Source organism: Erpetoichthys calabaricus, chromosome 11 (genome assembly GCF_900747795.2).
Source record: "Erpetoichthys calabaricus chromosome 11, fErpCal1.3, whole genome shotgun sequence".
In the NCBI taxonomy this organism is placed as follows: domain Eukaryota; kingdom Metazoa; phylum Chordata; class Cladistia; order Polypteriformes; family Polypteridae; genus Erpetoichthys; species Erpetoichthys calabaricus.
In genome coordinates, this window is record NC_041404.2 from 88,134,261 (window position 1) to 88,274,545 (window position 140,285).

Here is a 140,285-nt window from a genome sequence, read left to right on the forward strand (position 1 = left end):
TTTAAACCTTGAAGAAGCCAAAAGGTTTATTGTTATGGTTAAATATATAGACTAAATCATTTATTATTAGAATTGATCATTAGTTGGTATTAATTAGATATGTACTGTACACTGCTTGCCATTAAAATTGCAACACCAAGAAAGACATGAGATATTAAAGCAATATTTTCATGGTAGTTTACTTATGATATATGATTAGAAGTACAGGTCATTCAAGCATGTGGAATCCACAACAATCTGTATTAGGTATATCTCCCATGGGCAGAATTAATTGTACATCATCTGGCATGGACAGAAAGGGATGTTGAATGTGTGTTTGTGGATGTGCATACAATGCAGCCTCTATAATTGGCCAAAGATCATCTGTGGTAACCACTGGTGGGTTCTGACATGACATTCCTCATTTGATAATGTCCCATGCATTATGTCCATTACCCACACCAATGTCCCAGAAGGATAATCCACCTTCCTGCATTCCTACAATTTTCCTTTGCTCAAAGTCCAAGGGCTGAACATCTGGCTTTTGTTCTATTCATTGGGACATGTTTGGTCTCTTAAGAGTACATTGACTGCCAGCAGTCACACAGTGAGGCTCCCTTTGCAGGCAACATTTATACCCACTTTGGGAGAGTCAAGGGGATGTAACTCGCACACATCATTTACATACTGTATGTGCTGTGCTTGTTTCATTTTCACACTCTACCATTGCCAATCCATCCTGGACGTTTCTGAGCAATAGGACACATTTTAGCCAGTGTTGTAATTGTAATGGCCAGCTGTGTGAATAAAAATGTAGATACACAAAGTGTAAGAAGGATCCACCAAGGCTTTTATTATATTTTAAGCAAATAAATTAAACTTAATGTACAGATAACAAAAATTGAATAGAAAAATATTATATTTGTTTGTTTACATATGTATCAGTAGTAGTATTAACCAAAAAAAACTTTAATTTGAATGCAGAATTAGTTAAATATGTCTGTAATATGCCATGATTAAAGTATATACTGTATCATTTAAAAAAATATACTGCTTCTTCATTGCACTTTTTTATGGCAGGCTGATTGTGCCACAATGCGAGAATATAAATTAGGTTGTCTGCTAGTTAATTGAAACCACTAGTATTTAATCTTCTCCTTTGCTCTGTTGTTAGTTAGTGAAAATATCACGTATGATATATTAGCCATTCACTTGTTTGACTGTGTGGGTGTTAAATGATTAAATGACTAGAATGGACAGCCAGAGCTAGTTAACTGAAATATGGACCAAGAAAGAGACCTGCCCTCTTGCAGAACATGACTTACCATAGATACTCGCATATTAGTCGATCTCACAGATAAGTCGAGTGTATTGTTTAAGCGAAAAACTACGATATTTGTTATGACCCGCGTATAAGTCAAGGGTAAAACTTGACAGCTATCAGAGATAGAGGGCGACAATCAGCTGTTAATGGCGACAAAACTCACTGTCATGTCACAGGCATTCCCCTCTGTGCTTGGAGAAATGCTAGACTCGTTGACTCTGCAACTAATCCTTGCGTGTGCGTGAGTTGCGAAATGTAAACAAAGGCAAGATGGCGTCGATATGTTACAAGGGAGCGAAGCGAGTGCAGAAAAGAAAACACTCGGCAGACGACGTTTTTCATATTATTGCTGAGTTGGATTCTGATTTTTCAGAATCGGATTTTATTGACAGTGTTCAGGAATCGAGCAAGAGGGTGAAATCCTTACATGTGCGTGAGTTGCGAAATGTAAACAAAGGCAAGATGGCGTCGATATGTAACAAGGTAGCGAAGCGAGTGCAGAAAAGAAAACACTCGGCAGACGATGTTTTGCACATTATCGCTGAGTCGGACTCTGATTTTTCAGAATCGGTTTTTATTGACAGTGATCAGGAATCGAGCAAGAGAGTGAGAAGCCGGCATCAGCTGATCGGACACCAGCCAATGCCGCCCCAACTGATCGGCTGCCAGCTGAACGCATTCGCACAGCCGATCCAGCTACGGCAAGGTTTGTGTGGGAGGAATACCCAGACATTGTTCCGAACTGGCTACTGGAGTTCACAAGACAGCATAACTTGCTGTAGGACACGACAGATCACCCACTGCTGTACTACTTCAGGCTGCTCTCTCCTGATGCTGCTTTTCAGCTACTGTCAGACGAGACAAACAGGTAGGCAGAGATAGAGGGCAACAATCAGCTGTTAATGGCGACAAAACTCACTGTCACGTCACAGGCATTCCCTTTGTGCTTGGAGAAATGCTAGCGACAAAACTCACTGTCACGTCACAGGCATTCCCTTTGTGCTTGGAGAAATGCTATACTCGTTGACTCGGCAACTAATCCTTGCGTGTGCGTGAGTTGCTAAATGTAAACAAATTTAAACAAAGGCAAGTTGGCGTCGATATGTCACAAGGGAGCGAAGCAAGTGCAGAAAAGAAAACACTCGGCAGACGATGTTTTGCACATTATCACTGAGTCGGACTCTGATTTTTCAGAATCGGATTTTATTGACAGTGATCAGGAATCGAGCAAGAGAGTGAGAAGCCGGCATCAGCTGATCAGACACCAGCCAATGCTTCGCCAGCTGATCGGCTACCAGCTGAAAGCATTCGTGCAGCCGATACAGCTACCGGACTTCACAAGACAGCATGGCTTGCTGTTGGACACAACAGATCACCCGCTGCTGGACTACTTCAGGCTGCTCTCTCCTGATGCTGCTTTTAGCTACTTTCAAATTTTCTGAATCGCGGGCTGCGCTTGCATCGCATTGATAGTGTGCGTTGCCTTGGTTCTTTTGATTCCAAATCTGGTTGCACGTGGCAGCTAATGGTATGTTTGTTATCCAAAACCTGCAAAAGCTAAAGCTCAAATTCAAGTATTTCACAGTTTAAAGAATTATTTAATGAATTTATAAAAAAAACTAGCTAATTAGCAATAGTATTGCTGGCTTATAATTATTTCAAAGACCATGGGAAACGGCAGATGACCGGTGACTTAACACTGTGAAGCGTTGAGTGTACAATGTCATTACCCAAATTCTATGGACAATTGTGTTGCCCCGCGGATAAGTTGATTCTGTTTTTCTTAATGAATTTTAAGGCATAAATTTTTCGACTTATACGCGAGTATCTATGGTAATTCTCTGTAGTGCTATTCGTAGGGGTTTGAGGAGTATGATGTGGGATTAAAATAAGCCAAAAGTTCAGCTTTTTCCATTTGATGCATAAAACATAAATCATGTTTTTGAAGTACATACCACTCTTTTGGTTGTTATCTGCCAAAAGCTGAATATAAACAGTAGGAAACTCTAGAAATTGTACCTGAAGAGTGAGAAGCATATGATGCCAAAGGCAGCTAAACAAAAGTGTCCTTAACATTGAAAAGGTTTCTTAGTGATATTGTCAGTCAGTCAATCAATCATTGTCCAACCCGCTATATCCTAACACAGGGTCACGGGGGTCTTCTGGAGCCAATCCCAGCCGGCACAAGGCAGGAACAAATCCCAGGCAGAGTGTCTGCCCACCGCAGGGCACACACACACCCACACTCACACACCAATCACACACTAGGGACAATTTAGGATCGCCAATGCACCTAACCTGCATGTCTTTGGACTGTGGGAGGAAACTAGAGCACCCGGAGGAAACCCACGTAGACACGAGGAGAACATGCAAACTCCACGCAGGGAGGACCAAAGAAGCAAACCCAGGTTTCCTTACTGCGAGGTAGCAGCACAACCACTGCGCCACCGTGAAAATAAAAGTCTATTTTATTATATTCTTATTCTGTTTATACCCTTTGGGCTGATCCACCACCCTTGAAATTTCTGTGTATATAACAACTGTTCATTCTGGTTGTTTACATTGATGTCTGTTGATTTCTTAGTTATCTTTCAATATATTATGTGTGTTACATTTTTGTCTTTGTTTTTCACTTGACATTGATCTGGTTTTCTGATATGACTGAATAGGTTTCTGACATGTATTAACCCCTTATACCATTTGTTTAAGATGAATGTTATATTTTAATATGGAAAGCATATCAAAACACTTTATCTTAAATGACTATGTGACCACTAAGTCTAATTTTCTTCCACAAATTCTGCTAGTGTGTTAAATGGCACAATAACAGTTGCCAAAAGCAGTGATAACAGATGGCAGCCTTATCGAGCACCAAGTTTTAGTTAGAAGTAATTTGACATAATATTAATACAGACAGAGGTTTCTGGACTAGTATAAAGTAGTTTTATCCATGCACATATATTTGGACCAAACCCAAATTTCTGCAGTGTGGTGAACAGGTAGTCTCATTCAACTATGTCAAATGCTTTTTATGGGTGAGTATATTACATTTAAACAAATGCTGAAGATTAGAAGCTAAGTGTCTGCCTTTAATAAATCTGATTTGGTCTTGTGATATACAGAAGGAAGCACTTTCTAAATCCTTCTAGCTAGAACTTTGGAAAGTATCTTAACATCATTATTCAGAAATGAAATTGTTCTGTATGATGCACATTGTAGTAAGTCCTTATTTTTCTTTGGAAAGACGGTAATTAATGCTAGCCAAAAAGTTTGAGGTAAAATTTTGTTGCCTGTAGCATTCATAAACGATGCAAATAATGGTGGAGCTAACTTGTCTGAAATTGTTTTTGTAAAATTCAGCTGGGTAGCCATCAGGGCCTTTTGCTTTCCCACTCAGATGTGAGTTTATAGCACCCAGTAATTCTGAGAGTGTCAGGTTTATCCAGTTCCTCTGTATCTATCTGTGGTATTTGTAATGTATTAAAAAACTCATTGTGTCTTACCGTCTTTAAACTGAGTAGAATATGAAGACTTATAGTACTCTCTAAATGTGTGGGTTATATTTTTATGGTCAATGATTTTATCTTCATCTGTGTTGTTAATTTCTGTAAATTAACATATTATGTAAACATATAAGCATCAACATACAACATCATCATCAATACTGTATAACGACATATCAACATGTTATTTGAACTATTTTTTTATTCAGTTGTTTGCTTGGATTCTTGAATAAAACTTAATTTGAACGATTTTTTAATTCAGTTTTATTCTTGGATTCTTGAATAAAAAAATAGTTCAAATGACATGTTAATGTGAATGTCTGTGTATGAGGAAAAGTAACATCCACCATAGACACTACAGTGTCTGTTTGCTCAATAAGACACCAAGAAGAAATGATTTGAGCTGTGTTTGTGTGTCTGCTTTTATCCCTTCGGCTCTAACTTTTACACGTACCATAAATTTACACTGGCTGTTACATGTTTTTTATTATATAATAATAACAATAATAGCGGCTCACTACTCAAAATAGTAATTGAAAGTAGGACCCGGGATCAAACCTGCAACGGCTTGATCATGAGGCAGCAGTTCTTACCTCTGCACCAGCCAAGCAGACGTGTCTGCTTTGTATCGATTAATAGTTGGACTTCAGTTTTACACATTGCCAGTAACATGCAAATTGAACAATTTCATTTTCTTCAGTTATGTTTTTGAATAAAAGGGCACTTAGTTTGTTATACCTTTTGTGAAAGTGTTACTTTGATATTTGGACTTCAGTCTTCACACATTATACCCTTCATGTCAACATTTTGTCAATTATTACCATAGCATGAAAGAGGTTTCTGTTTTAGTTATGTGTTCAACATTTTTTGCCTCGCATTTCCTGTCATCCTACATTTACACAAATTATTCTAGACACGGAACACACATTTAATGAACAGTATGTATTCCAAAAAACAATATATTATTTACCCTATACAATTCCAGACTCCTAGCTCCCAGATAAAGAGAATTCAGCTCTGAGAATTTTGCGTCTGACTTGACTTGAGCTGCCATGGTGGGGGTTGTGATAGCAGGCTGCTTGCTGCCAGTGCTGATTGACACATTTGCAAAACAAAGACGCTGATGAGGAGTTATGAAGGAATTTGAGGTGGCCTGGCATTACAAATGTTTTTGTAGGCTTTAGGGATTCTAGTGTTATGTAAAAGTAGTGCGTTGTTTCATAAAAGAGCTTTAAGCTTGATTTCATATTATTGCGGGATATTATGGCTAAGGAACCTATTATTATGTTGACACTTACAGTTGTTAGGGTGAAAAAGAAAAATTACAAGTAACTTTTGTGGTGAGAGTGTGCAGGTAGTTCCCGAATGATGAAGACATTGATACCATTGACTGGCCCACACTTTCTCCAGACCTGAATCCAACTGAGAACCTTTTGGACGTTATGTATCGTTGCATCATGATGCTGCCAAGTAGTACAACAGACTGCCAAGGAGCTCACAGATGCCCTGATCCAGGTCTGGAAGGAGATCCTCCAGAACACTATCCGCCGTCTCATCAAAAACATACCCAGATGTTGTCAGTAGTGCATGCAGGCACGTCAGGGCCATGCACACCGCCAAGTCACATTATGAGTTGCTGTGATGAAATTTTAGAAAAATTGGATCAGCCTATGATTTCAGTTTTTAATTTTAATTTTCAGTGTGATCAAACGGTTGGCGATTTTGGTTTCCATTGACCATTGTTACATCATTTTATTCTCATAGAGCTACATAGTATTACTCAGTAATGATTCCCCACTTGAATATTTTGTTCATCCAATGTGTGTGTGAATTTGCAATCTCACTATGGGCTGCAATTATAATGTAACTGCCGTTTGTTCCAATGTTACCAGTGCTAAGCACTTTATGAGTGAAGATGTGTTTCATTTTACAAGATAGCTGAGGAGCTGCCATCAGAGAAAGAAAAGCTGTGCAGCTATAAAATAAACAGTATAGGAGTGAAGAGAGCAAGTAACGGAGATATGCATATAGATTGTATATTTCCTTGTTGCCTGGCCTTCACTTTATGAGACTTCACATTTGTACTGTAAGGGCACAACACTAAAATGCTGCCCAGATATGAGACCATATCACCTGATATATATTATTACAGGAATCTGCATCTTGGAGTTGGCAAATGTACGGCTGGAACTGGAGTATCTTCAAGACTATTTAAAACATAGAGTTAAATATCATAAAAATAACTTCAATTTTTGGTGTTACTTAAATATTTGTATATAAGTGATTGTAATTTGTATAATTTGCATCCATTGCTTTGTGAAATTTTCTTGGTTAATATACTTTATCTTATGACATGCTTTTAATTTGACAGAGAATAATTCTGGGTATCAACTGATTTTGTCTGTTGCTTTTATTTTTTTTGTAGGTCAGGCATCACAGAAAACATAGAAGATGAACCTTGTTTTCTTGTGCATACTGGTATGTTTATATGATTTGTAAATTTGTGCAGAGGTAATACATAACTGTTTTTAAATGTAACACGTGGTTATAGTTATTTTGTTCTTTTCATTATTCATATTTATTTATTTATCTGTCCACCTTCAAACTTTTTCAATTCAAATAAATCCAAGTTTATCTGTATATTTCCATTTCTAGATGCATCAAGGGCAAGGCAGGAATCAAACCAAGGTAGGATGCCAGTCCATCACTTTCCACACTCACAAACACACTGACATTCCCCCATACTAGTCTCATTTGAGGTCATAGGAGGTGGAGTCTAACTCTGGAACATATGGTCCAATGTATTGTGTCTGACTACTGTAGAGCACACCTATATACAGTGCATCCGGAAAGCATTCACAGCGCATCACTTTTTCCACATTTTGTTATGTTACAGCCTTATTCCAAAATGGATTAAATTCATTTTTTTCCTCAGAATTCTACACACAACACCCCATAATGACAACGTGAAAAAAGTTTACTTGAGATTTTTGCAAATTTATTAAAAATAAAAAAATTGAGAAAGCACATGAACATAAGTATTCACAGCCTTTGCCATGAAGCTCAAAATTGAGCTCAGGTGCATCCTGTTTCCCCTGATCCTCCTTGAGATGTTTCTGCAGTTTAATTGGAGTCCACCTGAGGTAAATTCAGTTGATTGGACATGATTTGGAAAGGCACACACCTGTCTATATAAGGTCCCACAGTTGACAGTTCATGTCAGAGCACAAACCAAGCATGAAGTTAAAGGAATTTTCTGTAGACCTCCAAGATAGGATTGTCTCGAGGCACAAATCTGGCGAAGGTTACAGAAACATTTCTGCTGCTTTGAAGGTCCCAAGGAGCACAGTGGCCTCCATCATCCGTAAGTGGAAGAAGTTCAAAACCACCAGGACTCTTCCTAGAGCTGGCCGGCCATCAAAACTGAGTGATTGGGGGAGAAGGGCCTTAGTCAGGGAGGTGACCAAGAACCCCATGGTCACTCTGTCAGAGCTCCAGAGGTCCTCTGTGGAGAGAGGAGAACTTTCTAGAAGGACAAACATCTCTGCAGCAATCCACCAATCAGGCCTGTATGGTAGAGTGGCCAGACGGAAGCCACTCCTTAGTAAAAGGCACATGGCAGCCCGCCTGGAGTTTGCCAAAAGGCACCTGAAGGACTCTCAGACCATGCGAAAGAAAATTCTCTGGTTTGATGAGACAAAGATTGAACTCTTTGGTATGAATGCCAGGCGTCACGTTTGGAGGAAACCAGGCACAGCTCATCACCAGGCCAATTCCATCCCTACAGTGAAGCATGGTGGTGGCAGCATCATGCTGTGGGGATGTTTTTCAGCGGCAGGGACTGGGAGACTAGTCAGGGTAAAGGGAAAGATGACTGCAGCAATGTACAGAGACATCCTGGAAGAAAACCTGCTCCAGAGCGCTCTTGACCTCAGACTGGGGTGACGGTTCATCTTTCAGCAGGACAACGACCCTAAGCACACAGCCAAGATATCAAAGGAGTGGCTTCAGGACAACTCTGTGAATGTCCTTGAGTGGCCCAGCCAGAGCCCAGACTTGAATCTGATTGAACATCTCTGGAGAGATCTTAAAATGGCTGTGCACCGACGCTTCCCATCCAACCTGATGGAGCTTGAGAGGTGCTGCAAAGAGGAATGGGCGAGACTGGCCAAGGATAGGTGTGCCAAGCTTGTGGCATCATATTCAAAAAGATTTGAGGCTGTAATTGCTGCGAAAGGTGCATCGACAAAGTATTGAGCTAATGCTGTGAATACTTATGTACATGTGATTTCTCAGTTTTTTTATTTTTAATAAATTTGCAAAAACCTCAAGTAAACTTTTTTCATGTTGTCATTATGGGGTGTTGTGTGTAGAATTCTGAGGAAAAAAATGAATTTAATCCATTTTGGAATAAGGCTGTAACATAAAAAAATGTTGAAAAAGTGATGCGCTGTGAATACTTTCCGGATGCACTGTGTATACCTCACTTCTAGACTTAGGGAAACTAAAGTAATAGTGGGCATGCATGTGGACATTAGAAGATTATGCCGATCCCACTCACATAGTCACCAAACTAGGATTTGAACTTTGAAGCAGCATCCGATTGAACAGAAGTCTGAAACTGTTAAAAAAATGAATGAAGTAGATGTGTTAATTTGCAGATAAAGAAATTAAAATGTTAAAATGTTGATTTTTTTTCTACAATGGATAATGGTTATCATTATAAGCGCTAAGGTATTGTTGAATCACTGTCTTTGTTAGAAAGTGCAATACTTGGTAAAAAAAAAAAAGAGCTACTAAGTATTTTTACCATGTTTAAAGTCATATTCCTTGGAAACTACAGTTGAGGAATCATTTACTTTATTGAATTGTGTTTCATTAGATGGCATTATTATTTTGTGTTGTAAATAACAGATTTCTATGTTTGTTAGGCAGGGGGCATGATGACAAAAGTGTATTTTACTGCTGTTTTACAGTTTTGGATTTCTAAATTCTAATGCTGTGGAGATTGTATGGTCTTCCACAAGCAAGTTTTGCCTGACGTGTCAAAATTTTTCAGTATAAGAACTTGAAATGGCCTCAATGTCTGTGGGTGTTTACCTCAGTTACATTTTCCATCAGTTAATCGAATGTGTCGGAAGTACTCTGTAATTAAGTAGTTTTCTGTATACAATATTTGTATTTTTTTCCTTTTTTTTAACCAGGGAATAATATTATTAGCAGGCAGTGTGGTATAGTGGTTAAGCTTTGGACTTCACACCCTGAGATTATGGGTTCAAATCCTGCTATCAACACTGTGTAACTATGAACAAGTCACTTCATCTGCTTGAGCTCCAACTGGAAAAACAAATAAAATGTTTTTCATCAATTGTATGTTCAAGCTTACATTTCTTTTTGCCAAAGCTATAGGCATCCAATAAGCTGAATCATGTTTAACTTATTACAAACAGCAGTGATTTTTACAGGCTGCACATTTAGGTGGACCATGCACTATATTGATTGTTTTTACTTTTGGGGTTTTTTCTCTAGTTCTTGAAGTGAAAGAAAATAAATACTGGTACTATGTTTTGAAGGCATCTTAAATGATTGGTGGGCCCCCTTTAAAGCCCACAGATGCCATGTGTATGTGAAGAATTTTGGAGAGTGGGGGAGGTTGTGGGGCATCCCCATTTAAAGTAAGCAGACAGTCATGTAAATGTAAATGATTTTGGAGGGCAGAGTGGTGATGCCCTTTCTAAATCAGTAGATGAGCACATACATCATAATGGAGTAGCTCATGGGAGACCTGTTAAATTTAACCCATCAGTTCCCCATGGCTTGGATTGGAAGACACTGTTTCTAGGCACCTGGAATTTTCAGAGAAATTCTTACTTGGATGTGCAGGCTATCACCATGATTAGTGTTAAGACCATTACTTGACAATTGTATTCTTGTATTATAATATTTTAGTTATTTCTGTCATCTGGTATCATGCTGGGCTCATATTATATTGTAAGTTAATCTAAATGTAATTTTTCTTCACTATTCTCAGATGGGATGACAGTGAGGAGTACAACCCAAGTAGAAGATTGTGCTTATGATTTTAACAGGGAAACTATGTGAGTACTGTAGTTGATAATTTAGAGGTACAGTGGGTATAGAAAAGAATCACCCCCTTTGAAATATTTCCTTTTTTTTGCTTTACAGCCTTAAATGCAAACACACAAACCAATATTTTTTCCAGCTTTACTTACTCAATGCAATCTATAACATCCAAGTGAAAGATATTACAGCTACAGTTCAGAAGAATTTAAAAAAATAAAAAACAAGAAATACTGAGATTAATAAAGGAACACCCCCCTCCTAAACTCAATCAGGTATAAGTAAGCACCATTTCCATTGCAGACCATGGTTACTGGCTTCCACCTGTGATCAATTGTAATCAGTGTGATTAGTGAAGCATAAAAATAGCTGGTCCTGGAGCATTCCCTTGCTTGGTAGTGTAATAGACAGCAAACAACTGACTTGGTGGCAAGCCACTTTCAAAAGATCTCAGAGATAGAGTTGTGGACAGACATAAGGCAGGAGATGGATACAAAAAAATCTTAAAGGCTTTATCAATCCCAAGGAGCACAGTAAAGTCCATAATAAAGACGTGGCAAGTGTTTGGTACTATTAGGACCCTCCCTGGATCCGGCTGTCCCTGAAAAATAGATGGAAGAGCAAGGAGGGAACTGGTAAGAGAGGCTACCAAGAGGCCAATGGCAACTTTGAAGGAGTTACAGGATTTTATGGCAAACTCGGGTGAAGAGAGGGGCGGAGCTGTCAACTGATCACCACCTGGTGGTGAGTTGGCTTCGATGGTGTGGGAGGATGCTGGTCAGGCGTGGTAGGCCCAAACGTGTTGTGAGGGTCTGCTGGGAACGTCTGGCAGAGCCCCCTGTCAGAAGTAGCTTCAACTCCCACCTCCGGCAGAACTTCGACCACATCCCGAGGGAGGTGGGGGACATTGAGTCCGAATGGGCCATGTTCCGTGCCTCTATTGTTGAGGCAGCTGACCGGAGCTGTGGCCGTAAGGTGGTCGGTGCCTGTCGTGGCGGCAATCCCCGAACCCGTTGGTGGACACCGGCGGTGAAGGATGCCGTCAAGCTGAAGAAGGAGTCCTACAGGACCCTTTTGTCCTGTGGGACCCTGGAGGCAGCTGATAGGTACCGGCAGGCCAAGCGGAATGCGGCTTTGGTGGTTGCTGAGGCAAAAACTCGGGCGTGGGAGGAGTTTGGGGAGGCCATGGAGAACGACTTTCGGACGGCTTCGAGGAGATTCTGGTCCACCATCCAGCGTCTCAGGAGGGGGAAGCAGTGCAGTGTCAACACTGTATATGGTGGGGATGGTGCACTGCTGACCTCGACTCGGGATGTTGTGGGTCGGTGGGGGGAGTACTTCGAAGACCTCCTCAATCCCATTAACATGCCTTCCAATGAGGAAGCAGAGCCTGGGGACTCAGAGGTGGGCTCCCCCATCTCTGGGACTGAGGTCACCGAGGTGGTCAAAAACTCCTTGGTGGCAGGGCCCTGGGGGTGGATGAGATACGCCTGGAGTTCCTCAAGGCTCTGGATGTTGTAGGACTGTCTTGGTTGACACGCCTCTGCAACATCGCATGGACATCAGGGACAGTGCCTCTGGATTGGCAGACCGGGGTGGTGGTCCCCCTCTTTAAGAAGGGGGGATCGGAGGGTGTGTTCCAACTACAGAGGGATCACACTCCTCAGCCTCCCTGGAAAAGTCTATTCAGGGGTCCTGGAGAGGAGGGTCCGTCGGATAGTCGAGCCTCGGATTCAGGAGGAACAGTGTGGTTTTCGTCCTGGTCGCGGAACAGTGGACCAGCTCTACACCCTTAGCAGAGTCCTGGAGGGTGCATGGGAGTTTGCCCAACCAGTCTGCATGTGTTTTGTGGACTTGGAAAAGGCATTCGACCGTGTCCCTCGGGGAATCCTGTGGGGGGTACTCCGAGAGCATGGGGTACCGGCCCCCCTGATAAGGGCTGTTCGGTCCCTGTACGATCGGTGCCAGAGCTTGGTCCGCATTGCCGGCAGTAAGTCGAACCCATTTCCAGTGAGAGTTGGACTCCGCCAGGGCTGCCCTTTGTCACCGATTCTGTTCATAACTTTTATGGACAGAATTTCTAGGCGCAGCCAGGGTGTTGAGGGGGTCCGGTTTGGTGGGCTCAGGATTGGGTCACTGCTTTTTGCGGATGATGTTGTCCTGTTTGCTTCATCAGGCCGTGATCTTCAGCTCTCTCTGGATCGGTTCGCAGCTGAGTGTGAAGCGGCTGGGATGAGAATCAGCACCTCCAAATCAGAGACCATGGTCCTCAGCCGGAAAAGGGTGGAGTGCCCTCTCAGGGTTGGTAGCGAGATCCTGCCCCAAGTGGAGGAGTTCAAGTATCTCGGGGGCTTGTTCACGAGTGAGGGAAGAATGGAGCGCGAGATCGACAGGCGGATCGGTGCGGCATCCGCAGTAATGCGGGCGCTGCATCGGTCTGTCGTGGTGAAAAAGGAGCTGAGCCGCAAGGCGAAGCTCTCAATTTACCAGTTGATCTATGTTCCTACCCTCACCTATGGTCATGAGCTATGGGTAGTGACCGAAAGAACGAGACCGCGAATACCAGCGGCTGAAATGAGTTTCCTCCGCAGGGTGTCTGGGCTTTCCCTTAAAAATAGGGTGAGAAGCTCAATCATCCGGGAGGGGCTCAGAGTAGAGCCGCTGCTCCTCCGCATCGAGAGGAGTCAGATGAGGTGGCTCGGGCATCTGATCAGGATGCCTCCTGGACGCCTCCCTGGTGAGGTGTTCCGGGCACGTCTATCCGGGAGGAGGCCCCGGGGAAGACCCAGGACACGCTGGAGGGACTATGTCTCCCGGCTGGCCTGGGAACGCCTCGGGATTCTCCCGGAAGAGCTAGAAGAAGTGGCCGGGGAGAGGGAAGTCTGGGCATCTCTGCTCAAGCTGCTGCCCCCGCGACCCGACCTCGGATAAGCGGGAGACAATGGATGGATGGATGGAGTGGTCAATGAGTGCATGTGACAACAATTTCACAAGCGCTCCACAATTGTGGCTTGTTCGGGAGGATCGCAAGGAAAAAGACACTTCTCAAGAAAGGCCACATTAAGGCTCGTTTGAGATTTGCCAGAATGCACCTTGAAGATTCTGATGCCAAGTGGAAAAAGGTCTTATGGTCAGATGAGACCAAAATCAAACTATTTGGTCTCAATACCAAACGGTACACCTGGCGGAAATCTAGTGCAGCTCTCCATCCATAACACACCATACCTACAGTAAAGCATGGAGGTGGCAGCATCCTGTTGTGAGGGTGCTTCTCTGCCGCAGGGCCTGGTGCTCTCTTTAGGGTAGAAGGAAAAATGGATGAGGTAAAATACCATCAAATTCTTGAGGAAAACCTGCTACTCTGCCAGAAAGTTGAAGATGGGCAGAATGTTCACCTTTCAAAATAACAACGACCCGAAGCACACAGCAAAATTGACCACAGAGTGGCTGAAGGAGAAAAAGGTGAATGTCCTCATGTGACCCAGTCATAGCCCAGACCTAAATCCCATTTAAAATCTGTGGAAAGATTTTAAGATAGCAGTCCATCAACGCTCACCATCCAATTTAACCGAACTTGAACAGTTCTGTAAAGAAGAGAGGGCAAATATTGCTCTATCTAGATGTGCAAAACTGATAGAAAAGTATCCCAACAGACTCAAGGTTGTCATTAAAGCAAAAGGTAGGTGGTTCAACAAAATATTGACATTGGGGGGTGTGATCCTTTATTAATCTCATTATGTCTTGTTTTTGATTTTTTTATAATTTGTTTGAACTGTAGCTGTGATATCTTTCACTTGGATGTTATATTTTGCATTGAGTAAGTAAAGCTGGGAAGAAATATTATTTGTGTGTGTTTTCATTTAAGGCTATAAAGCAAAAAATGGGAATACTTCGAAGGGGGTGATTCTTTTCTATACCCACTGTATATGGATATAATACACATTTATGAGGAAGCATATTTACACACTGATGAAATTATTTCTATTGTGAACAGTTATTTTGTTGTCTTTATGCACAAACAAATATGTCATCATTTTTTATATTTTTCTTGGCATGTGACATGATATTTACCTAATGTGGTTACAATGTTATCTACCAAATCACTTTAACCACATTATTTATTATTTATTTGATGTGATATCAAATCTTGAATCATCTTCAACACATGCTTAATGACTGTATCAATTTTTTTGTTCCACCACTCCAAAATACTTGACTGTGTTGGTTACACCATATAAACCTATTGGATAACTGGAATCTTATCATGTTGGTCTTTTCATTTTTCAAAATTTCATAATGCACCTCTTGGCACATACTTATTTGGCTCCATGGCTCATATTCTTTGGGAGATTATTCCTTGATCTAATCTTACAGATGAATCTGTTTTAGCATTTACTTTTAGATGTATGATCAAACTGTTCTCTGTATTTTTTATAATTACTGTCGCCTTATTTAGAAGTTTCCTGGCTTCTAATTATTCAACATATTTGTTTTGTAATAAAGTCAATGTGTAATATTACTATAGCTCAGTGAGTTTTGAATGCTGTATCCAAAATCTTTATCTTATCCTATTCTGTTAAATATCATCCTGTTTTGTAATCTTACATTTTAAACTATTTTACATTATGCATTATAATCTATACTATTTTATTTTATTATTTTGTATGTTACTCTTCCTTTGTATCTGTTTGTATAATTTTGTCCAGTTACTATCCTATCCTGAAGGTTTTTGTTCCTTTTCAAACTTGTGAAATTTATCAGGTATACATATGAATTAATACTGTTAACTGCCAGTGGTTCATTTTTGTATACATACTGGTAAAAACAGTTTAATCCAGTAGCTATAGCCTATTCTGGCAGCATCAGGTACAAGACAGGTGTCAGCCATGGATAGGGCACTAGTCCATTTCAGGGCCCCTTGTACACAGATAATAGCACATGCGCTTCCCAGCTTTTTTTGTGTTTTCTGTAATGTTTTCTTTATTATAATGTTAAATTGTTATTTTCAATACATTTTTGTGATTCTTTTGGCATTTTAAAGCACACTGTGACTGAAAGTGATTTTAATTGCCCTGTATGAAGTAAAATTTGAAAAATTGCTTAGGGTATTGTAGTGTTAGGCTAGCATGTACTAAGTTCTTTATTTGCCTTTGAGAAAGTTTTTTTTTCTTCTTCCAAATTCGCTATTCACTGTACTCATTTTCTTAAGGCTTTGTGTATACTGTGTTTTTGAATACACACCAGTATCTAACTTTGAGTGTAAATGTATTTCAAACACCAAGTAAACATGAAAGAGGATTTGTAGAAATTTTTTGTATTGCATGGTTATATACTTTACTGTTCTGTAATCATTGATCTGTATAAAATTTCTATACCTCAGTGTAGGGGTGGGCGGTATGACCAAAATTCTATATCATGGTATTTTTCTAAATTATCCCGGTTTCACGGTATTCGACGGTATTTTTTTCCCCATGCATGAGTGGATGTTAACCACATTTTCCACTGCAATTACTGGCTAAGAATAACCTATCCACTGTCAAGAGTATTGTACATTGTACAAAAAAAAAAACATTTTAATGTGCACACAAGTATTAATACAGTTTTGCATTGCCCCATAAAGTGATAGTTTTCAAGGGGGTGGCACTAATGGAGAAGGTATCACATTGCATGACAGATGCAGCCAAAATATAGAACCTTTTTATTGAACAAATTTTGCAAAAACAAACTATAATTTTGACAACATATTTTCAACCATACAAAGAGGCATTTAGACTTAGTAAAATATCCAGAAGTGCTTGTCAAAAATTGTATTGCACCGAATATGTTTTAGAAAAGGAATAAATTGTAAATATTTTTTGTAAAACAACTACACTTTCTGTTAATGTTAACAATCTCTGTCCACTGACACGTTAAAGTGACTTTTTAAACAACTTTATCATCATTAAACTGCATAATATTTAAACTAATAAATAATAACAATAAAATAAATAATAGTATTATTACTGATAGTTGCACTATTACTTCAAGACTTCAAGCCCAGGTGCATTACACAGTATTCACCAAATTAAAATAAAATACAACAAGTGCAACTTGGTGATGACATCTTTACCAGCTGAACCATCATTTAGGCAAACTGCATTAATATGGACCTTGCTTCAAGCTAAGCTATACTGGGAAGAAAAAAACAAACTATGTCGAGAACAAAGTCAACATTTCCACTTTATTCTCGCCGTTTATGTCGAGATTAAAGTCGACATTTCCACTTTATTCTCATAGTTTACTTCATAATTAAAGTAGAATGTTGTAAACTAAACTTCTTCCTAAAATCAATGTTTAATCAATTACTTAATTTACCCCGTCATAAATTAATGCAGCACATTAAATGCTTTGTGTTACGTTCCCCGACCCAGTGGTTAATCACTACGCTTCTTAAGCGATCACCATACAGAATCCATTCACTTCATGATATTCCTGCTTCCTGAAAATTTAGAATGCTAAGATAAATACTTGATATCATTTTCATGATGAAATGCATTAAAGCAGGTATTACACATGCACGGTAGTGAGGCGGTAGTGCTGCTCCCTCGCAGTAAGGGGTCCCCAGGTGTATGTTCAGTGTAGAGAACTTTATGGCAGGTGTGACGAGGCTCCAAAAAACTGGATGTATAAATAGCTATCGCATAGGTTTAACTTAAATATTGTGTAAATGTTGGGTTTGCGATCTGCTGGTCGGAGACACGAACACAGAATTCAATGCATGTTCTTCTGAGCGGGCTATCTTTATTGCATGCATGCTGTCTCTATCTGACGTAGGCTACCAAAACCCCAGTTCCTATCCTTCCTTTTTCTTTCACCACATAACCACATAACCAATCACCACACGATAAACGTCTTTGTGAAATTAAAACTAGTTATAAACTTAGCCCACGGAGTGTTCAGAACTTTAAAAAATATCTTCGTTATACATGTTTAATTATGCCATCCATTCAGAGTTGCGCCCATCTCTGAACGAATCACTTAACACAAAGCATTTAATGTGCTATATATCTTATGACGTGGTTTGAGAAAATCTAGTACATTAAATATTTATTTTATGATGAAGTTTAGTTTACGATGTTCTACTTTAATGACAAATTACGAGAATAAAGTCAAAGGAATATATTCTCGTCATAAGCGTCAAGATTAAAGTGGAAATGTCGAGAATAAAGTCAAAATGTCGTCACACTATTACACAGTACCCACTTACATTACACTGTATTGAAAACAAATAAAACAAGTACAACTTGGCTTGCAGTATTATCCAGTAGTATAGAAACAGTATTTACACATCTGACCTTTTAAAACTAAAGCATCTCCAGGCGACAGACGTCACTGCTTTTTTTCAGCTCTGTCCATTTTCACCGCGCGGCACACCTATGCTACCGCCCACTATTTGGTGGTGTAGCAGTGAAAAAGAGCCCTAGTGCAACAAATCTGTGTTTAGCGGTGTAGCAGTGAAAAAGGTCCCCACTTGAACAGTTTCCCGCTGCACCACGTTCCAAACGTCGTTTAGGCAATGTAAACCGGTGTTGCGGTATAAGAAAAGTCCATACCATAAAAAAAATTAAAAACGGTTTTCGGTATGAACCGGTATACCGCCCAGCACTACCTCAGTGTCAGTGAAGATTACTGTATAAGCAGATCCTAATTTGAAAGACAATATCTTATTATACATCCACCTCTTGTTTTATGCAATGGTTAGGTTTTTGGTAAATGTAATGTAATTAAAAAGTTCTGGTGCATTTCAATGAAAAATAATTTTTACCATAAGAAATTGTCGTCCACTGAGGGAATAAACACCTCCACCAAAGAAATGTTGAGGCACCAGCTGGACTGCCATTTTTAATAACTGAACAGTCCACCAAAAATACACAGGTGTACGGTGGTGCAATATTGCACAAAACAAAAGTAGGCTATATTGCCAAATTGGTGGAGGGAAAGTCAGAGCTCTGAAAAGTGGTCACGGGATCAGGTTGGAGGTCCCAAAATGAGACAACCCCTTCCAGGAATGTCTTGGCTTTGTAGTCTCCAGACCGAAATAGGTGGAGTCAGTAGCCTTCATTGGGTGGTTTCTCTGAGCTGTGACTGGAAAAAAGAGACCATACTGTCAGTGATGGTGCCCCCTCGTGTCCTGGGGTGGTAGTGCTTACCTCAGATGAGCCCAGAAGGTGACCTTTTGACATGCTTTCGTGACAAATCAAAGAAAAAAAATTAAGAAAAATCTTCCATATTTTAGCTCCACATGTGACCTTCCTAGAACTCAGCCATCTTAGTAGGCATCATGCATCCAGGCTGTACATGTTAAAAATATTTTTATAATCCTAAATTCCATAAATTTCCCCATTTGAACAAATTAAGTACTATCTACAGGGCTTGAAATTCAATTTTGAAATTGTGGGGGATCTTAATTTAACACAAGGGTGGGTTTCAGCATCTGTGGGTAGAATGAAAATGTGTTGCAGAGACACAAATGTCACATATTATTATTTTTTAAGTTTACAGTACTGTAAAAAATTGATTAGATAAATGTATCCGCCAGTTTTCAAATTTTTGCTGTTTTAACTTTAATTAAATATTTTTTGCTTTTCATGTAGTTTTATACTCATATTTAGCCAAAAAAGCCATACTTCCAAGGAAAATGCATTAAAATGTAGAGAATGTAATATAAAATGTGCAGAGGAAAATTTGTAATTTTTTTCTTTTATCTATACTGTACAGTTTTTCCCATCAGTGTACAATTTTCTTTGGCTTAAAGAAAGCTGAGCATTCAATATAAAGCCGTAAGTGTAAAAATGCTGTTCATTTAAGATTTTGAGATATTTCGTTAAAATTTATTTTTAGCTTAAGTGGCACAGCAGTGAACACTGAATAGCACAGTCACTTTACAAATTCTGCATATTAGGTTCAAATCCAGCACCCGATTGTTTGTGTGTAGTTTGCATGGTCTCCCAGTGTCTCATTGCTTTTCTTCTGGGTACTTCAGTTGTCCTGCATTCTGAAAGCCTTTCAGGTTTAGTTAAATGGCTTCATTGTGAGTGTGTATGTATGTGTCTGATAACACACTGTGATAGACTTGTACTGTGTTTAGGCCCTTTTCCTGTTTTGTGCCCAGTATTGCCAGGATAGGCTCTTACTCACTGTTCCTCTGATTTGGAGTAAGCAGGTTTGAGAATGTAAATAACTATTATTAGTTTGCCAGTGAAAATGTGTGCTTTGAGATTACCATGGACTGTTGCCAAAACAAAAGAACATTTCTAAAAGAATAAATGAATGTTATGGTGAATTGTGGTATCTTACAAAGTTCTAATTTTTCTAATGAAATGTCCTTTTCAGAACTTGAGAATTGGCAATCTTAGCTATGGGCATATTTACAACTGATTTTCTTGAATGTTTGTGAGTCACTGATTAAATGTGGTCAGTTTGCAAAACAAAAAGGAGCTAAACAATCCAAGTCAGTTCAGTTTGACAAAGTTTAGTCAAGTTTCTTTTAAAGTGGAGTTTAAAAACAGGGCATTGTGCAATCAGATCACGTCCTTGACTGCCAGATTGCCGAATTCTGCAGCTGCACATTCTGGTGAAAACTGCAACAAGAAGGTGACTATCTTTGTATTTATGCTTAACAACATGAAACCAATGAATAATTAAATTAGTTCCTAAGGCACAAATAAAAAATACTGATTTAAAAAAGACCTTGGATACTCTTGCAGTAAGCAAGGGAGATTGCTTACCAAATAAATGTATGATAATCCCGCACCAAATTTTAAGCCTTATCTATCTATCTATCTATCTATCTATCTATCTATCTATCTATCTATCTATCTATCTATCTATCTATCTATCTATCTATCTATCTATCTATCTATCTATCTATCTATCTATCTATCTATCTATCTATCTATCTATCTATCTATCATGCAGGTAATGTATGCATTTATCAAGTTAACAGAAAACCATCATTGTTATCATATATACATCATTGTTCCATTTAGTGATGCTGTTTTGAAATGTGTTATTTCCAAAGTAATGTTGTAATTTTAATTTTACATTTTTTCTGTTACTTGAAATTAACCAATTTACATGCAGTTTCAGGTTAAATGAGCAGCATTTACTCTGAATTTCTTGGTATTTTATAAATTGAAAAACAATAATTAATTTTTTGTAATTCTCTAGCACTATATTTATTTTGCCTATAAAATTTGAATTTATCAAATATTGTAGTCTGTCTGGCCACAAAGGCTGCACAAATATGTACAAATATTTATGTAATAATTATATTTCCAATAATTGCTTTTGCAATACAACTTTAGGTGTAAAAGAACTCAGTTAACTTCTTAATATTTCTGTTTGATGTTGTAAAGTTTGCTATTGGGGTAGATGTCTGAAACTAAAACAACAATTAAAAGTTCTCACAAAACAAGTATTGCTGTTAATATTCTTTAATTTTTAGAAAAACATACAGTATTCTGTTTTATAGGGAGTTTATCTACAATATCTAACTCTGAAACAACAAGTAGACTATGCGTATGTAAGTACATAAAGTCATGCTCTTATCCTCCTTTTTTTTCAAAATGGTCATTTTTCATTTCAGTCCCCGGAACAATTTCTGTTTACCATAAGTCACAGAGAAACATTAAATTATACGCAAAATATTGGAGTCTTTGTGCTATAATTCACATATCTTCTCCTGCCTTATTTTGGAATTGCCCCCAAAATAATGGCATACACTTTGTTGACTGTTCCAGGGGTGCACTCTGTAGTTTGGTAAGCTCTACCACTTCTTTCATTAATGTTCAGCAGCTCCCTGAACATTTTATGGAAAAGTCGTGACTGCTGTTTGTGTTTTGCTTGTTCTCAGTGTAGGAGGAAAAAAAACTGTTCATAATGGTAATATCTAGAAAATTGAAGAACATTTTTTTATTTTTTTATTTTGGTGGCATTATACTGTAATACCCAATCAGTGCATATCTGTTTGTTGTAGTCCTGAACAGACACTGGAATTGCTATTTTCTTTCTCCTCTTAACACTTCAGTCATTCTTTATGCTTTCGGAAACGGTGTCATCAGCATAGCTGCTGTTGAGAGTAGAACACATACAGTTAGGTCCGTAAATATTTGAACAGAGACAACTTTTTTCTAATTTTGGTTCTGTACATTACCACAATGAATTTTAAATGAAACAAATCAGATGCAGTTGAAGTGCAGACTTTCAGCTTTAATTCAGTGGGGTGAACAAAACAATTGCATAAAAATGTGAGGCAACTAAAGCATTTTTTTAACACAATCCCTTCATTTCAGGGGCTCAAAAGTAATTGGACAATTGACTCAAAGGCTATTTCATGGGCAGGTGTGGGCAAGTCCGTCGTTATGTCATTATCAATTAAGCAGATAAAAGTCTTGGAGTTAATTTGAGGTGTGGTGCTTGCATGTGGAAGATTTTGCTGTGAACAGACAACATGCGGTCAAAGGAGCTCTCCATGCAGGTGAAAGAAGCCATCCTTAAGCTGCGAAAACAGAAAAAACCCATATGAGAAATTGCTCCAATATTACAAGTGGCAAAATCTACAGTTTGGTACATCCTGAGAAAGAAAGCAAGCACTGGTGAACTCAGCAACGCAAAAAGACCTTGACATCCACGGAAGACAACAGTGGTGGATGATCGCAGAATCATTTCCATGGTGAAGGGAAACCCCTTCACAACAGCCAACCAACTGAACAACACTCTCCAGGGGGTAGGCGTATTGATATCCAAGTCTACCATAAAGAGAAGACTGCATGAAAATAAATACAGAGGGTGCACTGCAAGGTGCAAGCCACTCATAAGCCTAAATAATAGAAACGCTAGATTGGACTTTGCTAAAGAACATCTAAAAAAGCCAGCACAGTTCTGGAAAAACATTATTTGGACAGATGAAACCAAGATCAACCTCTACGAGAATGATGGTAAGAAAAAAGTATGGAGAAGGCGTGGAACAGCTCATTATCCAAAGCATATCACATCATCTGTAAAACACGGTGAAGGCAGTGTGATGGCTTGGGCGTACATGGCTGCCAGTGGCACTGGGACATTAGTATTTATTGATGATGTGACACAGGTCAGAAGCACCCGAATGAATTCTGAGGTGTTCAGAGACATACTGTCTGCTCAAATCCAGCTAAATGCAGTCAAATTGATTGGGTGGCGTTTCATGATACAGATGGACAATGACCCAAAACATACAGCCAAAGCAACCCAGGAGTTTATTAAAGCAAAGAAGTGGAAAATTCTTGAATGGTCAAGTCAGTCAACTGATCTTAACCCAATTGAGCATGCATTTCACTTGTTGAAGACTAAACTTCAGACAGAAAGGCCCACAAACAAACAGCAACTGAAAGCCGCTGCAGTAAAGGCCTGGCAGAGCATTAAAAAGGAGGAAACCCAGCATCTGGTGATGTCCATGAGTTCAAGACTTCAGGCTGTCATTGCCAGCAAAGGGTTTTCAACCAAGTATTAGAAAAGAACATTTTATTTCCAGTTATTTAATTTGTCCAATTACTTTTGAGCCCCTGAAATGAAGGGAGTGTGTTAAAAAATGATTTAGTTGCCTCACATTTTTATGCAATCGTTTTGTTCACCCCACTGAATTATAGCTGAAAGTCTGCACTTCAACTGCATCTGAATTGTTTCATTTAAAATTCATTGTGGTAATGTACAGAACCAAATTTAGAAAAAAGTTGTCTCTGTCTGAATATTTATGGACCTAACTGTACCAACCTTATGGGTATTCATCCATTTTGCAGACAATAGTGGCCCATCCCTGATCCACTGTATGGTGTCTGTCTCTGCCTTTTTTGGGAAGTTTGTTTTGTTTTGTTTTTGGAAAACTTTTTTTTTTATATGAATTGTTCCACATACACCCATTTTGAAAAGAGATGGGCATGTACAGAATCATATATTGTGTAACTAGTTCTAAGCAATGAAAACTCTAGCAATGACATTACTGAAACACATAGTCCAATCGCATACACAACTCAACTTTGCTGAGACATTTTATGTGAATTTACAGAAATTTTGCATTCACAGAACCTTTGTTACCCATTGTAATTATACTGTCCATTTATAAAATAATGAAAGCAATTTTAAATGGACTTGTCACAATTTTTTTCAAGATAAACATTCATGATATTTATAGGAATCCATGGTTTCTGTTTTAATTTATAGTGCAATACAACTTATAAAGGAGATAATAACCTTTTAACACTAGTTGTGATGATGCCAAACAACAAGAAGGATAACCATTGTGTCATGCTAAACCTTTCTTGTGATTTCTGGACTCTGGTGGGTTCTCTAATGGATAATATGTTCCCTATACTATAGCTTTCATGTTTACAAAGAATTTTGCAAAACAGTGTCAGTGTATCAATGTTCAGTATATAGAGGAGAGTATACAAGGCAAGGGGAAACCTATAGATGTACTCATCCAGAGGCCAGTGGCAGCATTTTAAGCTACTAAGCCTAGTATCCCAGACATATCATTAAGAGGCAGGCATTGTAACACTTTTGAGTGCTTGTTTCCTTCCAAATCTTGCTCAGGAAGCAGATATCAGACATGACAACATATCCTGACTGCTGCTGAGCCTATGGTTTCTGTAACAAACATTTGGATTCGTGCTATCTCATATGGTCACTGACAAGCCTGGTGATTGCCTATATTCTGTAGCATTTTAGGAGTCATGGACAACCTATGTAAGCATTGACACCAAGGGGTACAAGAAGGAGCACAGTCTGCCTAATTTTAAATAGAGGCAGAAGACCTTTATTAAAAAAAATTGGACAGGCATTTGGATTTGTGTTTTGTTTATTTTGTAGTATGATACTGCTTTTGTTTATTCCTCTCTATGTAGTTTCTTTTTGTTTTAAACAAATAATGTTTGTTAATTTCTGGCCTCTTCCTGTTGACTAGAGCTTTGCAAAGTGTTCTTTTTATATAGGTATGTCTGTTTGGAGAAATTACTAGTGCTACTTGTAGAGCTGGCATTCCTTTTCCTCATTATCATGTCTTTTGCTTTGTTTTCATAGAGATCCTAGTGAACTCCTAAAGTTTATCAAAGAGCTGGAGTATAAAAGTGAAAAGCTAAGTGAGCGTAACACAAAACTCCAAAAAACTGTGGAAGGATGCGAAGAGGTCAACATCCACCTACAAGAAGAGATAGCCAGCTTGCGTCATCATCTAAAAAGGTAAGTGATCATGATCTGAATAGTTTGTTTCAACATGCTGGCATGCTGAAGACTAATTCAAAGAATCAAAAATGAAAACATGCTGCCTAAACAGTACCTCACCTGAAACCGACCTTACATAACTACCTGGATTTTGGACCAGACAGCAAATGACTGACATCCCAGATCATTTATTGATTGTGTGGTACACAGTCACTCACTTATATCTTTCTTTCTTCTTGCACACTTCATTTGTTTGGCTCAATAATAATCTACCATGTTTACACTGTCTATTACTTTTATGGATTCTCGTTTTACCTAACTGTGTATCATGTACTTGTTGTTCCTATTCATTTTTTTACCTTATAATGTACATTTTCTTTTTATATTGTGTATACCCTTCACCCTGAATTTGAGTAAGTAGGGTTTAAAAGTGATGGACAGATATTCAGTGGTTCCTCTGTGCCTCATTCCTAAAGTATTTTGTTAAGTAAATATGTAACCAATTAAAACAACTTTATTTATACTTAGGGGTGCATGATTATGACAAACTTGCTTATTGATATTATTGCTTGTGATATTATAATTGTAATGATTAATTTCACTTAACAGTGCAAGGAAATGTAAATCTTGTCTTGTCAACTGCATATACTGTATTCTGTTTAGACACAGCACAGTAAAATCCGCACTCTGCAGGGAACCACTTAAAAATTGTTAATATGAAGTTGCCAAATGCTGGATTAGTTTAAAAATGAAAGATTTAGCATTGAAAATTTTTTCTTTTTATTTTTTACAATAAAGATACTGCACATTTATTGTAGAATTTATCTCAATGTTTTTTTAATACAGCAATTACAGTAAATTAAGTATAACACATAGAGATGCTCCAGTCGATCAGCCATCAATCTAAGTTGGCCGATTTTCACAAAAAAAAAACTTGATCAGTGATCGCTAAATTGGACGATCATGAAAAACAATCCATTCAACCCCAGCTTTTCTAGGATGTATGTAATTTAGTTGAAGTGCTCATTTACTCACAGTATTACAGTCATCTTTTTCTAGCAAATTTCCAGTAGTGTAAACAAAGCAAGTCAAGGGTTTTTTTTCACAAGAGACAGAGAGATGATTGGAATATTATCCTTTACATTATCATTTACATTTAAGAAAGTAGAGTAATAAACCGAAAAAAAGGAAATGGAGAATTCTTCCTGTGCATTTAGACAAATGGCAATAAAAGGTATTTTGATGAATTCACACCTTTTTATTGTATCCTTTAAGTTAAAATGGACACCATTTCAGTTTGAACAGCAAACTTGTTTTAAGTGCAGCAGCTTACATGTTTAATTGGAAATAGGAAAGATAAAGACAAGTTGCTGCTTAGTAAACAATAGACTTGTTAGCTTTACAGAAAAATGTGTCTTTTACTTTCTTTACATTTGTTAAGCATGTTAGTTTTGTGTCTTCTTGACAAAGAACTTATGAACATTTGATATATTTTTTAAAGATTTGTACTGTGTTTATTTATTGCTCTGTGTCATACCGTATACGTTTGGGAAGAAACAAGTACTGCATTATTAAAATGGTAATCCATATTTATAATTACACCTCAATAATTATGAAGAAAGAAACACACCTGTATAAACATGGTAAATGTATACTTTAACAGTAAAAATTTGTAATTAATGATTAAATGATGAATGATTAAAATGATTAAAACATATAAGTGCAGGTATATTTACATTTAAGCAGTGTTTAATTACTGATATGATTTAAGTAGATGTGTGAGTGTGTATATACATACAAAAATGAAACAAAATTTTATACAGTATACAAAATTAAATTGCTTGTAACATATTTCCTAATGAGCAAAAATAATTTTCCTTATTTACATTTGTTATTTATTCATATTAAACTGTAAGCTGTTTTCACTTTTTGTAACTTTATATTAACATTTTTACAGTGTCTTGTTAGCTATGTAAGAAATATTATTTTATTCATAGACGCTGCACTGTTTAAGATGCTGCACAGGTCAAGTACACAACAAACCGATAGTGATGGGGCCAAAAATGTAACCCTGGTTTCTGGTGTTGTAATTCTTTTTACAAAGGTTTTAAATTGAAATTCATAAGTATATTTTGTTTCCTCTCATAAAAATTTTTGTACCACAAAATAAATTATAAAACCTGTTATATAAAGTAAAACCTCACTCTTGCAATGCATTGAAAATATATACATCTTAAATCTAAACAGTAAGAGACACACACATGCTAAATGGAGAACTAGCAATGGGTCTACTTATCTTAATCTTTTCAAAAGACTCCAAAGTCCATGTTTTATCATGGTAAAGCCCCAAGGTTATTCTATTCTCACTTTAAGACTCTTTATTATATAAATCTAAACAATGTCCCAAATTCTTGGGCTGGGTTATCAGCACTGATGTCCCGATTTGATTTCAATTCACATTGTACGGATTTGATTTGATAATTGATTTTATCTTGATTGAATTAGCATGCACTGATATATTTGAAGCGCTGGCTTTTTTAGAGATTACTTAACCATGGATAAAGAACATTAATATAATGTGACAAATTTTAATAACACTTCATTTGAAGGGAAATACATAGTGACTTCATGCATAAGCGTGGAATGACATTTAAGAAGCAGTACTTGAATAGTAATGAATAGTTAACATCAGTATTTGCAAGATGTTGAACAAAATATTATTGCTCTTTTGATAAAAAAAAAATTCACAGCCCTGCATGCGTTCAAAATTCACCATAATTTAACTACCATGTATCACTACATCAGAGTCCACACATATTATTGTTTTAATACAGTGTAATGACATCTTCTTTGTAAAACATCTATATCATCTTGTGAATATTATTATAAAATGATCAAATACTGCTTCTTAAATAATAAGTATGTTATTCAGTAACCTATTCATGTGTTATGAATCTCCATGTATTCGTCCTTCAGTTAAACAGCCAGATTTATTCCCCTATTGGACATTTAAAATAATCTTGAATTAGTCAAAATTAAATATACAGGTGGAAGACTTGCATCTTACCTGTAATCTACAGGTTACACATATCTTCAGTTGCTCAGGTGTATCAATCACATTAATCAGTCTCAGAAATGTGCCCTCAAAGTTCCACCTCAGACAAAAAGGAAGCATTTTAAAATGAGAATCTAAAGCTGATGTATGTTGACAGTGACCTTGGATGAATGGAACATAAAAGATAAAGAACCAGCCATCGTTCTTGGCTGGTTGAGGTTCATTGCAAACTTTTTCCACTGTAGCAGTACAGCTAGCCAAGTGCTTAAAGAGGAGCAATGTTTATTGGACTTGCCAACATACAAACATGGGATTGATGCAGTCCTGCAATGAAACAACGCATTGGAAAGGAAAAGGGTATTTGGAACAATAACCAGCTATCTCAGCAGCGAAGTTGCTCCTGGTGTGACTGGCATTCATTGCTCTTGTCTACAACACATCCGCCACAGGTACCAAGTCATTTTTAATGTGGTGACATGAGAGAAGTGGTGATGCTTTTGCTTAAGATCTTCATAAAGCCTAAGTACAATAACTTCACTTATTTGCTTTTTACTTGGTATAGCATACTTCAGTTCCAAAACTTGTATCATTTGTCAAAAGTCCTCATTTTCAACAACGCTTGCTTTCACCCACTTGCTTTGCTGAGCGAGGCACGTTGTAGGGTCTGTTATGTTTACAGATATAAATTGTTATGGATTCTGTTATTTTTAGGGCACAAGGCAAATTAAATGGAAGCATGGAGCTCCAGTAAATACCATCTCTAGTGCAGATTGTTTAGGCTCTACTTGTTTGGATGTAGATTGAAATTACATTTATGGTTGACGTTGGGATAAACGATTTCTCAAATTTGTTGTGTTACAACAATTCTTAACTTCTGAGTTGCATAGCTTATATATGGCTTTCCTTTTGTCCACTTGCTTTTTACCAACGCACTGTTTGAATCTGTAGCAAGTCCACACATCTGATTTAAGTGTAGGCACTAATTTCAATTGAGGAGAACCCACCAATTTATGCAGTTTAGTAAAGTGCTTTTTTCATAGAAAGATTTAACAAGTGCATTAGTGACATTTACTGGATTGGACACCAAAAATGAAGTTGAGCAAAAATGTACATACAGTGATCCCTCGCTATATCGCGCTTCGCCTTTCGCGGCTTCACTCCATTGCGGATTTTATATGTAAGCATATTTAAATATATATCGCGGATTTTTCGCTGCTTCGCGGGTTTCTGCGGACAATGGGTCTTTTAATTTCTGATACATGCTTCCTCAGTTGGTTTGCCCAGTTGATTTCATACAAGGGATGCTATTGGCAGATGGCTGAGAAGCTACCCAACTTACTTCTCTCTCTCTCTCTCTCTCTCTTGCGCTGACGTAGGGGGGTGTGAGCAGGGAGGCTGTTCGCACACCTAGACGATAGGGACGTTTCTACCTTCTGTGTGCAGCTGCTTCCTGAAGGACATGCTGCACGGTGCTTCGCATACTTAAAAGCTCAAAGGGCACGTATTGATTTTTGACTTTGTTTTACTCTGTCTCTCTCTCTCTCTCTCTCTCTGTCTCTCTCTCTCTCTCTCTCTCTCTCTCTCTCTCTCTCTCTCTCTCTCTCTCTCTATGTCTCTGCTCCTGACGGAGGGGGTGTGAGCTGCCGCCTTCAACAGCTTTGTGCCGCGGTGCTTCACATACTTAAAAGCAAACAGCCCTACTGATTTGTTTGCTTTACTCTCTGTCTTTCTGACAGACTCTGCTCCTGACGGGCACTCCTTTGAAGAGGAAAATATGTTTGCATTCTTTTAATTGTGAGACGGAACTGTCATCTCTGTCTTGTCATGGAGCACAGTTTAAACTTTTGAAAAAGAGACAAATGTTTGTTTGCAGTGTTTGAATAACGTTCCTGTCTCTCTACAACCTCCTGTGTTTCTGCTTAAATCTGTGACCCAAGCATGACAATATAAAAATAACCATATAAACATATGGTTTGTACTTCGCGGATTTTCTTATTTCGCGGGTGGCTCTGGAACGCAACCCCCGCGATGGAGGAGGGATTACTGTATACTAATCGAGCAGACTAGAGATTCACAAAGTCGATCTTGTGTCATTAAGAACCGACATTGAATTGCTGAAATAAAAAATAACAATTAATTGGAAAATCGATATTTTTACCCAGGCATACCAAATTCCTCAACAGCCTGTCACAAAGACACAGCTGCAGTCTTTTAACTCCCACTAGCTGGTTTGACTGTTACTATGACAGAATACTTCACCCTTTCTCTTATATCTTTGACCTAAGCCATAGACTTGAGAACCAGAACAACCAGAAGCAATGCCAAATGAGTGTAACAGATCATATTAGTACATCCTGGATGGATAGTAGTTTTTCTTGCCAGAACTCAAGGCATCCAGTGTTTCTAGATGGTAGGTGGTTCTTTGTCTTGTGTTTGTCTTACGCAGTAAGCTGAACAGCCATCTGGACCGGCGTGGTCTCTGTATGGAATTAGTGGAGTGAGATATGTTGAGCTTCTGTATACCTCTGAATTTTTGCTAGTCTTGTATGTCTCTGCTGCTTTTCTTGGACCAGTAGGACATTGTAGTGTAGGAGCCGACTCCCCCTCATATTCAGGCCTCTTGCCCTGTGACCAGTGCTCATTATGTTTTAGTCCTTGCATCTTATAGCAACTCAGCTTTTCACTCGTGGGCTGGGGCATGCTTTTTCTGTCCTTACAGACTTATAGCCCATAGTTAATATGCATGTAGAAGTTCATACATGGTTCTGACCTTGTATTCTCTGTTGAGAACAGGCCTTATGAAAGCTTATGTATTTTCTGAGTTAGAACGAGCATATTCTATGATACATGGATCTGATTGGTACTGTTTAGCCATTATTTAGTTCTTTGTGGGACCGTATAATTGTGCAGTTTTTTATGCTACTTCATAAAAGCTCATGGGACCTGCCTAGTATATGTAGATTTTCTTTGTTTAGACTGATTTTTTAAATTATCCTACACATATGCATGTTAAGTTAATTTGTGACTAAAAATTGACCCAGTATGAGTAATTGAGTGCTGATGTGTACATATATGTACCCTGTGGTATAGTGTTGTCATTTTCAGCACTAGTTTCTGCCTTTTGCCCTTTTCAGCCAGGGTAGGTTGTTATTCCCATTGACTCTGTAATCGAATAAACTGTTTCAGAAAATTGATTAGTGGATATTTGTTATTTTCGAACAGCAGAAAATTTTAAAAATAAAATGCAACATTTAAACACTATTTATATTGAAGAAGTCTGTGGCACTCATAACAATAAACATGGCAATCTACTGATAATTATTATTAAGGGTGTGAAACTTAAAAGAGAAAATTACATATTTCAGATAAATATGCTAATACATTTAAAACTGCAAGTGTAATTAACAGGAAGGAAAACACATAGGCCTTTTTATGTACATTATGATATACTAGCCAACACACGGTGTAGCATACGCCACATAATTATTTATTGATGGGTGAACACTTCCTGAACGACACAGTTGTCCAAATGGGGTGGGTTTGAGGATACGACTGTGAGTGAATGAAAAGATGGAACTCTGGAGAGAGCAACATACAGTTGTCCGTGACTGAAAACTGGTTTTGGCAGATACAGGCATATCGTTTTGAAAGTTTGTCCCTGTGCCTTATTAATTGTCATTGCAAAGGCCGATCTAACAGGAAATTGTCTGCGTGTAAAAGTAAAAGGCAAATTTGAATCTGATGGGGTCAGGGATATCCAGGGAATAAGGACAGTTTGTGAGGTAGGAGCTGCGATAGTTTTACACTCCAGCACATTGCGGTGAATGCTGGTAACAGTCAGTCTAGTGCCATCACAGAGACTTCTTGCTGGCATGAGGTTCCTGAGAAGCCTGACGACTGAACCAATTTTAATTTTGAGTTTATGCGGAGGCATGCCAGTGGGAGTAAGACTGTTTAGAAATTCTTCGGGGAATGAAACTTGATCTGCGGGATCGTCTGTGACGATGGAGGCAATGCTGGTGAAAGTTACTTCGTCGGTAGGGATAAGTTTCAGTACTTGTTCATTAAGGTGTAGCGAGTCTTCGTTGGTGACGCTTAATATAGCTCACGTACTGAGTTGTTCTGGAGTCACAGGTGAGAAGTCGATATCGCCATATAGTTGTTGAACGGGATCAGAAATAAAAGGAAAACAATGTGAAGGTAATGGACGTGGGAGGAGTGTTAGAGTTGGTGGGCGGGGCTCTGTCGTGCGTGCCATGGTCGGCTGCTTAGTGAATTGTTGGCGGGCGTGGCTCTGTCTTACGTCTTGCGTGCCATGGTCGGCTGCCTTAGTGAATTATGGGCGTGGCTCTGTCTTGCGTCTTGCCTGCCATGGTCGGCTGCCTTAGTGAATTATGGGCATGGCTCTGTCTTGCGTCTTGCCTGCCATGGTCGGCTGCCTTAGTGAATTATGGGCGTGGCTCTGTCTTCCTTCTTGCGTCTTGCCTGCCATGGTCGGCTGTCTTAGTGAATTATATATATAGATCCTGTTAATTGTGATGCCTGAGAATAAATATTTTTTTAGCAGGGATCAAGCAGACATCTTGAGCATGCACAACCTTTTCATAGTTAATACTTCTAAGCATAATGTTACATAATGATGACAACAAATTTAGCAAACTTGCTATATTTTATTGTTGAATCTCTTTCAGAATACATGGTAGTATATGTAAAATGTAAAAATTGTAAAAAAGCAAATAATAAAATAATCTCAAGATGCATTACAGTGTTTGTACTGTTTCCTATTTTCAGCTCTCAACAGGCGCTGGAACAATCAAAATGTTTTTCAGATGAATTGGAAGACTGGAAAGGCATTGCCAAAACTGTTGAAGAGAAAAATAGCAATCTGACTCGCCATAACCAGCATCTGGTGAATAGCTCTATAAGGGAATAATGGTTAACACTGTGAAATCTGGAAAAATAAATGATCTAATTAGAAGTATTGATTACAAACAAAGGTGTTATTGTGGCACGGTGGTTAGTGTTGCTTCTTCACAACAACAGGAGATTGAGTTTGATTGACTTTTGAACAAGTAAACTTGTCACATGTTTTGTGCACTTGTTTCTTTTCACCACACTGGCACAATTTTCTTTTACCTGGTCAGTCATCTCCATGTAAATATTCATGAACCTTGAGAAAATGTGCACCTGTTATTTAGGATGAGAAATAACATGGAACCAGAGAATGACCAGTTGTTTTAATTTAAAGACTAGTTTACTTTTGAAAACTTAAAAATGCTTAAAATGTTTGACCTTTTGGCCTTGTTTGGCCTAACACATAGAAGAAATTTGAAAGACTCAGATAAACACTTACTGTTTGTGTAAAAGAAACATATCCATTTGATAATAGGTTTGCACACACTTGCTTGCCTTGCTTACAAAGCTGCAGGGAAAGATCACCATGACCTTACAACTGGATTAAGCAGGCTGACACTGAATACATTAATAATAATAAGCATAAAAACTGACAAAGAGCAGTTTTTTTTTTGCAAAAATCTTGGCTTTGTGACAGCAGAGCATTTCCATTCTGTAGTTGCTTACAGTGTTTTCTGTGTAATACTCTTTAAATTTACCAACTGTTGCATTATCTCCCCACACAACACTGTTTTGTTATTGTAGTGGAACATCCAGGAGGTCTTTAATAAAATTCAGATTGGACACAATTTGTTTTTCTTTTTGGAGTACTGGATGAAAACTTATAGTTATTCATGTGAGAAGAAAAATTGTTTTCTCTTAATTTATAAAATGTTTTGCAAGTCACCTTTGGTTATTTCTTTTTGTTAAATTGGAAAGGAAGAAAAGAATGTTACTTGTAAGTATCTGTAGCCCGCTATCATAACACTATGGTTCAACAGGAAGATACAGTATAATACCATTAGTTGTTTCTGATTTACTAAGAGAGAAGACCATGCTTCTAGTGTAATTTGTAAAGAAAGAGAAAAGAGAAGACATTACTTGATTTAACAATATGAACAGTAAATTATAATTAATTCAGTTTTGTTTAAAAAACAGTTTTAACTTTTTTTTTTTTTGCTGAACAGGAGAGAGAGCTGCAGTTGGTTACTGAGGAGTTGGTTTGCCTTCGCGAAGAGGTGAGAGCTGTCAAGTGGGATGGTTGATGGTTCAGTTCATAACTAGATTAACAAAGTCAAAATAATCAATCTGTAAATATTTTAAAAGTATGTGTTTACATTTAGGATTTAGAAAAATAGAAGAAGAAACAAAATGTTGCTTACCTTTTCACATTTTAAATGAATAAAATATTTTAATGTTACAATAATCTGAACAAAGCATTTTTTTCTACTAATAACAATATCGTTCTGCCCGCTGAAAAAAGGTCAAATATCAGTTTTGAAAAACAATCAGAGAAATTGTCCATAAGTACATGCATTCAATACACTGATGTAAATCTAGTACAATATCATGCTTGTGTGTGACTTCCCAATTTATACTGAAAGAGGTCTGTTGTTTGTTGTTAACTTGTAAAAAGAGTTGAATAGTGGATTTTTGCTTGGTAGGACAATGTTAGAGCGCACATGCTTCATCTGACCACATTTCACCTTCAATTGAATTACTGACGATGTAGTCCTGTGTTTAGGGTTATGGTTGTGCTTAATGAATCTGACTTATTTGATCTTCTTAATACAGTCAACTGACACTGATGCAGCACTGTAGAAATGATTGTTTCAACAATGATTGCAAAAATCTTGGCTTTGTGGCAGTGTTTTGTGTATAACTGTTTTATTATCTCCCGACACAACACTGCTTTGTTTTTGTAGTGGAACATCCAGGAGGTCTTTAGTAAAATTCAGATTGGAAACAATTTGTTTTCCTTTTTGGAGAACTGTGGTGTCTTGCGGGTTATTCTTTGATAAACAGGACTCTTTTTCTTGTTTTCTTAATGTAGACTAACAGATGTTATCAAAGGTAACCAAGCCAACAGAGCTTAACTGTCACTCTAGGGTTCTCCATGTACAACCTGGTACAGTACTTTGAGGCAGGAATGACAGCGCCTTCTGCCTATGTTAAACATACGTATTCCATAGAAAGTCACATGACACTTTTACTGTGTTTGTTGTTACGCTGCTAGGCATTAAAACTGCAACAATGAGAAAGACATGAGATATCAAAGCAATATTTATATAGCAGATTACTTATGATACATGATTAGAAATACAGCTCGGCCATGAATGTGAAACACATAATAATCAATATCTGGTGTATTCACCTTTGATGGAAATAACCTTGTACATGTGCTGGTATAGACAGAAAGAGACTTTGAATGTATGTTTGTACAATTGAATGGGATGGCAAACAAACTCAGTACATGTCTAATGTTTATCCATGGTAACTGATGGTAATCTGTAGCAGTGCTACAATGAGTTAAAACTGCATCTCCCAGCAGTCCCTGCAGGGGCTGTTGGGGTCAAAGGTGGTCAGAGGGGTTTAAAAGGAGGGCAGTTGTCCAAGGGGAGAAAAAAAGGTGTTTTTTGTTGCGTTTACCTGTCAGGCTGCCTTCTGTTAAGACATTTAATTGCTGTGTCCTGGATTGTATTCGTTGTTGGGGTCTGGATCGTCTGTCTACCTGTGTGCTGAGGACTGATGGTGGATTCACGGCTTTCCCGCAAGTATAGGAGCGCTCCTGAACCATCCATCCGTTTTCACCCTTACCGTGTCTACCAGTAGGACTGTTTTTTCATTCCCTTACAACATACAGATCTCTGGACTTACTCGCGTCATCTCTCATTACATGCGGTGTGGTATTCCATGGACTTTGCTCTGTGGAGTTGTGTTTATATGTTTAATGTAATATTGCCGTAGGGGTGCTGGAGTGGTATTATTTATATTATTTAATTTCATTATATTCTTTAATTGTTGTTAGTTCCCAGTGTGCTTTATTTTGTCTCTGTTTGTGAGTTTGTGCGGGTCGAGCCAAGGCTGGCAGCATCCCTGGGATCCTCTATAAAAATAAATAAATCACCGTCATCTTGACGGTGTGAATCTTAGCGGCACCAGACCGCTACAGTCCTATGCACACCAAATGTCTTCCAGTAATGTCCCAGAAATATTCTGTGGGAGACAATCCAGTGAACATGGCACATGATAGTCATCCAGGAATATGTGGTCAAACATTGTCTTGTAGGAATACTGAACCAGGAAGTCATTGCAGATAAGAGTACCACAACATCATCCAACGCCTCTGTGATGTGTTGGTGTCTACTAAATGTACCGGCAATATGAATGAGGTGAGAACAGGAGTGGAACCCAGTGACTCCCCATACCATACCACATGGTGCTGGGCCTACTGTATATGGTTCTTCAAAATACACGCCTCCAGAAGCCTTTTGCCATAGTGCCCACATACATGGATCCTTCCTGCATGTTTCAGTATATTGAACCAAGACTTGTCTGAAAACACAATGCAAAGCCAGACATCCTGCTGTTTTCAATGGTTCTGGCACCATTGTAGTCGGAGATGCCTGTGGCTGAAGGTCAGGGGCATCCAAAGCAATGGCGGTGAATGAGGAGGCCCTGCTGCTGCAAATTGCACGGTATGTGCAGGCACCCACTAACATGTGACAGACCTGAACTGTTAGGCTAAGGTCTGAGAAGTGGCGGTTCGGTCCTTCACTGTGGTGTGCTCAATGTGTCCTCCTCTTCCTTTGTGCATTGGAAAACTCCAGAACACTCACTTTGACAGGTCTAACTTTCTCAACCCACTTATGCAATATTCTCATCACTGAGTTCACATTCTTTCCAACATGAGTGCCAGTGTCCCTAGCTTAAAGTCCAGAAGATGAATGTACAGCATGGCTATCATGCTCTTCGCTGGAGCATGTTTGCTGCTTAAGAGTACATTAACTGACAGCAGTCACTCATTGAGGTTCCTTTTGCTGGAGGTCCGTGGGGCATAACTTGCACACGTTGTTTATATATGTGCTGTGCTTGTAACTTTTCACACTCTACCATGACAATTTCCATCTTGCAATCGTCTGACCAATATAATGCTTTTTTCCCAGTGTTACAATTTTAATGGCGAGCAGTATATATACACTATCATGCTACACAACAATTTGCATGATTCCTTGCATAATTTAATTTTCAAATAGTTACTATTATTTACTGTACTGAATATTGAGATTATTGTTTTTATTAGTTAAACCCAGAATTCTATTCAGGTTTGAAATGTTTGGATTATATTGCAAAAACTATTTATATCCCATCACAAATTGAAATTTGACTTGATTTAGTGTACTTTTAGCTTAAATCATTTTGTAAAATTACTGTCTCATAATGCTTTTTTTACAGTTGTAAAGTCTTCTGTCTGCTTCTTCTAAGAGGCAAATATAAAATTGTGTTCTAGTCTAAAAATTTTAATTTTTCTTTAAGAGTGGCGTACTGATAACAGAAAGGGACCTGCTGAAGTATAAGATTGACAAACTGAGTGATGAGAAACGAGACCTCAAGGTAATACACTAGTAGCAGCAAATACACAGATTTAGGACTATAAAACACTTGTTTAAGTAATTAAAACTTCTTTACATTTTGCTAATTGAAATAAAACCTCTTATGGATTTCTTTCAGAAGTAAACAAATACTATCAAAAATTGAAAGAACACCAGTCAATCATTAATACACATTTTTAAGTGTTACTGGTATAGTAATAATTACTGAGGTATACCGTAGATACTCGAGTATTAGTTGATCTCACAGATAAGTCGAGTGTATTGTTTAAGCCGAAAATTACGAAATTTGTTATGACCCGCGTATAAGTCGAGGGTAAAACTTGACAGCTATCAGAGATAGAGGGTGACAATCAGCTGTTAATGGCGACAAAACTCACTGTCACATCACAGGCATTCCCTCTGTGCTTGGAGAAATGCTAGACTTGTTGACTCGGCAACTAATTCTTGCGTGTGCATGAGTTGCGAAATGTAAACAAAGGGAGCGAAGCGAGTGCAGAAAAGAAAACACTCGGCAGACGATGTTTTGCACATTATTGCTGAGTCGGACTCTGATTTTTCAGAATCGGATTTTATTGACAGTGATCAGGAATTGAGCAAGAGAGTGAGAAGCCGGCATCAGCTGATCGGACACCAGCCGATGCCGCGCCAGCTGATCGGCTACCAGCTGAACTCATTCGCGCAGCCGATGCAGCTACGGCAAGGTTCGCGTGGGCGGAATACCCAGACATTGATCCGTGGGAGCCGAACTGGCTACCGGACTTCACAAGACAGCATGGCTTGCTGTTGGACATGAAAGATCACCCGCTGCTGGACTACTTCAGGCTGCTCTCTCCTGATGCTGCTTTTCAGCTACTGTCAGACGAGACAAACAGGTAGGCAGAGAAATTTTTTGAATCGCGGGGTGCACTTGCATCGCATTGATGGCGAAATGTAAACAAAGGCAAGTTGGCGTCGATATGTCACAAGGGAGCGAAGCAAGTGCAGAGAAGAAAACACTCGGCAGACGATGTTTTGCACATTATCGCTGAGTCGGACTCTGATTTTTCAGAATCGGATTTTATTGACAGTGATCAGGAATTGAGCAAGAGACTGAGAAGCCGGCATCAGCTGATCGGACACCAGCCGATGCCGCGCCAGCTGATCGGCTGCCAGCTGAACGCATTCGCGCAGCCGATGCAGCTACGGCAAGGTTCGCGTGGGAGGAATACCCAGACATTGATCCGTGGGAGCCGAACTGGCTACTGGCTTATAATTATTTCAAAGACCATGGGAAATGGCAGATGATCGGTGACTTAACACCGTGAAGTTTCAGTTTTTGTTTCTTTTCCAATTTATGCATTCTAATTTAAGACTGCTTGTGTTATAATTAAATAATCATTTGTTAGCCTTGCTGCTTTGTAGTTCCAGTGTCCAGGTTTTGAATCACATTTTAATTTATCGTTTATATGTAGTTTGAATGTTGTAACTGTGCTTGCATAGATTTTCTTCCCTTGTCTCCCAATTAAATTTGGTAATGTTACTTTTAAGTTTTCAGATTACCCATATTACAATGTTTCATAAGTCTGAACTGAGCTAATATCTTTAAGAGAAGGAGAGAATCAAATGTAAATCAATAATGACTTGAAATGGATTCAATAATAAGAAAGATTATAACATTGTAAAAATTAACATTCTGTTGTATAAAAGTAGGTACACCTAATAAGTTTTAATGCTTTTGTTTCTGGAATGTTGCCCTATTGGCTGCAATTTGATAGCAAACAATTATTGATTGGTGAAAATAACCTTAACTTTTTAAAAACACTAAGCTTATCCTTCAAAAATATGTCATTACCTGGAACATTTCTATTACTTGTTGTGAAGACCTACTATATCAGGGAACTTTTTTGTGGTCAGTTTTTATTAATTCAGAAAAGTTGTTCACAAGAAACACGAAGACAAGCCAGTTAAGAAAGAATGGTATAACCCACGTATCATCCATAGGCAACCCCAATGTAATCCCACCAATTCCCATAAATACCCCAGTTAGATACTAGGAACAAAACAACATATACAGATGTATGGATAAAGGTAAAGATAACATTAGGGAAATAGGAAACCAACCACACTGCCTGAGGAGGTTAGAAGAATGACAAAGGAATTGTTAGTGGAGCCCAGATGATTTTGCTGTAATTGACTTAGCTTAGGCAGACCAGTTCTTAAAGGATTTGATGGAAGCCCAATTGATTTTCAATAAGTATAGTTCAAGGCAGATTAAGTTGAAAAATGAGCAATGCCAGTTATTAAAATTGGCAAGCTCTGGGGTTTTCCTTCAAGAGGCAAGGGCTAAATTGCTTAAGTGAGAATACAGAGAGAGCTTCAACAAAAAGAGGGTCTTGTGTACTGGAGTGGTAATTACAGAAAGGAATAAAGAAATAGTGACAAATTTGTACCCAAACAGAATAGAAAAGGTCACTGTGTCAGAACAAAAAGGTACCAGGCAAACCTAGCGAACAAAAGTAGCAAATGGGATTAGAGGAGAGATTCATTAGAAAGTGTTTTTGAGGGAAGGGTTAAGGTCAATGGAGCAATATCAAACATTCCTCAATATATTGCCTTAGCAGATAGGGGTAAGCCAGTGGAAAGAGATCATTGGATCAAAGTGAAATCAGAGGTTATTTGTTTATAAAATGATTTGCAAAGTGCATAGCAAAGAGTGGAGACAGGATTCATCTGAGGTGAAAAGAAATGAAGTAGCAAATACAAAGGTTCGGAAGGATGAGAGTTAGATAAACAAATGCCCTGTATCCTGAACACTGACCAGAGAGTCAAGTAAAAAAGGAAGGTTAAACTAGGAAAGTTAAAGCAAGCTTGTAAAGACTGTAACATCATAAGACCAGAGCTATCTAGGCCAGCCCCCAATCACTACCAAGTTGGAAAATTCAGGGAAGTGAATGATATGAGTGCAAATATGCCAGCTCATTTAAGGAGCAATATGTTTTTCAACATGATACTGTATATCAGTAGTATAGGATAATATAGATCCTAGAGAACCTGGAAGATTTTGATTTTAAAGAGACTGGTAACAAGCGTTAAAAAAGTAATGAGGAGACCATATTGTATCCCATGGGGAATTGTGCACGATGATGGGAGGTGGGACAAAGCCAAGATCAGACTGAACGCAAAGTGATAGAATTCTAAATCATAAAGAAGCTTTCCAACACTATCACTTTAATAGTGTTAAAAAAATAAAATTTTAAGACATGGTCTCTTACCAATCCATAAGAAATATAAAAGGAAAGACCTGACGTCACACCAGTATTTAGCAGAGGGAGGGAGGAGTAATATAGAAATAAAAAAAATCAGAAACATTAAAATTAATTTTATTAATAGCAAGATAAGATTTTGAAGTGAGCAGGAACTTAGAGTAACTTTTGATAGTGGCACCATCATCAGAGAGTCTGTCATGGTAATTGTGAGAATGAGTGAAGAAGTATCAAAATGGTTCAATAAGAAACATATGTAAGGGAATATAAGGAGTAACAATGTATTAAGTAAACAAGTTTAAAGCTATTTTTTTAAGCCACAATTAAAAAGTGAACTCATTCTGTTTTGCAAATGGATTTTGCTCACAATTTCTTCTCAGGTTTCTCTGGAGAGCATCCAAAGAAATTTAGCCAGTAAGGAAGAACAACTTACTGAGGTAAATCTAACATAATTGGAAAATGAATAAATGTATTAAATATATAATAAATAATTTTATTAAATGAACTATTCAAGATATACACTGATTAGCCACAACATTAAAAACACCTGTCCAATATTATTTAGGTCCGCCTTGCGCCACCAGAACACCTCTGACCCGTCGAGGCATGGACTGCACAAGACCTGTGAAGGTGCTCTCTGGTATCTGGAACCACAACATTAGCAGCAGATCCTTTAAATCTTTAAGGTCACCATGTACCAGATTTGTTTTTCCAGTACATCTCACGGTTGCTCAATCAGATTGAAATCTGCTCAATTTAGAACTCTTTGTTATGTTCCTCAAACCATTCCTGAAAGATGTTTTCAGTGTGGCAAGAGTGCATTATTCTGCTGAAAGAGGTCTGATGCTCACAAGCCCATTGTAGGCACTTTCGACATTAGACAGGGGTTCAGCATGTGCAGTCTGACCAGTTTGTAGCTATGCAGCCTCTGTGATGCACTGTGTGTTCTAACAACTTTATCTCATGACTAGCATAAAGGTTTTCGGTAATTTGTGCTATCTTCTGTGGTATTGGATGAGATGGGCTAGCCTTCTCTTACCACGTGCATCAGTGAACCTTGGGCACCCATGACTCTGTTGCCAGTTCACTGGTTGTCATTCCTTTCACCACTTTTGTTAGGTACTAACCATTGCATACCAGGAAAAGCCTGCCATTTTGGTGAACGTCTCACCCAGTTGTGTAGCCTTCAGAGTTTGGCTGTTGTCAAAGTAGCTTAGATCCTTACACTTGCCTATTTTTCCTACTTCAAACACATTGCCTTCAAGAACTGACTGTACATTTGATGCATAATATATCTCAGCCCTTGACAGGAGCCATTGTAATGGGGTAATCAATGTTATTCACTTTACCTGTCTGTAGTTTTAATATTGTGGCTGATCGGTGTATAGTCTTGTGGTGTTATTTCGTGCACTCACTTAATTGCACAGTCAGGCTTCCACTTTGTGTAAAAATCTTCTGGTTTAAATAATGATCTGTAGTGGATGAGGAAACTGAGAAAATATTTGCATGTTTTATTATTAAATTTGCCATATTGTATTTAAAAACAAAAGAGCGTCATAAACAATGGTACACAATATTGGTTTTGTTAGTAAAAATCATCTCTTTTGCATAAAACAGGACACATTGAAATTCAGCATACTTGAAACTGTTTTTATTTTAATTATTTGGAAAATGTAGCATATATGAAAAAAGTAATCATGATGCCATTTTATTAAAAGACTCCAGTTCTGATGAAAACAATGTGTTTCTAATAGGATTATCAGTTTAGAACTGTAATTAGTTTGTTATGTTCTGAAGTTGTCGCATCATAAATCCTATAAAGAGCAATGTGAACAAAACTATAATATTACAGTTTGTTATTTTCTCACAGAAGGAAAATGTAGAAGCCAGACTGACGGAGAAATTAGAGAATTATAATTTACTAATTCAGGTAATGAGCTTAACAGTTGTACATGATCACTTTGGACTTTGAAAGTAAATACAGACTAGAACTGTATATTGTCTCATTTATTTTTTTCTTGACTCATCATGTATAACAGAATACACACAAAGCAAATAAGTGGAGAACAGTAAAGTCCTGTCTGTTCCACCAGAACTTAAAACTGTCTTGGGTGTATGTGCTCACTGGCTGTAACACTCAGAGCACTTCAACTGAATTTTTTTCCATTGTTGAACCATACCAGTAACAGTGTTGGGTGTCAGTATGAATGAACTGCAATGCTGAGTTTCCATTCTGTTAAACAAGTATAACATACTGTACATTATTTTGACTTAAATATCATAGTATTCCTTGCCATTATTGCAATATAGAGGATAAAAACCAAAAAAAAACTCAAAAATGTATAATTAATATGTGAGTAGTCAGCAATGTCACCTTTGTAGGAATTACAATAATTATAAAATTAATTACACAATTAATCAAGGTTTCTACTTTGTTTTTGTTGTGGAAGAATTCTGACTTAAGGTTTTCACAATGGATTTGTTAATGTAGTCTTTATATTTATACATGTTTTCCTTTACATTCTTTTCAGGCTGGGTTACTAGAGGTTACACACTTAATTTTAATGGCCTTTTAGGTATCTTCTGACTGTAGGTGTCTTTGCAGACATGTCAGCTCATTTCTTATCAGATGAAATGAAGAGAGCAAACTGGCCAAATATTTGTAGAGCTGCAACATTATTTCTTTTTGAATGCACCTAGAGAAAAGAAGCAACACTCTCTTTGTCCAGCACCTTATAATGTTACGATAGAAATGTTAATCAGTATAATTTCTTATGCTATGATTGTTGTGCTATGTCCACATGCTGCTAGAGATATAGAAAATACAAGGTCTGGATGATTTCACAGCTAAGTGAAAATGGTTAACAAAATAATTTACCAATTGGTAGTTTTTGTCTTCCATATTTTGCAAAGTCATCAAACACAATGTTGTTTGCCACACCAAGTTATTTTTTAAAGTCATTTAAGCATTTTCTTCAAGGAGTTATGAATGCAGCAGATAAATGATACCAACAGATTTAAAGCAATAGAACAAATTTCATGTGTTTTTTGGCTTTATACTGTTCCTCCCATTTTCTGATTTTAGTTAGTGTGGTAAACCTGTACAGGAGGAGCAGGAGCTTGGTCTGCATTGCCGGTAATAAGTCAGACTCATTTCCTGTTGAGGTTGGACTCTGCCAGGGCTGCCCTTTGTCACCGATTCTGTTCATAAGTTATATGGACAGAATTTCTAGGCGCAGCCAAGGAGTGGAGGGGGTCTTGTTCGGTGACCTCAGAATCTCGTCTCTGCTATTTGCGGATGACGTGGTTCTGTTGGCTTCATCGGACAGTGACCTCCAGCTCTCACTGGAGCGGTTCGCAGCCGAGTGAGAAGCAGCGGGGATGAGAGTCAGCACCTCTAAATCCAAGGTCATGGTTCTTAGCCGGAAAGGGTGGAATGCTCTCTTGGGGTTTGGAGCACAGTGCTGCCTCAAGTGCAGGAGTTCAAGTATCTCAGGGTCTTGTTCACGAGTGAGGGAAGAATGGAGTGGGAGGTTGACAGACAGATCGGTGCAGCATCCGCAGTAATGTGGGCTCTGCAACGGTCCGTCGTGGTGAAGAGAGAGCTGAGCCAAAAAACGAGGCTGTCAATTTACCAGTCGATCTACGTTCCTACCCTCACCTATGGCCACGAGCTTTGGGTAGTGACCGAAAGAGCAAGATTGCGGATACAAGCGGCCGAAATGAGTTTTCTCCGCAGGGTGGCTGGACTTTCCCTTAGAGATAGGGTGAGGAGTTCAGTTATCCGGGAGAGACTCGGAGTAGAGTCGCTGCTCCTCCGCATTGAGAGGAGTTAGTTGAGGTGGTTCGGGCATCTGATTAGGATGCCCCCTGGTCGCCTCCCTGCGGGGGTGTTCCAGGCATGCCCCACTGGGAGAAAGCCACGGGGCAGACCCAGGACACGCTGGAGGGATTATATCTCCCAGCTAGCCTTGGAACGCCTCGGGGTCCTCCCAGAGGAGCTGGAGGAGGTGGCTGGGGAGAGGGATGTCTGGGCTTCCCTGCTTAGGCTGCTGCCCCCGTGACCTGACCTCAGATAAGTGGTGGATAATGGATGGATGGATGGTGGTAAACCTGAATGTTCCCATTTTTGATCTAGCTGAAATAAATCAAAAAAGCAAAATTATGAGAAAAAAACAAGGACTTTGCAATGGACTTGCCATCCTGTATAGTTTCTCCATTTCATCTAATTATCACATCACAGTTCACATTGTGAAAAATGTATGCTTGCTCTAGATATGAGTTTTCACATATTTTAACATATTTTAATAAATTTTTAATTTATTATTATTATAATTATGCATTTATTTCATAATCAATTTGAATACTTCTTCAGTATCACATATATAAGGCCATGCCACATTGTGCTACTTTTCCAGCAGTTCTCAGTCATAGCCTTCATTTACATAATCTTAGCGAGTTGGAAACAGTCAAAAGCGCACGCACGTGAAATCAGTCACATAATGTGACATACCCATTGACTCACTCCAGCTAATTTACAGCTTGCCTTGACTAAATCAAACAGGTTGTAGGTGTGGGCTGTGTGTACATGAGAGTTGACAAAGAATACTCATTTGGAAGTAAAATGCATATAATGCAGCAGTGAGGAATAAGGAATGTGGGTGTTTTGGTCCTCACAAGCAAAAGAAAGACTTGTGTTTCTGATGTCTTACATTTTATGTTCCATGACAGAAAGTAAAAAAGAAAAAAAAGTCTAAGATTGCAGCTGATTCCAGAAGTAAGAATTATTGTTGTCTAAATGTAAAACAAAGCTAATAATTTAGGCACTTCCAGGATTAATTTGTTCACTTATGAACAAAACCTTTGGAAGTGCCTTTTGTAAATACTTTCACGATAAAACAGGTGCCCAAAACAGTATAATGCAAAGTTTGTTATAACAAATATTAGGAAAATACATATACTATTGTGGCAAGGACCGCTTCGAATCTGTTCTGCTGAGAAAGTGACAGCCTGTTGCAGGTTTCCCAAGACTTGGCAAAAGCATAGGTGTGGAATTAAGTATTTTTTGTATCAAATAATTATCTTGGGTGGCCATTTTTGGTTAAAAAAATGTTCATTATACTGAAATTTACATTTCACTAAAACGAAATCCGTTTAACATGATGTTGTTTGAAGGTTTATCCGGGCCAACAAAAAGTATTAGTTACTCTGAAAATCCCATTACTTCGGTATTCACTTTAATGAGATTTGATCTATATTTGCCCACCCGAGTACTTTTTATTCAGTACATTTCGTCATTTGAATTTTGATATCCCTGTTTCCTATTTTTGCACTTTCTGCAGGTTTATTGATTATTTCTACATTCCTCTGTATATTATATCATTATGATGGAGACATTACTATGGCATTATCTGTGCTTTGTTTTTCTTGTGGGCACTTTTTATATCAGTTTTGCATGGAAAAATACATGTTGCTTAAGCCAACTTTTGCATATTCAATGATCAGGTATTGATGTTACACTTGACTTAATTTGAGAGGGTACTGTGGCAAAAAGCATTTTCCATGTTTTGGATTCACTGAGAAATCAAAACAAATAAAAACAAATCTAGATAGTTTAAGGACCTTTTTGTGTGCTCTCTTTTTTTTTTTGATTTTCATTACATTCTATTAGGGTTTTAAAGTTCTGGACTTTTGACATCCCTCTGGTGTTCTGACCTTTTTGCCTGTTCCTGTTTTCATTTATGTTCGCTGCTGTGTTTTATCTTCTACTTTTGTATTAGAGGTAGTTAAAGGCACTTCCAGGAAGACTTTTGCATGAAGACTCTTGCCTCTTCCACTCACTACAATTTTAGTTCATGTTTCTAAATTGTCAGCTTATGTTCTCCTGTCATGTGGTATAATACTGTTACTTACTTCTCTCACTTTGATTATTTTGCGTTCTGTTTGGTGCCATCTGTCAATCCCACTGCCTCTTTCAGTCTCTTAGAGATGATAGTAATATTTAATTTTGAAAGAATAATAAACAGATAACTTTCAGGAGGAAATAGAGGGGGTAAATACTTTTCACTGTACATTCCGGCTCTCTTTTTTAATACAGTATGTTGGTAGCTGGAAATCCACAAAGGGAAAAAAAGAATCCCATATCTTAAAACAGTTTTTTTTATCTGGATGTATCCTGTCCAGATCAGGCATCAAAGTAGCCCACAAGCCTACAATCACTCTGCACACAGTCCTTTTTAATGCTAAAAGTAGGACATCAGCAACAGAGACACTAAACACGGTTTACAGAATACCATGTGATTCATGTCCAGCTGTATACGTGGGACAAACATCAAAAATACTTGCCAAACGTATACAGGAGCATCTCAGTGCTGGCTCATGGATATTTGGAGGGGACTTCAGGGATTTCCTTCCCTCTGAAGTGAGTCACGCAGGGTGCGTTGCCCTCACACATGCTCATTTGGGTTTTCCTCGGATGTTTGGGAAGTGGAGTCTAGACTATAGCTTGAAGCCAGTCTTCTCCACATTGATGAATTTGGCCACTGGAGTTCAGAAATTTGTCCAAGACCCTTTATCATCCCCAGAAGGCAAAAGAAAGTCACTTACCCTCGGCTTTCTCATCAGGGTGTCTTGTCATGAATGTCCAGCATCTTTGGGGTGGAAAGCGGCATCTTTTTGGTTTTGATCCTCTTGGATATCTAGACTGGCAGGTTGGAGAGCTGAAAGAGATGACTGACAGTTCCTCGCAGTCTGATCGGTTCTGTGGTAAGGGTCTGTGGAACCTCGATTAAACATACCTGCTGGCTCTCCACTATGGGGTGAGCCTAGTCGAAGATGATGTCCCACGCATCCTGGATGAGCGGCTCCTGATGTCAATACGGGTTCCTTTCTTCCGCCCGATATACTGACCATCCATAAAAGTCGTCCTGCTCCCCTCCAACTGTACTGCTGATCAAACATCTCAGGTCCCCCTGCATGCTGGATCTTCTGGCTGTTTTCCTGCCCATTGCCAGCTGTGGAATATCCACCAAGTGTACAGGATTTCTGTCAGTCTGAGTTCTGGTCACAAAAATGTTTTTTTAAAAACAACTCCTAGCAAAGGGATGGCCAGTAATCCTGCTGACTACATCAGTGTGACCAGTTGCACCCTCTATCGTTCCCCACTGACCCCTAAAGGGCTGCTCCCCAGACTCCAACTGCCATGCAGCCCTGCAGGTGACCAAACTGGGACCTTGTGTGAAGAATGTTGCTACCTAGTATTGAGGGGGATGCACTGCTACCTACCTTCAGTCAACAATAGCATTTATTTATATAGCACATTTTCATACGTTACATGATGACGAAAGAGAAAAAAAGATAAAATAAATAAGAATTAAAATTAGGGAACACTAATTAACATAGAATAAAAGTAAGATCCGATGGCCAGGGAGGACAGAAAAAACAAAAAAAAACTCCAGATGGCTGGAGAAAAAAATAAAATCTGCATGGGTTCCAGGCCACAAGACTAACCAGTCCCCTCTAGGCATTCTACCATAAACATAAATTACCTCAATCAGTCCTCATTGTATTCAGGGTTCTCATGGAAGAATTTGATGATGACGGTCATGGGGACTTCTGTGGCCTCATGCATAACGCCGGGCGTAGAATTCACACTAAAACATGGTGTAAGGACAAAAGCGGAAATGTGCGTACGCACAAAAAAATCCAGATGCATAAACCTGTGTGTTCGCCAACTTCCACATTCTTCCGCTCCATAAATCTCGGTCAGCGAGAAAAGTTATGCACGCGCCTGCTGCCCCACCCCAACTCCTCCCAGAATTATGCCTTTTTGAATATGCAAATCAATATAAATAGCCCTTAAACTCAGCGTTCTGTGAAAAGGCAATGGCAAAAGCACCAGCAAATACCAATTGGATGTACTATTTCTTGGTTTAAACAGTGGTATAAACAACAAAAGGAAGTTGATTGAATGACATAGAATGTCTGAGAAACTCGAAGCTCAAGTTCACAAAGTCGCCCAGTGCCTGAAATATAAAAGAAGTTGTCAGATATCAAAGTCGCCGTGAAAAGGCGAGTCGTAGCCCACCATCTGAGTGTCATATGAAAGCTTATTAGGGTACAGAGAAAAGAAAAAAAATAGGGACACAGTGATAAAAAAGCTCGAAATGTCAACTTTAATCTCGAAATTTCCACTTTAATCACATAGTTTATTTTGTCATTAAAGTAGAACATCATAAACTTCGTTTTAATTTACTAGTTTCTCAAATACCATCGTAACTAAAGTAGCACATTAAATGCTTTGTTTTGTATATGTTCTTCTGTGTACTCTATGTGTGTGAATCACTATGTGCTTCTTGAACGGGCTTTTTCTTCCTCCGATAGGACACAGAATCCATTACATTCGTGATATTACAGCTCTCTGAATAATTAAAATATTGAGATGTATACTTGATATCATTTTCATGATGATAGGAGTTAAAGCATGTTATTAAACATGGGAACACTGTGGCGCAGTGATAGTGACGAGCTGGAGCCCTGTCCAGAGATGATTCATGCCTCCCGCAAGATGCTTGCTGCGCCGTGCATGACCTTTGATGAAATAATTTATTGCAGCAGTACTGTCTCTTTCAAACGTACTAACCTCCAATTCCGGTCCTTCCTTTTCTTTCTCCAAGTAACCAATTGTCACACAATCATTTCTGTAATAGATTGTGGACGCTAGAGGCGCTGTTGCCCAATGAAACCCACCGGACAGATGTCCAGGGCACACTTGTAAAAGCACCAAGAAGAATCCTTTAATATTTTTCTTCAATAAGTGCACAAAGCACCACACACTCCACAATTCACCAATAATAATACAGTAATCCCATAAACACAATCCTCCACTCCACTCCACCCAGTAGCTCCGTCACTCTACCACCCAACTCCAGCTCTCCTTGCTGGGTCTTCACCAGTCCTTTAAATAGTCCATAAGCCGGAAGTGTTCCTCCCGGGTTAAACGCCACATCATCCTTCTCAAGTAGCTCGGAAGTACTGCGGGCTTCCGTACTTGTGACTCCGAAGTACTTCCGGGTTGTCGCAACAGTAGTAGTCCCCAGGTTCTTTGTGAACTCCCCCTGGCGGCACCCACGGCACCCAACAGGGCTGAGGAAACGGACTCCACGTCCCAGGATGCCTTGAGGGAATCCGGGGAACTGTTGCCGTCCAGGGGAGCTGCCACCTAGCGTCCCGGGAGAGGCAGTGGCCTAAAAAGCCTTCTCTCTATCTATCTATCTATCTATCTTCCTCCTTCTTTCTGTTTAGACTGAAACGCCAGCCGTCCATCACAAAATGTTACGCCATGTGTAAGCTTAGAACACCGATTCTTCAGAACTTTTAAGGATCATTGAAATATCTTTGTAGTACATGTTTAATTATTCTATCCATCTATCCTTCCAGTGTCGCGAAGGCCCCAACAAGAATACAGTGCGAGGCAGGAACAATCCCTGAACTAGCTAGCTAGCGCTGCGCCACCGTGTCCTCACATGTTTAATTATTAACAATATAGATTATTTAAATGATGTTAACATTTTATCTGTGTAATGTAATAAACATATTTTTTTGCATTTCATTTTAAAAATGATACCGTCATCATATGTGAATAAGCGCTTTATAAAGTGGCTCAGGTTGTGCAATATTATAACTGTATTGCAAGTTTATGGTGAGGTGATTGTACTAATAAGTACAAACAGTTCTACAAGGAGAACTTGATGGACTGATTGAGTGCGTTTATACAGTAGTTCTTGGGAAACTGTTTCTGAACTGCGATGTCAGTACAGGAAAGGCTCCGAAGCGTTTGCTGTATGAGAGCAGTTCAATAGACAGCATGGCTGAGGCAGCATGTGCTCATACCAATAATTCTCTTTCCAATCAGCTGCTGTAGAGCTGTGATTCCTGTGGACACTTTTTGTGACTGAAGACAGAGAAGAAAATTAAAATTAGTAAAAACCTTTTTATTGATACATACCAGACAAGGGTAAAATGACAGAGAAACACAGTCCTAGGACACCGCGCTTCATCTGCCTCGAGCGCAGATGTCCTTGCTCTTTTATACCTTTCTAATCTCCTGATCGTTGACCACGTAAGCAATAAAAATAGCGTCCTGACTCATTGTATTTTTCCAATTTTGTAAAGTCATTACCCTAAAGGTATATTTTCTTGTCACACACATCATTAAAAGAAAACTTCCAGAAAGTATACATGCTTTTTGTCACGTACTCAAAACACAAACAAGTTTGATCATTCTGTTCTATTTTCTGTACTTACACACATCCATTTTGTTTAATTACATCATTTTATGTTTTTACATTCCACACTCAGGTACAGTGATATAAATACTCCGAGTGGTGCAGTGAGAGTTAGGCTGGGTTTATACTTCACGCAACGCGATGCATGCTGCAGTGGATGCTCCTACTACGCAAGCGTATTACTGTTTATACTTGCGCGCATACTTTATGGAAATCTAGAGGAATCCACCAGGTGCAAGATATCATCACGGTGAGAACAGGTTTGGCTTCGCTGTGTTGTGAATTGCCTGGAACACCCATTAAATTCCGTAGACACCTTACCGCAATATCTCTGAAAAGAATGTTTAATGATTAAATCCATCAATCCAGGGATTTGTCCATTCCAGCAAGCATTGGGCACAAGCCTGAAACAATCCCTGGATGGGCATCAGCTCATCGCAAGGTGAATACAAGCACTCACATACACTAGCGTCATTTTAGTGTCACCAAATCTGCATATCTTTGGAAGAAAACCGGAGCACACTGTGGAAACCCAGAAGGAAAACATGCAAACTCCAGGCAAAGAATACCAGAGACGTGACTCCCTGCGAGACAGCAGTGCTACCGCTCTGCCACCGTGTCACCCCCATGTGTGTAATTATTAACAGTATTCATTATTTAAACGAAATTAACGATTTATCTGTAAAATGTAACATACATACTTTAACGCATTTCATCATGAAAGTGATGTCAAGTATAAATCTTAGGATTCTAGATGTTTAGAGAGTTGAAATATCATACATTTACAGTAATCCCTCACTATATCGCGCTTCGACTTTCGCGGCTTCACTCCATCGTGGATTTTATATGTATGCATATTTAAATATATGTGGATTTTTTGCTGGTTCGCGGATTTCTGCGGACAATGGGTCTTTTAATTTCTGGTACATGCTTCCTCAGTTGGTTTGCCCAGTTGATTTCATACAAGGGACGCTATTGGCAGATGGCTGAGAAGCTACCCAACCACAGCGCGTATTATGTATTAAATAAAATTCTTCAAATATATTGTGAGCACGGGGGCTGTTCGCACCCCTAGAGGACACGGCCGCTCCTCAAAAAACGTTGAAAGATTACCTTCACAGTGCTCACTTCTTTGCTGGGCTTACATGTGGCTGTTTTACAAGCGATATGCTTCCCGCATGGTGCTTCGCATACTTAAAAGATCAAACAGCACGTATTGATTTTTGATTGTTTGCTTTCCTCTCTCTTTCTCTCTCGCTCGCTCTGACATTCTCTGCTCCTGACGGGAGGGGGTGTGAGCAGAGGGGCTGTTCGCACACTGGCCTAGAGGATACGGACGCTCCTCTAAAAAATGCTGAAAAATGCTTGCTCCCTTCCTTGCAGCTACTTTGTCCGGCGGTGCTTGATTTTTGACTGTTTGCTTTTTTCTCTCTCTCTCTCTCTGACGCGCACTCCTTTGAAGAGGAACATATGTTTGCATTCTTTTAATTGTGAGACGGAACTGTCATCTCTGTCTTTTCATGGAGCACAGTTTAAACTTTTGAAAAAGAGACAAATGTTTGTTTGCAGTGTTTGAATAACGTTCCTGTCTCTCTACAACCTCCTGTGTTTCTGGGCAAATCTGGGACCCAAGCATGACAATATAAAAATAACCATATAAAACATATGGTTTCTACTTCGTGGATTTTCACCTTTCGCGGGGGGGTCTGGAACGCAACCCCCGCGATGGAGGAGGGATTACTGTAATGTGTTCTGTGTGGCGATCTATTACTCTTTATTGCTGCTGTCAGGTCCAGAGGAAGCCTTAGAAAAAAAAGACAGCACATAAGATGGTATGTGAGACATTTGAAATGTATCGTGTCATTACAATCGAGAATATGAGACGCTTGAATATAAAAGCACCTGAAATGCATTTGTATGTCACATTTTGCTTCACCACATCAAACCATTCATCAAACATTGAAGTGCGCACATCGAACTCGTAAGATCTGCAAAGCGGCTTTCTGTCACATGTAGATGTCACATTTCTGACGTCACATTTCAACTTTTAGCACACTGCGCCCCCTGCCGTCTTGCTGGTACTGCAACTCGCGCACACGTCACATTAATTTCTCAGGACCAGCTCAGAGGACACGTCAAATGAATGCTGGGAACACATGATACAGGTGTGTATGCGTTCTGAGCGTGAAGTATAAACGAGCCCTAATATGGAAAAAGATGATCCGCTGTGGCAACCCCTAACGGGAGCAGCTGAAAGAAGAAGAAGAAGAAGGTGCAGTGAGAGTAACAACACCAAAGCAGCTATGGTATTTGGAATAGTTTGGCTATTCTGTGGACCATTATATTGTTACAGGTTAATTACAATTAGATGCCTTAAACTAATAAACAATATTCGGTTAATTTCAGTGTATATGATAAAGCCGCGTCAAAAGAAAGGGAAAACACACTGGAACAGTAGCACTGCTTTGACGCTGGGTGCCGCCAGTTTGCAAAACCGAGCGGAGAACTTGCGTACGTCAGGGTTTGAGCTACCGTGAAAATGTGCGTGGCTTTACGCCAAGTTTAGGTTTTATACATCGCTATCTGATGTGGAAACGGGAGTACATAACATTTTTGTGTGTACGCACCATTTATACATGACACCCCTGGCCTTTAATCCATCAATGTAGGGACATCACGGTGCTTTGATTAGGAGGTGGTGGCGCAGATCGTCACCACAGAAAACCGGAAAAAGAACAGAAGAGAATGTAGGGATTAGTACGGATTTTAGAGCCACCATGAATAATAATGATAATTAATTGAATATACTGTACAAAGCATCAGGATTAAACTAAAATGAAGCTATGAGAAAGCCATGTTAAAGTAATGTGTTTTCAGCAGTTTTCAGCACCACCGTATTAGCCTGGCAAATTCCTATTGGCAAGCTATTCCAGATTTTAGGTTTAGCTCTTGGAATTCTAAGCAGACACTCATTTGAAGATCAAAGGTTATGATTTGGAATGTAAGGTGTAAGACATTCCGAAATATAAGATGGAGCGAGATTATTTAAGGCTTTGTAAACCATAAGCAGTATTTTAAAGTCAATTCTAAATGACACAGGTAACTAATGTAGCGACATCAAAACTGGAGAAATGTGCCTGGATTTTCTTTTCCTAGTTAAGATTGTAGCAATCTGCACAAGTTGCAATCCATTGATGTCTTTTTAGGGTAGTCCTGTAAGAAGTGCATTACAGCAATCTAGTCGACTAAAAACAAAACCATGAACTAAGTTTTCAGCATCTTGCAAAGTTATAAGGGATCTAATTTTTGCTATTTTTCTTAAGTAAAAAAATGCTGCCCTAGTAATCTGATTAATATGTGATTTAAAATTCAGGTCAGAGTCAATAATTACCCCTAAATTCTTGACTTTTAATCCTAACGGATCAAGTTTATTTCTAATAACCTCATTATATCCATTTTTGCCAATAACTAAAATTTCTGTTTTCTCCTTATTTAGTTTGAGAAATCCTAGTAGTCATTATCAATCTACAGATATCTCAATCAGGACGCACATTATAAGGCATCCTGGCTGGGTAATGTCCATAAGTGCACCATCCTTCCATTATGGCATACCGGATGGGTAAGGGATTTTCTTCCGTCCTGGGGGATCTAAACCAGCCATTTTAACATGAACCCAGCATATGCAGGCTTGGAAAAAAAAGAACATGCAAATAATAAATGAGACTTTATGACCAACACCCTCCGAACCCCACCTCATCAATTCCCTCCCCTGATACACCCACCCTCCACTCCTGATTTGCCATATATTGCCTTGGATTCTTGTAAGTTTAATCATATTCCTCTGATGATGATACCTGGTAGGAATCAAAAGCATAGGAGTAAAGGAACTTTTAATGTATGTGATTCATTTTCTCCTTTTGTGGTTTTCCAGCTACAAATACGTAAACCATATCACATATCTTCACTTCCAATATAAAATGTATACAATCCTACACTGAAGTTTTGTTCTCTGCGCTATTTTTAATGTAAAGGCACTAAAACTCAAGATTATTTTTTAATGAGACATAATGTTAATAAATCATAAGAAGAAAAAGAAATAAGCTGTTTGGGTAAATATTCAGTCACTATATTATGGCAGCTATAAGATAACACATGTTTAAAACAATTCCCTCAGACAGTTTCCTAACAATTATCCACTACCAGGGAATTCTTTAATCAACTGCTACAGTTTCTGGATAAAAAAATAAACAGTTGGGGGATTATTAGTCTATTTTTTAATCCGATGAACAGCTGTGAATAATTTAGAAAAAGGTACAAAACAATATGACAATGGTTGAGGCTGCCACTGGATACTGTTTGTTGAATTAATAGGAAATGAATACTACATCAGTCCTCCCAGCCATTGCCTAAAAAAAAACATTCCTTATTCCTCCACATCAACATCTGTCCTGTGTTGGTTGGGTGACACAAAGTCATTTATTACCATCAAAATGCTGGGAGTTTTGCTGAAAAGCATACGAGAGACCATGTTGTAATGGTGGGGAAGGTTTTGTGGTCAGATACAGCTCTTACATCAGTATTCAAATAGATATGATTTGCACAATGGTAACATTGGCAACACTTCAGAAAACACCAGGAAGTAAAGTATGGTGATGGTAGCAGTATGCTGTTCGGCTGCATTTCATTAACAGGGACTAGGCAGGAAAGAAGGAAATATGGATAATGTAAATACAAGCACAAAAAAATAAAGCACAAACTAAAGTAAATCTTTTGGCAGGGCAGTAAACCCAAATCCAAAGTAACCTTAAAATAGCAGAACAAAAAAATTTATATCCAAAAATGGCACTCTCACAGTCTAGATCTTAATCCAATTGAAAATCTGGGCACTATTTAACAATTTCAGCAGACAATTATTATCCAACAAACCTGAGCAGTAAGAAGGAAAATCACTTTAAAACTAATTTTGAAATAACAATATGGTTTGAGAACTTTTGCAAATATATGTGTGCATACAGTATATTTATTATTACAGTTACAATTCATGTAGGTTAAGTTACTTTCTCAAGAGTCTTACAGACAGTCAAAAATACAGCAAACTAATAACACTAAGGTTTAAACTTCAGCAGTCTAGCAACTATGACACATTACTTGCTTAATTATAAATATGATTTTTAAAAGAAGACCACAAAAGGGCAATTTTATAATTTAACATTATGGTAATTGTTCTTAACAAAACTGATAGCTCCAACTTCGATAATAGGAAATGAGTCTCCCTTGGTTTTTATACATGTTACTCTATTATATGTCAGGTTTTCCATTGATCAACACAAAAAAACAACCTTTAGTGTGAAAGTAAAGACAAAAGTATAGAAATCTTTAAAATTAGGTTTACATAAAACAGAATATTTTCAAATTGCATATTTGATGCAGCATTTCTGGAGAAAAGCCCTGCTGCAATTTGCAAGAGTCTTAGAACTTAAGCAAAGACTGATATTTCCACATTGTGACAGCTAAACAGACATTCATAGCCATAGTGGAGTATTATAAATGTTATTGAATGGGCAACTGAGAAGTACATGTCAAGGTATGAAAACTGTTTATTCATCAGTATTCCTTCTCCATTTTAAGAGGATGTGATTAGTTTTGGAAGGAACAGGCAAATATTTTTGTGGCTAGATGTGCACTGCTTCTAGGGCCAAATCTTAAGTCATAAAAATACTTTTTTTTTCTTTTATTATCCCAGAAGGAAATACAGCATGAGACATTGTTATACAGACACAAAATAACCCAAGAGATAACAGATGAAAACCATTGTTATTATCAATACACACTCTCAAAAAAGTTCTACTATAACAAATTATTTGACACTGTACAATAATCATAATAATAATTCTACAGTATCCCTTAAAAGTACTGGAATTTAAAATGCATATAGTTTATTTTTATATATTTATTTATAAAGCACTTTAAAAACATCATCAAGGCTGACCAAAGTGCTGTACAATAAAAACCCAACATATCAGACATTCAATAACCAAAGGGTTAAAGAAACAGAAACATATAAACACATAAGAGCTGAAGAGATTCATAACAAAATGTATACAGATGGCCAACATATCATACTGGGTTACAAGCCAGGGAGTAAAAGTATGTTTTTAAATACGATTTAAAGACAGCTAGTGAAGGGGCCTGCCTAATGTGCAACAGCAAATTGTTCCAGAGTTCTGGGGCTGCAACTGAAAAAGCCTGATCACCTCAGAGTTTGCATCTTGCCTTAGGAACACATAAAAGCATCTGGTCTGCTGACTTGAGAGAGCGAGACAGTACCTAAGGGTGCAGCAGTTCCGACAAATAAAATGGGGCACAACCATTAAAGGATTTAAAAACAAATACAAGGATCTTAAAATGGATTCGAAAATGAACTGGAAGATAGTGAAGGGAAGCCAAAATCAGGATAACATGCTCATGCTTTCTTGTGCCAGTTAAAAATCAAGTAGCTGCATTTTGCACCAGCTGTAGGCGAGCAATGGAGGCCTGGCTAATTCCAAAAAGAAGCACATTGCAGTAATCTAGATAAGATGTTATAAAAGCATGTATCACTCTTTCAAGGTTGCGTTTAAACAAAACAGGCTTGATTTTTGACAGCTGCCTCAACTGGAAAAAACAAGATTTTACTACTGCGTTCACATGGCTATCAAGTTTTAAAGTGGAATCCATTTTCACACCTAAATTTGTGATCGTGGATTTTTCAAATTGAGTCGTGGGTCTAAATAGCATGACTTCTGTCTTGTTCTCATTAAAATTTAGAAAATTTAATGCCATCCAATTCCTTATGTCAATAAGGCAATCAAGCAGGGGCTAGATAGAACATTTACATTGGTGCTTCAGAGGGAAATAAACCTGACAGTCGTCTGCATAAAAATGAAAGGAAATACCGTGTTTCCGGAAAATAGCGCCTATTGGCAGCAGATACGAGGAGAACAGAAAAGGTCCCAGGATGGAGCTCTGTGGTACCCCCCAGGGGAGGGCAACAGAGGTGGAAGTAAAGTCATCAATGCTGACACAAAAATTTCTGTCTGAGAGATAGGACCTAAACCATTGGAGAGCTGAACCTGTGATGCCCACAGACTGCTTTATTCTTGGATTAAAAAACTTTTTAAGTCTTTTGCTCTTGAATACTGCTTGGAAATTCTTTTAAAGTTCACGTTACCAAATATTAACTGGAGTTAAGCATATGTTGAGTCCATTATTTTCAATTTGAGTTTTAATTACTAGAATTATTTTCAATATGATGATTTATTTGGCGGCACGGTGGCGCAGTGGTAGCACTGCTGCCTTGCAGTTAGGAGACCTGTGTTCATTTCCTGGGTCCTCCCTGCGTGGAGTTTGCATGTTCTCCCTGTGTCTGCGTGGGTTTCATCTGGGCGCTCCAGTTTCCTCCCACAGTCCAAAGACATGCAGGTTAGGTGGACTGGCGATTCTAAATTGTCCCTAGTGTGTGCTTGGTGTGTTTGTGTGTGTGTCCTGCGGTGGGTTGGCACCCTGCCCAGGACTGGTTCCTGCCTTGTGCCTTGTGTTTCCTGGGATTGGCTCTAGCAGACCCCCGTGACCCTGTGTTCGGATTCAGCAGGTTGGAAGATGGATGGATGATTTATTATGTTGATGAAAGTTGACATAAATTGTAAAATAATTAAATATGAAAGTTCAAGAGATCTTAATAATTTTCACTTTTACAGGTAGTTGTTGACTTATGACCTTTCAACCGATGCATCAGCTACTATGTCTGACAGTCTTCAACACGCCAGCTCTGTTTGCCATGACTCATTCATCTCAATCTCAGTTTATTACCTGCAGTGGTGTAGACTACGTTCAATAGTCTAGACATCTGTTTTACAAATACAGGAAAGAAAAATGAAGGTGATAAAGCAGTATGAGGGAGGAAAGAAAACAAATGCGATCACATGCGACTTTAAGTTATTCCGTTGCAACCAGTGTTTACTGCACGCACTGTACTGCTGTGGACTAGCTATGAATCCTGTTAAACTCCGGAGTTTCTGTGTTGATGTGCCACTTCGTACGAAATGCCATGAAGTAGTAATGAAACCACACCAAACTCCTTTATCTGTTAATGTTTATTATTAATAGGCTGAAATGTTAAAATAGAAAACATATGGGGCTGAAACTCTGCCGATACAATCACTCCTCTCTTGGTTAAATCAATGAACACTAGGAGAGGCTCACACTGATGACATAACATAACACAGACAAAGAAAGGATTCGTGAAGTAGTGATAGGCAATACTGTTGATTTTCTTTTGGATCCAATACCGAGTGATGCTGAGGCCAGTATTTCTGATACTGATACCAATACCGATGCAGCCAGAGTGTAATTTTGCAAAAATGGTTAATCTTCTATTAAAACTTACAATATGTGTGGACATCAAAAAGTCAAATATTAAAGATGTTGCATTAGTAGATAATTGTAAATAGTGCCAAAGATCAAACTTCTTTGGTTGTTTATTAGCTGAAGTTATTAAACATGTTCAGTTCTTGCAAACTATGTGTGGAACAACAACAACCATTAGGGTTACGTTTTATCTCAAAAAACATGTAAAACGTTTTGCATTTCTTTGCTAAAAAATGACATTTTTATTTTTTGCTGTGAAACGTGCAAAACACTAAAAGTATGCAGTCAGAAGTGTAAAAAGTATAATGATGATGTAAATACCAAGCGAGTCGCACTTTTATATTCATCAGAATCACTTCGATTTCACTGTCCGTTTCAATTGCACTGCCTGAAGACAGATCCACCTCACCATCACTGCTGATGAGAGGCTCCTCAACATCACAACTCGTATCATTGTCAATTGTATGCAACATATGGACACCTGAAAAACTTATTTTACAAGATGCCATTATCACTAGCCACACCTACAGGTGAGAGGAGAAGACGTGCATAATAATGTTACCTGTGTAAAGCTAATAATACCCATCCCAGACATTTTAAACACATGTAAACTTATTAAAACACACTTTGTAAACACATATAATATGTGGATGTCGGGCTAAGGATATGAGTAACATCTTTCTATTATAAAACATTTTAACTTCACGCAAGACAAGGCAGTGAGACAGGATAAGAGTTGCTGTAGAGGCTTTTAAATGATTGACACGCAGAGTGACAAGCTGAAAAACAAGCAGCACAGAGCCAGCACAAAGTCCACTTCTCCTTAGCGTGTATTCAGCTTCCCCCTTCCCAAGACGAAGTGGCAGGAGCATAGCGCGAGCACTTCTCCTTAGCGTGCGTTCAGCCGTCACCCAAACACCCCCCCATCATTTGTCTACTTCTGCTTAGCGTTCGTTCAGCTCCAACCCCCCCATCACAAAGCTTGCGACAGAGACGCGAAGTTGAAAAAGGACAGCTGCTGTACAGGCTTTTAAGTGATTGACGCAAAATGCGACAAGCACAACACACAGCTGGCCAGCAGCTAGACACCAGCTGAACCGATCGCATCTCTTTAATGTGCGTTCAGACCCCCCCTTCACAATGCGAGCAGCGTTATAAGTGCCGCGAGAAAGATATTTAACCACGCCTGGGGCACAAAATAAAGGACAAATATTGTTTTTACAAAAGTTTTAAAGTAAGAATGAAAATAATGCATATGTAACAATTCCCATGAAAATAACAATCTCTTTAAATTGTTTATCCGGTAAACCAAACGATGGGGTGGGCAAGCAGGGGGCTGAGCCCCCAATTAATAATAATAGTATTAATAAATCTGCGATGTAGCGGGGGCGAGATAGAACGGGGGTTTACTGTAATTGGTTTTTTTTTGTTTTTTTTTTACAAAATGGACATAATAAATATAGAAAGTTTGAAAATGTGTACTAAGTATGTGCATTCATCAATGTAATATACTCCACTAAAAACATTGATTTTTTTCCTATTCGATACTTGCAACAACCCTACATCAGTTTATGGTACTACCATTATCTGGATACTGCCTGCCTTTCTGGAAATCTTCTTTAACAGTAGACTACAGCCCTTTGCCAACCCTGCCAGACTTTTTAGTCTGAGTGTCTGTTCTCTCTTCTGATTGTCTCTGTTGTAACTCCTCGTGTTCAGCAACTTGACTGACTTCCATTTGTTTTACCAGGTTTGTGGTGCTGCTGCAGTAACATATGGTTTTACACAATCTGACACATTTAATTTAATAATCATGCCCTCACCATCAAATGCTTTTTAAAAATAATTTCTTAAAAACGTGCATATTATTGAAAATGTTTAATATCAACACTTTTAATGTGAACATCGATGTTTAAATTAAAAGGTCAGGATCTGAAGCATTACTTTAGTATCGAGCCACCCATCCCTATTATGAAGCTGTTAAAGGTTCTGCAACCATGCGAGCAACAGTAATAATGAAACTAAATAAAAAAAGCAATTTACAAAAAAAGTCATAGAAAATCGACACAATGTGCTAATAATGATGATAGAAAGGATATAAAACAAACAATATGACTAGATAGATAGATAGATAGATAGATAGATAGATAGATAGATAGATAGATAGATAGATAGATAGATAGATAGATAGATAGATAGATAGATAGATAGATAGATAGATAGATAGATACTTTATTAATCCCATGGGGAAATTCACATACTCCAGCAGCCACATACTGATAAAAAACAATATTAAATTAAAGAGTGATAAAAATGCAGGTAAAACAGACAATAACATTGTATAATGTTAACGTTTACCCCCCATGGAATTGAAGAGTCGCAAAGTGTGGGGGAGGAACGATCTCCTCAGTCTGTCAGTGGAGCAGGACAGTGACAGCAGTCTGTCACTGAAGCTGCTCCTCTGTCTGGAGATGACACTGTTTAGTAGATACAGTGGATTCTCCATGATTGACAGGAGCCTACTCAGCGCCAGTCGCTCTGCCACAGATGTCAAACTGTCCAGCTCTGTGCCTACAATAGAGCCTGCCTTCCTCACCAGTTTGTCCAGGCGTGAGGTGTCCCTCTTCTTTATGCTGCCTCCCCAGCACACCACTGCGTAGAAGAGGGTGCTCGCCACAACCGTCTGATAGAATATCTGCAGCATCTTATTGCAGATGTTGAAGAATGCCAGCCTTCTAAGGAAGTATAGTCGGCTCTGTCCTCTCTTGCACAGAGCATCAGTATTGGCAGTCCAATCCAATTTATCATCCAGCTGCACTCCCAGGTATTTATAGGTCTGCACCCACAGCACACAGTCACCTCTGATGATCATGGGGTCCAGGAGGGGCCTGGGTCTCCTAAAATCCACCACCAGCTCCTTGGTTTTGCTGGTGTTCAGGTGTAGGTGGTTTGAGTCGCATCATTTAAAAAAGTCCTTGATTAGGTTCCTATACTCCTCCTGCCCATTCCTGATGCAGCCCACGATTGCAGTGTCGTCAGCGAACGTTTGCACGTGGCAGGACTCCGAGTTGTATGGGAAGTCCGATGTATATAGGCTGAATAGGACCGGAGAAAGTACTCCTGTGTTGCTGACCACAATGTCAGACCTACAGTTCCCGAGACGCACATACTGAGGTCTGTCTGTAAGATAGTCCACGATCCATGCCACCAGGTATGAATCTACACCCGTCTCTGTCAGCTTGTCCCTAAGGATCACAGGTTGGATGATGGTGAAGGCGCTAGAGAAGTCCAGAAACATAATTTTTACAGCACCACTGCCTCTGTCCAAGTGGGAGTGGGATCGGTGTAACATGTAGATGATGGCATTCAGAGAACTGCAAAGAGTCGAGGGCGTGGCGGACCTGTGGCCTCAGGTGGTGAAGCAGCAGCCGCTCCATGGTCTTCATAACATGTGACGTCAGAGTGACACGCTGGAAGTCATTCAGCTCACTAGGACATGATACCTTTGGGACTGGGGTGATGCAAGATGTTTTCCAAAGCCTCGGGACTCTCCCCTGTTCCAGGCTCAGGTTGAAGATGCGCTGTAGAGGACTCCCCAGCTCCAGCACACAGGCCTTCGGCAGTTGTGGCGATACCCCATCTGGACTCACTGCTTTGCTGGCACGAAGTCTCCTCAGCTCTCTGCTTACCTGGGCTGCTGTAATTGTGGTACAGCAAAAGGATGGGTGGAGGGTGCAGTACTCCGAGGTGAGAGTGGGTTAGGGTGGTCGAACCTATTAAAGAAGTTGTTCATCTGGTTTGCTCTCTCCACGTCTCTCTCGATGGTTATTATACAGTATTTTACATGTGGTCAAGTTTGAATACAAATACTGGTCCATCTTACATCCAGATTGATTTATGAACAGTCCGTCAGAACCAAACGTGGTTGTAAGTTGATGACTACCTGTACTGTTATTGTACATGTTTCATTTGAAATTACGGTAACTGCCATAACAGGCATTACACTACAGTTGTTATAATCATGTAGACTGATGCAAACATGGTGCCATGTAACTGATACAAATAGGAGTAACTTGTTTTTGTTTGCCACTGTTAATTTTTTCTAGCTGGATATACTACCAGTGACAGTTAACTAAACAGTACAGATCAAGTAAAATTTAGCCCATTACTTTATACACTTGTATTTTTCTTTTTCATTAGATTTGGTTTAAGATGAGTTTTCCTTTAGGATGGCATACAGCACGGTGAAAAATGTTTATTTGTTGAAGTAATGCTAGTACATTTTGTGTCTACTGGTTTTTTGCTACCTAATATAGTTTTCATGCAAGACTATAAATCCAAATATATGAGAAGCTCAGCTTTACATATTTACGTATTTAGCTGAATGTTTGCATATTTTGTGTTAGACCTAAGAAAAAATACATTATTGAAGGTTTAATTATTTTACTGTATAGAAATGTAAGAACTTTTCTTTACAACTTCTTTCTGAAAATATTAAATAGTTTCAGTTTCTGTGATGACTGTGGACATAACATCTTCAGAAGTTGTAGTCTCATTTATTTTTTTTTTTAATATTTTTATTTTATTAATTTTCATTGTAATCATTCCATACAAACAGATCAATTTATAACCCAACAAATTTGAAGACAAATCAAACCCCACCCCTGAGAAGGAGAGCTTAGCTAAAGGAAAATTGCTTTAAGCTTTTTAATAAGGCAACATTAGACAAAAGAAGGGGATAAGTAAATATCTATATAAATAAGAGATGGAGAAGGGAGTTAAATGCAATAATAGTTAATTCTCTTATTCTAAAATAATATTGATTAAATCCTGCCAAGTTTTGAAAAAATTTTGTACAGATCCTCTAACTGAAAATTTGATTTTTTCCAATTTCAAATAATATAAAACATCAGTTTCCCACTGACTTATAAGAGGAGAATTAGGATTCTTCCAATTTAACAAAATAAGTCTGCGTGCCAAGAGTGTAGTGAATGCAATCACCGTTTGTTTGTCCTCCAATTCAAGTCCATCTGGAAGGACACCAAACACAGCTGTTAGTGGGTTAGGAGGGATTGTGATACTAAGGCTGTCTGAGAGGCACTTAAAAATTTTTGTCCAAAATGATGTTAGTTTGGTGCAGGCCCAGAACATGTGACCCAGTGAGGCAGGAGCTTGGTTGCAGCGCTCGCAGGTTGGATCCTGGCCTGGAAACATTTTGGACAGTTTTAAGCGAGACAGATGAGCTCGATATATAATTTTTAGTTGAATAATTCTATGCTTTGCGCATATAGAACTCGAGTGAATTCTCTGCTTTGCTACCTTCCACTCCTTTTCTGATATATTGATTAAGAGATCTTCTTCCCAATGTCCTCTTGGATCTTTGAAAGGTAGGGACTCTAATAAGATTTTATATATTGTGGAAATAGTGTTTGTTTCCTCGGAATTGAGCAGTATTTTTTCCAGCATTGTGGAGGGTGCAAGGTGGGGGAAATCGGGCAATTTCTGTTTAACAAAATTTCTAATTTGAAGATAGTAAAAGAAATGTGTAGCTGGGAGGTTAAATTTTGAACGTAATTGTTCAAAAGATGTAAATATGTTGTCTATATAAAGATCTCTGAGCATTTTAATCCCAAAACTTTTCCAGGTATTAAAAACTGGATATACTTGCGAAGGTTGAAAGAGGTGGTTCCCTTGCAGAGGTGCCACTGATAAAAGATTTTCCATCTTAAAATGCTTCCTAATTTGGTTCCATATTCTGAGTGAGTAAAGCACAATTGGGTTATTAGTATATTTGCGATAACTTTCATTTATTGGAGAGCAGAGCAGGGAATATAAAGAAGTACTACAGGATTTTACTTCTATTGCAGACCAAGCCTGTGTATGTGCATTTATTTGTGTCCAGGTTTTTATGGCTTGTATGTTTGCTGCCCAGTAATAAAACTGAAAATTAGGTAAAGCCATGCCACCTTCTGCCTGAGGTCTTTGTAGGGTCGCTCTTCGGATACGTGGGTGTTTTGAGTTCCAAATGAATGAGGTTATTATTGAATCTAACTGTTTAAAAAATGATTTATTGATATATATTGAAATGTTTTGAAATAAAAAGAGAAGTTTAGGAAGGATATTCATCTTAACGATGTTAATTCTTCCGGCTAGAGTGAGATGAAGGGTTGACCATCTATGCAAGTCTTGCTTAATTTTTTCCATACAGACGCCAAAATTTTGTTGATAAAGAGCTTTATGTTTACTTGTGATATTTACCCCTAGGTATTTAAACTGATCTGCTATGGTAAAAGGTAGGGTGTCTAATTTATTATTATATGCTTGTGAGTTCACTGGAAAGAGTATACTTTTATTCAGATTAATTCTAAGACCAGATATCTTTTGAAATTCTGTTAGTGCTGTTAAAACAGCAGGGACAGTGTTTTCTGGGTCCGATATATATAAGACCATATCATCTGCATATAAAGAAATTTTCTGTTCCAGTCCTTCTCTGACAATCCCCTTTATCTGATGAGAATTTCGGCAGTGAACCGCCAGTGGTTCAATAGCGATTGCAAACAACAGTGGCGACAAGGGACATCCTTGTCTGGTACCACGTTCTAGTTTAAAGTAGTCTGAGCAAATTTTATTAATACAAACTGAAGCTTCTGGACTGGTATACAGTAGTTTAATCCAAGCACAAATATTCGGGCCAAACCCAAATTTCTCCAATGCAGTGAAAAGGTAATTCCATTTAATCATGTCAAATGCCTTTTCTGCGTCTAATGATAGTAATATCTCTGGGGTGTTTGATTTTGCTGGTGAATATATAACATTAAACAAGCGTCGGAGATTTGAAGATAGATGTCGGCCTTTAATAAATCCAGTTTGATCTTGTGATATTACCGAGGGCAGCACTTTCTCCATCCTTCTAGCTAGGATTTTTGAGAGTATCTTAACATCATTATTCAGGAGTGAAATTGGTCTATATGATGCACATTGTAACAAGTCCTTATTTTGTTTAGGAAAGACGGTGATTAATGCTTGTCGAAATGTTTGAGGTAGTATTTGGTGGTCTTTAGCTTCTGTAAATGTTACCAATAAGAGTGGAGCTAGCTGAGTGGAGAATTTCTTATAAAACTCTACGGGGTAACCATCAGGGCCTGATGATTTCCCGCTTTGTAGTGACTTTATAGCGTCTAGTAATTCTGTTAGCGTTAGAGGTTTATCTAGTTCCTCAGCACTTAAAGCATCTATTTGTGGTATTTGTGAATTATCCAGAAATGCATTAGATTGCGTGTTGTCTTCTTTGGGCTCAGTGGAATATAAAGACTTATAGTAATCTCTAAATGTGTGCATTATTTTATTATGGTCGATGATTTCTTCTCCATTCTTGTTGGTGATTACTGGTATTGCATTGTGAACTTCTTGTTTATGAATTTGTTGAGCTAAAAGCTTATTAGCTTTTTCTCCGTGTTCATAGTAATGCTGTCTAGACTTATAAATAAGTTGTTCAGTTTCTTTAGTTGTTAAGATGTTAAGTTCTGTATGCAGGGCCTGCCTTTTCCTGTGAAGAGCTTCACTTGGACGCCTGGCTTGTTCTTCATCTATTCTAGTAATTTCATTTCTTAGCTCTGACACTTTCTTGGTTTCTAATTTATTTCTATGGGAAAGATATGAAATAATCTGGCCTCTTAGGAAGGCCTTTAGAGTTTCCCAGAGTGTTCCTGCAGAAACCTCTGTAGACATGTTTGTCTCTAGGAAGAAGCTGATTTGTTTGGATATAAATTCTGTGCAGTTCTCGTCTGCCAATAAAAGAGGGTTAAGACGCCATCTGCGAGGTGAGTACGAGGGGCTTATTGATTTTAGCTCCAAGACTAGAGGGGCATGGTCAGAGATAACAATTGTGTCATATTTGCATGATTTAATTGTAGGCAGGAAATTATTATCTATAAAAAAATAATCAATTCTTGAGTAGCTATAATGCACTGGTGAGTAGAACGAATATGTTCTTGAGTTTGGGTTAAGAAACCTCCAGGGGTCTGATAAGTTGTGATCATTTAAAAACTGTGTAATTATCTTTGCAGTATTAGATGTCGTCCCCCCTGTCACGGGAGTCCTATCTAAGAGTGGATTTAAAACACAATTAAAGTCCCCAGCCATTATAATTTTATGAGTGTTCACATTGGGAATGGATGCAAATAGATTTTGCATGAATTCCTTATCATCAACATTGGGTGCATAAACATTTATCAAAATCATTTTACTGTTATATAAGTTGCCCATGACCATCACATATCTCCCTTCAGGGTCCGACACTACCTCTGATGCTACAAATGGAACTGTTCTATGTATGAGAATTCCCACCCCTCTAGTTTTCTTTATAAAGCTAGAATGGAACATTTGGCCAGTCCAGTCTTTTTGTAATCTGAACTGATCCTTGGTTAGTAAGTGGGTCTCCTGTAAAAATACTATTTTAGCGTTTAAGCCTGTTAGGTGAGAGCATACTTTCTTTCTCTTTAATTCGTGATTCAGGCCTTTAACATTCCAGCTCACAAAGTTAACTGTCCCATCATGGAGACATTGATTCTGAGTTTTTAATGTCATTTTATAGTTTTAATTGGTAATATGGCAGTTTTAATCTTAGTTTCAAGATTCCCCAGGAGTTCTTGCATGTTAGCCTGTTGCTGCATTGATATTTATAATTATAAGGATTATAAGAATAGATTAAATATAACCTGCTCTCCTTCTCTCCCCCCTTTATCCCCCCACCCCCCCATTTTGCCTCCCCACATGAGGCTAGACCTCACTTCGCGATGTTCCAGTCCTCTGACATACGAAGAGACAGAGCACGTCCAAAACAAACCCCACCCTGCAGCGGCGTTACAGAATTAAAACAGAGATATCTTTTACAGTTAAATCCTTAATACTATCTGCCGAAAATGTTCTCATTAACAATATTTAAGCTTGAAATAATCTTCAGCGCTTTTAAGTTAAGATATTAAGATTAAAAAAAAAACAAAAAAAAAACAACCCTGGGAGTGATTTTAAAAACTAGTCTAGGATAAACCTGGTAATTCCTACTGTAATAGTGTAATGGTAATAGTACAGTATAAATAGTAGAAAAAGCAATAAACCAAGGGTATGAAGTTAAACAGTCTACTTTAAGGTATAGTAAAGTAAAAAAAATAAATAAATAAATAAAAAAATAAAAAAAAAAATTAAATAAATAAAACGAATCCTACTTTAATCACTTCCACATTTTCACACTCACGTCTATAACTCTATAACTCTGATTAAAACATAAGCATATAACATATAAAGTCCAGCTAAAAACAAAAAAAAAAAGAAAAAAAAGAAAATAAGATGTATAATTATAATACCAGTCTCTTTAAACATGGATCCAGCGATCAGATCATAGGTCTTTCCCGTGCCTTGATAGAATACGGCTCTTTAATTTTAATTAACTTTCAAAAAAGTGTCGGAAACAGCTTCTTTAATTCTTTTTCAGCTTCTTCTTTGCTGAAGAAGATATAATGTCCATCTTGAACTTCCACTTTCAGTTTGGCAGGATACAAGAGGCTGTATTTGATATCGGCTTCCCGTAGCATCCTTTTAATGTCGTTGTAGGATCTGCGTTTTGCAGCTGTTGATGGTGAGAAGTCAGGAAAAATACGAATAAGATTATTTTCGAATATAATCTCTTGCTTGTGTCTGAGAAGTGCCATCACATCAAGCTTACATCTTAGTCGTTCGAAGCGGACAATAAAAGACCTAGATTTAAAGGCGCTTGGTATCTTTGTGCGATAAGCCGTGGCTATCTCATTGTCGAGTTTAAAGTCATCTCCAATTATTTTAGACAGTAATTCTACTGCAAATTTCACTGGGCTTGAGCTTTCTCGTTTCTCAGGTATACCCTCAATTCTTATATTATTTCTTCTGCACCCATCCTCCAGGGCTGCAAGTCTGTCTCCAAGTTTTTTGTATTCCGAGTTCGCAGCTGTGGCTTTTTCATCGGCGTTAGATGCCATTTGTTCCGCTGTTTCCACTCGAGCCGTGAGTCCCTGCTTAACGTCTTCCAGCTGATCTGAAACGTCATTAATATGATCATCAAGCCTTTTCAGTTTGGAGTTAGTTTCTTCAATGTGTTCCACTAATTTCTCCAACATGCCTTTAAAGTTCACGTCGAAACGTTCAAATAGACGCGTTTCCTTATCTTTGTTATCCTTCTTGAGCTCAGTGGCCACCTTCTTAAGATCATTTGTGTTATCTTTCTTAAGCTCCTTCATGGCCGTAACTATGGCAGTGGACTGTGTAGCGATCATCTCTTTCTGTGTAGCGATCATCTCTTTCAGTTCGGACAGTTCGCTTCTGCTTTCGTGCTCCGCAAGTGAAAATGCAGCTCCTGTTACAGGCTCGCGATGAGTAGATGAGAGCACGTCCTGCAGAGCCCTTTCTAGTCTCGAATGATCCTCAGAAATCGGCGATCCCTCGCGACCTGTATCACTTGCGCCTTCGCTCCCATTTTCACTCTCGACTGGAGACGATACAATGGAGCGGGGTCCCAGGAATTCTGCGCACTCGTCTGCCTGTTCTAGGTCAGTCTCCGTGATGCCATACCTTACACTTGCACTCAGGCCGGAAGTCTGTCCGGACTTCGATGCAGCTTTAAGTTTCTTTTCCGGTTCTTTCTGACTTTTCTTCTTGTTACTCATGCTTGTATATTGTAGTGGAAGTTCCTTGGTCGGGTTAAATACAGGATACCTCTAAATAATATGAAATACGTGGGAAAACAAAGCCGCTGCTAGCGGAGCTCTGCTTCAGACGTCCATCTCCTATAAACGGACGAAACCAATATGGTCCATGGTCTTCATAACATGTGACGTCAGAGTGACACGCTGGAAGTCATTCAGCTCACTAGGACATGATACCTTTGGGACTGGGGTGATGCAAGATGTTTTCCAAAGCCTCGGGACTCTCCCCTGTTCCAGGCTCAGGTTGAAGATGCGCTGTAGAGGACTCCCCAGCTCCAGCACACAGGCCTTCGGCAGTTGTGGCGATACCCCATCTGGACTCACTGCTTTGCTGGCACGAAGTCTCCTCAGCTCTCTGCTTACCTGGGCTGCTGTAATTGTGGTACAGCAAAAGGATGGGTGGAGGGTGCAGTACTCCGAGGTGAGAGTGGGTTAGGGTGGTCGAACCTATTAAAGAAGTTGTTCATCTGGTTTGCTCTCTCCACGTCTCTCTCGATGGTTATTATACAGTATTTTACATGTGGTCAAGTTTGAATACAAATACTGGTCCATCTTACATCCAGATTGATTTATGAACAGTCCGTCAGAACCAAACGTGGTTGTAAGTTGATGACTACCTGTACTGTTATTGTACATGTTTCATTTGAAATTACGGTAACTGCCATAACAGGCATTACACTACAGTTGTTATAATCATGTAGACTGATGCAAACATGGTGCCATGTAACTGATACAAATAGGAGTAACTTGTTTTTGTTTGCCACTGTTAATTTTTTCTAGCTGGATATACTACCAGTGACAGTTAACTAAACAGTACAGATCAAGTAAAATTTAGCCCATTACTTTATACACTTGTATTTTTCTTTTTCATTAGATTTGGTTTAAGATGAGTTTTCCTTTAGGATGGCATACAGCACGGTGAAAAATGTTTATTTGTTGAAGTAATGCTAGTACATTTTGTGTCTACTGGTTTTTTGCTACCTAATATATTTTTCATGCAAGACTATAAATCCAAATATATGAGAAACTCAGCTTTACATATTTACGTATTTAGCTGAATGTTTGCATATTTTGTGTTAGACCTAAGAAAAAATACATTATTGAAGTTTTAATTATTTTACTGTATAGAAATGTAAGAACTTTTCTTTACAACTTCTTTCTGAAAATATTAAATAGTTTCAGTTTCTGTGATGACTGTGGACATAACATCTTCAGAAGTTGTAGTCTCATTTATAATACAAAATGTAATGCCTGCTTGTTTTTTTTTCCTTGAAGGAACTAAAGTGTGAAGCTGAACGTCTACATAGTCAGTTATCCTATTGTACTTCTATGTTAACACTGTGAGTATATACCATATGCTAAAAGCAATACTGAATAGCAAAAAAGTGTGGCGTATCAGTATTTCTACATAATATGGAGTCAGATAAATGCAGCAAAAGATGGAGAAATATCTTCAGCTTGGGCCCTGAAATGTTATAGTGTAATGTGCACACATTTAAAAATTAAACACAAAACAATTTATAATAAATATGATTGTAAAGTTCTGTGAATTAATAATATTAAGGATGGTAGTCATATTTTACATGCTTTGCGTGACTGACTATGCTATAATAGAGGCGTCTGAATGAACAGTAGCTTTTGATTTTTATGGTGCATTTAGCTAATGAGAAGAGTTTTGTATTTCATATGGACATCACTGAATACTTTTTAGAAAATGTACCCAAATAAAGTAGTGTGACGCCTAAAGCAATTAGAAATTAGCTGTTTAAGACACCTCCTTGTGTCTCAGAATAAACTGTTGGCTTTTGCTCTACCTTTCCTACACTAGCCTTAGTTAGCAATTGTAGAGATATCACTAATATAGTTTCAGTGGGCTACCAAGTCAAGTCAAGTCGGGGAGCATGCACTAGTACAGTGCGTTGCCGCACCCACTACACAACGATACAACTCAGGATCCTGGTTTGCAACCCCCCAGGTAGACATGCGGTCCAGTCCCACCCTCCGGAAATTACCTTCTATCTGCCGCAGCCAGGTGTTACGTGGGCGACCCCTTCGTCTGGTCCAGCCACTCGGGTCCCCAACAATGAGGATCTTACGAGCCGAATCGCCCTCAGCTCGTAAGATCCTCATCGGGGAAACGCGCCACATGGCCATAGTGCCGTAACTGATGCTCCCTCACAATGCAGGTAATGTGCCACATTCAGGACTCCATGAGCAACCGCTCATTTGACACAAAGACAAACAATGGTACCCAAGGATTTTCCAGAGAGACACAGTACCAAAGGAGTCCTGTCTTCGTCTCAGGTCACTGGATAGCGTCCATGTCTCGCAACCATATAGCAAGATAGGAAGCACCAGGACTCTAAAGACTTGGACCTTTGTCCTATTGCATAGATATCGGGAGCGCCACACACCCCTTTCCAGACCCCCCATGCCCTCCCAATCCATCTACTGACTTCATAGGAAGAGTCACCAGAGACATGAATGTCACTGCCAAGGTAAGTAAACCTCTCAGCAAAGTCAACTCTTTCCGCAAACAGGCACACTGCTGATGGCTGTGCCCAAGAGGTCATTAAAGGCCTGGATCATGGTTTTTATCCAGTACACTCGCAAGCCCAGACACTCAGACTCCTCGCTCAGTCTCTTGAGTGCCCCGATCAGAGCCTCCATTGACTCCGCACAGATCACAGCATCGTCAGCAAAGTCAAGATCCGTGAACCTTTCTTCACCAACAGATGCCCCACAGCCGCTGGACCTCACAACCTTGCCCAACACCCAGTCCATACAAACATTGAACAGAGTAGGAGCAACAACACACCCCTGACATACCCCAGAATTAACTGGGAAAAACGCAGAGGTCCTGCCTCCACTCTGCACAGCACTCACAGTACCAGTGTACAAGCCGGCCATGATATCCAGCAACCTTGAGAGGATCCCGCGAATCCTCAGGAGTATAATTTTGGGTTTATGTTTACCACTGCACTGGAGTCCTATTTTTTATTTACCAGTAAATCATCCAATGAGCATAGTTACTGATATTCTTTCTGTCCTTTATTGTTATATGTAGATACCAATTACTTCTCCTGTTATAGTTTAGTGACTTAGAGCAATGCACTTGATGTCACACTGGAACCCAGCAGCGCTCCCCTTTCCCTGACTACTTCAGTGATGCATACAGCATGGTTTTACATATTGTGACATAACTAACAATTATCCAGCCCACACCAGGACCTAAAATTGGATAGATCCGATCTTAGCTGATAAACAATACATAGCAGATTTTTAATTTGTAATTATTTATTCAACAAATTGTTTAAACTCCAGAAGACATTAAACAAGGCATCTGTTCTGTTTTCATATCAGTTAAGAAGGAAATTAATATCTGTATCCAACAGGGCACATACTCCCTGGGAATGTGTTCCTTTAGAATTTCATCTCATACTTGAATTTATACATATACCTTCCCTGAAACCATGGCAGAGATATTAAAATAAGAGAAATATGACACAAAAGAAATAATATATTTAACTTTTTTTTTAAATGCAGCTTTCCCTCCTAATGTACATTGCTGTATATAATATATACATATGTACAGATAAAGAAAAGTCATGGAACAATTTTGTAGCAGTCCAGTGCGGCTAAGATTCACAGCGTTGATAAGATGGTGATTTATTTATTTTTTCTGTGGGGATTCAAGGAGGGCGGCACGGTGGCGCAGTGGGTAGCGCTGCTGCCTCGCAGTTGGGAGATCTGGGGACCTGGGTTCGCTTCCCAGGTCCGCCCTGCGTGGAGTTTGCATGTTCTCCCCGTGTCTGCGTGGGTTTCCTCCGGGTGCTCCGGTTTCCTCCCACAGTCCAAAGACATGCAGGTTAGGTGGATTGGCGATTCTAAATTGGCCCTAGTGTGGTGCTTGGTGTGTGGGTGTGTTTGTGTGTGTCCTGCGGTGGGTTGGCACCCTGCCCAGGATTGGTTCCTGCCTTGTGCCCTGTGTTGGCTGGGATTGGCTCCAGCAGACCCCCGTGACCCTGTGTTCGGATTCAGCGGGTTGGAAAATGGATGGATGGATGGATTCAAGGAATGCACCCAGCCTTGGCCCGACCCACACAAACTCACAGGCAGAGACACAAAACCAACAAATGAATAAAAATATATTAGATGCAAAACCCAATGCAAAACAATAACAATCAGACAAACCTCCCCTTACCCCTACGGCAAGACAATTTTAACACAACAATGAACCACAAAAATAAACACTCATGGCAGTGTCCTTATATAGTCCAATGCGTCAAAAGCAGATGAAATGGTTTGGTGTGAAGGTGACAATCCTGGGAACAGCTTCCGTAATAAATGAATGAAACAGTCCTAATGGTAGCCCTTAGCAGCAAGGGGTGAGATTTGCAGGAGTGCTCCTTTTGAAGACGCACAACGACTAATCCACCACAATGCACATGATAGGCAGGCACAAGACAGTCCATTCATCCTAACGGGAAATGATCCACGGCGTGATTGACTTTTCAATAGACATGTCAGACAGGTTACACAAAAACACAGATCTCCCATTGCTCTGCCGGGCCCCCTTTTCAAATTTCCTGCTGTCCTTTCTCATCCGCAGCAGCCCCTGCTCCCACTTCAGTCATCCAATGAGGGCAGTCCCCTGGAGTTCTTACCGCGGTAGCACTGCTACAATACAGTTGTCTTACAGTTCTTCAGTGAGGTCTTTAATGATTGTATACCCTTTTTCTGGAGCTCTGGAGGCATTTCTTTTGGCATAGATTCAACATTGCATCTGTCACAACAGGGCTTCTGCCTCTTTGAAAACTCTGACGGACATTTACATCCACACTCTCCACTGACCAGTACTATGTGTGCATTAGTACCAATTTAGCACATTTCGTTTCAGTGACCTGTGTTGTACAGTAACACTTTATTTGAAGGGTGTCTGCAAAGTGACTTTACAACATATGCTGAATGACATTTAAGAAGAAATACTTGATTAGTAAAGAACAGTTAACATCAGTATTTGGAAGATGTGGAGCAAAATATCATCTCTTCTTCTTCTTCTTTTGGCTGCTCCTGTTAGGGGTTGCCGTAGCAGATCATCTTCTTCCATATTGTCCTGTCTTCTGCATCTTGCTCTGTTACACCCATCACCTGCATGTCCTCTCTCACCACATCCATAAACCTTCTCTTAGGCCTTCCTCTTTTCCTCTTACCTGGCAGCTCTATTGATAACATCCTTTTCCCAATATACCCAGCATCTCTCCTTTGCACATGTCCAAACCTCAAACAAAAAACAGTCTCGACTCTCTGACTTTGTCTCCCAACCGTCCAACTTGAGCTGACCCTCTAATGTACTCATTTCTAATCCTGTCCAGCCTTGTCACACCCAATGCAAATCTTAACATCTTTAACTCTGCTCTCTCCACCTCTGTCTCCTGTTTTTTGGTCAGTGCCACTGTCTCCAACCCATATAACATAGCTGGTCTCACTACTGTCCTGTAGACCTTCCCTTTCACTCTTGCTGATACCCGTCTGTCACAAATCCCTCCTGACACTCTTCTCCACCCATTCCACCCTGCCTGCACTCACTTTTTCACCACTCTTCCACAATCCCTGTTACTCTGAATTGTTGATCCCAAGTATTTAAACTCATCCACTTTCACCAACTCTACTCCCTGCATCCTCACCATTCCTCTGACCTCCCTCTGCACTCATTCAAAATAATTGCCACTTCAGAGTCCACACATATTAAGGGGGCAATGCAATGTCATCTACTTTATAAAACTTCTACATCATCTTGCGAATAATTTTATTATAAAATCATCAAATATTGCTTCTTAAATAATAAATGTTATTCAATAACCTATTCGTGTGCTATGAATCTTCATGTAGACACCCTTCAACTAAACTGTTAGCCCAAATTTTTTCCCCTATTGGACATTTAAAATAATCTTGAATTAGTCAAAATTAAAGATAAAGTGGGAAGACTTGTGTGTTTCTATAAATCTACACATTACACATATCTTCAATTGCTCAGTTGTGGGGGAAATGAACATTCTCCAGGGACAGTCCTTCCTTGTCCCTTTTCATGGTGAGGGAAGGTGTTAAATCCAACTGGGGTGCCTTTATGTTCCCTTGGGGCATCCCGTCCAGGTAAGAGTAGGATAGGGATTCATGAGATTGATCTTGAGACTTCAAAATTTGATATTGAATCATTTAAATGAAAAGTAATGATTAATCAGAAAAATGATATTTTTACCCAGGCCTAGTAAGCAATTCTAGATATCTAGATATACAATATACTGTATATATACACACGCATTCTTTGACAAAGATATGTGAGATAAAAAAATCTCTATTTTTTAATTTGGAAGGTAACACAGCTCTAATTTTTATGGAATTGTATTATGCAAGAGAGTAGGGGACTGCTGTATAAGAAGTCTTATGAAATGGGTCAAACTTTAGTTTGTCCCAACCTTTAAAATCTTCAAAGTCCTTCAGTTGGTGGTGTTTTTAAGTGTCACTTTAGAACCTAGCCAATGCCTAACATAGGGTAGCCTTTGGGGAAGATTTTGGGATATTCCTATTTTAGTTGTGAAGAATTAGCCAAAGTGAAATAATTGTTAGCCCATTAACCACAATTAATGAGACATCTGCGAATTAGCGAAATAAATTAATATATTTGCTTGAGTAAAGTTTTCAAATTAGAGAATCACAAAGTCTTCATTATCTATCAATTATTATTAATATTTTACAGTGACACCCAACCCCCTCCACACACACATACAGACACACACACACACATACTCCTGGTCATAAAGTGCTGGTGTGACTAACGTACATGCATTGTTTAAAATTGTCATTATTAGAAATTAGTATAAAGTTATTAGTCTTCCCATTTACATTGTCACATTTTAAAATGTTTAATCAGAATTTTTCATGATGAACAACACAAAAACTTTACAGTATCAAACTAAATAAAATTATAGGGGCTCTTCTAAATTAATTAGGAATAAAAATTACAAAATGATAAATCCTTTAAGTATTCACACCAAACCGAACTTTCAATACAGGCACTTTTGGTGTAAATTACAAGTATATATATATTTTAGGGTAAATCTGTACTAACTGATCTGCATCCAGACTCCTTTTCTCAAAATGGCTAGTGTTTATCAAAATTCTTATCTTTTCAAATATTTTCTTAGTTTAATTGAGATCTGTGATCAATGAGAAATTCTGAAATAATTGATTTAAAAATTACTTCCATTTTGCTACCATAAAGCCCAGATTTGTTAGAAAGTTTGTCAGCCTGGATGGCCTTATAAAGCTGTTAACATGGAATTGCTGGTGGCTAAATGAAGCAGTTCTTGAGGTTACAGAAGTTAAAAATTGACAAAACAACAGAGTATTTGTTTAGAATTATTTTAAACAGCTTAGTGGCAAAGGAGGAATCAGTACAACCAATTATGTTACATCAATTTAATAGTTGTTTTAAAACAATATTATATAAAAAAAGTCCAGTAGATGGGGAGATGAATACTAGTTGTGCCCACATAATGTATAGTGCATTAAAGTTAAAAGAAGTTAAAAGAGAAAGGTTGACATCTTTGTAGTATGAATTCCAATAGCTTGAATTTTTGGATTTGTGATCAACAGACACATATTTTTGTTTTCTGATTAGCTATAGTCTGCAGGAAATTCCCCTGGAATTGGGGTCAGAGTTCTCTGAGGTAACTGGAAGTTCATTGCAAGTGGAGATCAAAGAGGTATGCCATCATCATAAGGTTTTTCTATTCTTGCATTTAGCTGTTTTTATGAGTGTCCTAGAACGTTTTACATTGTGCATTGTTCAGAAAAGAGACATTTCCGGTGTTTGCCAGAGCAGACTGATCAGTTTACTTAAAAAAAAAACAACATTTTGCAGTCCAAGATTAAAGAATGCATTCTCTTCGTAAATTTGAATCCATATTCAAATTTAAATATGAAAAATTGACATCCTTGAAAACTTTGTCTACACTCTTATAGTAAACAAATAAATACTGACATAGTGATAACTTAAACTTGAATAGTTTGATTTTGAACTTAGCTACGTAATTTTCACTAATCTTTACAATGTTTTCTGTCTAATGTTGGTGCTGTTTTCTATAATTTGCTTAACATACATGTATTGTAGTTTGTTAAATTATACTGTTATCTGACTTTTTGAAATGTTATAAAACATGCAATGCAGAATCACACATGTCAGCCATCTACAGATGCCATAAATTATATTTTGTAAACAATTAATCGATTGACTACAGTATTTTATCAATTAATCTAACTACTAATGTTGTCCAGATAACTCAGAGGCATATGAATATGTGCTGTATTTGAATGTTTATTGAATAATTTGAAATGTGCAGTAGAATTTGAAAGCATCAGGATATGGAAAAACAAAACTAAAATAACTTCAACAAGAAGACAAATAAGACAACACTGTTATCAATGAAATATTTTAAGTCATAAAAGCCTAAAAGTTAAAAATGATATATTTGATTAACAGTGGACTTAACATATCTTACTGTCAGCAGTCGAACTTGAAACAAGACCAAATAATCAGGCTTTTTTTTCTTTGATTCAGTGTTAAAATTGATTTACTCTGACTTTTACATGTATTTGTAAAAAGTCCAACTTATATTGAAATAAATGTTATTCTTAGGTATCATGAATATAGATGCTAGGCATATTTGGCATAAAGTGAATATATATTATGCTTGTAAAGAATACGTGATACTTTATTAAAACAGTGACGTGCAGGACTGACAATATGTGTGTAAATCCAGTCTGTCATTTTAAATTCTTGATGTTGAGCACTTTGAGCATGGAAAAATTTCTACAATATATAACTAAAATTCATTATTACGTTAGTCTGCAATTTTTCATATTTTCAAAAGCAACCTACTAGATGTCTTAATTAGTAGGTTGCTACCTATATGTGTATTAACAAACCATCAAAAACCCTGTGCAAATGGTTCAGTTCTGTATGGAAGTGAATTCACTCAGAAAATCCACTGCTAAAAAAATACTGTTTCAGACATAGGAAGTGAAGAAAAGTAGTGGGATAAAACCTTTACACCGCACAGCACTTTGTATGCGGCATATAGGATAACCCACATTTAGCTCTTCTGGAATGCTCCTTTCTGGTGACGCAAGAGTTGCTGGGTGTTCATCAGCCTGTCCACTCCGATTTAGTAGAAAAAGTGGAATGAGCCCAGAACAATTTTAGTTGAAATGTGCTTATATTCATGCCTTTTTAACCTTAAAACCAGGATTTTGCAGAGTTGTATGGTTTGCGCGTTTGCAATCTTAATGTTGCTGTTACATAAGCTCTCAGTTTGGATCAAATGTGTCAAATATGCTGGATTAAAAAAATCAACATACCGAGTCGGTCTGATCGCATATTGAATGTGATTTACTTACAATTTAATGACTGGAAAATACCCAAAAATTACTGTAGAAACTGTAGGGTGAAATGACACCTTTTATTACAAATAAACAGGACTTTCTCTAGTGATGGTTATCTTATCTCTACATTTTATTAGTTCATTGTTCTCTTCTTTCAGGGTTAATTCATCTCAGGTATATTAATTTTGCTAACATTTGAACAAAAAGGTTGTTAAAACGAAAGAAGTGTTTTTTTACACTTTGCTGTCCCAATATAAGCTAGAGTATTTTTCAGTTTCTTTGTTACACCTTGCCTGATGAAGGGGCCTTAGCTGCCTCGAAAGCTTGCATTTGTAATCTATTTAGTTAGCCAATAAAAGGTGTCATTTCACCCTACGTTTTCCTATATCAATCTATTTCTAACACAGTACAACACTCTACTGATGTAGAAAATGTATAAAGCTGACCTATGTTTATATAGGATGTTGGTTCTGTTCAATTTTGACAGCCTCTGATAAATAGTTTTCTTTGGATTTATGCGATGACAGTTAAATATAGACAAGTTGTCAGCCCTTGCATAAATCTGTGAGCAAATGTGAAAATACAACTCTGCCCAAAATAAAGCTAGCAAGTGTATTTCACAGACTAGCTTATCGTATTTAACTAACCTATGTACTGAGTTGTTATTTTACTTAAGTGCACTTGTGAGTAATAATACTGGCAACTGATAAGCCCATTTAGCAGACAATTGTATCTGCTGTGTCTGAAGAAATTCTGTGGGTCTAACTTTTGTCCTGATGTTTGTCACTAACATGAATTTCTCAAGTTAACTGGCTTCACAACATTAAAAGAACTATTGTCAAAGAGCTAAATAAGAGTAAGTGGGTTATATGGTATATTTGACTTGTCCTGTGCTATACGTCTATCATGCTTCCTCTTTAGGTGTTCATGCATTCAGCTAGTGCTGTTGTGGAACACCACAAAATGATCTAATAACCACTTTCTCTGATATTCGGGTGAAATACTCCCATACAGAGGAGAATTTTGCCCAGCGTTTGGGGAAACCTTCCACTGAATGTGGTGCATCTGCCACCATGATTAGCCAACTCAAAAACAATAGAGTCATAGCATGCCAGCACACAATGTGTGGGAGAGTCAGGAATAGCTAGTAGATTAAGAAAGTACAATTGAACTGAAATTTTTAGTTGGTTACATTTAATATTTCTGGCAGCCCTAGATCATGCTCAGTTTTCACTACTGTAATCTTGTTTTACAATCTAGTATAGCCAGAGCATTATCTGACTGTATTGGGTCCAAGGCATGAATTGACCTTGCATGGGGCATCATTCATTGCTGGTAACACATGCTAGCTAACTCACCCCAAACCAATATAGAGTTACCAATGAATTTATATTTTTATTATTGTTTTGATTATTATATATTAATCAACCTGTCTCTTCTGCTCCTTCATTGGTCAAAAGTCTTGTCTTCAAATCAAAAACTTGCTCGTGAGTGAACACATTTCCTTTGCATGCATTGCTCTGGTTTTCCAGAAGGATTTTGTAAACAATATTTCAGCAAAAAATGTATGCATTTTCCCCAGTGTGCACATGTAACTGTATGACTGGATGATTGAACTATATGACACAAGTAATGTGAGATTTTTTTTCATGGATGTTTGTGTGTTGTTTGCTATGGTTCAGGTTTGTTCTGTATAGGCGCCCATTCTATCAGAAAATGTATTATCTTCATATTCCATGAAACATGAGATAAAATTTTTTTCTCAGCCGTCACTACATCCTACATTGGGTAAGTAACACATAAAAAATATGATTTTTGGGGTGTTACTCCTTTAAGCTTCAATGGATTATATTATGAAATAATTACCAGCCTCCAGTTTTAATGACCAATATAAGTATAACCGATTAATGAGTTGACATGTTAAGTGACATGGCTAAAATGGGAATTGTAAAGATTCTGGACTTTTGATAATAGATAATCTTGTTTTGTGTGTGTATGCATACTGTATCCAGGCAGAACAAGATGGTCAAACTATAAGAGGCATAGAGGAAGAGGAGAAGGAGAAGCAAAAAGAAGATGGTAATGATCAACAAACAGATGATTCCTTAAGTGACTTTGAGAAAGAATTGGAGGATTGTGTAGCAGATACAAAGGTAAAACAATTTTTGTATGAATGGACACTTTCTGCAAAATGTGAAATGTATCAGATCAATTATTCTTTTTTTTCTTTTTCATATATAGTGCACCATACTCAGATAAAAAAGCATGAATCAGAAGTTATTACAAACAAGTTATTGTTTGTCCTAATCTTCTTAAATTTAATTCAACTATCAATGTTGAATTTATATGTATCAATATAAAAAATGGAGAAGTGAGCAAGGTGCAGGGTTGCTGCTTGTAAGTGGTGTATGGCATGTTATATACATTAATGTATATATAGTATGGATATAGGAGAATTGCTGCTACATATTCTGTTGCAGAACTTTTGAAGGATTTCCTTTTTTAAGACATTAACTCAAGGCCACATTTGCATTTTAGAAGACTCTGTATATACATTCATTTTCCTGATTTCTTAATTTTAGGTAGATTGCACTCCATTGGAAATATCAGCATATTTTATTTCTGATTGGCAAAGTTTTATTAATTGGTTAATTTGTTGTTAGAGTATTAGAAAAATGATTAATTAAGGATTTTCACCTGAGTATGAACATTTTATACCTACTCAGTAAAATTACAACAGTATAAAATTAGCATTGTTTACTGTGTATACAGCCAGTGGCATGGAAGCAATCTTTTTATCATTTAGGGTCAAGCTGTGTATGGAATAATCTTTGTCACTATAGTTAAGAAAGTAATCTAACAGATTATAGTACTTCTTTAATAATCATCTGTGTGTATTAAGGTAGTGTTTAAAGGATCACCATGTATGGCAAGTTACTGTATTTTGTATGCTAGTGATCTCATATTAATAGATACTTATTAACTTTTGTGAAGTGAAATTGAGGGAGAAGATACTGAAATGGAAAGCTAGTTTGGAAGTGAAAGGCTTTAAGGTAAAAGCAGGAAAGACCAAGGCGATACATGAAATAGGTGGGTGCTTTCTGTGTGTCATGTGCAGCAGAGGCAGAGGCAGTGCTGTCTCAAAGTGGGAGGGGAAAGGTTGGTAGTCACTCTGCACTGGACATACCCCGAATACTCAATCCACAATCCACGTTCACACATAAAAACAGAAAAAAACATACACATTGTTAAATATTTTAATAAAACAACACGCATAAATCTAATTTTTACTCAGAATGAAATCATGACATAGAGAGAAGATGCATCATTCACAACTGAAAGCAGTTTTATTCCACAATTAACTACATTATCAAAACAATTAACTACATTATCAAATGCAAGCTAAAAGTTATGGTGGAAGGCAGCATAACTAAACTGGTTTGGAGAAAAAAGTAACCATTTGAAAATTCTTGAGCACAGAAATTGTAGTTAGGCATGGATCATGAAAGCAGAACCTGAGGTAGACCTTGAAAGAATGGAGATGAGAATGAAGAGATAGATGTGTGGAATGTCATGGGGAGAGAGGAAGGTGGTTGCTGAGTTAAGAAAAAGACCTATCGTGGAGTTACTGTAGGGGTGGATATTGCTGAGGAGAAATAGACTAACGTGGTTTGGGCATGTGTAGAGAAAGGCTGGTGATTATTCAGTGGAGGGAATGAGGTCAAGAGGGAGGCTAAAACGTGGTTGGAGGTGGTATCAAATGATATTTAAAGACTGAGTTTCATCCCAAAGGATGGCAAAAATCATGTTCAGTGGAGAATAAAGATTACAGTAATCCCTCCTCGATCACGGGGGTTGCGTTCCAGAACCCCCCGCGAAAGGTGAAAATCCGCGAAGTAGAAACCATATGTTTATATGGTTATTTTTATATTGTCATGCTTGGGTCACAGATTTGCACAGAAACACAGGAGGTTGTAGAGAGACAGGGACTTTATTCAAACACTGCAAACAAACATTTGTCTCTTTTTCAAAAGTTTAAACTGTGCTCCATGACAAGACAGAGATGACAGTTTCGTCTCACAATTAAAAGAATGCAAAGAGAGAGAGAGAGAAACAAACAATCAAAAATCAATACGTGCAGTTCAGGCTTTGAAGTATGCGAAGCACCATGCGGGAAGCATGTTGCTTGACAAAACCGGAAGGGAGCAATGTGAAGATAATCTTTCAGCATTTTTATACGAGCGTCCGTATCCTCTAGGGGTGTGAACAGCCCCCCTGCTCACACCCCCTCCGTCAGGAGCAGAGAATGTCAGAGCAAGAGAGAGAGAAAAGTAAACAATCAAAAATCAATACGTGCTGTTTGATCTTTTAAGTATGCAAAGCACCGTGCAGGAAGCATATCGCTTGACAAAGCAGCCATATGTAAGCCCAGCAAGGAAGAGAGCAATGTGAAGGTAATCTTTCAGCGTTTTTTGAGGAGCAGCCGTATCCTCTAGGGGTGCGAACAGCCCCCGTGCTCACAATATATTTGAGGAGTTTTATTTAATACGTAATACGCGCTCTGGTTGGGTAGCTTCTCAGCCATCTGCCAATAGCGTCCCTTGTATGAAATCAACTGGGCAAACCAACTGAGGAAGCATGTACCAGAAATTAAAAGACCCATTGTCCGCAGAAATCCGCGAACCAGCAAAAAATCTGCGATATATATTTAAATATGCTTACATATAAAATCCGCGATAGAGTGAAACCGCGAAAGTCAAAGCGCGATATAGCGAGGGATTACTGTAATGGCCAACCAACTAATCTGGGAAAACTGTGAAAATGGCCGTTAAAGGGATGATGATGTTGATAATATGTTATGTGAGAGATGAATGTAAAGAGTGTTTGATCTTTTTTCAAGCTTTTCACTAATGAAGCAGTTCCAACATTTATAATGTAATAATTCCTACAAGTAAAACACAATTATAATTGATACTGGAATATGCCCTGCAGGTAATTAATTTTGACTGCAAAGAAGAACCAGCTGGATACAATTTGCCAAACTGCATTTCGAACAAGTAGGTAAAATATTGTTTGAAAAGATCTCAGAGTTTTGATCAAAAAATTATTTAATTTAGAATGATGTACAATTATGTTTCAGCATTCTAACATTATGCTACAGCAAGTAAGCTTGTGCTTATGGCAATTACTTACAAATTGTATTTTCATATACAATGACAGTTTCTTATTTATGTAACAATCATTGATATGGGTATAAATCTGTGTTTAAGACAATGCTGGATAAGAGTTCAACATCAGATTTCTCAAAAAAGTGTCCACCATGTAATTTGATTGACATGTAGTTGAGAATATTGCAAACATAAAGTCAACTGCAATGTGCACATGTCTGCACAATCACCTTATTACCAGAAGGTAGGTAAAAACATAGGGTATGGTACTTAAATTTCTGTGAATTGAACAAGGTAATTCAACTCAACTAGAAGGAGGGCAAAAGAAAATAAATATGAAAAACTCCAGGTCAGAGTCTGCTGAAGTTCTCTGCAGTGATTACAGATTTGGGATTTAACTGAGTTATTATTCCAGTGAACGCAATATAGTCAGCTAGTGCGGTGATTATGACAATTAAAGATGTAGCACAGCAGTTCGTGTATACACACCTGATTATCCTACTTAATCAGTCAGCACATAGATTATGGTCTATTTATATCTTATTACAATATTTACCTACATGAGTGAAATGGATATAGTGTTATGCCAGGGTCACAAAATGTTTATTGCTGTGTGTGACAGTTGTTGTATTCTTTAATGTCTGTGCTTATAACCAAGTACTTTGGTGTACACTAGTACATCATTCCAGTCAAATGGCTTTTACTCTGAATGGTAGGTGCCATTTAACATCTCTAAAGTAGAATAACATTTCAGTTTCATTTTTTGGGCAAGAAAATAAGATAAAATTGGCTGCTTTTGCCTGAGACTTGCAATTCCAACTGAGTTTAAAGATTAAATCATTCTTTATTTTATCGATCATCTTGCCAGTTAAAATTTTAATAAAGCTGTTTTTTAGTGTTTAAAACTTGGGTATTAAGTGAAAACCATACTTACAATGTCACCATGAATTGTTCAATCCTAATTATTATCCTTAGTATACTGTATATCATGTGTACAGTGTACAGGAAGTGTGATGTAGTGGTAAAGGCTTTGGACTTCAAACCCTGAGGTTGTGGGTTCAAATCCCACTACCTTCATTATGTGACCCATGAGCAAGTCACTTGACCTGCCTGTGTTCCAATTGGAAAACCAAAATGTAACACAAGTTTTTTTTGGAAATCATCACAGACCACAATACAATTTTCTAAATCAGTTTTTCAAGTTGATTTCAGATCTGCTTTCAGTCTTTTCCAGTTACGTCAATTTTTTGAGTTATGAGTAATTTTAGCTTACAGTGTACTTGCATGTAGTTTTTACTAACATGTAAGCACCAATGAAGTAAATGTTTCAATATCTTCAGTGCTAATTCAAATAGGTACACACTGTGGCTTAGATATACTGAACAGTGTCACTTAGCTACCACTGTTTCTTCAAAAACACTTAGAGTAGGATTTTCTTGTGTACATTGTGTTTGGATTCTCGGTGTACAGCATCCAGCAGTAGTCAGCCATCATACTCTCATTCTAGAAACCTTGGTAGCGATGCTCCATGAATTGAATGCCCTGGTGGAAATGTTCTCCTTGCTCATCACTCACCATACCAACATTTTCTGGAAAGAACTCTATAGATGTGAGTGCAAGAATTGTATTTTTAATGACGTATGACAGAATTCCTCCCAAGCTTCTAGATCAGCTGCTGAGAGAGATTGTTTAAGACCATCATCCTGCAAAACGGACTTGATATATGGACCTATACTGTCCCTTCCTTCATTTTTGCAATGCTTATGTTTGAAAACTTCTCAACATGGTACTGAAAACAAGGTTACAAGGTTCTTCATCAATCCTAGCTTGATATGGAGAGGACTGATTGAAGAATACAGACTGGGATATACAATTTTGTGCTTAGTTTTAGCTGAGAATCCACATGTTCCCTCCGCACCATTGGGATTGCAAATAGTATCGCTGCCTTTCGCCCATTTTGTCAGTTTCTCAGTCTGTTGGGACAACTGGTACAGATGACATGTGGGTCCAAGATTTATCCTGGTCAACAGGTGGACCGCCGAAGTACAGTTTGTGTATCTTCTTAAAATCTGCGGTAATTGGGTGACGTCGTGCTTTCATCGTGAATGAACCACACATATAACAGAAACTGTCTGGATGATTGATACAACTGAAATCAATCACAGTTAATGCCATCTGTAACATAAAAATACAGACAATTGTTGTTTAATCTTGTAATATGCTTAGGCTAATTATAACAAATATCATGCAATATATAATTGGCTTCATCAATTATATAATTATATTAATTACATATATATCAATTATAGACGTGCTAGGGAAAAACTAAACACAGATTTGAAATCAGCATGAAAAACACTGCAAAACCCATATAAATTATTTCTGATGAGAATGACCTGTTGACCTGTGTAATTATGTCATAAATGTTGTAAGTTGCCTTGTATAAAGGCGTCAGCCAAATAAGTAAATGTAAAAATGTAATGTAAAAGGCTTTGTACTCAAAACCCTAAGGGGTGTGAGTTCAATTTCTTTTCTTTTTCTGATTACTAAAGCTAGCCTTTAAAAAATAAGAGTATCTAAAATTTATTAAAACTGATTAAACTTTCAGTAAACAGCTGACATTTTAAATAGTCTGTTGTGTGTCTCGGACTCTTTGTGTATTTTTCAGTAATAAATCCTGAAGACTTTGCATTATCAGGCTCTAACTAATACATAATCAACATATTTTTTTGTGGAAAAAATACTTTAATCACAAGAATTAAAGTGCATATTTTCCTAGCATGTTCAGAAATATGTGTTTTGTAATCTTATGAACTTAATCATTAGCTAACTTTAGTAATTATTAATTGGACAGAATTTGCTATTGGCATGTTAAGTTTATAGATGAGTAGATGATGATGATGATGATATTAAATACAACGTCCTGCAGTTCTAAATATGTATATAACAAAAAAAGTCCATAGATGGCTTTTTGGAATGCAGATTAAATCTAAATTTAAGAAAACAGAAATTATATTAAAAGTATTAAATATTGTTTGTGTTATGTTAAACTCCTTACTAACCTTTTTCTCTAAAATAGGGAAAGAAACCTGCCAACACCTTATGAACACTTCATCTATCTTAAGCTCTTCTGCATTGCTTGGATCTGTGCTATGTTAGTGACTATTACCTGCACCTACCTGGATCATTTAATTTATCCTGGTATTCTGGTTCAGATAAATCCAACAGTTATTGTTACTTTTATGTGGAACCAATTGGTGGGAATCCAAAATCCACATGTCTCACTGCAGCATTCGGGCATCCCTCCTTTTTAATGATGATAACCTCCTAATGTCACTGCAGTCTTCTAAAGACTTGATTTTGGTTGTTTGCATGTATAGACTCCCTAGAAGTTATCCAAAAGTCTTATGTGGTTATAGTATACTGTATCACAAAACAAGTTATTTTGATATAAAGCTTGCATTAAAATTTTGAATATCCGTTGTGAAAGTTATGTTGTTCAGGTTTTTGCTTTTAACAAATGCATTCCAAGTTGCAGTGAAAGGTCACACTTTTTGAAAGATTCATCTGCTATAATTGGAAAGCTTTTGCTAAAATGCTATTGTTAAAGTGTATTTCTTAACTCCAGAGTTCTAAAACAAATTTTAATTAAAATGTGGCATGGTGTTAGACCCAGTTTACTATGAAAACTAGATTTTAAAGGTAAAGAACACATGAATATTGCAGCACATTAGAGTGTTCAACTTGCTTTACTTAAAAAGAGAATATTCTTTAAGTACTGACCCTGTTCTTCATGTAAATTTTGGAAGCAAAATTATTAATAAAAGCTATTTTTAAAACGTTTTTACTGGACTTGCCTGTGGAAACCACAGAATGTTTCTAGTTTTGATCTTCCAAAGGCATCATCTGGTCATAAATGTAGTCTGAATGCTTGGAATTCCAAAATTGAAATGAATGATACTATTAAATGTCTACAGTATAAAAGACACCAGAGAGACAGAGCTGTGTTCTATAAAAAATTCATTGTCTCTTGGTGAATTATTTGCTGAGCATGTTTTAATAATTCATTTGAAAATAGTCTTTTGCTGCTGAAAACAACCAGCATTTCATTTATTTGCAATAAAGAAAAATTCTCATGTTATTGTGTTTTACAGGCCAATTTCACTTTTAAATAAGACCTTAAATTCTTCTTAAAAGTGCTTTCAGTATAGCTGGAGGCTTTTTAGTCTCTGATAAGTATGGGATTCGATGTAATGTACAGGTCTTTTTGTTGTCTCATGTACATGGTAGAGCTAAATCCTTACTTGTGTAATGTTTCCTCCAGACACAATAATCAACATAAAACATCAGGAAAAGACAAAAAAATCTAAAATTTAAATTTAATATTAATAATAATCATAGTAAATAACATTAACACAATTTTTTGCTCACTTCACATGAGATGAACTTGTGCTTTCTTTGTATGTAAAGAATGAGAAGTTTTGACAATTTACCAGATTTTGTGGATTCTGCTTTCACTGAATTCTTTCGAGGAGGATTTTTCACTTTAGTGATCAATTTGAAAGTTTCACACGGACACACTTTAGAGTTGTAGTTGAGGAGCACAGTATGCCTAAGCAAGTTATACCACCACTTTCAGATAAGGGACTAAATAAGAAAAATAGCTACATTATTCTGAAGCCTTCATGTCTTCTCTTTTAATTTGTTTCTTTTCAACTGTAATGGATTAGCATTAAATACATTTACACTGAGTTCTTTTCCATTGTTTTGTAAGTGTAAAAATGGAAGGCATATATTGTCTTTGGCCCTGTGTTGAATTGCACAAGCACTAGTGGGATTTGTGTTTGGAATTAAGAATGGAATGGACTTGGTATCTCTCTAGCCCTCCCATGTAGTCATCTAAGTACTAGTACTAATATATACTAACAATTGTTTCTTGGGCAGGATGTCGACCATAGCAAGCTGGCATACGTTTATCTTGGATTGTCACTCTAGATCACTTGTCAGTTAAATTTAAAAGATTCTTTTGTTTGGTTTCAAAGTGTGGCAGCCTTTCTTGTTGTACCTTGACCTTCTCATTCTCTTGTACATTTACAAAGCGATTTACTGCATATATAAGTTGTAGATTTTCATATATTGAAGAGAGAGTGTAGAAGATACAGACTGTCATGATTTCTTTCACTTGAAAAAATCAAAAGCTTGGTGCGCCGGTGGGGGAGTGTCTGGATAAGTTGCCCCTCACATTTTGCCCCAGCACCCTTCCCCCACCCCCCATTTCACCACCACTATATTTTGCCCCTGTATTTATGTACATATCTCACTGGGGAACGCATTTTTTGTTGAGTTAGATCTTACACTTGTTTTTTACTAATATTTGGGTGGTGAATCCAGAAATTACCCCAGTTTTTTGCTATTATATCCAGTTTTTATGATACAGGGTACCCTCCATTTTTGTCAAAAAACATACAAATTTTACATACAATGAAAAAATAATGAACTAATAACTTGAATGTACTGTTTATTTAAATTTCTTTTGTTCATACAAAGGATTTATTGTTACTCTATGACATTTTTTTTTACAGTAAAACATTTGAAAATTAATCAGGTAAGCGGTTAAGGTAAAAATTTACACTTATAGCTTTTGTGTTCAGTGTTAGGACAATCCCGCTGGATGCTCCAACAATAGTCAGCCATCATATGTACATCCCATCTACCCTGATACCGTCCTTCCATGACCTTCAAATCTTGGTGGAATCGTTCACTTGCTCATCACTGACTGCACCAAGGTTTTCCGGGAAGTTAGAAAAATGGCTATGCAGAAAATGTACCTTGATGCTCATATTGCAACCAAGCATTTTGTAGCTCTCCAAGAGTTTTTAAGCAATTTCTATGTAATTATTTGCTCGTGTGTTTCCAAGAAAGTCCGTGACAATGGCTTTGAATGATAAATAAGCGTTCTTTTCGACTTCTGACATTGTCCTGATGAAATGTTCATCTTTGATGAGCTGCTGAATCTGTGGACCATCAAACACACCAGCCTTTATTTTTTCAAATGACAGGCTAGGAAATGCCAAAATGAGGTACTTGAAACAGTCTTCAGTTGGCAAAGCTTTAACGAACTTCTTCATCAGACCCAGTTTCATGTGCAGAGGCGGGAATATAATATTCTATCTATCAACAAGTGGCTCATGTAGAATGTTTGGATCACTTGGTTTTAGGGCAGATCTTGGAGGCCAATTCCTTTCCACCCAATGCCTCTCACGAGCTCTGCTGTCCCACATGCATAGAGAACAGGGATACTTGGTGTATCTGCATTTCTGACCAAGAAGGAAACATACCATTTTAAGGTCAACACAGATGACACAATTGTGTTGGTGATATTGCAACAACTCAATGACTCTCTTTATGTCTGCATATTCTTCACAAAGAGAAACTGAATGGCCAATTGGGACTGACCCAAATATATTGCCATTGTGAAGGAGGACACACTTTAAGCTCCGCTTTGAGCTATCGATGAATAGTCGCCATTCAGTTGAGTTATAGATTGGAATTCCCAGTTCCTCCTTAAACCAGGTATGTTATGGCAATACACAAAGCTACTGTCAGTTCTAAAGTACTGCAGAAATGCAATTTCTCTGGTTCGAAAGTACGATACCTTCGTTCCATTTTCAAGTACGTTTTTCTCACGTAGTCTTGATGCTAGGAGTTCTGAAGCCTTCTTCGATAGTCCCAAATTATGTGCCAAATCACTCAACTCATGCTGATCAAATCCCTTACGTACAGAGTCCTTTTCAATTTCAAACTCTTCATCATTGCTGTCACCTAGTTCATCACCATAATCATGTTCTTCAAGAGACAACAACAACATTTATTTATATAGCACATGTTCATACAAAAAGTAGCTCAAAGTGCTTTACATAATGAAGAAAAGCAAAATAAAAGACAAAATACAAAATTAAAATAAGACAACATTAGTTAACATAGAAAAGGAGTAAGGTCCGATGGCCAGGGTGGACAGAAAAAACAAAAAAAAACTCCAGACGGCTGCAGAAAAAAATAAAATCTGTAGGGATTCCAGGCCACGAGACCACCCAGTCCCCTCTGGGCATTCTACCTAACATAAATGAAATAGTCCTCTTTGTAGTTAGGGTTCTCACGGAGTCACTTGATGGTGATGGTCATACAGACTTCTGGCTTTTAATCCATCCATCATTGTTGGAACATCATGGTGCTTTGGGTAGGTGGTGGCGCAAGCCACCACCAAAAGGACACCGGAAAAGGAAACAGAAGAGAGAGCAGGGGTTAGTACAGATTTTGAATGAATAGTTATTATAATGAATTGGATATACAGAGTATCAGGATTAAATTACAGTGAAGTTATGAGAAGGCCATGTTAAAATAATGTGTTTTCAGCAGTTTTTTAAAGTGCTCCACTGTATTAGCCTGGCGAATTCCTACTGGCAGGCTATTCCAGATTTTAGGTGCATAACAGCAGACTTGTTTTAAGTTTTGCTCTTGGAATTCTAAGGAGACACTCAGTTGAGTGATCTGAGGTTGCGATTTGGAATATAAGACATCAGACATTCCGATATATAAGATGGAGCGAGATTATTTAAGGCTTTATAAACCATAAGCAGAATTTTAAAGTCAATTCTGAAAGACACAGGTAACCAGTGTAGTGACATCAAAACTGGAGAAATGTGTTCGGATTTTCTTTTCCCGGTAAGGATTCTAGCAGCTGCATTCTGCACTAGTTGCAAACGATTTATGTCTTTTTTGGGTAGTCCTGAGAAGAGTGTGTTACAGTAATCTAGCCGACTGAAAACAAACGCGTGAACTAATTTCTCAGCATCTTTCGATGATATAAGAGGTCTGACTTTTGCTATGTTTCTTAAGTGAAAAAATGCTGTCCTAGTGATCTGATTAATATGCGATTTAAAACTCAGATTACAGTCAACGGTTACCCCTAAGCTTTTTACCTCCGTTTTGACTTTTAATCCTAATGCATCAAGTTTATTTCTAATAGCCTCATTGTATCCATTATTGCCAATCACTAAGATTTCGGTTTTCTCTTTATTTAATTTGAGAAAGTTACTATTCATCCATTCTGAGATACAGGTTAGACATTGTGTTAGTGAATCTAGAGAATGGGGGTTATCAGGTGCTATTGATAAATACAACTGTGTGTCATCAGCATAGCTGTGGTAGCTCACGTTATGTCCCGAGATAATCTGACCTAATGGAAGCATGTAGATTGAGAAGAGCAGCGGACCCAGGATAGAGCCTTGTGGAACACCATATAGGATATCATGTGTCTTTGAATTATAATTACCACAACTAACAAAGAATTTTCTCCCTGCCAGGTAGGATTCAAACCAATTTAAGACGCTGCCAGAGAGACCCACCCACTGACTAAGGCGATTCTTAAGAATATTATGATCAATGGTGTCAAATGCGGCACTCAGATCTAAGAGGATGAGAACAGATAAATGGCCTCTGTCTGCATTTACTCGCAAATCATTTACTACTTTAACGAGTGCAGTTTCTGTGCTGTGATTTGTTCTAAAACCTGACTGAAATTTATCAAGAATAGCATGTTTATTGAGGTGCTTATTTAACTGCGTAATGACTGCCTTCTCTAGAATTTTACTTAAGAAAGGTAGGTTAGAGATGGGTCTATAATTTTCAAGAGCAGAGGAGTCGAGATTATTGTTCTTAAGTAGAGGTTTAACTACAGCAGTCTTAAGACAGTCTGGGAAGACCCCCGTATCTAATGACGACAGTAGTGTAACGAAAACCGGCACTGGGATTTCATCTGAATGAGCCACTGGGCGTATAGCCGATGGTAGACTAGGATACATGTTACATTTATTTTTCTTGTTATATCCTGAAGTCTTCACTATACAAAAGTAACAGTCACTGAAATGATCTCCTGGCTCTTGCCAAACCATAGGTATACCAAATGGCATCTTGTCACATGTACACTTTGTCCACATCCGTAAACCCTCAACACACTGTTTGCACACCTTATGAGGGGCCCAAGACTTATCTTGATCACCAAGTTTAACTTTGAAATATGCCAAATAGGCTTGCTCTACAAATGTGCTGATGTTTGCCCTTTGACTGGGAATGGTGAAACTGCCACAGATATAACAAAATGAATCAGGGTTGTTTACAGGCACTTATGATGAGACACAGCAGAGCCAGACATGATCTGAAAGAAAGGAAATATGTGTGTAAGTAGAAAAATAGATTTTGCTTATTCACTATGTAGAGCAGCGCTCAACTTCTGACCACACTGTCTTGCGTGTAAATGAATAGCCTATACAAATCCACACTACAGTAACTGCACTAATATAAGCGGTAGAGAAAAAACCTGACACGATAGAAGAAAAATAACTGAACTTTCAGAATCAGCATACCTGTTTTAGTGTAAATAAGCTTAAAAATTGAAGCCAACAAAAGTTTTGTTCAAAATTGTTCCCCAGTGAATTACAATTAAAAATTTAATGAACCGTACCCAACATTGAAAATAAAAAAAGTTCACTCAGGTAGTGTTCTTATACAACTCACAGAACAATGTATTCCACTGAAAATAGTTTGTGTGATTGCCACCATAAAAGTTGAGTATTGTACTTAAAATTTAATTTGTGTTATGTGATATAGTATTGTACGATTGTACTGGATTTCGCACATTTTTTTTGCTAGCACTATGGCCATTTCAAGACATGCGTTTACGGTTTTTGCCACCTGATTATCGGTGGTGCGTGGCCGTGTTGAAGAACCATCAACACCTCGCAGACAGCGCAATATCAAAACTGTTGCGTCACCACTCACCGCACTGTGTATTACTTTCTCACTGAAAGTGTTATTTTTGCATCATGACTAAACCTATAATCAACTTTATAAATTTTTGTTTGGATTCATTTAATCGAAATAAAAATTTATATATGTGTACAGAGCATTTCATTTAAATGTTGCACTATTGCTAACTTTTTTTATCATTTTGCTACAAAAATGTTTAAATTAGGAAAGTCAGTTTTGAACACTGAGAATGATTATTCACTTTAATTTTTCTAGAAACTTCCAACACTCAAAACGTCTGGGTGTGGGTATTAGAAGTTACTGGGGTGGGGGAGAAATATCATGGAGGCGAAATGTGCTAGGGCAAAATTTCCGTAAACCACCAGAAGACTGGTGGTGTTGGGGGCCTTCATCAGAACTAATAAAAAGTAGACTAGCCATTTTCACTGCTGAGAACCTACTGATTAGGTCTCACCTCAGCAGTTTAACCCCACAATCAAAATGTAGGATTATGGCCAGCACAAGCTCAAAATGTGGCTATCCATCCATCCATCCATCTTCCAACCCGCTGAATCCGAACACAGGGTCACGGGGGTCTGCTGGAGCCAATCCCAGCCAACACAGGGCACAAGGCAGGGAACCAATCCCGGGCAGGGTGCCAACCCACCGCAGGACACACACAAACACACCAAGCACACACTAACGATTTTTAAATATCAAAAGAATGTTCAGAACATACAAGAGGGGAAAACCATAAAAGTGTTGGTCCTAAATGGAAACAAAAACAATGTTTCTTTATATTTAAAAAATTCTTATGGCTTAAAATAGAGAACAAGAATTTTAAAGTAGGACAAAAAAGAAAAAACAATTAAAGAACAAAAAATATGCCAAAAATAGGTTTTGTCTAAACAAGGCAAGCAAATCTAATTAATTACAACACCAAAGAACTGTAACTGTAAAATTGAAGCAGGTTTTGAAGCCAGAAAATCCTAATTAAGCTCAGAATCAAAAAACAGTAATCAAAATCAAACAAGCAACATGAAGCTGCAGTGTTAATTGCATCATCTTCTTTTTTACACTTCGGATTAGTCCGTTTGGTGACCATACCTCCTTAGACTGTACATAAAGGGAACAAAGAAAACAAAGCCACAACTTTAATACCAACATAATGTAAAACAGTCAGAATGTTAAACAATATCATAATATTACATAAATGCAGTGTAATCAAAAGCATAGTTAATCACATAACATGAAAAATATTCAAAAGATAACAAAAATTTTAAATAAATAATAAACATGAACTAGGATATTCAACCTGCTTTAGACAAGCTCACTACCTGCTTAAAATATATCAATTTTGTGACAGATGAGGTGCCACTGAGCCCCAAACCCTGGAAACAACCAACACAAATGCAGTCAATGGGTTCAAAACACAGGATTTATTATGCCAATACCTCACAAAGGATTCTTGAAAGGCTGCACAAATACAATTCTAATGAAATGATTCTTCCTTCTCTATCCAGCCAACCATCCACCCACCCACCTCCCTCCAGCAAGTATTGCCTTCCTTCCTCTTACTCTGACTCTGCTGGAGGAGGCTGGGTGGCTTCCTTTTATACTGGACCTGGGAGTACCTTTGGTGCCAGGGCATACTGTACATAGCCCGATGAAAACACTTGTGGGTCAAGCAGATCTCTCAAAAAGTAGGGATCATGAATACTCACGGCACCCACTGATGGCACAAATGGGACCTAGCAAGGCTGACTCATGGCACTGGAACTCCCATCAAGCCCTGTAGGTGTCTATGTGGTTACTGAGGTCCTGGGATACTGCCATCTAATGCACAGGGAATAATAATATTCCGAAATAGGAGCCTTCCCCCACTGCTCCTTTGTCTTGTCCTCCCATCCGTGTAAGGGTTCCATTCCCATCCCAGACAGGATGACAGATAATCCTGCCAGCCACTTAAAATTTATAGAAGAATGTTAACTCACAGCAGATGAATACAAACAAAATGGAAAAGGCTTGCTTTCTTCTCAATGGATTTTTTTTTACTCCTGCACACTTCTGCTGTCACACTTCTGCTAGCTTAGCTTTTGACAGCACTTTCAATATTAAAAGCCATGTCTTAGAAGTCATGAAGATGTCTTTCAATCATCTTATATTTGCAGAAGCTGGTCCTTCCTGTTCCATTCTGGTACAGTAATACTGTGTCATGTCTTCATTTTATTTTTTCTGTTCACCATTCATTCCTCTGCTTTAGGTATCCACCATTACTAAAATGTTTCAAAGGGCTGCTGCCCAGAGATAATGCACACATGAATCTTTTCACTCTTGCAAAGACTAGTCCTGTAACTCTCAGTGAACATTCATTTACTCTTCTAGCTTTGTGGATCTGCTTGAGAGGTTTGGAATCATTAAAATCACACTCAAAATGTTTTTTCTGTTCTCTCTTGATCTTTAATCAGCTATACCTGTAATTGACTTCTGACCTGTAATTTGAACCTTCCACTGTCGTGACTTGCAGCAGCAAAACTCTACATTGTTTTTCTTTTCAAATTAATTTTGATTAATTTTCATTAATTGACTTTATTTTGGTTAGTTGCCAAAGAAGCAAATAGGTTTTGACATAGATGAATACATAGCAGCTGTCATTATTGGTGAAGAATAGTACTTCACATTACAGACTTGGTCAGTATTAACCATCATTTTATGGTTTCATGCATATGTGTCACTGAATGTAAACAGGCACACGTGCACTTAACTCAGTCACCAATAAGCAGCTAGATAGGCAGCTGCCCATTTATCAAAAGCAGTTGTGTCCAACTATAATCCAGGAGGGCTATTGTGGCTATGGATTTTCATTCTAATCATTTTCTTAATTAGTGACCAGTTAATTTAACATCTTTTGCTTTAATTTGAATTGACTTTCTATTTAAGACTTAGACCCCTTCATTGTTTTTTTTCCTTTAGTAGCAGTCAAAAATTAGATGTGGAGTAAGCCCACAGATAACCAGCTAAATTAGGGCCTCAAATCCCATTCAGTTTCATTCCAACCAATTTCTTAATTAGATGCTGATTCTTGTTAATTAAACCTATTGTTTAATTCCATGGCATGCTTTTGTTCCATCTGCCACAGCAGACTTTCCAAAACTATTAATGTTCTTTTTTCTAAAAGCACCATCAAAATGTTTTGTGAACCTGAACAGATTGACATTACAGAGAACTTCACCTTTCTTTAATTTTAGATATTGTATGATGGACACAGGTTAGCTGGTGATGTGTTGGCTCGTTTTATATCTCATTATTGTTGGGCTGCTAATTAAGGAAAAAAGAAACAAGTAACGAGTCTGAGTCTTAAATAGCAAGTCAATTAAAATTAAGTTAAAATAAGTTAATTAGCAGCAAAAACTAGTCAAAATTAAGAAGGTTGTTAGAATAAAAATCTGCAGATACAGAAAGCCCTCTGGGATTAGAATTGGGCACCTACACTGTCTCAGAGAATACAGTCATGAAAAAGTTTGGGAACCCCTCTTAATTCTTTGGATTTTTGTTTACCATTGGCTGAGCTTTCAAAGTAGCAACTTCCTTTTAATATATGACATGCCTTATGGAAACAGTAGTATTTCAGCAGTGAGATTAAATTTATTGGATTAGCAGAAAATATGCAATATGCATCATAACAAAATTAGACAGGTGCATAAATTTGGGCACCCCAACAGAGATATTACATGAATACTTAGTTGAGCCTCCTTTTGCAAATATAACAGCCTCTAGATGCCTCCTATAGCCTTTGATGACTCTGTTTGTGGCGTGAGTGCAGAACGGGCTTCTTTCTCATCACCTTGCCATACAGATGTTCTTGTGCAAATTGCGCAGAACTGTAGAACGATGTACAGATACACCATCTGCATCAAGATGTTCTTGCAGGTCTTTGGAGGTGGTCTGTGGGTTGTCTGTAACCATTCTCACAATCCTGCGCATATACTGCTCCTGTATTTTTCTTGGCCTGCCAGACCTGGGTTTAACAGCAACTGTGCCTGTGGCCTTCCATTTCCTGATTACATTCCTTACAGTTGAAACTGATAGTTTAAACCTCTGAGATAGCTTTTTGTAGCCTTCCCCTAAACCATGATACCGAACAATCTTTGTTTTCACATCTTTTGAGAATTGCTTTCAGGATCCCATGCTGTCACTCTTCAGAGGAGAGTCAAAGGGAAGCACAACTTGCAATTGACCACCTTAAATACCTTTTCTCATGATTGGACACACCTGAAGTTCAAGGCTTAACGAGCAAATCCAACCAATTTGGTGTTGCAAGTAATCAGTATTGAGCAGTTACATGCATTCAAATCAGCAAAATTACAAGGGGACCCAAATTTTTGCACAGCCAGTTTTTCACATTTGATTTCATTTCATACAACTAAATACTGCTTCACTAAAAATCTTTGTTCGGAAAACACCTCAGTACTCAGATGAAAGACATACCACTGCAATCTTTTTTGTTGAAAGTAGAGTAAAATATTATGAAGGCTGAGAGGGGTTCCCAAACTTTTCCATATGACTATAGCAGCAGAGAAAGGTGGTGATGCTCTTAGCAATCTCACAGCACTTCTTTGCCAAATGATCAATTGTCATTTAGTGGTGGCTTTTCAAGCCATGATTGTGCCTTTAACAAATCTATGAGGTACTGCACCATTATTAAATAGTGTTTAAGGATAAGATCAGAATATTTTTCATAGCCATGGTTCATTTAGTTCAAATTTTGGAATAATGTGATTTAAAGTACAGTAATATTGTTTCTCTTTGATTTAATTAATACATCTGAAACTACTGTAAAACAAATAATAAAGCATTGTGCATTTTTACAATATTTCTATTAGCTGACATTTTTAGTGCAAGTTATGATTTTCATACAAAACCAGATTACGTACATCGGCAGGAACAGAACTTGTTTGTAACCCAGGGCTGCCAGTATTGTCATCTCATTATTCACCTTTATGTATGTAGACAAATGTTTTCCTTCTTATAATTATGACAAACATCAAAAGGGCTACCAGTCATTACTTCTTATGACTTTGAACTGTACTCTTGGACTCCTGTGATGAGTATAACTAAGTAGCACTATGTTATTAATGTTTGTTCCCATATGGAGGTACAAATGAAGAATGACACAGTATCTTAAAGTAAGCTCAATCAGCTATAGTATTTACTTATGCAGAATCGGCGTTCACAGTTCAACAGAACAAAGCATTCTGAAGCTTGCAAGGTGTTTTCATAAAATCCTCTTACAATCACCATACATTATGATTGGGTCAGCAGATAATTTGGTGACTGGTAGCATTTTTATGATTGGTTTTAGTCAGTTACCCAACAAAAATCTTTTTTCTGTCATTCTCCCCAAAAGAAAGAAAGTCTTGTAAATGGAATATTTGACGTTATCTGAGTAAAAGCTTTTGTTATTCTCCTGTTGCAAGACATGTAGTTCCAGTTAATGTCGTATTCCTTTGTAATCTCACACACCTTGTCAAATCATGTGTTTTAGAATGCATTACCTTTAGCACCCAGCTGGTTAAGTTTCAAAACATATATTCCTATTTAACTCTGGCTGCTTTGTCCAGTCCATTGCGTCATGTTCAAGGTTATTGTTACCGTTTTGACACACTGTGGTCCTCATTGGAAGGTATGGAGATTGTGGTAGAGCCATACAAAGCCTTGGGGTTGGAGCAGGTTGTGGTAAAGCAGCAGAAGTAGGAGCAGGAGTACCAGAAGGCACACATGATGTCCTGGCTTGAGTGTGGTTGATGGAGTTATGAGATATATGATGCAAGTACACACATATGAAAATATTTTTAATAACAACATACCGTTATTGCACAGTTGAATTTTTAGTTGATTGTCCACCCAAACCAAGTAGTGCATCTACTGCTTCCTTTCCTTTGCCCTGAATCAACAACTTGGCTTCTTTCATTGCTAACTCTTTCAACATATTATTATTGTTTCTGTTATGATTTTAAGGTTTTTGAATGTTCTGAATGCATTTATGTATTTATGTTTTATTTTTTGTGGCATGTGTCATCAGTAACCCAAAAGTATTTAAGATGTCAGCACACTATCTCCTGGTCCTACTTTCATGCTTGCTTTTGTGGCATACCAATTTTCAGCAATTTTCAATGTTTCACCAATTTGGTGCTACATACTAATTCATTAGGCAAGAATATATCTGTCTTCCTGGGCTTGAAAAAAATGGAATTATCCTTGGATTTCAACCATTCTCACCAGGAATTTGCTGGCAAATCTTCCCTTGCCATATCTCCGGGTAAGGGCACCAAGGGTGCAGTCACTACTCATGGTGTTTGTAATCTCCATAGTAAAACTTTATTTGAAGTGGCTTCGACTGCCACTGAACTAATTTGTAATGACTTAACCGAAACTACTGTCTACTCAGGGGTGGGGGTCGACTTGTTTTTCAATCCTGTTTTTTATAAAAATTGATCGATTTGTATGAATGATTACGATAAAATTAATACAATTATATAAAAAAAAAACTACTGTCTACTATTATAAAATAAAACGCTAAGGTCTGTGTGTGTGTACTTCCCCTCAGAGCAATCTGATTGGTCAGTTTGGCTTTTGGTGACACAATCGAAAGAGAAAGTGTGAGTGTGAGACACAACAGGATGAGTAAAGCCACAGGAAGTATGCTGAGAGTCGCCTTAAAAGATTTAAAGTACAAAAGCAGATAGGAGGCGAGAAATGCGCCTCAAAAAAAGAGTCTGAGAAGCAGGCTTCACAGGAACGTGCTTGAAGGAGGGAGTGCTGGTCAAATGAAATTCAGATGTATTAGGATACTGAGGAAAGGTGCTGATGGTTCAAATAGGATTCTGAATGTATTACTTGTTTTCAGCAGGTAATGTGGCTAGTGCTAGAAAAAATTGAAAGTGATGAAAGAGTGGAGCACTGTGAGCAACAGTTAAGAGTTGTTAAATGCAATATTGTTACACCATAAATTATTGACTCCCCCAAACCAAATCCCACACCATTTATTATTCATAACCACCTCAATGAAACTGTTAATGAGTGTATTTTTTTTAGTCTGAAAGAACATGAATGTAAACTGTAAATTGTGGAGCCTAATAATATTATTTTCAGTGAATGCAATGCTACATTGCTTTCAGCAGTAATGCCAACTAATCCAAATGTAAAAGACAATACTTGAAAAAAACATCTTGGTGTTGATCCACCACTATACACACAACAGGCAGTCAGTCACAAGAAAGTCCATTCATCCTAACAGGAAACGATCCAGGGCACAATTGACTTTTCAGAAGACATGGCAGACAGGATACACAAAAACACAGACGTCATGTTGCTCCGCCGGGCCCCCTTTTCAACTTTCCCGCTGGCCTTACTGTTACCCAGCAGCCCCTGCTCCCACTACAGTCATCCAATGAGGGTAATCCCCTTTGGGACTTCTAGGAAATGGAGTTCTTCCTGTGGTAGCACTGCAACAATTGTGTTTTTATTTATGCTTTTTAGTTGCTGTTGTTGCTTTTTTCTTGTATTTCACGTCTTGAATAAACTAAGTGCATACATAAATTTTGGATTTTGTGCTTCGATACATAAATTTTGTGTTGTGCTTCGACCAGCATACAGGACAATTGTCAAACAATCCAGGCCAATACAATAAAACCATCAGACTCTCCTGCAGGACTGCTTTGAATGTACAGACTGGAATTTGTTCAGGGAAGCAGCCACCTACGACCAGCAAATTAACTTAGAGAAATATACTAAATCTGTGACTGGATACATAAGAAAGTGCATTGAGGATGTCACTATTGAAAAAAAACAGAATCAGTGGCTGACGGCTAAAGTCCGTATTCTGCTGAGAGCACGAGATACTGCCTTCAGATCAGTAGATGAAGGTTCTCTCAGATCAGCATGAGCTGAACTTTCCAAGTCCATCAGGAAAATTAAACATCAGTATGCACAGAAGATTAACAACAACTTCTGTGACTTGAAAGATCCTAGGCGCATGTGGCAGGGCATCTGAGACTTAACGCATTATAAAATCTCACCACAGGTCAACAGCACTGATATTTGCTTCCCTGACATGCTCAATAACTTCTATGCACCTTTCAAGGCTTAAAAAAACACACAGGAATAAAAGCCTGAGAAACAGGTGCTCTGTTTGGACCCTGTCAATATAAAGCGGACACTTTCCAGAGTCAATCCACGGAAAGCTGCAGAACCACACAACATTCCTGGGCCTTTGTTTAAGAGACTGTGCTGATCAAGTGGCTGATGTCCTCAGAGACATCTTTAACTTCTCTCTGAACCAGGCTATGTCCCTGGCGAGCTTCAAAAAGACAACTATTATTTCAGTGACAAAGAAATCAATGGTGATATGTCTTAAAGACTACCATCCTGTATCATGCACACCACATGATGGGCTGCTCCTACTCCCTGGCGATCACACAGTAGGAGCAGCCTTTCTTCAGCCTCAGGCTCCTGAAGCTCACCCCCAATCACCTGCCCCTCGCTCTTTGCTGCACAAACACTTTCTCACTCTCACTCTCCCTGTCTCCATCTCTGGTTTCTTCTCTTCATTTAACCTTGATCTCTCCCTCATCTTTCTCTCTCACTGGCCAGTCTATTTGCTTTCCTTCATCTTTTTCCTTTCTTCTGTTTTTTTTCTTCCTTTTGCCATGCCAGCTCATCCATGTACCACAGAAACCCAATGGAGCAAACAAGACACTACACGTCCTCACGTGCAGGCATGCTTCATCTTAATCACCCCACCAACTTCCCGCACCCATGCGAACACACACACCCATGGAGATCAACGCGGCTATTTATTTATTTGACCACTATCTGTTAAGCCATGGACACACTATTCCACACTTGCAGGCTGTACTGTCCCTCCTGAACACCAGGGATACTTATGTCAAAATGCTGTTTGTTGACTTCACCTCAGCGTTCAACACAATCATTTTGCAGCAGTTGGTAAGGATACTCTCTCTGCTGGGCCATGACACTTTACTTTGTAATTGGATTCTAGACTTTTTGATAGAGAGGCCACAGTCAGTGTGCATTGGCAGCATAACATCAAACACCATCAGGCACCCCCAAAGCTGTGTGCTGACCCCACTATTGTTCATGGTATTCAGCCACGACTGCTCCGCCAAGTAAGAGTGCAATGTCATTATCTAGTGTGCGATCCATAGTGGGCCTCATCCTAAAGAGAGGAGGTTGAACTTCTGGTGAGTTAATGTAGTGAAAGTAATGTCTCTAAATGTCAATAAGACCAAAAAGGTGCTTGTCATTTTTAGGAGAACCCTGGCTGACTATTCCCCACTGCTCATCACTGCCTCTGTGAAGAGAGTCAGTCACAACAAGTTTCTTGGCGTGTATGATGACCTCTTCTGGACAGTCAACACCAACTCTGTTGTCAAGAAGGCACGACAACACATTTTTTCTGCAGAGACTGAAGCGAATCGGCTTGCCACAAGCCATTCTTACCACATTCTACAGAGGAACTGTGGAAAGCGTCCTGACAAACTATCACTGTGTGGTTTGGGAACAGCAAAGCCCATGACTGCAAGATTCTGCAGTACATAGTGACGACAGCTGAGAGGATCATAGGAGTCTCCCTATCCTCAATACAGGAGATTTTTCAGACGTGCTGTGTGCATAAAGTCTTCACCATTGTGGGGGAGTTTCTCACCCATCACACATACTGTTTGATCTCCTGCTATCAGTTAGAAGGTAACTCAGCATTAGGACCAGCACAGCCAGGTCCTATAACAGCTTCTGTCCCCAAGCTAACAGATGCCTGAGCTCCTACATGTCACCCAGTACCATATCCCTATACCACCCCCCACCCCCCCACCCCCCCCCCCCCCCATTTTACACTCTGCACTTTACTATGGATATTGAGCATTGTTTGAACTGTATGGTCCTGCATCTTTTGTTTTCTTGCATTTGTAACATGTAAGCTTAATGTCACTGTGTTCTGTACAAGAAATTATTTTATAAATCCATTCACAGTACAGGCCAGGCCACAAGGGGCTCTCAGGATTTAGAAGTGCTTAGCCAAGCATCAGACAAGATGGACTGAGACAGCTTGAAAGTCAGCCTAAAGACAGGTGTATGCTATTTTGTCCACTGTTGGAAGTGAGCATGGGATCTTCTTTCCTTGTTTGGAAATGGACTATTTCCCAACGTGGAGGCCTGCACGTGGAGGAACCAGTATAAAAGGCTTGACTGCTGCCAAACATTTTGAAGCCAATGGACGGACGAATGGGTGATATCGTCATTTGTCCCAAAAACCCTTCCTGCGCAGTGGACGAAAAATGGCAGACTCTATAGATCAAGATCCCACCTTGATATTGTTATGCTATTATGGCTTCCTGTCTGTAATGCCACATAAATCGTCAGTAAAGAAAGCTAAGTTATATTTTTTTTTCTCTTACGTGATTTTTTTTCCGCCGTATCACTATGGGAAGGATATCGCCTTTTAATATCATATCTTTATATTTTTTCGGTTACTTAAAACCCTGCAATTTAAAAGAACTTATTCCAACTATGGAGCAATTGCCCTAAAGGAAACAAAATTGGGTAGTCGGCAGGATTTTGGCTAAATTAATAACTGTATCATATTTATAATGTAATATATATATAAAATATGCTTTTGATAATGACGACATGGAAGGTCTCGGTCAAATATTGAGTATATTGGGATGGTTGCGCGCACAGACATGAACTCCCGTGACCGAGTTATACTGCCTTAAAATGCCTGGCCCCAACTGGAATGGGGATATTAGTTAATCCCGTCAAAGTACAAGAGGTGGTCTTATAATATGGGCAACAGCACATGGGGCAATAATAATAAAAAAAAACAGACAGCTACTGGTGAGTTGTGGTAGCGTCTGCTAACTACATTATGCGAGTTGGACTTAATAGTCCAAAGCATGATTACAAAATGTGGGAATAAAAGACGAAACTAAGTCGGACATGATAAATTGTAAACAACAGTTTTAAACGGGTAGACACAGGACTGGTTGTGCAGAATAAAGTGAAACGGCACCCAAGTGGACAACACAGATTAATCAGCTGCTGTACTAAGTCCAAAACCTGCCAGAGAAGTAAATGCAGTGTTGGGGAATACTGTTATTAAAATAAATTACATCGTTAGACATTGGTTGGAAAATGGATGGATGGATGGACATTAGAAACAATATTTTTTAAAAACTACAAAGAACTGCGCGTTATTAAGATTTGATGCAGGCAGGCATGCACTTACCTTGTCGTTCGACGAGTCAGTCACTCATCCAGCGGGTCTAGTAGTCAGTTACTTAAAGATGAAGAGTGTCAATGCAAATAAAATCCATAAAGGCTTGATTGCGCTCATTAATTAATGATTAAATTATTAATGGCATAATAGCAATCCAATGTACACGATTCGTCTGTCTGTTAGAAAACAGTCTGTGCAGCTGTTCCTATCACTTTGCCTAAAAGGTTAAAGGTTTTGGCAACCACCCCCCCTCCCCCCCACCTATATTGTACTATTAAAGTATTTGCTGTGTGCTAAAACACACAAATTATTGAAATCGTCTTATAAATATAGCTTAAATTACGAACCTACGTTATAAGCTAGTGTTTAAAAAGAAACTGTAAATGGTGTACACAAATAACACTAAAATGTAATAGAGCTCTAACTTAAATCGGAAAAAGAATGAATACATTAGGTTTTTTAACTTTGCAATGAGAAACATGCCTCTGTTACTTTCCTGTAAGTACTGGCCATACTTTTAAGAAGGTATTAATTGGATAAATGTGGATTTAAAAATCAGACAGTTTCTCACATGACAAAGAAAGATAATTATCGATATGTGTAATTGGGTTAAGGTAAAAAAAATGTCTCCACTTTTGTTTAATGCTTATCATAAACGTGCAAAACATTTTTTCTTTTAAACCCTGATCAAGTTTAAAGGGAAAAAATGCTCTTTTTATAATAATAAATGAGAAGGGAGACAAGTTTTGTGAGAAGCAGAATGTGCCTGATGTGTGTGAATGGAGGTTGTATATTTTAGGAACTATAAAGGTAAAGAGTTTGGTGGTGCAGTGGTTAGCACACTTGCCCGGCGATAGTAAATAAAGGTTTAAGCATGTATGTTTTCTTTGTTGAGTCAGGATATTCTTTGTGACTGTGTAACTTTTTATGGGAATGCTTTCTTGTTGTGGAATTGTGTTGCGTTATTTCCCAATGGGTGGATTTTCCTTGTTGTCGCTGAATCAGATCGCCACGGAAATAGTTTCCTTGATTGTCGCTGAGACCGGTTCGCCATGGAGTTTTCATGATCTGGTGACTAGCGCGTATGAAACTGAGGTAAGATGTACTCCTAATTTAATTAAAGTAGTACCAGCTTGTGGCCTGAGCAGTTGTTTGATTGTAATGATAAGCATGAAGGTAAAGAAGTACGTTGTTTGATGGTCATGATAAGTAAATAAGCATGAAGGAAAAGACGCGTATAAGTGCGTTGAATAGTGAAACCTTATAAATAAACAAAAAAGCACAACCTCGAGTGAGTTTATAGCATGTGTGATAGAGATCTCTGTGAATAAAATACAATTGTAAGAGAACTTTATTCTGTGAATGAAGTATGATTGTAAAAGAGAACGTATGAGAATATGTGAAGATATTTGAAAGAATGAAGCAATTGCCAAGTACTGTATGCTGAAATGACTGCAATGAGTGAAGGCTGTTTGTTTATGAACAGTTGCTTTCTCCAGTGTGCTGAATGTTGTTTAAAGAACTTCTGCCTTAGCCAAGTAATCTGCTTGGGCATGTAGGGGAATAAAATCTAGTACAGAAAAATAAAAAGAAGATGAATTATTCTTATTCAGAGTCTGGGGTGACAGATGCTCTTTTATATGTCTGTAAGTATGTGTCTATTAACAGTATGTGCTTCTGTGTTTGTCAGCTGACTAATTAAGAATGTTAAGTAAAACCCTAAAAGATGGGAGACGTCCCATATAATAATATAATAATATAACATAATAGCATAGTAATAGGGGATCATATCCAAATGTAATTGAATTAGTAATACATGTGAATATCTACAAGTAAAATCAAAAAAGTGATCATAAGAATATTTGTAATGCAAACTGTGTTTAGGCAGTGAAGCCTGGAATGTCTTTGACGTCTACAAGCAGATGCAGTGTTAAAATAAAACTGACCTATGACCTTGCAAGGCAAAAAGACAGCCAGTCGCATGGTCAGTTAAAGAGTTAAGAATTTAAAAATTTTAAAATCTGAATAAAGTTTTATAAGCATAAAGAATATATAACTTCAGAACTATAGATGTTCATTTTTCTCCAGGATCAGCAAACCCTGTGACCAACAGATGAAAAATACAAGCTATTTTTTCTATACAAGCTGCAAGAAATAGCTTAACAGCACGTTTGGGCAGAGACATTAAATAATCTGACCAAAGGGTGGTGAATGTTTGATTAACAATCATAAATTAATGAACAGCAGCTATTGTAATTATTTCCTTGCATGCTGATTAGTGCAAGTGTAAGGGTATAACATCCTGTATAATAAAAATGTTTAAATGATAATATTAATGGAAAAATACAAAAGGTTAAATGTTGCCATATTAAACTAGACAAATTTCTTTCTCTAGTCTTTATATAAAATATAGTATAGAGGGTTTACATATATTGATGAATGTCAAATGATTATTATTATCACTTCAGTAATTACAAAATGAATTAGAACTGAATACATGTATTGATTTGTATCTATAAGTGATTAATTTTATGAAGATTTGTTATTACATCAATGTGTTAAGGTTAATGCTCAGTGATAATGCACATAGCTAAATGGATTGTTCAGTTATACATTAGAACCATTAGTCTATATAAACTGTGCTGTTGTAATATCTTAAATACATTTAAAAGATTTCTCTCTTGATCAGATAAGCTACAGTTTGTTATATGGTATGGATGTTATAAGATTTTTGTTTTAGACAAAAATGAAAACACTCAAGTTCAAATATGTAACATCTTGTTATAATTTAAGGCATCTGTGATGTATAACTGATGCAATGTGTTAATTTTGTTTAGTGTATTATCCTACTGAAGAAACATTTTTACTAGCCTGGTTTAATGTAATAATTTGCCATATTAATTTATCCCTAACTATTATTTATGATATGAGACTGAGAACTGCGGGTCTAGAATTGTCATTAATAGTGCTTCATTGTATTATACATACAATTGATAAAGAATTGTTTGATGTTATGTATTTGCTCTACTCTTCACCCTTCTTTATTTAGCCTAGCAAGTATTTATTTTGGCCACTCAATTTAGTGGTTGTTAAGGCCTCTCCAACTCAGTGGTAGAGTTTTATCAATGAAGAGAAGGTGGTGTACTACGAATGAAGATATAAAGAGACTGTACTGCACTACTGACACATACCTGATAATAGCTGGTGAAGAAACGACTTGCTTTTCCAGAGTGGAAGGAGTGCAGAATCGAAGAAAGATTGTAAGTCCAACTAAGTAAATCTGATGCCATGATATGCGCAGACATTTTGCTTCAGGAACAGAGTTTTATGGACTTTAACACAAACAGATTATGAACATGCCACTGAAGTGAAATAACAGCTGTTGAAGGCTCCCATGAATGACTGCTGTATCCAGTACAAGCCTACAGTGAAGTGTTCCTCTGCTAAAAATGGACAGTCACCATGTGTGCATCTCATGAGCTCTCTAATGGCAATAGGACTGTTTAGTTTTCTGTTCCAGTAATGGCAAAGACTTTAGTGTCCTGAAGCAGTCACACGTTTGTTCAGAAGGATATGCAAAGCCACCAAGCAAAAGACTTTGTCTACAAACCACTGTGTTGGACAAGGCATGAATATAGAAAGTTTAGGAATATACTTTAAAATGTTAAGAGGGGCTCAAAGGTATGAGGATATGCATAATTTACCACCAATGATATTAAATTGTAAATTGAAAGGGAATAGAACATCCGATAGTGAAGTTGGAGAAGATAGTGAATGAAAAAAAATTATGCAATAAAACTACTTAAGAACAATTAATAATCATAGCAATAGATCTAGAATAGCATCTGAGTTATGTTACAACTATTGTAACTCATATAAAGGGATCAGACACCAAAGGTTGGGGCACATATAACAACATACTGAAGTTAGGAATGTTATGAGTGCCAAAGAATAGTGAAATCCATCAAGATGCTATATAGAATTATAATCTGATGCTATGATACCAACTGCATGGATTCAGTGGTATTTAGATACAATACTGATTATGTAAGACATAACATGAGATCTCCATCTACACCACTGGTGAGATACAATGATCACTACTTAGTAACACCATGTTAAATGTAACTGTTTGTCCAAATGTACTGTAACATCATTGTTAATATTTACGCTGGTATTAGAATGGAATGGAACAGGAGCTATAGTGGCATTACACCCCACATTTCTACAAATGTTCTTAAGGAACACTGTGAAGGGGGATCGAGTACCTTTTGCTTTGTAGATAAGACCCTCAGGGATTGTTTTGTCACAGATCCAGTGACAATGGGTGGATTGTAACACAAATGTAAGTTTAATGTCACTGTGCTCTGTACAAGAAATTATTTTATAAATCCATTCACAGTACAGGCCAGGCCAAAAGGGGCTCTCAGCATTTAGAAGTGCTTAGCCAAGCATCAGACAAGATAGACGGAGAGAGCTTGAGAGTCACCCTAAAGACAGGTGTATGCTATTTTGTCCTCTGTTGGAAGTGAGCACGGGATCTGGTGGCTGGGAGGACATGGATGGGTTGGTGGTAACGCACCCTCAATCAATTCCACGGCCACGGCCAGCTCTCCATCCTCTAGCCTTCATGGGAATTGAATAGTTTTTTAGGAGGCAAAATATAAAATGTGCAAACACACAAAACAACTAGAGGACAAATACTAGGGTTGTTTATAAACCCCACAGTGCCACACAGAAAGTCACTCTCCACACACATGTATGCACATATGTGCCTTTAACAACAGAACATGTGGACGGAGCGATAACCAAAAACAAAATAGAGCAAATTGCCACAAACTAAGAATAAGTAAAAAAAAAAAAAAAAAACTCAGACAACAGAACTGAACACCTAAGAAAAAAGAAATCCCAATAGCAATAAGTCCTTTAATTTCTTTATTTTTCACTTGCGCACTCGCTCTTATTGTTACAACTAACGAAGTCTCACAGAGTCTGTAATGCAAATGATCAGCATTATATACCTGGGGGGGTGGTCTCATCCAATGTTGGCCGTTAAAGCTCTGGGGGAATGTTGTGCTGGCCTCACAAAGCATTATGGGGCACTGGGAAAAGCCTTCTCCTAAACCGGCTGAATTATCACTAAATAATTCAACGAACAAGGGCGAACGCGAACACAGTAAATTCGCTATGAGTAACGCTTTGATGAAATTTGCTGATCAACACTAGTTACAAGTGTCATAATTTTATTTTGTTTCTACAATGTAGTGTCCTTTAAATTAATTATTGCAGGTTTTATTTCAAAACGTCCTTATTTTTAGGGTCAGCTTTTATTTAACAGAATTTTCTGAACAGGACTTTCCCAAAGGACATTCAAGGCCTGCACTATTTTTGCAGAATGTTTCTTTTCATGATGGTTTTGTCACTTGTCAATCAAGCCCAGTCAAGGCTAAATTTATTCCTATTGACTAGTATTTTTCTGTTGATTATTTTTTTTATACATTTAGGAGGGAGGATACCAAAGATCATTAGTGCTACATTTCTTATATTCAAACTGGCAAAAGGATCAAGGCAACAGAACATTTGATGTTTAGTTTTACAGATTAAATATTATATAACATTTTGTAATTGTACTGAACAATCGGTGTGTTTATTTCAGCTATAATAAACTGTATTTTAAAAGCCTAATGAACTAGTTAAACTTTCAACAGACTCCTCCTAAAGCAACAAACACACCCTACGGTACTCCTCCAATTCTGTTGCCCTCTTAACATAGTATTGCCAGTATCTCTGTTAGCCTCTTCTCACTGTCGCTTTCTCTCTCTCTCCATGATCCACCAAAAACAACCCTGCACGCATTTAGAGATTATTATAAATCCTTATATTCTACTGAGCTCAAAGAAGACAAAACACAATCTAATGCATTTCTGGATACATTACAGACACCATAAATAGATGCTTTAAGTGCTGAGGAATTGGATAAACCTCTAATGCTAACAGAATTACTAGATGCTATAAAGTCACTACAAAGCGGGAAATCAGCAGGCCCTGATGGTTACCCCATAGAATTTTATAAGAAATTCTCCACTCAGCTAGCTCCCCTCTTATTGGCAACATTTACAGAAGCTAGAGACAACCAAATACTACCTCAAACATTTCGACAAGCATTAATCACCGTCTTTCCTAAACAAAATAAGGACTTGTTACAATGTGCATCATACAGACCAATTTCACTCCTGAATAATGATGTTAAGATACTCTCAAAAATTCTAGCTAGAAGGATGGAGAAAGTGCTGCCCTCGGTAATATCACAGGATCAAACTGGATTTATTAAAGGCCGACATCTATCTTCCAATCTCCGACGCTTGTTTAATGTTATATAATCACCAGCAAAATCAAACACCCCAGAGATATTACTATCATTAGATGCAGAAAAAGCATTTGATATGATTGAATGGAACTACCTTTTCACTGCATTGGAGAAATTTGGGTTTGGCCTGAATATTTGTGCATGGATCAAACTACTGTATACCAATCCAGAAGCTTCAGTTTATATTAAAAACATTTGCTCAGACTACTTTAAGCTAGAACGTGGCACCAGACAAGGATGTCCCTTGTCGCCACTGCTGTTTTCAATCGCTATTGAACCACTGACGGTTCACTGCCGAAATTCTTATCAGATAAAGGGGATTGTCAGAGAAGGACTGGAACAGAAAATTTCTCTATATGCAGATGATATGGTTTTATATATATCAGACCCAGAAAACACTGACCCTGCAGTTCTAACAGCACTAACAGAATTTCAAAAGATATCTGGTCTTAAAATTAATCTGAATAAAAGTATACTCTTTCCAGTGAATTCACAAGCATATAATATTAGATTGGACACCCTACCTTTTACCATAGCAGATCAGTTTAAATACCTAGGGGTAAATATCACAAGTAAACATAAAGCTCTTTATCAGCAAAATTTTGCCGTCTGTATGGAAAAAATTAAGCAAGCCCTGGACAGATGGTCAACCCTTCATCTCACTCTAGCCGGAAGAATTAACGTTGTTAAGATGAATATCCTTCCTAAACTTCTTTTTTTATTTCAAAACATTCCAATATTTATCAATAAATCGTTTTTTAAGCAATTAGATTCAACAATAACCTCATTCATTTGGAACTCAAAACACCCACATATCCAAAGAGCAACCCTACAAAGACCTCAGGCAGAAGGTGGCATGGCTTTACCTAATTTTCAGTTTTATTACTGGGCAGCAAACATACAAGCCATAAAAACCTGGACACAAGTAAATGAACATACACAGGCTTGGTCCACAATAGAAGTAAAATCCTGTAGTACTTCTTTATACTCCCTGCTCTGCTCTCCAATAAATGCAAGTTATCGCAAATATACTAATAACCCAATTGTGCTTTACTCACTTAGAATATGGAACCAAATTAGAAAGCATTTTAAGATGGAAAATCTTTTATCCGCGGCACCTCTGCAAGAGAACCACTTCTTTCAACCCTCGCAAACATATCCAGTTTTTAATACCTGGAAAAGTTTTGGGATTAAAATGCTCAGAGATCTTTATATAGACAACATATTTACATCTTTTGAACAATTACATTCAAAATTCAACCTCGCAGCTACACATTTCTTTCACTATCTTCAAATTAGAAATTTTGTTAAACAGAAATTGCACGATTTCCCCCACCTCGCACCCTCCACAATGCTGGAAAAAATACTGCTCAATTTCGAGGAATTAAACACTATTTCCGCATTATATAAAATCTTATTAGAGTCCCTACCTTTCAAAGATGCAAGAGGACATTGGGAAGAAGATCTCTTAATCAATATATCAGAAAAGGAGTGGAAGGTAGCAAAGCAGAGAATTCACTCGAGCTCCATATGCGCAAAGCATAGAATTATTCAACTAAAAATTATATATCGAGCTCATCTGTCTCGCTTAAAACTGTCCAAAATGTTTCCAGGGCAAGATTCAACCTGCGAACGCTGCAACCAAGCTCCTGCCTCACTGGGTCACATGTTCTGGGTCTGCACCAAATTAACATCATTTTGGACAATCATTTTTAAGTGCCTTTCAGACAGCCTTGGGGTCACAATCCCTCCTAACCCATTAACAGCTGTGTTCGGTATTCTTCCAGACGGACTTAAAGTGGAAAAGGACAAGCAAATGGTGATTGCATTCATTACACTTTTGGCACGCAGACTTATTCTGTTAAATTGGAAGAATCCTAACTCTCCTCTGATAAGTCAGTGGGAAACTGATGTTTTATATTATTTGAAATTGGAAAAAATCAAATTCTCAGTTAGAGGATCTGTACAAATTTTTTCAAAACCTGGCAGGATCTGATCAATATTATTTTAGAATAAGAGAAATAACTATAACCGCATTTAATTCCCTTCTCCATCTCTTATTTACATATATATTTATTTCTCCCTTTCTTTTGCTTATTGTTGTCTTATTAAAAAGCCCTAAGCAATTCTCCTTTATCTAAGCTCTCCTCAGGGGTGGGGTTTGATTTGTCTTCAATTTGTTTGGTTATAAATTGATCTATTTGTATGGAATGATTACAATAAAAATTAATAAAATATATAAAAAAAAAAAAAAAACCCTACCACTCCTTCATTGGGGGTGCTATTGATCCTCTCTGTGAAAGCCTGGACTTGTCCCTTTGAATGCTCTTGCGGTTTGATGCAGGGGCTCCCTGTCCCTGTCTAATGGGTCACTGCCACTTAAATACTCCATCCCTCCTACTGACTGTAACAATGATCTTCTTGAAATGTGCTGCAATTTCCATCCTCGCATATTCAACATTAATGCATACCTGTATGTTTTCTTCATGAATACCATCTGTGAGCCTGCAGGCATGGTGCTCAGTCAGTCTTAAGCTTAAGAGTATTTTGCCATCTAAACATTGCCAGTATATCATCAATTCATCTCAAAACAGTATCACGTCTTAAATTGTTTTCAATTTCATCTGCAAAACTAACCATTCCAACTCTTGACTCTGTGTCTTTGCTAGTCGGAATGTAAGAACTGCTAAAAATCTTTGGTAGTCTGCCACCTTCGATCATGGAAAAGGATTAACAAATAGGCATTCTGAAATAAATAGCACCCACATCAGAAAGTCCATTTAGAAATGGTATCATTCAGAGAAGTACCATTGTTAAGTAAAACATTTTTAAAAACAAGGCCATTTTGAAATGAAACCTGCAATAATTAAATGTAACCAAACTACATTATTAATCCAAAATAAAGTGATGACATTGTATTTCATAATAATTTGATGACTTTTATTTAGTATATATACTTGAGTGACTTTTTCATGTGATTCTTAATTTCATAATTGCCATTTCATTCCAAATATTGGTATATATATATTTTTTTGCAATATACAGTGGGGCAAAAAAAGTATTTAGTCAGACACCAATTGTGCAAGTTCTCCCACGTAAAAAGATGAGACAGGCCTATAATTTTCATCATAGGTATACCTTAACTATGAGAGACAAAATGAGAAAAAAAATCCAGAAAATCACATTGTCTGATTTTTAAAGAATTTATTTGCAAATTATGGTGGAAAATAAGTATTTGGTCACCTACAAACAAGCAAGATTTCTGGCTCTCACAGACCTGTAACTTCTTCTGTAAGAGGCTCCTCTGTCCTCCACTCGTTACCTATATTAATGGCACCTGTTTGAACTCGTTATTAATATAAAAGACACCTGTCCACAACCTCAAACAGTCGCACTCCAAACTCCACTATGGCCAAGACCAAAGAGCTGTCAAAGGACACCAGAAACAAAATTGTAAACCTGCATCAGGCTGGGAAGACTGAATCTGCAATAGGTAAGCAGCTTGGTGTGAAGAAATCAACTGTGGGAGCAATTATTAGAAAATGGAAGTCATACAAGACCACTGATAATCTCCGTCGATCTGGGGCTCCACACAAGATCTCACCCCGTGGGGTCAAAATGATCACAAGAACGGTGAGCAAAAATCCCAGAACCACACAGAGGGACCTAGTGAATGACCTGCAGAGAGCAGGGACCAAAGTAACAAAGGCTACCATCAGTAACACACTACGCCACCAGGGACTCAAATCCTGCAGTGCCAGACGTGTCCCCCTGCTTAAGCCAGTACATGTGCAGGCCCGTCTGAAGTTTGCTAGAGAGCATTTGGATGATCCAGAAGAGGATTGAGAGAATGTCATATGGTCAGATGTAACCAAAATAGAACTTTTTGGTAAAAACTCTACACGTCGTGTTTGGAGGAGAAAGAATGCTGAATAGCATCCAAAGAACAACATACCTACTGTAAAGCATGGGAGTGGAAACATCATGCTTTGGGGCTGTTTTTCTGCAAAGGGACCAGGACGACTGATCCGTGTAAAGGAAAGAATGAATGGGGCCATGTATCGTCAGATTTTGAGTGAAAACCTCCTTCCATCAGCAAGGGCAATGAAGATGAAACATGGCTGGGTCTTTCAGCATGACAATGATCCCAAACACACCGCCCGGGTAATGAAGGAGTGGCTTCGTAAGAAGTATTTCAAGGTCCTGGAGTGGCCTAGCCCAGGGGTAGGCAACGTCGGTCCTGGAGTGCCACAGTATGTGCAGGTTTTTGTTCCAACCCAGTTCCTTAACGAGAACTCAATTATTGCTGATGAAGCACATATTGCTTAAGTGACATTTTGATGCTTCATTTTAGTGGTCTCGCTTGTTAAGGTTCTCCAACCTTAATTGCTTATTTCAATCTTAAACTGCTGCATTCAGTGTTTTAATTGCTCCTTATTAGCAATAAGATGTAAAAGACAAAGCAGCCAGCAGTTCTCCAGCTAGCTTTTTTCCAATTACATCTGTGTGTGTTCATCATGCACGGTTTGATTTAATAAAACACTTAATAGAAAAATGTGACAGACTGAAAATGATCTGCTTTAGGCTTCAAATCATTTGAATGATATCCTTGGAAAGGAAAAAAATCTACGATATAAAAGCCTTACATTGCACAGACTAACAAGCCATAAAATTAAATAAAGTCTGAGATTGGCAATGATTGGTTTCTAATTAAGCAATTGGGTTGGAATGAAAACCTGTAGCCACTGCGGCTCACCAGGACCGACATTGCCTACCCCTGTTTTACATCTTATTGCTAATAAGGAGCAATTAAAACACTGAATGCAGCAGTTTAAGATTGAAATAAGCAATTAAGGTTGGAGAACCTTAACAAGCGAGACCACTAAAATGAAGCATTAAAATGTCACTTAAGCAATATGTGCTTCATCAGCAATAATTGAGTTCTCATTAAGGAACTGGGTTGGAACAAAAACCTGCACATACTGTGGCACTCCAGGACCGACATTGCCTACCCCTGGCCTAGCCAGTCTCCAGATCTCAACCCCATAGAAAATCTTTGGAGGGAGTTGAAAGTCCATGTTGCCCAGCGACAGCCCCAAAACATCACTGCCCTAGAGGAGATCTGCATGGAGGAATGGGCCAAAATACCAGCAACAGTGTGTGAAAACCTTGTGAAGACTTACAGAAAACGTTTGACCCCTGTCATTGCCAACAAAGGGTATATAACAAAGTATTGAGATGAACTTTTGTTATTGACCAAATACTTTTTTTCCACCATAATTTGCAAATAAATTCTTCAAAAATCAGACAATGTGATTTTCTGGATTTTTTTTCTCATTTTGTCTCTCATAATTGAGATATACCTATGATGAAAATTACAGGCCTCTCTCATCTTTTTAAGTGGGAGAACTTGCACAATTGGTGGCTGACTAAGTACTTTTTTTGCCCCACTGTATTTATTTATGTTGCTTGAGTGCAAGCCTTTTGCTAGTCCTCTCTTTAAGTGGATGTAGAGTTCTGCTGCTTGCTTAAAGTGAACGGCCATCTGACGTATTCTGACATCCGTAATATCACGAGTCAAGTGGCACGTGCATCATTTGCTTAACAATCACATAGCATCCTACTGAACAGACACACAAAAATGGCTGCACCTATGAAAAAAAATAAAGAGTAAAATAAAAATTCACAATTGTAAGAAAAAGAATCCGTGTCATACACAACATGATTCTAAGAACAGAGGCCTCTTGGCTAGAATATACAGTAATAATGTAATCCAAGCTCATGACATATGTTTGGTCCAAGCCCAGATTAGCATAACAGAGTGAATTGAAATCCCAATACCAGTCTACTGCAATGTTTTTCTACATCAAGAGATTATGGGAATGTGCATAATGTAACAGCAACAACAGTTCTCAAACGTTAGGCAATAGATGTCTTACCTTTAACAAACCCAGTCTGATTTTGTCATATTATGGAAGCTTGCACATTCTATGTTCTTTTAGCTAAAACTTTCACCAGGATCCTAATGTCATTATTCATAGGTTCATAGTGTCAGTACTGTCGCATGTACAGTGTGCAACAAAATTCTTACTTGCAAGTGCTAATCAACATGCTTCACGTCTCCACTCTCTGATGTAATGTTTAGTGACTGCTGTACCTTGAAACGTCTATCTCCCTTACCTCAAAAGTTGTGTCCTGCTAATCTGAAATAATTACTTTGTCACAAAGTTTAAATTATAACTAAAGAAGATCTGTCAGTCTCAGATTAGCTAAAATGTATTTATACAAACAGATACCCTTCATGGTATATTTGCATTACAGTCATTAAATTAATTTATAGCATGGACACTTTAAGAGAATCACTGGGAATACAGTGGCTAGCACCTGGTAGGGAAGTAGACAGACTTTATTTTTCCAGACAGAAATTTGTTTGCAGCAGGATAGTACAAAAACATAAGACATTTTACACAGATACAAGAAAATAATTTAAGACACAACAGCTGACAACTAGTGTTATCAGGGCAATAGCCCTGTGGTATACTGATACATGCATTTCAGCTCTCAGAAAAACAGCTATTAAGACTCACCCTTTAATTTTTGTTTATTAAAAAGTCTACAATCCACTCTACCAAGTTAGGGTCCAAACAGAATTGATCAATCAGTTTATCAACTGTATTAACAAGCGGCTGAGAAATTTATAAACGGCAATCTAGCATGTTTTTTGGTCCTTCCAAATGCTCATATAGTAAATTGAGAAGTGTTGCTGTGGCATCCTCCATCCCCCTCTTTGCTCTGGATGCACATTGGTAGAATTTTAGGTAAAATGTTATCTTTTCTAGCTTCCTCAAACATCACTTACATTAATTGAACTACAGTCATATGAAAAAGTTTGGGAACCCCTCTCAGCCTGCATAATAATTTACTTTCAACAAAAAAAATAACAGTGGTATGTCTTTCATTTCCTAGGAACATCTGAGTACTGGGGTGTTTTCCGAACTAAGATTTTTAGCGAAGCAGTATTTAGTTGTATGAAATTAATTCAAATGTGAAAAACTGTCTGTGCAAAAATTTGGGTCACCTTGTAATTTTGCTGATTTGAATGCACGTCACTGCTCAATACTGATTACTTGCAACACCAAATTGGTTGGATTAGCTCATTAACCCCTGAACTTCATACACAGGTGTGTCCAATCATGAGAAAATGTATTTAAGGTGGTCAATTGCAAGTTATGCTTCCCTTTGGCTCTCCTCTGAAGAGTGACAGCATGGGATCCTCAAAGCAACTCTCAAAAGATCTGAAAACAAAGATTGTTAATTATCATGGTTTAGGGGAAGCATGATGGAACCTCCACCAAATTTGACAGTAGGTAGCAGGTGTTTATCCTTGGAATGCGGTGTTCTTCTTCCGCCATGCAAAGCGATTTTTGTTATGACCAAATAACTCAATTTATGCCAATTTTATATCAGTCCAAAGCACTTTGTTCCAAAATGAATCTGGCTTGTCTAAATGAGCATTTGCATACAACAAGCGACTTTGTTTGTGGTGTTAGTGCAGAAAGGGCTTCTTTCTCATCACCCTGCCAGACAGATGTTCTTTGTGCAAATTGCGCTGAATTGTAGAACGATGTACAGATGCACCGTCTGCAGCAAGATGTTCCTGCAGGTCTTTTGAGATGATCTGTGGGTTGTCTGTAACCAAAAAAAAATTGAGTAGAAATCAATCAGATCAAACTAAGATCAATTTGTTGTGATCAGATTGGGCCCAGCATGTTTGGCCAGGACTACTACAGTAGTAGTGCCAACCATGAAATGTGCAATTCAGATTGTGCTGATATGGGGATGCATGAGTGCAAAAAGATATAGGGGAGGTTGTATTTACATCTTATATAAATACAGTATAATGAATGCAAGTTTGTATAGCCAAGTAAGTGAAAACTATGATCTGGCAAAGTATGTCCCCTGACCGGAATCTGATAGAACAGATTTGGGATATTTTAGAGTGGAAGGTAGAATAGCAAAACCCCTCTAGCAAAAAGCAGCTGAAGAGTCATCTGTGAATAATTGGCAGAAATCTGTACAGATTTGCACAAGACTTTTATCATCCATAACAAAGAAGATTGAATCTGTCATCAAAAATAAAGGTGAACATAAAAATATATTTAAAAAAAAAGAATGGAATCTCACTAATGAAGACTGCACTGACTTAAGGATCTTAAACATGGATCATTCATTAGTGTTAAAACATTTCTATTTATTCAAATTAATCTGCTTTATTTTTCTTGAGCTTTGGCTACAAATTTATAAAAAATATTAAATCCACGGTATTTTTAATTATTTACTACTTTAATGATTTTGACCAGGGGTATACTCAGTATACTCTGGAGGCAGCTAATGGGTACTGGCAGGCCAAGCGGAATGTGGCTTCGGTGGTTGCTGAGGCAAAAACTCGGGCATGGGAGGAGTTTGGGGAGGCCATGGAGAACAACTTTCGGACGGCTTCGAGGAGATTCTGGTCCATCATCCGGCGTCTCAGGAGGGGGAAGCAGTGCAGTGTCAACACTGTATATGGTGGGGATGGTGCGCTGCTGACCTCGACTCGGGACGTTGTGGGTCAGTGGGGGGAGTACTTCGAAGACCTCCTCAGTCCCACTAACATGCCTTCCAATGAGGAAGCAGAGCCTGGGGACTCGGAGGTGGGCTCCCCCATCTCGGGGACTGAGGTCACCGAGGTGGTCAAAAAACTCCTTGGTGGCAGGGCCCCGGGGGTGGAAGAGATACGCCCGGAGTTCCTCAAGGCTCTGGATGTTGTAGGGCTTTCTTGGTTGACACGTCTCTGCAACATCGCATGGACATCAGGGACAGTGCCAGACCGGGGTGGTGGTCCCCCTCTTTAAGAAGGGGGACCGGAGGGTGTGTTCCAACTACAGAGGGATCACACTCCTCAGCCTCCCTAGAAAAGTCTATTCGGGGGTTCTGGAGAGGAGGGAACGTCGGATAGTCGAACCTCGGATTCAGGAGGAACAGTGTGATTTTTGTCCTGGTCGTGGAACAGTGGACCAGCTCTACACCCTAAGCAGAGGCCTTTAGGGTGCATGGGAGTTCGTCTAACCAGTCTACATGTGTTTTGTGACTTGGAAAAGGCGTTCAACCATGTCCCTCGGGGAATCCTGTGGTGGGTGCGCCAGGAGTATGGGGTACCGGACACCTGATAAGGGCTGTTCGGTTCCTGTACAACCGGTGTCAGAGCTTGGTCCGCAAAGCCGGCAGTAAGTCAAACCCGTTTCCAATGACAGTTGGACTCCGCCAGGGCTGCCCTTTGTCACCGATTCTGTTCATAACTTTTATGGACAGAATTTCTAGGTGCAGCCAGGGTGTTGAGGGGGTCCGGTTTGGTGGACTCAGGATTGGGTCACTGCTTTTTGCAGATGATGTTGTCCTGTTTGCTTCATCAGGCCGTGATCTTCAGCTCTCTCTGGATCAGTTCACAGCTGAGTGTGAAGCAGCTGGGATTGGAATCAGCACCTCCAAATCCGAGAACCATGGTCCTCAGCCGGAAAAGGGTGGAGTGCCCTCTCAGGGTTGGGAGCGAGATCCTGCCCCAAGTGGAGGAGTTCAAGTATCTCTGGGTCTTGTTCACGAGTGAGGGAAGAATGGAGCGTGAGATCGATAGGCGGATCGGTGCGGTGTCCACAGTGATGCGGGCTCTGCATCGGTCTGTCGTGGTGAGAAAGAAGCTGAGCCGTAAGGCAAAGCTCTCAAATTACCAGTCGATCTATGTTCCTACCCTCACCTATGGTCATGAGCTATGGGTAGTGACCGAAAGAACGAGATTGCGAATACAAGCAGCTGAAATGAGTTTCCTCCGCAGGGTGTCTGGGCTCTCCCTTAAAGATAGGGTGAGAAGCTCGGTCATCCGGGAGGGGCTCAGAATAGAGCTGCTCCTCTTCCGCATCGAGAGGAGTCAGATGAGGTGGCTCGGGCATCTGATCAGGATGCCTCCTGGACGCCTCCCTGATGAGGTGTTCCGGGCACGTCCAACCGGGAGGAGGCCCCGGGGAAGACCCAGGACACGCTGGAGGGACTATGTCTCCCGGCTGGCCTGGGAACACCTTGGGATTCTCCCAGAAGAAGTGGCCGGGGAGAGGGAAGTCTGGGCATCTCTGCTCAAGCTGCTGCACCCGCGACCCAACCTCAGATAAGCAGAAGAGGATGGGTGGATGGTATACTCAGTATTCCTATATACCAGGGTTCTTCAGCTACTTTCTTTTGAGGGCCAGATTCCCAAATGTTAAATGTTGGGTGGACCAAGCATAATTCTTGGCTCACAGCATTCACATTTGAATGACATTAAATATAACCCTGTGTATCACTGGATGTTTATTGCTGTTAATATTGAATGATAATACAGTAATCTTCTTTCTCCTGCTACTGCTAGGGGTTGCCATAGTGGATCATCTTTTTCCATATCTTCCTGTCCTCTGCATCTTGCTCTGTTACACCAACCACCTTCACATCCTCACTCACCACATCTATAAACGTTTTTGTAGGCCTTCCTATTTTCCACTTAACCTGGCAGCTCTATCCTGAGCATCCCTTTCCCAATATATTCAGCATCTCTCCTCTGCACATGTCCAAACCAATGCCATCTCGCCTCTCTAGCTTTGTCTCCAGACTGTCCAACCTGAGCTGACCCTCTAATGTACTCATTTCTAATCCTGTCCATCCTTGTCAACACCCAATGCAAATCTTAACATGTTTAAGTCTGCCACCTCCAGCACTGTCTCCTGTTTTTTGGTCAGTGCCACCCTCTCCAACCCATATAACACTGATGGTCTCACTACTGTCCTTTAGACCTTGCCTTTCACTCTTGCTTACTCTTCACTCTTGATATCTGTCTGTCACAAATTACTCCTGACACTCTTCTCCAACTATTCCACCCTGGCTGTACTCTCTTTTTCACCTCTCTTCCACAATCTCCATTACTGTACTGTTGATCCCAAGTATTTAAACTCATCCACTTTTGCCAGCTCAACTCTCTGCATCCTCAACATTCCACTGACCCCCCTCTCATTTACACACATATATTCTGTTTTGTTCCTACTGGCCTTCATTCCTCTCCTCTCTAGAGCATATCTCCAGATCACAATGTCATCTGCAAACATCATAGTCCACAGGGACTCCTGTCTGATCTCAGCTGTCAACCTATCCATCACCATTGCAAAGAAAGGGCTCAAAGCTGATCCCTGATATAATCCCACCTCCACCTTGAATGCATCTGTCACTCCTACCACAGACCTCACCTCCTCTCATACAGCTCATTATGCACCTTTGCTTTAGCCTTTGCCACCTCTATCTTCATCTTATGCCTTATCTCCTTGTACTCTTGTTTAGTTTCTGCATCTCTCTGATTATCTCATTTCTTCTTCACCAACCTCTTTCTCTGTATACTCTCCTGTACTTCCCCATTCCACAACAAGGTTTCCTTTTCCTCCTTCCTCTGTCCAGATGTCACGCCAAGCACCCTTCTTGCAGTCACCCTTACTACTTCTGCTGTACTTGCCCAGCTGTGTGGTTACTCTTCACTGCCAACCAGTGCCTGTCTTTCCTCCTCCCTGAACTCAACCTTGCTGTATTCCTTTTTCAGCTTCCACCATTTGATCCCTGGCTCTGCCCTCACTCTCCTCCTCTTCTTGATCTTCAACGTCATCCTACAGACCACCATCCTATGCTGCCTATCAACACTTTCCACTGCTACCACTTTGCAGTCTCCAATCTCTTTCAGATTGACTCTCCTGCATAGGATGTAATCTGCCTGTGTGCATCTTCCTCCACTCTTGTACATCACCCTATGTCCCTCCCTCTTTTTAAAATACCTATTCGCCCCAGCCATGTACATACTTTTTGCAAAATCCACTACCATTTGACCTTCTGCATTCCTCTCCTTGACACCATACCTTCCCATCACCTCCTCTGTTCCCTTCAAAAATATGTCCATTGAAATCCGCTCCAATCACCACTCTCTCTTCCCTTGGGAACACTGTTTACCACTTCATCCAACTCACTCCAAAAATATTCTTTCTCATCCATCGCACACCCAATTTGTGGGGCATATGCACTAACAACATTCATCATCACACCTTCAATTTCCAGCTTCATAATCATTACTCTGTCTGACACTCTTTTCACCTCCAAAACATTCTTGACATACTATTCATTCAGAATAACTCCTACCTCATTTCTCCTCCCATCCACACCATGATAGAACAATTTGAACCCACTTCTGATCCACCTGGCCTTACTCCCCTCCAATTTAGTCTCTTTCACGCACAATATATCAACCTTCCTTCTCTCCATCACATCAGCTAACTCTTTTCCCTTACCAGTCATACTGCCAACATTAAAATTCCTATCCACAGTTACACTCTCTTTACCTTCCTCCTCTTCTCCTGCCTCTGGACACGTCTCCCCCTCTTCTTCTCCTTCTTCTGCCAAAAGTAGCCCAATTTGTGCCAGCACCGTTGACTAACAGTACTGGTGGTGGCTGTTGTTAACCCGGGCCTCAACCGATCTATTGGAAATTGTTTTCCACATATTGATCAGGCAAAATTTTACACTGGATGCCCATCCTGATGTAAACCTCCCCGTTTATCTGGGCTGTCATGAAGAAACACACTAGTTTATGCATCCCCTGTGACAAAGAGTACGACAGCTGCTGTACAGGCTTTTAAATATTCAAAACGCTGTGCGAGATGCATATCACGTGGCAAGCCAGCAGCTGATCAAGCAAAGAGGAGGTTAAAAAAAAACTATTTGTTTCCCATTATATCACCATTTAAGAGGGGGTTTCGGAGGAGCGACTGCATCTCTTTGGGGTGTGTTCAGCCCCCCTCTTCACAATATGAGCGGCAGAGATGCGAAGTGGCTGGCACATAATGCAGGCCGGGTGGGTTGGCAATTGAAGCGAGCAGGGGGGAACCCCCTAGTAATAATAATAATAATATTTTAAATTGAGGAAGGCACGGTGGTGCAGTGGTAGCGCTGCTGCCTTGCATTAAGGAGACCTGGGTTCGCTTCCCAGGTCCTCCCTGCATGGAGTTTGCATGTTCTCCCCATGTCTGCGTGGGTTTCCTCTGGGTACCCCGGTTTCCTTCCACAGTCCAAAGACATGCAGGTTAGGTGCATTGGCGATCCTAAATTGTCCCTAGTGTGTGCTTGGTGTGTATGTGTGTGTGTGTGTGTGTGCCCTGCGGTGGGCTGGCGCCCTGCCCAGGATTTGCTCCTGCCTTGTGCCCTGTGTTGGCTGGGATTGGCTCCTTCATGACCCTGTGTTAGGATATAGCGGGTTGGATGATGACTGACTGACTAAATTGATTTCAATTACACAGTCACCAAAAAAAAAATATCACAAATTTACCTTGGAATGCCATTAAACAATGGTCTGGACTATCAGTCCCTTGACACTAAACTACTTTTTGTTACATTTGTTACACTATAAAACCTAACAGCATATCTTAATAAATTAACTAAGTTGATCGAACTTAAACCTTACAAAAAGTATGAGTAACATAACAGATAAGTTACCACAAACTCAAAAAAACAATTTTGAATAAGATTTTATTTTTTTATATTTTTAGTAAAGTAAGCTTTATTAAAATGTATTCATTGTTTTTTCTAAGTTGATTTTATGGGCTATTACAACACAAAGAAAAACAAATAGGTTGGTCAAGATTAGTCGTGATTAATTGTTGCATTATAAACCACGTAGCCATGTATAGTTTTTTGAGAAACTATATTTACCCCAATTGTTTACCTGTGTGTGAAGACCTAAAGATTTTAATCAATACATGCTGGTGAGTCTTTTAATGTTCAAATCATGGCCATCTCTGAATATTGTTTACGGCGGGTTGTAGACCCTCCAGTGTTTTAATCACATAATTGAACCGCTGTGAATTTTACAAGGGACTCTCCTGCTCTCCAGAGTCTTGTATTGGGAGTGAAACAATCCCCTTGCCTCGTGCTGTGCGCCCCACTTCCTCACTGATCACACAAGTGAAAACCCTCAAAATAAATTGGAAGAAGCTCATTCATATCCTATTCAACCCTCTTTTGCAATAAAAGGCACTAAAAAGTTTTGATACAAGGAAATGTCCTCCCTGCATGTTAAATGATTTTATATATTGCAGGAAAATAAAATTAATGTAGGAGTTTCTTTATGAACTTTGTGACGCAATACAGTGGTGTGAAAATCTATTTGCCCCCTTCCTGATTTCTTATTCTTTTGCATGTTTGTCACACAAAATGTTTCTGATCATCAAACACATTTAACCATTAGTCAAATATAACACAAGTAAACACAAAATGCAGTTTGTAAATGGTGGTTTTTATTATTTAGGGAGAAAAAAAAATCCAAACCTACATGGCCCTGTGTGAAAAAGTAATTGCCCCCTGAACCTAATAACTGGTTGGGCCACCCTTAGCAGCAATAACTGCAATCAAGCGTTTGCGATAACTTGCAATGAGTCTTTTACAGCGCTCTGGAGGAATTTTGGCCCACTCATCTTTGCAAAATTGTTGTAATTCAGCTTTATTTGAGGGTTTTCTAGCATGAACCGCCTTTTTAAGGTCATGCCATAGCATCTCAATTGGATTCAAGTCAGGACTTTGACTAGGCCACTCCAAAGTCTTCATTTTGTTTTTCTTCAGCCATTCAGAGGTGGATTTGCTGGTGTGTTTTGGGTCATTGTCCTGTTGCAGCACCCAAGATCGCTTCAGCTTGAGTTGACGAACAGATGGCCGGACATTCTCCTTCAGGATTTTTTGGTAGACAGTAGAATTCATGGTTCCATCTATCACAGCAAGCCTTCCAGGTCCTGAAGCAGCAAAACAACCCCAGACCATCACACTACCACCACCATATTTTACTGTTGGTATGATGTTCTTTTTCTGAAATGCTGTGTTCCTTTTACGCCAGATGTAATGGGACATTTGCCTTCCAAAAAGTTCAACTTTTGTCTCATCAGTCCACAAGGTATTTTCCCAAAAGTCTTGGCAATCATTGAGATGTTTCTTAGCAAAATTGAGACGAGCCCTAATGTTCTTTTTGCTTAACAGTGGTTTGCGTCTTGGAAATCTGCCATGCAGGCCGTTTTTGCCCAGTCTCTTTCTTATGGTGGAGTCGTGAACACTGACCTTAATTGAGGCAAGTGAGGCCTGCAGTTCTTTAGAAGTTGTCCTGGGGTCTTTTGTGACCTCTCGGATGAGTCGTCTCTGCGCTCTTGGGGTAATTTTGGTCGGCCGGCCACTCCTGGGAAGGTTCACCACTGTTCCATGTTTTTGCCATTTGTGGATAATGGCTCTCACTGTGGTTCGCTGGAGTCCCAAAGCTTTAGAAATGGCTTTATAACCTTTACCAGACTGATAGATCTCAATTACTTCTGTTCTCATTTGTTCCTGAATTTCTTTGGATCTTGGCATGATGTCTAGCTTTTGAGGTGCTTTTGGTCTACTTCTCTGTGTCAGGCAGCTCCTATTTAAGTGATTTCTTGATTGAAACCGGTGTGGCAGTAATCAGGCCTGGGGGTGGCTACGGAAATTGAACTCAGGTGTGATACACCACAGTTAGGTTATTTTTTAACAAGGGGGCAATTACTTTTTCACACAGGGCCATGTAGGTTTGGATTTTTTTTCTCCCTAAATAATAAAAACCATCATTTAAAAACTGCATTTTGTGTTTACTTGTGTTATATTTGACTAATGGTTAAATGTGTTTGATGATCAGAAACATTTTGTGTGACAAACATGCAAAAGAATAAGAAATCAGGAAGGGGGCAAATAGTTTTTCACACCACTGTACATGGAGTTTTTTTAATAAAAGATAATTGTTGAACCCAGGACAGGGTCTGAGATTCACTGTATCTTTACACTGCCTTTTCCCTTCAGTAAACGAAAACAGTTCCCATCTGCCTAAAAAATTATATTAACGTTGCAATACTTGTCAAAAGACACATTTTATTTAGGTCTGCACGTTCTTTTCCTTTGTCCCTTTACCACATGTTGCAGTTTAGTTCATCAATGATAACAGATTCTTTGATGTTGTTTAAACGTTTAACGAACTAAAGCCCCTCCCCATCCGCTCCTCAAGCACTTCGTCATGGGCTTGTAGTGCATTAGAAACGACCACTTAGTTATTTTATTATTTTGCTGATAATTTTGTAAGGGTAATTTAGCTTCTCTGCTCACCCTTCACAGTGAATGGAAAAATAGGTCAGAGTTGAAGTCCAATTTAGTGTAGCGATATTGAAACTATATTATAATTATTCAATTAAATCATGACCCTCACTTGTTACTCAGATTAGTATGTTATTTCAAATATGTGGTCATTAAACAAAAAGGTTTGTTCCCTCACAACTGTATTTATTTTTTCTTACGCGCCAACCTCAAGTTTGGTGAACTTTAACACACAGCATTGCAACGACAACCAATAGGAAAACAGCTTAGCCTGGCGCTTGGGAGATCTGAAAAGGTGACGGCACGCAACTAAATTTTAAAAAGTTTATTTAGGAGCGCACCCCAAATTTGCTTCTGAATAGAAATAAAGCAAGTAATTTTATATACAAGTGCAAAAGATTTGTTCAAAAATAACATGAAATTTGTTTTTCTTTCTGAAATTTGTAAAGTATACAAGTTAAAAACTCCCACAAACTTCAAACTTTTAATGTGGCCTTAGAGCAGGGGTGGGCAATGTCAGTCCTGGAGGGCCGCAGTGGCTGCGGATTTTCATTCCAAAACAACTGCATAATTAGAAACCATTCCTTGCCAATCTCAGGCCTTATTTAATTTTATGGCTTGTTAGTCTGCAATGTTAGGTTCATATATCGTAGATTTTGTCCTTTCCAACGAAATCATCTAAATGATTTGAACCCTAAAACTGATAATTTACAGTCTGTCATATTTTTCTCTTAAGTTTTTTATTTAACCAAATAGTGCATGATGTATCCACACAGGTGGACATGGAAACACGTTAGATGGAGACCTGTTGGCTCCTTTGTCATTTGTATCTTATTGCTAATAAGGAGCCATTAAAAACACTGAATGCGACTGTTTAAGACTAAAATAAGAAACTAAGAGTGGGGAACTGTAACAAGTGAGACCACTAAAATGAAGTATTAAAATGCCTCTTGAGCAGTAAGTGCTTTATCAGGAATAATTGACTTCTTATTGAGAAACTGGGTTGGAACAAAAACCTGCAGCCACTGCAGCCCTCCAGGACCAACACTGCCCACCCCTGCCTTAGAGCAACACGTCAACAACACCGGGAAGAACATCCTTAACAGAACTGGTTGTCAGAGGCCTGAATGAGAAAGAAATAGTAGATTTTGTTGGGAGAATTATTAAGCAATTGGTACTTTTACCTTTAACCCCAAAAAATAAAGGTAATTCTTTCCTTAAGCAATTGGTACTTTTACCTTTAACCCAAAAAAATAAAGGTAATTGATCAGTTATTTTCACTGTCAGTGCCTATTGTCAAAGAAGCTGTTATTAAAATACTCAAAATACTGATACTGTTGTAAGTAAAATTGTACAAGCAGTTTCAGAGAGTCGTGTTTTGCACAAATCCATCACACGGCTAAGAGAAGAAAATCATATTATGAGGACAAATTTCCATATGTTAAACCTGTTGAGTACCTTATTGAGTCATCACAGTACATCTTAATGTACATGCCCATTCTCTCATCTCTGCAAGCATTGCTAAAAAAAGCAGATGTATCTGAGAAAAATACAAGAAATCACCACACAGCAGCCTGGCCAGTATTCATCATATCGCGATGGCTTATACTGTCAAAATTCCCTTCTCTCAGATGAAGGCCTAAAGTTATCTATAATTCTGTATATAAATGATTTTGAAATTGCAAACCCTCTTGGAACTTCAAAGAAAATATACAAAGTATGTGCAGTTTATTGGACCTTGGCTAACCTTTCAGTAAAGTATTGCGCTGCACTACACTCCATACAACTTGCCCTTTTATGCAATTCTAATGGTATGCAATAGTTTGGGTATGCAAAAGTGTTTGCACCCCTCTTGAATGACTTAAAGATTTTGGAAGAGAATGGTGTCTATGTTGGGTTGTTAGGTGACTGTCTCAAAGGTACAGTCTTCTCTGTTGTTGCTGATAACCGTGTTGCACATGGGCTAACTGTTTTCAATGAAACTTTCAGGTCTATGTATTGCTGCTGGTTTTGCCTTGCTACCAGGTCAGACATGCAGAAATCAGAAGCAGTCAATGGTAATTGTGAGATGAGGACAAAAGATCAATACGAGCACCTACTTCATGCAATACAGAACAATGACAGTGAAAATTATTATGGTGTTAAAAACAGTTGTATCCTTTCTGACTATCTCTCATATTTCCATCCAATCACAAGATTTCCTACCCGATATCTTGCATAACCTCTTTGAAGGTGTGGTTCCTGTGGAGCTCGCCCTGTGTTTGATAAGTATGATAACCAAAAAATATTTTTTCTAGATGATTTCAATAGGGCAATAATGACTTTTCCTTACCAGTATCCTGACAAGTTTGACCGACCCCACCCAATTCCACATAATTTTTCCACTCGAGGAACAATTGGTGAGAATGGGCATGAGAACCACACTCTTCTTAGACTGCTTCCAGTTCTCATAGGCTCAAGAGTACCAGAAGGGGACAGGTTTTGGGAGATCATAATGGAGTTAAAAGTAATATTCTACTAATAGTAGAATTTGATGTGTCTGGTACATTCACAATCGAAACTTTACAGTACACATATCTGTTAAGATTTCTGATCACAGGCAGCTGCTTCAGGAGGCCTTCCCCACCTTTCTGTTGCAGCCAAAACATCATTATCTTGAGCACTACCCTCCTCTCATAAAGTGCTTTGGTCCTCTCTTGCATCTCTGGACAATAAGGTTTGAGGGGAAGTACAAGGTGTTCAAAAATAGTTCATGAAACACACAACTTCAAAAATGTTTTAAAAGGTTTGTCAGAGAGACACCAAAAATCGATGGCTTTTTAGTTGTCATCACTGAGATTTTTGAAGCCACCAGTGCAGACTTAAAAAGTGGAATCTTTGTTTATTGAATCATGGCCCACAGAGGCACATACATTTGTAACAAGCTTTACAGAAAGCGGTAGTGTACTTGGCACAAAAAGGTAACCATTGATGGCACATCTTTCGTGGTTGGCATATTTGTCTGCACTGAGGTACATGCTTTTTTACCTGAGTTTGGAGAATTTACAAACATTCTATTTTTGCCAATGAAATCTTCTTTGTACTGAGAGACTTTGAGACTTGGTATAATGAACATTTACGCTCATATGAGTTGACTGTTCACAAAGAAAGGGGTATTCAGTGAAATCTGTATGTCAGTTGAAAGACAAGATTCCGTTGTTTGCCAACAAAGTGTCAGGCAAGTAAATTCTCACTACTAAACATTTCATTTCAGTTTTAGTAAAAGAGGAGTACCACATCCAGCAGCCACCTTTCTTTTTGTCTGTTGACTTCAGTGAACCTAAGGACTACTTGAACAGAGTGATATATTTAAAGGTGACAACTATTTTTTTTGTTATTGTTAAATCGTATTGGGGCATAACTTGTTATACATGCTGTACTATTACAGGCAGATGCTTGAATTTTGATGTTCTGTGTTTCTTACAGGTTTCTGTAATAAAGTTAAAATGGTAGTGCCTCTCAAATTAAGGGTCATCCTTGACAAAGAAAATGCTGAAAAGCTCATCTTGCCTTATTGTTCTGAGACTGTTAATGACCTTATATTAGAGCTTAAAAGTAATATAGAGGTCTTCCATTAAAGGCAACTGTAAATATAGTTGGACTAGTTGACTCTGATCTCAGTTCAAATAGCACTGATGACATGGTGACGCTATTGGATAATACAGATTCACCTGAGAGTCTCAATAGGTGGCTAGAGGTCTTTGTAGTTCCATCATTCTCCTATGACGTGGAGTTTACTTTAAGTGCAGGCAACTGTGCATTTCAGAAAGAGGGGAAAAATGTGTGGTTGACCAGTGATCAAAAACATAATATCCTGGATGTGATGGCTGCTGAAATTTACAAACACAAAGCATACCCAAGTAGCAAACAAATAGGCAAGGCTGCAGAGGCCCTTGTGAGTAAACACCCATGCTTAAAAGAGAGGGGCTCCAAAACAGGATATAATGGCTGGAGGAACAGCCTGCACTTCAAGATGGGCAAGTATAGAACAAAATTAAGTAGAGTTAGGTATAAAGGACATAGCCATCAATGCAGGAAAGTGCAGCAGAAGCAACCCAGAGGCAGCAGCTTCCCGATCGAACATTAAAAGACCCAGAAGAGGGGAAGTCAACTTCCTTCCTAATTATCCTTCAGGTGACAATAAGTACACATCAGAGACCATGAGGCTAGAAATGGTAGAGGAATTTAAGAAGGCAACTGCATAAAAGAGACATGATGCTTATCCATCAGCACTTGCAACACACCTTTGCACTTAGGCGTGAAGAAATTGTGAATGCTGTTCCTCCCATGGCAGAGTTGAAAGACAGATGGCCAGCCCTGTTTAGTGACTCTCAAGTAAGTGGAAATATTACAGAAGCATTTAACGCTAGAATTACCAGAGCCTACGAAAAAACTCTGGCCCACCTTAAATCCTTTCTCACCTCTCCATCAGCGTCTTTTGTCCTCTAAATGTGTCGATAAGCAGCAAGCAGCCTGGTATCCCATCCCCCTGCCCACCGCCGCAGTTCAATTCACAAAGAAGTTTCTCAGTGCTCAGTGTTTATCTTCGTGTGAAGTGCTGGAGCTTTATAGGGTAAAAAAAGTACATCGTCATTTGGAATACATACATTTCATGTGTGTCCTGTATCAACAACAATCTATGTAAAAGAGAATTGGTCTCATCCGTTGCAGGAGATGGACGTCTGAAGCTGAGCTCCATTAGCAGCGATGTTATTATTTCTTATTTTCCCCAAGGTATCCTGTATTTATCCAACCCGAGGGTTCTATTACAGTATATGCAAGCATATATAAACATGGTCGGCAAGAAACCTAAAGTTATACCCAAGCCTAGACAGGCAAGTCCAAGCCCAAATTCAAAGTACGGCATATCAGAGACTGACCTGGAACAGACAGGCGAAAGCCCAGACTCCTCTGGACCATGGTCCGTTGCATCGTCTCCAGTTGAGAGCAAAAATGGGAGCGAATGTACAAGTGATGCAGATCATGATAGCTTGCCGATTGGAGAAGATCACTTGAAACTGGAAAAGGCCTTGCAGTCTGCGCTTTCACCTACTCCTCACGAGCCGGGAACATCGGCTGTAATAGAGCCCGCTGCTTCACTTACTGTGCACGAAAGCAGAAATGATTTGTCCGAACTGAAGGTGATGATCGCTGAGCTCAAGCAAGAGATAAAGAATGATATAAAGAAAGAAAGAAATAGTATGCTCATGACAAACGAGAGGATAAGTGAGAAGCCAAGCGAGAAGACAAGTGAGAAGCAGCGGCGGGAGCTGCAAGAGCTGCGGCAGGATAATAAAGACTCGGAGAAACGCGTATATAATCACTTTGAGGCGGCCTTTAAATGTATGCTAGAAAATATTGAGGAGCACATTCAGGAAAATGCGTCTAAACTGAGCACATTTGCCGATCAGCTGGAAGATGTTAAGCAGACATTCACGACTCGAATTGAAACAGCTGAAAATCTAGCATCCACTGCTGATGGAAAAGCAACAGCTACGAATTCCAAATGCAAAAAACTCTGAGACAGACTTGCTGCTCTGGAAGATGGATACAGAAGGAATAAAATCAGAATTGAAGGTCTACCTGAGAATCGTGAAAGTCCAAACCCAGTGAAATTCATACCTGAACTATTCTTCAAAATAATTGGAGAGGACTTTAAATCAGACACAGAGATAGCTGCAGCTTATCGCATATGGGAATCGAACAACTCTAAGCATAGGACTTATTGTGCGCTTCGAGAAGTTACAATCTAAGTTAAATGTAATGTCACTTCTCAGACAGAAACAAGAGATTATGTCTGAAAATAACCTAATTCATATTTTCCCTGACTTCTCACCCTCAACAGCAGCTAAGCTTGCCTCTTTTTATAATATTAAACAGTGCTTACGAAAAGCCAATATCAGATACAGCCTCTTGTGTCCTGCCAAACTGAAAGTGGAGATTCAAGGCAAACATTACATTTTTACCAGTAGAGAGGAAGCAGATAAAGAGTTAAGAAAGCTGATCCCGACACATTCCTGAAATAAGACCGTGAGTCGCACCCTGTCATGGCATCGTAAAGAAGATATCACCGGCTGTCTGATCCACTTGCATTGACACTGGTACCGTAATTATACATTCTTTTTCCTACCTTCGTCACTATTTGTTTTTATTTTAATTACAATTATACATGTTTATGTATGTATGTGTGGAAGAATTTAAATTAGTAACCCTTTTTTTTTTTATTATTCTAAAGGAGACTGTTTAACACCATCCCCTGGGTTTACTATTGTAACATTTCAAGAATGTTAAAGATTTTCTTTTTTTTTTTTGGTTATGCTTATAGTATTTAGACTGTATTGGCAATAGATATCTCTATTTTAATTCACATACACTTGTTTTGTTTTGGACGTGCTCTGTCTCGTATGTCAGAGGACTGGGACTTTGTGAAGTGTGGTTCAGCCTCACGAATCGAAGGCAAAGCGCTTGGGTGGCTGTGGGACCAGGTAGGGGGAGAAAGAGAGCAAGCTATCTCTAATCTATTCTTTTAATCCTTATAATTATAATTACCAACGTAACAACAGACTGCATGGCAATAACCCCTGGGAAAATTTAAAATTAAGGTCAAAGCTGTCTCACTTTTGGTTAAGACTACAAAATGACATCAAAAATTCAAAATCAATGTCTCCAAAACGGGACAGTTAATTTTGTGAGCTGGAATGTTAAAGGCCTGAATCAAGAATTAAAAAGAAAGAAAGTATTCTCTAACCTAACAGGTCTAAACGCTAAAATAGTATTTTTACAGGAGACCCACTTATTAAGCAAGGATCAGTTCTGGCTGCAAAAAGACTGGACTGGCCAAATGTTCCATTCCAGCTTAAAAAAAAAAACTAGAGGTGTGGGAATTCTCATACATAGAACAGTCTCATTTGTAGTATCAGATGTTGTATCTGATCCTGAAGGGAGATACATCATTGTTATGGGTAATTTATTTAATTGTAAAGTGATTCTGATAAATGTTTATGCACCCAATGTGGACGATAGGGAATTCATCCAAAATGTATTTGCATCCATTCCCAATGTGAACACTCATAAAATTATAATGGCTGGAGATTTTAATTGTGTTTTAAATCCTGACCTAGATAGGTCTCCTGCCACAGGGGCGATGACATCTAACACTGCAAACACAATTACACAGTTTGTTACTGACCACAACTTATCAGACCCCTGGAGATTTCTCAACCCAAATTCAAGAACATATTCCTTCTACTCACCAGTGTATCATTGCTACTCAAGAATTGATTATTTTTTTGTACGATTAAATCCTGCAAGTACGACGCTATTGTTATTTCCAACCATGCCCCTCTGATCCTGAAGATAAAATCATTGTGCCCCACATACTCATTTTGCAGATGGCATCTTAACCCACTTTTATTAGCAGACGAGAACTTTACAGAATTTATATCAAAACAAATCAGTTTTTTTCTAGAGACAAATACTGTATATCCTCAGAGGTCTCTGCAGGAATACTCTGGGAAACCCTGAAGGCCTTCTTAAGAGGACAGATTATCTCATATCTTTGCCACAGAAACAAATTGGAAACCAAGCAGGTATCAAAGCTAACCAACGAAATTACTAGAATCCATATTACTAAACGAGAATGGTAAACCGGATGGACGCAGGGACATGGGCGGTGGACGCAAAAGACGTAGTGTGCAGGCGCCACACAAAGCCCCCGTCCAAGCACCGGAAAATGAGAAATGATGCGCCACGCCCATAGCAAGAGACCTATGCAACAAAGCGCCACACAAAGGCCATACCACACGAAACAGGACACACACAAAAAAGAGGATTCAGACCCACGACACACAAAGCACCCCTCCACTAACAGAAATAAGAAATGAGGCAACGCGCCTCTAGCACACCAAAAACAAAGGAGTCAGACGCAAGCACCACATAGCACACGAAACGGTACACACACAAAAATGAGGATTCACACCCACGACACACAAAGCCCCCCTCCACTAACAGAAATAAAAAATGAGGCAACGCGCCCCTCAAAGAAAACGCGCGCCAACAAACGACGTCATACATAGACAACAAGAGACCGGACTACAATACATATACAGGCGCAACAACCTGATGGGTAATAATACGAAGAAACCCTCCAAGCACCGGAAAATGAGAAATGATGCGCCGCGCCCATAGCAACAGACCCATGCAACAAAGCGCCAGACAAAGCCCATACCACACGAAACAGGACACACACAAAAAAGAGGATTCAGACCCACGACACACAAAGCCCCCCTCCACTAACAGAAATAAAAAATGAGGCAACGCGCCCCTCAAAAACAACGCACGCCAACAAACGACGTAACAGTGAGTGCGATCCTCCTTATTACTTATCCATATTACTAACGATAATGAACAAACAAGTCATGCATTCACGATCACGGGTGCAAAACGATACGGCTCGAGTAACGGGACCACAAACACGAACCCGCATGAAAAAAAACAATACACGTCGGCGCCTACAACGCGCTTCTGAAACCGCAGAAGAAAAAATGTCTCGGCTCCAAAAACACACGTCACTCCTTATTCAAAATACCGGTCCCAATCACAGAAACATCGGTATCCACTACGAAAATGAACAGTAACAATGCACGTGACATTCATCTTGCAAAACTATTAATTATAGATGAATGTACAATGGCATCCAGTCACTTACTCAACAACATTGATAAACTTCTACAAACGTTGATGAATAATAATATTCTAGCTATTGCTCCACATGCCATGCGCTCAGCTATTGTTCAGTCCACCTTAAAATACGCGGACGACGTCATACATAAACAACAAGAGACCGGACTACAATACATATACAGGCGCGACACCTGATTGGTAATAATACGAAGAAACGAACAGTCCGCATATTAATAGTGAGTGCGATCCTCCTTATTACTTATCCATATTACTAACGATAGAGAACAAACAAGTCATGCATTCACGATCACGGGTACAGAACGAGACGGCTCGAGTAACGGGACCACAAACATGAACCCGCATCAAAAAAAACAATAAACGTCGGCGCCTACAACGCGCTTCTAAAACCGCGGAAGAAAAAATGTTACGCGGACAATTGGCATTGCTTTCAAAAGATACAGTTGGTACAAAACATGCGATGTCCAGATCCAGAATATAACAATTGGTTATTACAACTGGGAGATGGGACACTCACCAATACAGATGGACTTCACCCAGATATTATTACAATTCCTCAAGCCTTTATCTGCGACGACTTAGTTACGGAGATATTTGGAACAGCAATCTCATTAGACCAAATACCCCTTTTAACACAACGGACTATATTATGTCCAAAAAATATTAATGTTGATCACATAAATAACCAAGTCAGTGCATTACTTCCTGTAGAGGCACGGCTCTTTCTAAGCTCTGACAAAGTTGACTCTGATGACAACAATGACCATCTTAATTTCCCCTTACAATATTTGAACACTATTAACCCAGCCGGATTACCACAACACAATCTTAACGTTACAATCGGAACAATAATCATGCTATTAAGAAACCTTAACACTAAACAAGGTTTATGCAATGGTACACGTTTAGTCGTCAACACCATGACACACAACGTTATTGAAGCAAAACTTCTTACAGGATCACATGCTAACAATACTGTTCTAATTCCTACAATTGACCTTACAAGTTCTGACCTAGAATTACCTTTTACACTTAAACGGCGACAGTTCCCCATTAAACCTGCATTTGCCATGACCATCAACAAATCACAAGGTCAAACCATGAACAAGGTTGGCATCTACCTCTCTGACCCCGTTTTTGGACATGGACAACTTTATGTGGCCTTCACGAGTTCGACGTTCATCTGACGTTAAAGTTAGGGTTATAAATGATCCATGCCAAGAGAAACTCATTCAAGAACAAGACACCATCTTTACTACTAATGTTGTGTACAAAGAAATTTTCCGATAAATCTTTACACTGTGCCTTGCAATTTATTCTTGGCTTCCTATATGCGTCATCTACACCTTCACACTATGCTATATCTCATACATACATCACGCTATTTATAATTACCCAACACCAGGGGTTGGCGAGCGAAGCGAGCAGGGGGCGGAGCCCCGTAGTAGATCAAGAACATTCCAAGTGTCCAAGAGAGGCTCTGCATAGGAAAAGGCAGACTCTGTATTCAGAGCTCAACCTCTTGACAACTAAAGAAACTGAACAACTCATTTTTAAATCAAGACATCATTACTATGAACATGGACAGAAAACTAATAAACTTTTAGCTCAACAAATCCACAAGCAAGAAGTTCGCAATGCAATCCCAGCAATTTCCAACACAAACGGAGACATAATCATTGACCATAAAAATAAAATTCACACATTTAGAGACTACTATAAATCCTTATATTGTCCTCACAGGTGGCGCAGTGGTGGTGCTGCTGCTTTGCAGTAAGGAGAATGTGGAAGGTTGTGGGTTCGCTTCCCGGTTCCTCCCTGTGTGGATAGCGCTTTGAGTACTGAGAAAAGCGCTATATAAATGTAATGAATTATTATTATTATTATATTCTACAGAGTTTAAAGAAGACAAGACACAATCTAATGCATTTCTGGATGCATTAGAAATACCACAAATAGATACTCTTAGTGCAGAGGAATTGGATAAACCTCTGGCGCTACCAGAATTACTAGATGCTATAAAGTCACTTCAGAGTGTGAAAGCAGCAGGCCCCGATGGCTACCCTGCTGAATTTTATAAGACATTCTCCACTCAGCTAGCTCCCCTCCTATTAGCAACATTCACAGCTAGAGACAATAAAATTCTACCTCAAACTTTTCGTCAAGCATTAATTACCGTCTTTCCTAAACAAAATAAGGACATATTACAATGTGCAGCATACAGACCAGAGTTTGCATGTTCTCCCCGTGTCTGCGTGGTTTTCCTCCCACAGTCCAAAGACATGCAAGTTAGGTGGATTGGTGATTCTAAATTGGCCCTAGTGTGTGCTTGGTGTGTGGGTGTGTTTGTGTGTGTCCTGTGGTGGGTTGGCACCCTGCCCAGGATTGGTTCCTGCCTTGTGCCCTGTGTTGGCTGGGCTTGGCTCCAGCAGACCCCCGTGACCCTGTGTTCGGATTCAGCGGGTTGGAAAATGGATGGATGGATGGAAATTAAAAAAAAAAAAAGCTTTTCAAGTTTTTACATTTACAAAAGATAGACAGTTACATATAATGCCAGATCAAAAGCTGGAGTAAATAACTCACAAGTTACATACAGTTTATAGTGGGGAAAAAAACTTACAAATGGTTTCAAGTCAATGTAAAGGCTGAGCCTGCTTCATAGATGCCCAGGATATAAAAGCTAAGTAAAATGAGAGCCTCTCAACCACTAATTGCTTAGGAAAATAGTTATGTGTTAGCTATGAACTGTTTAAATTGAAATGGCAAATTCAAATGTAGAAATGAACAGCTTAGATGTTGTGGACGCTGAAAGTCGGGAACGACAAGGAAATGGACACCAATATAAAATAAAAATCCATTTCTATATTCTTGGTGAGAGGAGGCTACAGAC

General features: G+C 38.6%; 1 protein-coding gene across 1 annotated transcript; it reads left to right on the forward strand.

The window, feature by feature from the left end:
* The first annotated feature begins 7,206 nt into the window (after positions 1–7,206).
* Positions 7,207–88,784, forward strand: LOC114661339 (protein KASH5-like). Its single transcript, XM_051933886.1, has 13 exons — positions 7,207–7,284; positions 10,838–10,904; positions 24,982–25,140; positions 32,969–33,086; positions 34,258–34,308; positions 37,607–37,684; positions 41,306–41,362; positions 42,796–42,855; positions 71,626–71,690; positions 78,032–78,116; positions 81,807–81,947; positions 84,787–84,851; positions 88,042–88,784. Exons 2-13 carry the CDS (start codon positions 10,843–10,845, stop codon positions 88,274–88,276), a joined length of 1,176 nt encoding a protein of 391 aa, XP_051789846.1. The 5' UTR covers positions 7,207–7,284; positions 10,838–10,842; the 3' UTR covers positions 88,277–88,784.
* The last annotated feature ends 51,501 nt before the right edge of the window (positions 88,785–140,285 follow it).

Bases quoted from the DNA above. Each gene is read 5' to 3' on its own strand.
- LOC114661339 (XM_051933886.1), top strand. From the start codon at position 10,843: ATGACAGTGAGGAGTACAACCCAAGTAGAAGATTGTGCTTATGATTTT. The intron at 10,905-24,981 runs GTGAGTACTGTA...TTGTTTTCATAG, and splicing joins GATTTTAACAGGGAAACTAT to AGATCCTAGTGAACTCCTAA. The intron at 41,363-42,795 runs GTAAATCTAACA...ATTTTCTCACAG, and splicing joins AGGAAGAACAACTTACTGAG to AAGGAAAATGTAGAAGCCAG.